The sequence below is a fragment of the Peromyscus maniculatus genome, chromosome 7, assembly GCF_049852395.1.
Source record: "Peromyscus maniculatus bairdii isolate BWxNUB_F1_BW_parent chromosome 7, HU_Pman_BW_mat_3.1, whole genome shotgun sequence".
NCBI classification, from domain to species: Eukaryota; Metazoa; Chordata; class Mammalia; order Rodentia; family Cricetidae; genus Peromyscus; species Peromyscus maniculatus.
The window spans coordinates 99,114,281-99,258,459 of NC_134858.1; positions in this window are offsets into that span (position 1 = coordinate 99,114,281).

Sequence of the window (144,179 nt, forward strand, 5' to 3'; positions counted from 1 at the left end):
TTTTAACTGAGGAGTTATAGATAGTTGATGGCTTTGTGGGAAGGAGAATTAGTTTTGTTTAAGGGTATGCCTTCTGGTAGACTGACCAAGTTCCAGTAGATGGTCCCACACCCAGAAATACAGATAGCACATATTATAGTCAATAGGCTATTAAAAAAAAGACACAGTATTTTTGGAGATAGAGAGGTGGAGGTGATTCTGAGAAGAGCTGAAGAAAGTAACTGGGGGTGAATATGATCACAATTATATGAAATTCTTAAGGAATTAAAATATCTTTAAAATTTTTTTTATTTTTAAATTTTAGAATTAATTCAATTTTACATATTAGCCATGGATTCCCCTGTCTTCCCTCCTCCCGCCCTCCTCCCTCCTGTCCTCCCCCCAATCTACCCCTTATTCCCACCTCCAGGGCAAGGACTCCACTGGGGATTCAGCTCAGTCGAGGCAGGTCCTGTCCCCTCCTCCCTTCACCCAGGCTGAGCAAAGTGTCCCAGCATAGGCCCCAGGATCTAAACAGCCAGCTCATGCACTAAGGACAGGTTCCAGTCCCACTGCCTGGGGACCTCCCAAACAGTTTAAGCTAATTGACTGTCTCACTTATTCAGAGGGCCTGATCCAGTTGGGGGCTCTTCAGCTATTGGTTCATAGTTCATGTGTTTACATTCAACTGGCTATTTGTCCCTGTGCTTTTTCCAGTCATGGACTCAACAATTCTCGCTCATACAATCCCTCCTCTTGCCGATTGGACTCCCAGAGCTCCACCTGGGGCCTGGATGTGGATCTCTGCATCTGCTTCCATTAGTCACTGGATGAAAGAGAGTTCTATCATGACAGTTAGGGTGTTTGGTCGTCTGATCACCAGAGTAGGTCAGTTCGGGCTTTTTCTCAACCATTGCCAGTAGTCTTCTGTGGAGGTATCTTTGTGGATTTCTGGGGACCCCTCTAGCACTTTGCTTCTTCCTATTCCCATGGGGTCTTCATTTATCATGGTCTCTCTTTCCTTGTTCTCCCTCTCTGCTCCTGATCCAGCTGGGACCTCCTGCTCCCCTAAGCTCTCTTTCCCCCGACCCTTGCCCTTCATTACCCTGCCCCCACATCCAGTTTGCTTATGTAGATCTCATCCATTTTTCTGTCGTTGGGATATCCCTGTGTCTTTCTTACTTCTTTACTAGGTAGCCTCCCTGGAGTTGTGAGTAGCAGTCTAGTCATTCTTTGTTTTACATCTAGTATCCATCTATGAGTGAGTACATACCATGTTTGTCTTTCTGAGTCTGGGTTACCTCACTCAGGATGATTTTTTCTAGATCCATCCATTTGCCTGCAAACCTCATGATGTCATTGTTTTTCTCTGCTGAGTAGTACTCCTTTGTGTATATGTACCTGCTGTGGATGATTGATTGATAAATAAAACACTGATTGGCCAGTAGCCAGGCAGGAAGTATAGGTAGGACTAACAGAGAGGAAAATTGAGAGAACAGGAAGGCAGGGGGGACACTGCCAGCCGCTGCCAGGACAAGGAAGATGTAAGGTACCGATAAGCCACGAGCCATGTGGCAAAGTATAGATGAATAGAAATGGGTTAATTTAAGATAGAAGAAATAGATAACAAGAAACCTGTCATGGCCATACAGTTTGTAAGCAATATAAGTCTCTGTGTATTTACTTGGTTGGGTCTGAGCCACTGAGGGACTGGCGGGTTAGAGAGATTTGTCCTGACTGTGGGCCAGGCAGGACCAGAAAGACTCAAGCTACATGTACCACATTTTATTTATCCATTCTTCAGTTGAAGGGCAGCTAGGTTAAAATAAATATTTAAAAATAAAAAATTTAAAAACAAAAAGTATATCATTCAGTGCTCATGTATTTGTTGCCTTTTGTAATTTTTCTTGCTATTGTTTTCTAGTTTTATTTCACTATAAACTGACAAGATAGAATTTTAAAAATTCTTTTGCATTTGTTAAGACTCTTTTTTTAATTTTTAATTTTCATTAATTTATTTATTTATTTTTGCATTTCAGGATCTTTATTCTTGTGAAGACAGGAAGACCTGGGGAACACAGAAGAGGGATGGTGCTAGGCTGACTGTGCACCTGTGGTCTCAGCACTCGGAGGAGGGAGAGCAATGGGGACAGAGACATGCTTGGGCAACATGATCAGAGCCCCCTCCCCACCACACAGGAAGACACAAGCTAAAGTTAGATATAAATACCGGACAGCTAGTTAAGTGACTGGCCGCTGCAGTTCTGTCTTCTAATGTGTTTTTCAAATGCTGAGGCCACCAAGAAGTGTCACAAAGATGGGTCCAAGCAGACAAGACCAGGAACCCTCAGGGTGGTATGGTTACAGACAAGATGGAGATAATCAATGGTGTATGTGAAGAAAACATTAAACCTTCCACAGCCCCAACATGATCCTGCTGGAAGGTGGAGTCCTGACATGTCAGTCATGCCAACTTGAGAAGTTGCTCAGTGGCCTGTTTTTCCAACCACAAAAATGACCTGACCCAGTCACTTCTAATTACAAAATCCACTAGGAAAAAAATGGTACCTGCAGTGGCCTCCTGGTCCCTCGAAGAAAGTGCTTGTAGCAAAAGTTTGTCCAAGCGAGGCACAAATGTGTCTGTTCATAGGCTGGTGGTCCCGTGGCAGTGTGTCCAGCCTCAATGGAGGAGTCAGTCAGAGCATACCCAGACTTAAGGAGCCTTCTGGAGGCTTTCTGGATGTCAGAGCAACTTCTTCAACATAAAGTCTCATGATTAAAATGACCCAGAAACTAACAGACCAAATATAATCCTCTAACACTTGACAACATGATTGGAAGATTCAGTGGCATCAAAGGATCAGGCATTTGAGTCATCTCACCTAACTGGTAAGGTCCACGTGTCTCAAAGTCTCTCACATCCACACAGCCTGCCCAGGACCTTGGCAGCTATGCACTGTACCTGAGAACTTGTTTTTTATTCATTTTACATACCAACCACAGATACTCCTCTCATCCCTCCTCCTGCTCCCCCAGCCTTTCCCCTCATTCTACCCTCCATCCCCTCCTCCAAAAAGGTAAGGCCTCCCATGGGGAGTCAGCAAAGCCTGGTATATTCAGATGAGGCAGGTCCAAGCCCCTCCCCCTGCATCAAGGATGTGCAAGGTGTCCCACCATAGACAATGGGCTCCAAAAAGCCAGCTCATGCACCAGGGATAGATCCTGATCCCACTGCCTAGAGCCCCTTAAACAGACCAAGCTACACAACTGTCTTTTATAAAACCCACAGCTCCAGAGAAGCTAGCTAACAAGGAAGGCCCTAAAAGGGACACATGGATTGCCCTGGGAAGGGGAAATAGATGAGATCTCCTGAGTAGACTGGGGATGGGGGTGGCAATAGAGGATAGGGGGTAGGGGATGAGAACATGAGGGAATAGGATGGTTTAGCTGGAACAGGAATGGAGTGGGAGAGCAATGAAAGATTCGTTTTATGTAATAAAAAGTGATACATTTTAGAGACGATTCCATAGGCTTCTTAGAAGAATGTCTATTTCATAATGGTTACCTGTTAAGTCCAGTTGATGTATGGTGCAATTTAACTCTGGAGGTTCTTTGTTGTTTTCAGTCTGTTTGACTTATCTATTGAGGAGAGTATGTCATTGAAGTTTCCTGTTTATTATTGTGTTAGGACCTATCTGTCTTTTTATAATCAGTAGTGTTTATTTCATGGAATTAGGATTCTCGAGGCTTGGTGCATATGTATTTACAATTGTTATATCTTCATTTATTGTTCCTTTTATTAATATTTAATGGGTTTATGGCTTGAAGCCTACTTTATCAGATATAATAACTGTTATGTTAGCTTGTTTTAAGCTACCATTTGCTTGATGTATTGACTTCTATCTTTTTACTGTTAGTCTCTATGTGTCTTTTCCAGTGAAGGTTTTCCTTTATTTGTGTGTATGTGTATACTTGTGTGTGCACATGTGTGTGTGTGTGTGTGTGTGTGTGTGTGTGTGTGTGTGTGCCTGCCTGTGCATAGAGGCTAGACGTTAATGTCAGGTGTCTTCCTCACTCATGTTTGTACATTTTGTGAGACAGAATCGCTCACTGAGTCTGGAGTGCATTGATTTGGTTAGACTGGCTGAGCAACAAGTCCCAGCTGTGGATCCTCATGTGTCTTCCTACCCAGTTCTGTGATTACATTAGATCCTAAGACCTCAAAATGAAGAAACAATATTAAAAGCTTCAAGAGAAGATCATAACTTTGTAACAAACCTGTGAGAATAACATCAGACCACTCAACAGAAACTATTAAAGCCAGGAACACATAAAATGATATCCTTTAAGCTTATCCTACTGCACCTGACTTTTTCCAGGGTACTGGGGATCAAGCTCAGGTCCTCCCACTTGTGTGACAAGCTCTTTACTGACTGTGCTGCCCCTCCCCCAACCCCTCAAGAGTGTTTCTGGGAGACACTTAGTTGGATGTCGTTTTTAATTCAGTCAACTAGTCTGCATCTTTTAATCAGAAAGTTAAGGCTGTTTAAATCGAAGGTTATGGCTTATAGAGATTTGCTGATTCTTATAATTTTGGGTTGTTTTTTTAATCAACTGAATTATTGTTTGTTGTCTTTCTATTCATTTTAAGGGTTTGCTGGTTTACTGAGCTGGACATAATTGATTCATCTCAGTTCCTCTTGTATTTCTATTTTCATGAAATTTATCCCTTTGTCCCCCTTCATGATTGAGACATTTCCTCTCTTCTCTATGTAGAATTTGATTAAGTATCTTCTACAATGCTCAATTGGTGCTAATGAATTACTTTAGTTTTTATTTGTCTTGAAATGACTTTATTTCTCTGTCAATTTCAAAAGATAAATTTGCAGACTCTAGTAATCTTGGTTGGCAATTATGTTCAGGGCTTGAAGGATATCATTATATGCATTCCTGGCTTTAATAGTTTCTGTTGCGTGGTCCAATGTTATTCTCTTAGGTTTGTTTATGAGTTTTTGTCTTCTCTTGAAGCTTTTAATATTGTTTCTTTATTTGTGGTCTTAGTATTTTGACAGGTGAATTGTGGAGAGGGTCTTCTCTGGTTATGTCTGTTTGGCATTCTAAATAATGATTGTGTTTGGATATCCATTCTTTTCCTAGATTTGAGGAATTTTTTGCCATAATTTTGCTGAATAGAGTTGTTATACATTTAGTTATTTATCTCTCAGGTCCTTCTTTGTCCCCATGGATTCTTGGGTTTGGTTTCTTAATCATTTCTTAGAAGTTGTGGGCACACCGATTTTGCTTGTTTGTTGATGTCTGAATCTAACAATTCCTTGACTTTGTCTTCCATTTTTCACACTCTTTCTGCTTGGTCTAGTTTATCAGTGATGTTCTTCACTGCATATTATTTAATCTATTGTGTTTTTTATTTATAACATTAAAACATTTTTACCTACCTCCTACAAATTGTTTCCTGATTGACTTGACTATCTATGTTATTCTATTATCTAGGTATTTCTTCATTAATCTAACTTTTTGTATCATTTTTGAAGTCATTGATCATGTATACGAGTAATAAAACATTGCAACAGCAATACCATCAAACTAAAACAGATACAGAAATACACTTCAAGTTAATTAAAGACAACTGAGATAGTATCAATGACCACAGAGTAGAAAATGGTAAAATAATGTAGATTAAGCCATGAAGTTAAAAATGAGTAATGGTACAACTGTGTAATAGCAATAGTATAATGAATAAGGAAGGCGGTATGGAAAAGGAAGAAATAAAGGACAATCTGGATGAAATGGAAGGAGCAGCAAGCAGAAGACAGAAGATGGTTAGGAGAAGATAAAAAAACAAGAGGTTAAAAAAGTAAGTTCACATTAAATTAAAACGGAACTAAAATGAAAGGAACAGTAAGCAGGAGACTGAAGAAGGCTAGAAAACAGAGAAAAAAATCAGGAGATAAAAAAAAAACAACTTCACAATAGTCTAAAAATGTATAAGCAAAATCACATAAATGTAAGGAGAATTTAAAATATTTAAACTGCTCTCAAAAGTAGAAATAATAGCAAGAGTGTAGTAGAAGGGACAAAGGAACTCAAGGAACAAAAGGAAAATACAAAAATGATGTATGGTGGTGCAGGGTCCTCTAACAGTGGAGTCTGTCAGTGCCAGGGTTGGTCAGGGCTTCCTTTCTGTGAGATGGGGGCTGCTTCTGACCTCTGCCAGTGTTCTGGACTGTTCTGGCTGCTTCTGACCTCTGGAGACTGTTCTCACTCACTCCAGGTCCCCCCTGATTTGGACACCTCGGGATGATGTGCCAAGAATTATATCCTGAATGTCCTGGGGTATGGGAGAGATAGTTGGGACACCGAGATATGTTACTGAAGGACTGTCATAGCGCTTTCTAATTTAGCTCAGTAATAAACCTGTGATAGAAGAGGCTACAGGAATATTCGTTGGACATGAGTTTTAGAATTCTCAAGTCTATAAGTGAAAAACTGTCCAGCAGAGATATAGTTGTGTTTTTTACCCACTGAAGCCAAGATGTTTTGTAGGTCACCATGGCGGCTCTGCTTCATGATGGCTGATGGTCATGTCTCACTGGAAGGAAACAACTCTGGCACAACATTTGCTTGGGCATGATGCTATATCCTATGTTTCCTAGTAGATCTGGTTTATTCAGGTGCAAATCAACCATGTTAGATACATTTTCCTTGTTGGCGATTAGTTTAGAAAGAAACATGCAATGGTATCCTTGGCCAGTGAGATGGAAGCAAAATCTGCTTGTTGGAGCATGTGCTTCTGGGAATGGTTTCCTTAGTTTTAAAGAGACAGGAGAAGAGGAGGTTCCCTGTAGGCTCTCTTGCATTGTGGTGTGAGGCTAAGATGGCTGTTGTTGCCACACCCATCTTACCACCACGAGAAATCAAAAATAGAGACAAAGGACAACATGCTTAGCCTGGCAAGGCTGCAAGGCAGGTGGGAAGAACCTGTGTTCTGTATGACGTGATTGAGCCTCTGGATTACGTGGAGCGTGCCCCAGTTCCAGGCCTCATGTTATGTGAGACAGTATATTTAGCCTTTTTTGAACTGATGGAGGCCAGGATGTTCTGTAGGTCACCACAGTAGATTTTTGTCGCAGTACTTCATGGGAACTCATCTTCACTTGTCTACCTGTCTGGTTCTCTGACAGGTTCTCACCCTGCAGGAGTTTTCTGGATTGACATCACTCATGTATGAGAAGGAGCTAGGACCCCACTTGAAGGATGGGGAGACCTCCAGAAACTATTGCCTTTTGCTTTTTCTTCATCAAGCTGGAACAAGAAGAAGATAAACCCCCATATATTTCTGAAATTCTTTTCTTCTCTACTCCTCACTTCTCTACATATCTCAAACATGATCATAATTTTATGAGCAACAAATTTATCCATAGCACATTTTGTGTTCTTAAATGCATCAAGTGATCTTAGATCTTTAAAGGATGCTTAAAACAAGAACAGTGCCCAATTTGTAAATTAATTTGGGAGTATAACTCTTCTTTTTAAGTGGGTTGCCTGAAGTCAGAGTGCTCCCCACCCCCGCAGAAACAATGATAGTTGGCTTCAAAGTGTGGCCCACAAAAGCCTGCGTCGTCTACAATGTGCTACAGCTTTGTCCTTTAATAAGTATACTAACAAAGTCAGTGCTGGCTGTACATGCTCTGATTATATTCTGGTCTTCATGTTATCTCAATGTTAATTCTTAGAACTTCATGTCAAAGGGAACTAGAGCTCAGATATGTTGGGTAAGTTGCCCAAGGACACATAGCACGTGTATAGTAAAACTAAGACCCTGGGGTTTCCCTGGCCTCAGAGTTGGTTGTCTTCATACTCAGCCTGCCCACCTGATGGGTCTCAATTACCATCTTCATTAAGGTTTCTATGGAAAAATGCATTCTAAATTCTGTTTGTTATGCCAAGAGCACATCTCGCATCCTTGGCAACTGAAGCCTCCTTTGCCCTTCCAATTCTCTGTGTTTCTCTTCAGTAGATTTTGGGGAGAGAGAGTGTGAGAGATAACAAGATAGAGGGAGAGTGAAAGTGAGAGAGACAGAGACAGAGACAGATACACACACACACACACACACACACACACACACACACACACATCACGAGTGAGCACTTTGGCATGAACCCCAACCCCATCCTGTTATTCCTAGGCAGCTCGTACCCCGCCCTGGCTTTTGCATGCCCTGCCCCACATCCTCTTGGGTGGCGGAGCTGGAGGTAATACACACCCTTCTTATTCTATTTCTGCTACTTTACCCCCTGTTTACAGTCTAACCATTGAAACAAACTTGAGAAAAGGGCTCCACAATTTTTCAAATCCCATCTCAGACCAGAACTTGACTTTGTCAACGTTCAATAAAATGTGGTTTTAAAACAATGAGGCCCCTCACTTCTGATCGCTCCTCAGTTCTTCCATTTGGCAGCTCACTAGGCAAAGATCATCAGAGACTTCTTCATGCCTCATCTCAGCCAACCCTCTCAGCCCCTCCCTCTGGCTCTAGACTGGACATTCTTTTCCCACCAGGTTACCCCTTCCTTGCTCTTCTGGAAATGTTGACGGCTTGTAAAATCTGTCAAGTTGCTTAATGCCTCTTGCCGGCCTTCATCACACCAATGTGCAGTCGTGGTTTCTTATTCAAAAGGAACTTCTAGTCCAGGTTTTGTAGTTTCCTTTGATAGTGTTTTCAGCCTCCCCCGCCCCCCCCAGACTTCCTCCAAATCAAGTTCTAATTCCTCCTGCTGCCTGGCTACTCTCTTCCTATGCATCCTTTACTGCTAGGAGGAAAATCTTGAGCTATCCTTCCTGCGTTTGGAGATGATTGATATTACATTGAGGTCTCATCAATGCAGTATTAATTACATGTAGTTGGTGCAGTAGTTTGGAGCTGGTTTTACGCTTCTTTGCTTTTTTATTTCTTAGATTTCACGCCCAATTTCAGTGCTTTTCAGTTTGTAGTCAAAGCACAAGAGAAGGTGGGGTGCTGGCAGGTTTACTAGTGAAACTCCTGACCTCAGGAATGCTCTGGTTGCTGACTGGCCAAGAGGAGGAACTCCCATCCTCTGTGGACTCTTGTTTTTTTCCATTTTCACAGATAATTGGGAATTGGCTTTATAAAGTGGAAATAACATGAAAGCCAAAATAGGAAGACGTTATCAACATAATTGACACTGACAATATATATAACCTAATGAACTCTTGGCTAAGAAATTACTCAGGATTTTTAGGAAGGAATGATTTAAAGTTATTGCCAAAACAAGTGAAAAGCGTTCCCTTCGGGAGCTGAGCATCCGTGGTCTCCACAGACCTTTACTGCCATTAGTTGATTAATTAATTCATTAACACTCGTAGAGTACAGGGTATTGACTCCATATGGCACCGGGCAGGCGGTTGGATTTCTTTAGAAAATTTCTCATAGACAAGGCACAGGAATAGTAAATAATTAAGCTCAGAGCTGCCTGGTTGTGATCTTTTATTGATCAAGGCAGAGATTTGAGAGCAGGAAGGCTTCGGGCACTCTCTCCAACCTGACTCTATTTGCCTGGTGATGACATGTTACCGTGAGACGCTTGTTCTTATTAGAAAGCCTTTAAGGAAGAAAACAAGCCGGCAACATGTTTACGGCCAGAGTTACTCCTGTCCGAGGTTAATCACCCCGCCATGAAGACTGAGCATTTTCTGGGGGGTTCCCAAGAGGTCATGCAAGCGAGAGGGCAAGTGTGCTGCCTGCTTCCTTCTCAGGCCTGGTTTCATTAAGCTGGGGCTTAATGCTTTTTTATCCCTAATAAAGCTATTAGGCCAATGACTTATGATCGTGCAGCTCAGTGAGACCTCCAGGGAGGGGAGGTGGGGGCCAAGCAGAAGTGCCTGAACATGGATCAATGACAGAGAAAGTGGTTGGAGCCGTTCTGCCTGGTGGGATTTTTGTTATTTTCCTCCAAGGGCACCAAATTGGCTGCCCCAGCGCTGGACGCTACTCAGCGCTTCACTGAAGTTCTTATCCTCTGGGTCTCCAGTGGGATCCAAAGGGAGGGAGAAGAGGGAGGGAGGATGGGCAGCTGTCTCCTGTGCTAAACCTCCCCAGTCTCATCCTGCTCCAGTTCCCTTGGCTCCCCAGTCACCGCCCTTCCTCTTCTCAGTGAAGCTTCCTGAAGGAATGAGTCCCACTCACCTCTCCGTGGTTCCATCCCCTGGACACATCCCAGTCTGGGTTTTTATGCTTGGCTCATAGCTGCTCCTTGGTCTCAAGGTCTTTTCACATCTCTGCAGGTCAGTGCAACAGGTAGTCATGCAATTCATCTACTGCTGAAAGCATGTTTGTATGTGTGAATGTGGAAGCCAGAGGTCTATTTCAAGTATCCTCCTCTATCATTATCCACATAATTATTATTAATTTATATCACCAATAACAATATAAATTATTATTTATATCATTAGTAATATAAATTAGTATATCATTAATACTACCATCAATGATTATATCAATAATAATAATACCAAATAATAATAATAATAATAATAATAATAACAATAATAATATTTTGAGGCACAGCCTCTCAGTGAACCTGGAACTTGTTCTAGCAAGCTCCCAGAGTCTTTTTTGTCTCTGCCTTACTTGCTGGGGTTACGCGGGTATTGGGGATGGAAACTGAGGTCCTCATGTTTGCACTCAAGCACTTTACCCACTGAGCAGTGCCCCCAGCCCTGTCAGAGTAGGGTCAAAATGCAACTCTGGTGTCCCTTCCTGATCATCTCATTTAAATAGAACACCTCCCCACCCCCTGCCATGTAGTCCATGCTGACTTTAAACTTAATTTGCAGCCATAAGGTCTTCAGGTGGTGCATACTAAAGTGTGTTACTGACTTAGGAATCTCCCCCTTCCCCTCTATCTCCCTGTTTTTTCTGCCTCTCGTTTAACTTGAGATCCTCCAGCTTCAGTTTCTCAAGTGTTTGTATAACAGGTGAGTGCCACCAGAGCTGGTGGAAAGCACCTTCATTTCCGGGTTTTTATTTTGCCCTCCATCATTTCCTCTGCTCTGACCACCCTCCATAATTTGGCAGCTCAATACAGGCTCCTGCTAAGTACCAGTTTGCTACTGAGAATCAACACATCTATCACCTCCTCCAGGAAGTCTTCCAGGATGGTCCTCTGCTGCCTAGCTGAATCAGGCACCCTTCTGTGTGCTCCCATAGTCCTCTATTCTTCATTCAATTTCATTCCTTCTCTCGGCCTTTCTAATTGTATTTCAACGGGCTGTGTATCTCCTGCTAGACTGTGAAGTTGTTCCGAGGAGAAACTGTCTTTTATCTCTGACTCTCTGGGGGCTTGGCTCACAGCCAGGCCCAGAGAACAACATCCTGATGGAACATCATTGAGTCCCCACCTTTGCCAGGGCTGCTGGCCTGTGCTGGCACTGTCAGCTGCCTGCAGTGGGCATAGTTTGCCTCCTCTGGCAGCTCCATGTGCCTCTAGACATCTACTCTAAAAAGATGGGACTAGGGTTTGATCTCATCCTGCCTGTTTCATTTTGGCCCCAGGGAGCTGGTACTGGCATGCGCTAATTGGATGATGCCACTGAGCCCAGCTGGTTTTGTAAACGTGGGCACAGGCAGTGAGTAGAGCACAGTTCAAACAGAATCGTCTTGCAAATCCTTTGATTCTCTCAGCTAAGCAGTCTGACCCTGGCCCTCTGGGAACTTGGCATCACTCTCCTATGCTATTATTGATGAGACCCCGCCTTGGAGACCTGCTCTGGAGTGGAGACTGCAGTGGTTGCTGGTGCAGTACACTCAGACTGTTTAACCCCACAAGGCCTCACTCTGTCCATCTTCACAGTGGGTGTCATGCAGATTAGTCACGTGTTCTGCCCAATGCTCCAGGCACAAGCCTTCCTGACAGAGTCTGATTTGGCTCAGACCCTTAGGTGTGTAGCTGGAAAAGCAGCAAAATCCGAGGGAGAGAGCTCAGCTTGGGGTGGGGGAAGCATTGTCTCCTGAGATGATCTGGGTACCTGCAGGAGGAACTGTCTGGGTTGTAGGTGCTGATTACAAATGAAATTCAGAAAGGTTACTTCTGGTCTGAGCAGAGCTCTGTTTCTTCCCCTCCCTCCTCCTTGCCTTGGCAGATTCTTCCACTTCCTGTGGTCTGGGGTGTACCAGCCAGAGGTGCAGAAGGCCAGCCGAGAAAGATCTGAGCGCCACAGCACAGCTTTGCCTCTCTGGGGTCCTCATGTTGACCCCGTGTAAATTCAGACCCACACCATTCTGCTTGTCAAAGGGGCAGCTTTCTCCTGTGGATCTCCTCTCAGTTCATGTGTATCACTGGAAGGCAGTGGTCCCTTTTTTCTTTGGCAGGTGTGTGTGTCAGGGACTCGGGAGAATCTAAGAAAAGTGGTGACAATGATCCCTTGAAAAACAAAAACTCCCCACATGTGCGTGCTGTTTTGATTGAATTCCTTTCGGGAGACAAGGCTGCTGATCTGGAACCCTTGCTGCGTTCCCCTTTTCTTTCCTGCACCAAAGTCTCCCCACCTCTGGCATTCCTCTTTAAGCTCCAGATGCACTTGTCCCTTCCCCAGCTTTCTCACTGCAAGCCGCCCTGATGCAGAACAGAACTCAACAGGTTGCCTAGCTCAGAATCCAGCCCTCAGGATGAGGTTGGTGTGGGTGCGTCCCCTGGCTCCTATACTGGCTTCCCACTTAGTTACTGGATGACCTTGAGGGCTGATTGATTAGCTATGCTGAGCATCAGTTTCTTGGCTAAGAAGTGAGCATTGGCACAGCCCCAGCCCCATGGGGGTTATTGTGAGAGTTCAATAGGGTCCTGCCTGTTAGGGCTGTCTGCAAGGACTGACTTGGGGGGGACACAGGGCTTGAACCCTTTATTCTCTGTCCCTTGTGCCTAGCATAGGGCCTCTGTACAATAGGTATTCCATTAACATTGGTGGAAAAGGAGGTAGAGTCAGTGGAGATACACTTTATACCCATGAGAGCCTGCTAGAGTGACCAGGCAGCTGGCAGTAGAAGAGGGGCACTGGTATACCCACCCATCCTACCGGGTTCTTGTATTTTCTCAAGGTTGGAGAGCCGGTCACTTAACCTAGAACTTGGCAAGTAGAGACGAAAAGAAATACTGTGAAAACTATAACAGAGCTATGTAGAAGCCCTGGCTTTGGAGCCAGAAATGAGTTGCAAACTAGTCTCTGGCACTCACTGAAGTCTGAGCAAGCCTCGTCTCTTATGGCCCCCATTTCCTCAAATGAAATATGGAGGGGTTGACAGTTGTCTTGTATGACTCTCATGCACACTTGACTAAGTCAAGAGTAAACACATATTTAGCCTATAGAAGATGTGGGAGGAGCGGGGCCTCCAGCTGCAGCTGTAAACGATGGAAAGCTGAACAAAATCAAGTTGCAGGAGTCGGTGTGTAACTGTACTCAGCTGGCTTGAGATCAGCCCTGACTGTTGAAGCACAGTAGTACGCCCGATGTAAGCCTTGCAGTTGAGACTGTTTGCATTCAGATCGTGGCTTCATCACTAGCTTGCTCTGTGAGTTGGGTAAGCCAGTTAACCCCTCCCAGCTCATTTCTTTCTAAAATGAAGATGATGCTACCTGGTGTACGAAGCTACTTGACTATGGGAACGTAGGCAATGTGCCTTGTCTCTGGCATATAACAAGCATCCTCTTGGTGACAGCTTTATGACAACCCTTGTTGGAGGGTGAAGAAAGGGAGAATCCATGCTGTAGACCTTACTTTACGGTGAAAAGCTCACCAGGAAGCAGAATCCAGTCTTGGATTCTAGAGGAATTATCATGTTTTGATAGCTGTGTCTTAACAATGTGATGGCAACCTGTAGGTGGGCCAAGCTGGGAGAAAGGCCAATGGCCCCTAAGCTCCAGGTATCATAGAGACCCTCTATAGTATAGAACAGCATACTGTTTGCTGCTTGCCCTATTAGAGATGCTCTGTGTGTTCTTCCTGGACAGCTGGTGCCTTCCCTCACTGGTCCTTGGAACTCCTGCCAGCTAAGATTTCCATCCTAAGCACAGGAAGTCTACCTCAGGTCACCTGAGGGCAGAGGCCATGTGGACCCAGGCCTCTGTGCCACCCAGCTCCTCCAGGAGTGCCCATCTCCACCCCAGGGAGATTGCCGGGCTTCGTTCATATTCATCGTCACTTGGAGCTGCACCTTTTCTCCAGGCTGTGCAGGGATGTGCATCACCATGGAAACGCTAGAGGTGAAATCACTCAAGTGTTGGCAAGCGGAGTTTCTCTCTGGAGCTTGGAAAAATGGAGAGCAGACTCGTGGTGTCACAGAAAGGAAGGATGCCCTTAAAACAACCCGAGCACTCACTATTCCATTTGGGGACTTTCCCTTTAAATAAAAGCCGAACAATAAAAGGAAAGAGAAATGTTTTCTGTCTCTGGATCTGCTACCCCAGAGAGCCCACTTGGAACAGACATGCTGATCCTTCTGGCTTTCCTAACCTGCTGCCCCTTGTAGACCAGATAACACGTTCTGCCTGGAGTTGCTATTTTAAAGTAATGAAGCTGGAGTCCACAAGTGTGGTGTTTTGTGCCTGCTGGCCAATTTCTGGTTCTTTGTCTAATTTGGGGGCCTAGAAGATATTTGCTAAATAAGTATTTGACAGGCTACTGGTAGCTAAGGTCAATGAGGACATGTTCATACACCCCAGGGGTCTTGAGATAAGCTGTCCCAGTATCTGCTCACGGGCAGGTTGCCCTCAGACTTCTGGGGGCATGCAGCAACTCCTGGAAATGACTTGACAGCTTTGTCTCTGGCCAGGAGTGAGGATGAGGAGCAGGGTATGGGAGAGGGGTGTGGGTGCTAGGTGGTAGGAAGCTTTGACTAGTTAGGAGACCTGAGCATGCCCATGGCTTAGAGGCGACCATCAGTGTAGATCACTTGATAATTCTACACTGTTCTTTCTGGCCCTGTTTTATTTTACTGGGGATAAGAGGCACTCATAGGACTTCTCCTTTTAATCAGAACAGTTTGGAATACATTGTGAAAAAGCCTCTTGTCCCTTCTTCCCCTCCCCCTTTCATTCCCATCCTATCTGGCTCTTCCTCCCCTCCCTGCCTTCCCATGTTCATTGAGTGCTTGTCAGGCTTCAGGCATTATTATGTAGGGCTAAGTTATAGCCTTCCTGGAAATAGCCACTGGTCAGGAAGTTGGAGTAAATATATCACAGGTGAAGACACTTCTTTACAGTTCTAGTGTTTCTGTTTTTATCAGGGACTCTGTAAGTCAAGGTTATTAGAATAGACAGACTGACAGGTAGACAGGCCAATTGACCCTGAAATTAAGGTGAAGGTTTTATTTTTTCCAGTTCCTTAAAATATCATGTTATCTATTTTATTCTGGGCTGTTAAGGGCAGGCCTCCACTTCTCAGAGCCTTAGTCTCTCCACATTAAGCTTCAGCCAGGACAATGAGGAGATCCTCAGTGGTTCTCACACAGGAGGGCTATGGTTTGGAAATGTTGGCAAGCGGGCTCAAGCAGAGCTCTTTTGCCTAGACTGTGTGTAGTAGATGATAGCTTCTCAGGTGGTATGGGCTACTCTATGTGACGGGCTTTGGAGGCTGGAGGGGATTAAGCTCTAGGAAGCTGGTAGGAGGAGAAGAGATTCTGCAGAAGGGACTAGGATGCCCACAGAGTCAGGGCAGGTAGTGTGAATCCCATTGTCAAACATCAGAACAATATTGCCAGAATTACGATGATGAACAGAGTGAACATGTAAAGGAAGCCAGCAAGGAGGATGTCCAAGTTCTCAGGGTGATAAGACCAGTCTTTCAGGGAAAAGTCTAGAACACCATTAAAATGGGGAGGCCAGAGATTCCCCTACCATTTGTGAGGGCTACTGATCCACAGCTTTGGGGAAAATCTTATAAAATGGTCATCTACCTGATTCACCAGTCCGTGTGGGCCTTTGGTCGTGTCGTCTTTCCACTGGTGTGTAAATCCTCAGGAGGGTGACTGCTGCAGCAAAGAAAGACTTGCTTTCCTGCCAAGGGCCCCAGGGACAAGAATGCAAAGACGCAAGAGGACTGACTGGAAATGATGTTGCAAACTACACCTGTGCTATGCAACTTGACCCCTCTCCATTTCCAGCAGAGGCTGAAGGTCAATCAAACTGTTCTTCCTGGGATACACACCTGACTGCACGTCCCCAGCCTCACTTGCACTCATATGTAACCACATGACTAAGTTCCAGCCAGTGGAAGATGAACAGAAGAGAGGTACTTCCAGGACCAGCAGAAAATGTCCTCTGTGACCTTTCCCTTCCTGGTGGCTGGTGCAGACCAACACAGTGGCCTGCCCCGTGTTGGCAGTGGAAGCATGGTTTAGAAACAGTCTAAGTTTCTAATCACTACTCAAAGGAGACTGGCATACCAGCAAGGAACACTCATTCTTTAGAGCTTTCCACAAGTAAGAAATGAGAGCATGTCGGGTCTGAGCTGTCCTACCTGTTTGGGTTCTTCCCATGGTGTGGCTTCCAAAGCTGGGACTTTTGGATCACACCAGCATTAGCTCGAATCTCACTATCTCCACACATCAGTGTTGGGATGGTCAACACATTCTCTCTCTGACCTTCAAACTCCTCATCTGTACGATGGAGATGTAGGTACTTCAAAGGACTGTGTGTTCCATGGGATCCAGTGCCTGAAGCACTCATTACCATAGCCAGGCTTCCATTTAGAAGTAGCTCTGATTTCTGTTGTTTAATGTTGTGATTTGAGCCCCTTCAACTAAGCTGGTCAGTGGCTCTGAATATATTGTAATTGGTTTAGATCCAATGACACTTGGATTTGAGTAGAGTTATACAGCTGACGTCTAACTGACATCCACACAGGGACACTTGCTTCTTTTTTTTTTTTTTTTTTTTTTTTGGTTTTTCGAGACAGGGTTTCTCTGCGTAGCTTTGCGCCTTTCCTGGAGCTCACTTGGTAGCCCAGGCTGGCCTCGAACTCACAGAGATCCGCCTGGCTCTGCCTCCCGAGTGCTGGGATTAAAGGCGTGCGCCACCACCGCCCGGCAAGGACACTTGCTTCTTATGATGTGAGTACTAATATCCCTTTATCTTGGTTAGCAGGCCCATTAAATAACGATTCGGGCAACTAGCTCTTCAGGCCACTAGAACATTAGGGTAACTAACACAGATTTATTTAAGACATCCATCAGTCTTTGTTATAGACCTTGGTATCTCAGGCCACCTCCAGTGGCATTGCCAAATGGGTGGTGATTTGGAAAGCTTGATGAATTCCAAAGGGCTTATGTTTTTTTTTTTTCATACGATGTATTTTGATCATGCTTTTTCCCTTCCTCAACTTCTCTCAAATCCTCCCCACCTCTCTATCCACACAACTTCATGTTCTTTCTCTTGAAACAAAATGAAAACAAAAATTCAACAAAACAAACACACAAAAAACAACTAAAAACCCACAAAAACACAAAAATGAAAATGAAAATCAAAACCAATGAGCAACAGACCAGTAAGACAAAAATGCCCAAACAAAGCAAAATGAGTTGAAAGTTCACAAAATTACCATTGAGTTCATTTTTTTGTCAGCCAACTAATTACTCCTGGTACCCCAGCTACCCTGCAGCATGGTTGATATACCCAGTGACACTTCATTGGAGAAAACTGATTGTCCCCAAAGGGCTTTTGAAAAGATTGTATGGAACATTCTTAACCTCCCTTAGGTCATGAATCATACAGTGAATTTGATGAAAGTTCAGGATTTCCTTTCTAGCGAAGCTTCCATATACATCCTGACAGTGTTTGCATATGACTGAGAGGTAATGACACTGAGAGGTCTCCATGGTAGTCAGCCTTTCTTTGCTGGGACAAAGTATCTGACAAAAATAACCTAAAAGGAAGAGTCCATGGCTAGCTAACAGCATTGTTTTCCTGCCTGTGTCAGGGCAGAAACGTGGAAGAGCGTGGTAGAGGGAACATTCCTAAGGATATTTCCTTGTGAACTTCCCGTTCTGTTGGCTTGATGCAGGGCAGCACAGTGGCCTTGCAAGCTCCATGTTGAAAGCAGGCATACAACATATTCTTTAAAGGCATGCTCAGTGACTTACTTCTATCTCCAATAGCCCATTTGACATAAATTCATCGGCGATGGACCCAATGATGGAGTTACTGCCTTCTTCATCCAATAACACTGCCATCTGGAGGTCATAGCTTCAACACACCAGTCTTTCTAGGGAAGAGGACTTCATATCCAAATCCTATCAGGCTCTAAGGAGTGTGAGCTCCTGACTGATAGAATTGGTTTGGAAGACTGCCTGGCATTCTTGAGGAGATGCAGTCTCTTTCTGGGGAGGGAGATCCAGGCAGCATCCCCTCCTGGGCCACAGCTAAGTGAGAAAAATCCAAGTACTTTTCTCATCAAGCTCAAATCAACTGTGTGAAACCTCAGAGGGACCTTCTCTATGGCTTCCTAGTCATCTCTATCTGAACAGTCCTACAGGTTCTGAACGTTAATCAGTGTCATCGTGAGTCTGCTGATGTTACGAAGAACTTAATTGGTTCTTTGGAGGAAAATGAGTCACCATCAGGAGAATAAGCTGCAGGGCAGGAACACTCAGGGGGGGAAAGGGAAATGAAACCGCTCACAGAAAAGATCAAGTGTGCCCTTAACGCTTCTCCTAGGCTGCAGTCCCAGATGAGCCCACTTTTGCTGATGGGGCTTAAAGAGGCTTTCAGAACCATGGAGACAAAGGATATTGCCCCCTCCCTTGTTTTTCTCTCTCTCCTTTTCTGCATGTGCCGCCATATCCAGCGGAGAGGGAAGAGGACAGACCATCCGCCTGACTGTCAGAGTTGATCACTGCTGACCTTATCAAAACACAGAATCAATACACTCTCCTCCCAGCAGCCCAGAAAAATCATAAGGAGTTTGAACTGAAGCAATTTGAAGTGCAGAATCGCATGAATCAGGAGACAAGCCAGTAAACTGTTGGGTCTCCAAATCCTTCCATGCCCTTCCCAAGAGTCAGGCAAGACCAATAACATCACTTAGAATTCTGTTTCAGGAAGGAGAGGCGTCCAAAGAAGCCTTTGAAAATCAGGCCCGTCTCCTAGCTGGGTGGTAGTCTAGGTTCATGGCACCAGGCTGCTTTGAAGGGGGCCTGAAGGAGGCTGGGAGAATGGTCTTCATCCTTCCCAGGACCTCTCAATGAAGCCTCTCCAGTTCTGCCCTGGAGAAGTCTATAGGCCTTTCACATTTGGAAAAGCCAAGCTGTGTCACATCCCTCTCATTTCTTTGTTCTTTAAAAAAAAATCTTTTCTCCAGACTTGTTTTCTCTTTTCCTTTTGATTTTTCACTCTGCTCAGCCCCCTCTTCTTCCTTCTCTTTCTCAGAAGAGATAAGACTTGGAAGAAGGTTGGATATGGATGCATTTGCCTGATATCCTAGCTTTTAAGAGGCTCAGGCGGGATGGTCTTGAGTACCAGGCAGGTTGGGTTACACAGTAAGGCCTTGTCTCAAAAAAGTTGATCAAAACAAACAAACAAACAAACAAAGTTCTCAAAAGACTGGGAGAAAGAAATGGGGGAGGAACTCACTGTGGGTGGAATGGGAGTTAGATGGGGCCACCTTCATAGAGAAGGCCAACCTTCATGGAGAAGACAGAATCATACTATGTGGTGGTTTGGGGTTGGGAGGAGAGTCTGTTTGCTCCAGAACATCAGACTGGTTCCCTATGCCAATGGGAAGTTTGACCTTATCTTTCATCTCTTCTCTGGTCTTCTTAGCCCTTGTAGGGACAAATCATATTCTTGAGAACTGTGGTCCATCGACTTCCTAGCATTCCTACAATCTCAGAAACCACAGCAGCAGGAGCCAGTATGGCTGAAGGGCCCAGGACTGTCAGAATCACCAGAAATTCTCCTTACTGTTCTCCTCCATCCAATATTTTTCCTCATTCAATAGTGGGTTCCTATAGATAGACTTTCTTTTCCACTGCTAGCCTCAAATTACATGGAGACATAATTATGAAAGCTTGGCCTTTAGCTTAGGCTTGTCTCAACTAGCCCTTATAACTCAAATTAAGCCATTGATAGTAATCTACATTCTGTCATGTGCATTACCTCTCTTTCATCTTGCACTTCCTGTTTCTTCTCTGTCTGATGACTCTGTCCTTCTTCCCAGAGTCCTCTCCATCCCTGGAAGTCCCGCCTAACCTTCTCCTAGCCATTGGCTGGTCAGCTTTTTATTACACTTAAGTCACAGCAATACATTTTCACACAGTGTACAAATACCCCACAACAGATTCCTTATGGGGAAGAACTGACCTCATAACTCAACCTAGGAGTTTACACAGACTAGGGTCAGAGACAAGAATTCCAGAGGGACTCAGAGCGTCCTACGAAAGCAAATCTAGCTAACCTCATGAGCTGATTAAAAAAGAAATACTTATTTATTTATTTATTTATTTATGTACATGTGTGCCATATCACTTATGTGCAGTCAGAAGGCAATCTGGTTCTCTCCTTACACAACATGAGTCCTGATACTGAAGTCAGGTGGTCCTGCCTGGCAGCAGGCACCCTTACCTCTGGAGGCATGTCATCAGCCCTCCAGCTGGTTTTACCATTGCTGCTTACACAGGAGCATTGTAGCCAACTTCTCTGTGGCCCTAAGGTGCGTTGTAGAGCAAGAATATGGGCAGCAGAGCTCATGACCTCTTCCCTGGCCTCACTGCATACTTACATATTGGTCATGCCTTTGGGCATTTGATATCCTCAGCCTGGAATGCATGCCACCCAGACAAAATTAATTGCTTTGCTTTCTGAGCTCCCAAAGGACTTTGTACTTGCCTTAAAATAAAATAAAGTAACTGCTCATATTGTCTTTACTGTTGTTTGCTTGGCTGTCTCCCCTTATGCAAGCAACTCATTTGCTCCCCAAACATCTATCTTTGCCAGGTATGGAGAAATATGAGGCAGAGCACAGCTGGATTCTGGCCCTCATTGAGCCAGGTGGAAGGATGAATGACCTAGACAATGCCAGGCACAGAGAAAGCTCATATCAAACACCCTTGAAGAATGGTATTTAGAAAGGCCAGGCAGGGAAGGGGCCAGAGTCAGGACAGTGAAGCATGTTTAAGGAGTTGATGTTTTATTGTTGTCATACAGCAAGCTGGGACCTGGGAGGGAAGAAAAATAGCCAGGGACAAGAAAATCTTGTTTGCCAAGCTAAGCTGGGGTAGAGGTCCCAGAGGGTCAGGCTGCTGCAAGGACGGCATGAGTGAGGAGCCTGCCATCCACGGGGCTCATCCAAGGGCAAGGCTACAAGTGTTCTGCCAGCTGTTCTCGCCTGTCAGTGCTGTGGACAGACACAAGTCTTGGGACCCATGGCTGCCAATGCTGGGGGCAAGGGAACACTTGTCAGGAGGGTGTACAAGGACCCATAGTGACAGGCAGGCCCTCGTGCCAACTTTATTAATCGAAGAGAATATAATCCACCTGATGTTTAAAAATCACATGGGCCAATGGACAGAAACGATCCCTGAGCAAGCAGCCAAGCAGATTAGATGAAGCCAGATGGGTTTGTGTTGCCTGTATGGACGGAAGAAGTAAGGTGGGGGGTAGGACGGAGTGGCAGCCTGGGCCTCAAGGGTCACTCGTGTGTGGAACACACACCTATGGTGCCAGAGTGAGGCCCTGTTCCCTGTGCAGGTTAATGTGTCCATTGGTATTTGAGGTCGCCTGCATGCCAGCTGTCAGCACTTCCTGGCAGAGCAGTAGGAGCCAGCCCCTTGGAGCAGAGGACCATCAGTGCCTGACCTTTCTTCTCAGACTCTCACTCCCCACACAACTGGGCTCCCAGACTGGGACATTCTGGGAAATTCCCCATGCTCCAGGATGTCATCAACCTGGGTAGAGAGCAGGGATGCGCATGGCAGGCACCAGGCACAGATGGCCCCAGCATCTAAATAAGCATTTCATTAGTTTGGAACCTGGGGGAAAATGGAGCAGGTTATAGGGAAACATAAATGAGAAAGGAGAGCCTGAGTTTAAATCCTGCTAGTTATGTTCAGCACCTTCATAAAAACAAGCAGAGCTCTTTTTTTTTAAAGGAGCCGCCACTGTTAATTAGCTGCAGTGCCCATCCAACCCTCGTCTACTTATAATGTGACCAGGCAGAGCTAGGTCCCACATATCCTTTTTATGCCTTCTCCTGTCATACTGAAATTGGCTCTCTCATTCCCTAACTGTGCTTTATGTCATAACTGAATGGGAACAGCTTTGCTTCTGTTTACCCTTCCTGCCCGCCCTGGAAGGCTGATTCCTTCTCATCCTTCTTTCTGGAGGTCAGAGCTCTCAGTCCTGATTGGAGAGGACATCCAATTCCATTTTCACAAGCCGTGTGTTTGGTTTTTCCTTTTCCTTCCCCAGTAGATGACGGCTGAAAGTGGTATCTGTGTTCTCTGTATGACCCTGTGGGCTTGTTCTGAGCTCTTCTTCATCTTTCCCCAGGGATAGCAGAAGACCTCTGCTTACCACCCCATTGCAAGGATTCCAGTCTGCTCATCTCCCCTGATAGACACAGTCTGCTCAAGGAGGAGGTTGTTTATTTATTTATCATCTTTAAATTTTTATTAGCATATATTAATTATGCAAAATAATGGGTTTCATTATGACAGTTTCATATATATGCAATATAATTTTATTCACCTCTCATTACCCTCTCTTGTTCCCCTCCCCCTGACTTTATTCCTTGTTCTTCATCTAAGATGGTTTATCTTCTATTCTTCTCTGTCTCAATATTTCTCTCTTCCTGCCCCCTTCTCTCCCTCTCAATCTAAATTCCACATAGGAGAAAACACACACAATATTTGCCTTTCTGAGTCTGGTAATTATTTCTCTTAAATGATGATCTTCAGTTCCATCCATTTTCCTGAAAATGATACACAATTTCATTTCCTTTATGGCTGAATAAAACCCAAGAAAGATTTTAGACTGTGATTCCAAAAGCCCCTTGAATGTGATGTTTGACTAAGAATGTATGAGGCACCAGGAACCTGGTTTGACCCACAGATACCCTACTGAGCCTCAGTTACTCCATCTGTAGGATGGAGCCTAGAGGGGCTCATCAGCTTTGGCTAATGGTAGGTATAAGACCAGTGACCTTCAAAGAACCTGCAGGAAGGCTGAGGAACTCTTAGTTTCACACTGGTTCTGAGTTTTATGTTTCTGGTTCTCAGTAGGTATGACTGTTTTGGATACTAGGTGATGCCTGTGAAAAGCTGTTCTGGTTCTTCCATATAACAGCCATGGATTTCTGAGTGACTGCTCTGTCCTGGTTTGCATTCTATGGACCACTTTACTCTTTGTCACTACCCCCAGAAATATATATTATTATTTGATCTGATAGAATAATCATAATTCAGGAAAGCAAAAGGCCCAAGGTCCTGCATCTGATAATCATGTGAACTGGGTTTCAGTTGACCTGTGGGCTTTGAATTCCAACTATACCTGTCCTTACCCTCCTCTCTGCTGACTCTGTAGAGTCCATGAGAAACTCCAAGGAATCTAAGCAATCCCCCAAAGTAACACTGTGTAAAGCTGTAAAGTTTTCTGCAATGACAGACACATCCCTCTTCTTTTCCATCCAACATGAAACCATTAGTCTCTTGAAACATGGCTAGTGTGACACAAATGAGTTCAACATTTTTAATTTTATGAATGTTGTGGGAGTAACCAACCTCTTTTTAATTGGATTGAAGGCCTGCTTCCCAAGACAGAAATTGTGCTGTCAACAGCCAGTGGTCAGGTCATAGGCCCTAGGAGAAAACCTTATACCATTATTCTGCTAAATGGACACAGTAATAAACTGCCCCTAACTTCTTGCTTTTATACCATAGATGAGTGCATCTCTCAACCTTCATCAGAGAAGCTTCTTTTTGCAGTAGATAGTGATTAATCTAGAGACCCACAGTTGGTCTACATACAGAGAATAAGACTGTTAAACATCTCTAAATGGGAGAACTATATCATACTCTCTGCCCCCAAGGCTCAAAAATCACCCTAGAAGATGGAATGGGAAGACTATAAAACCAGAGCTACTGGATATCTGTGGGAAAATGGTATTTGCAGGACATGATAGGGCAGTTGCACACATGAACTTATAGTGGTTGTGAACACATGCACAAGGTCTGCACAAGAGCAAGCCAACTAAAATTCCAGTATGGATCAGAGAGGGGCTCATGAAGTCACTCCTTAAGGAGCCATTGGCAATTGATGGCTGCTAGGGGAGGGAGAGTCAGTTTTCTTTAGGGATGAAGACCCTGAAAGGCTACCTATGCTCCAGTGGTTGGTCCTCTCATACCCACATACATGCAAACGGCACTAAGTGGACTCATTTTTTTTTTTGTGAGATAAAAGTGGTGGCAGAAGTGATAGGGGAGGAATTGAAGGGAAGTGAATGGTAGGTAGATTTGATCAAAACATATTATATGCATATATGACAGTCTCCAACAATAAAAATTATGCATATGCTAGAACCAGGTGTTTAGCACATGCCTATAATCTCAGGACTTGAGAGATTGAGGCAGAAAGGTGGCAAGTTTGATGTCAGCTGAGAGAACAATGCAAGACCTGGTCTTCAAAACAAACTGTCTACCAGAGAGCAGACAGTGGTACACAGTCTTGTAAATGTACTAGAGACTATCCAGTTCTACCACAGAGGAGTCAAAATAACATCTTGTCATCTTGAGAACAAATTCATGTTACTTACACACAAAAATGCATATTTAATGTTAGTTAAACTAAACTTAAATAACTTCTGGGATCAGTGGTTACCATATAGGACAGTAGGTCCTAGAAGCTACATATTTCTGATGTGTGTTTTGAGGGAGATTCCATGAGTTCCTAATCTATGGCCCCACTCAAGCTCCTCCTCCACCTACCCTCCAGATGAAGAGCCACATGGTTGGTTGGCTACTTTTCTATGGCTCTGTGGTAGACCATAAATGAGATGTCTCCTTCCATTCACTGACATGTGGCTAGCTCTGTAGACACTTTATCTGGACTCATGGCTGGATGGCCTCCACCTTCTTATTTCCTCCCCAGCTCCCATCAGCTTTTCACTTTCCAGTGTGGGTTTCTGAGCTTCCTGTTCTCTGGCTCATCTGCCCTTTCTCCTCCTGTGTTGCCGATGATCCCCTGCTTTGCTTCTCGGATAGTCACCATCTGAGAGGTGTTGTGGACTCTGTCACTGTGCTGTCATTGTGGATAGTGGTTCTGTAAACCCTCTTGAAGTAGCTGGTATTTTGGATACAGACATTTTTCTTTCAGGTTCTTGGCAGTTTGAGGGCTACTTATTTGCACATTTTTCTTTAAAATATTCTTTTTACTGATTATAAAAGTCATGTATACTGATTGTAAAGGTTTTGTAAAATATGGAAACTTGTAGAATAAAATAAAAACCAGGAGCCACAGTGCTGTTTGCTCATAATCAGTTTTGTAATTTGAGTTTTTAATTCTAGATACATGAGTTTTTGGAGTATAATGAATCTTTAGTAACACAAACAAATTCACTTCTAGGTGTCTCTTGCATGTGTAGACATGACTTATTTTATTAATAAGCAAAGTCCTAATATGTGGTGTGAGGAGCACAGAGTCCTCAGTCTTTGACTGAGTTTCATTTCAGCTTATGTAGAAGTAACAAAGTTCACTCATCTCCATGTCAGATATTATCACACAAAGCCAATTATTCTGAAGGTACTTTTTGCAGGGTATTTCAAATGCCTGGAGACAAATATTTCTCAGGAATGACTGTAATTTTATTCTTGAAGCCTCCAGTGTGAACAATATTCCCGAGATTCCTAGTTTTTCCGATAACTTTAATTCTCACCCATAGAAATTATTTAAAACTTTCGGAATAAAAGCTTTCCATCCTGCTGAGTGAGTAAGTACATTCAACTCCAGGTTGACCTCAGAGGGTTCTTGTCTTTTTTTTTTTTCTTTTTTTGAACACCATCTTCGAGAACAACCTGATAGAATTTTCAATACAAGAAAGATGCTGTTTGCTCCCTAAACTATTATTTACCAATGGACCATGAATACTTTGTCACTGTATTTATTTGAAACTTTGTTCTGAAACAGGTATAAAGCAGTTTCTTATGAATATGCAGTAGTTCATTTAATTGCTGTCTCAGTGTGATACTTAGGTTATTCCTAGTTTTTTTGTTATAAGTAATACAAATGACCATTTTTACAGTCGATCCATTTCTTTGTCTTTTTGTCTTTTTTCCTTTTTATTCAAAATACATTATTTTCTTACATAATGTGTGCTGATTACAGTTTCCTCTCCCTTTACTTCTCCCAGTTCTTCCCCACTTCCCTTCCCATCTGGACCCACTCCTTTTCTGTCTCTCATTAGAAAAGAATATGCTTCTAAGGATAATAATAAAATATAATAAGATAAAACCTATCACTTTGAAGTTGGACAAGACAAGCAAACAGAAGGAAAAGAGCCCAAGAGAAGGCACAAGAATCAGTGACCCACTCGTTTGCATACTTAGGAATCCCATAAAAACACTAAACTAAAAACCATAATTTATACACAGAGGACCTGGTGCAGATCCGTGCAGGCTCTGGGCATGCTGCCTCAGTCGCTGTGAGTTCATATGAGCTTTTGATCCACTTCTTAAAATTGCGTTTTAAAGAAAATTATAGCTTAGTGTTATCAGACTTGCTTCTAGGCAGGTTTATTAAGTTTTATTCCCATATGTAGAGTATGATAATGTGTTGGGATGTAGTGAACTGAGCAAGCAAAACAAAACAAAACAACCCCCCAAACCAAAAAACCTGACCCTCATGTACCCCAGGCTAGTCTCAAATTTACCATGCAGCTGAGGATGACCTTCAATTTCAGATCCTCATGTTCTTCTGCTGCTACTTGCTGAATTCTGATTACAGGCATGTAATTATTACATACCCATAATACAGTTTTATTTAGTGCTGGGGGTTGAATCCAGGGCTTTCTGAATGCCAGGTAAAAACTTTACCAACTAAGCTACTGTGAGAGCCCAGATCCATAAAACAGAAATGTCTCTAACCTGTAAGCCCCTTGCCTGCGGGCTGGAGGCTTTTATTTATAAGAGATAAACCACGTTTTCACTCCCCTAAACAAGTTTATTTGACCCAACTGCACTGGATGTGCTCGATCACATGTGGGAGGGAGGTAAGTAGGCAGGACATATGTCAGGATGTCTGCTTGTCCCTGATTGGATGTAAGTGAGAGATATACAAGTAGGAAGTACATCAGGATATAGGTATATGCTTGGCCCTGATTGGACTTGATTGGAAATGTAGTAACCTTATAGGTTTGCCTTTTTAAGCCTCTGCAAAAAAAAAAAATATCTTTTCACCACTTCCTGGGAACCCTGGAATGGACCTGGCCGGAGTCCATCAACCTGGCCAGTTTTTAATTAAAGCTTGTTTCAAATTTGGCTCAAAATTATGATGGTAGTCTTATTATCAACTGGTACAGTTAGCACTATAGTCCTAGCCCCTAAACACTGTAACTTTGAAAATAAGAAGTAGATATTTAACTTACTTTCACTGTGTGATGACTTATTCTCAAACTTAGTAACTCTAAACAACCACTTTATTTGGATCACAATTTTGTGGAGTAGTAATTTGAGAAGGACTTTCCTCCTTTCCCTTTCCATGGGAGTCTCTGATATGGTCACAGGAAGGAACTCGCTGGGGCTGCAATCGTCTGATGTTTTCATAAGGCTCAATGTCCCCAAAGGCACAGCCACAAGGCTGCATTTGGCACTCACTGCTGCCTGGAAGCTCAGCTTGAGCTATCTTGATCCCAAGGTAGTTGAACCTGTGACATGATGGCTGGATTTTCCTGGAGTTTTCTAGAGACATAGGAGGAGCTTCGTGGTGTTTTCTGACTTAGCCTTAGAAATCACACAGTGACACCTCTACCACACTGTACTGGTTGAAACGGTTATGTCAGCCCAGATTCAAGAAGAGTAGCTGTAGAGTACACTTGTCCATAGGAAAAAGGTCAAAACTCAATACTATTTAAAAACTGCCATGGAAAGTTGTGGTGGTGTTGTGTTCCCCAAAATATTGTGTACCCTAATAAATTTATCTTGGGTCAGAGAACAGACAGCCACTAGATACAGAGGCTAGAAAATGGTGGCACTCACGTCTTCAATCCTAGCATTCCAGAGGCAGAAATCCATCTGGGATCTCTGTGAGTTCAAGGCCACATTGGAAACGGCCAGGCATGGTGACACACACCTTTAATCCCAGGGAGTGGTGGTAGAAGGCAGAAAGATATATAAGGCGTGAGGACCAGGAACTAGAAGTATTTGGCCTAGTTAAGCATTTGGCTGGTTAAGCTTTCAGGCTTCTAGCAGCACAGTTCAGCTGAGACCCATTCTGGATGAGGACTCAGAGGTCTCCAGTCTGAGGAAACAAGACCAGCTGAGGATCCGGCGAGGTGAGGTAGCTGTGGCTTGTTCTGGATCTCTGACCTTCCAGTGCTTCACCCCAATACCTGGCTCAGGTTTGATTTTATTAATAAGAACTTTTAAGATTCATGCTACAGAAAGTATAAAGGGACCATAGTTGTAGGGGCTAGAGAGAGGGACAGCAAGATACAGGTGATATGAACTGGGCAATGGAATAACAGGAAGGAGGCTCCAATGGGGGAGGGGAGAGGGAGGTCAATACCACAGAAAGGAGCAGGAGGGCGGAGGAACAAATAACACCAAAGTTGTTAGATAAAGCCTTTAGAAATCATATAATTTTATATTTACTTAAAATTGTACACAACACATACATATATACATACACATATATGTACACATATCTTAAAGGAAGATAATCCACTTGAGCTGACAATACTCTCTAGAAAAATCATAGACTAACAAAAACCCCAGCACCAGGCACGGGAAAATCTCCTTTCAAATGGTTGGTTAGGGTAGTCCAAGTGATTCCCCAAACAATACAGAATGTCAGTGTAGCCCTTGGTCACCTCTCCGGGTTGAGGGTGGGTCCCTATTGCTGAAGACGCTGTACATTTAGGACACAGGACTCAGATAATTTGAGCAGGAGCTGACCTGAAAGCCTCTTTCCTACTGTTTCGCTTCCGTGGTTCCCAATAATACCATATACTCTGCCACAAGAGGGAAGCAATTACACAGCCCTACCAAGCTGCAACCTGTGAACCACAGTGACCAGCATGGCAAGATATGCATAAAGGTACAATAAGTGACATGTGTCTGCGGCAACCAACAGCTGCCTAATTGGACTTAATGTCCACTCAGCAGGAGGGAAATCATGCCTGGTACTGGAAACCTAGCCAGCTTGCTCGGGCTAGTGAAGTCATGGACCTCAGAAAAGAATATACTACTGTCACCTTGATAGATCAGCATAATTCCTTACCACATTCTAGATCTTAGCCTTATACTACAGACAAGTGTGGCTGCCACTCCCCATCCAATATGCTTCTCTTTCTAGTAAATGGGAGATCATTATAGAAAACCATAACTGGTCACAATTCAGAGATGAACAGATTGTGGAGAGCCCAGCCACCGTGGATAAATTTACATCACAGCTCCTGCGTCTATAGCTCAGGGAAGAAGAGGCAATAAGGTTGTAGGAGCCCAAATACCAGGAAGTCTGGTGTGAAACTCTCTTGTAGAAACATCTCTTGTAGAAATGACAGCATAAAGAAGATCAAAACAGTGGCAAGATCACTGGACATGTTGATGTGGAAAGGGGAGAATTTTACTGAGTCCCATCCCTAAACAAAGAACTCTAGGTAACTACTGTTTGTTGGGAGAAGTAATGTCTTCCAGGGATGAGCCCCTTTATTGGCTGTCCAATGCAGAGTGGTCAGCCTTAAAACTATATACATACAAGCCGGTGGTGATGGTGGTGATGGTGGTGATGGTGGTGATGGTGGTGATGGTGGTGATGGTGGTGGTGGTGGTGGTGGTGGTGGTGGTGGTGGTGCTGGTGGTGCTGGTGGTGGTGGTGCTGGTGGTGGTGGTGGTGGTGGTGCTGGTGGTGGTGGTGGTGGTGCTGGTGGTGGTGGTGGTGCTGGTGGTGGTGGTGGTGCTGGTGCTGGTGGTGGTGGTGGTGGTGGTGGTGGTGGTGGTGGTAGTGGTGGTGGTGCACACCTTTAATCCTTTAATCCCAGTACTTGGGAGGCAGAGCCAGGTGGATCTCTGTGAATTCAAGGCCAGCCTGGTCTACAGAGCGAGATCCAGGACAGGCTCCAAAGTTAATAGAGAAACCCTGTCTCAAAAAAAGCAAACAACAACAAAAACAAAACTACATATGTACAAACAAAAATAGATGCAGCAAGTTGTATATGTATGCAACAATAATAAAATAAAAAGATGTTATCAATTTGAGAGTTGGGGGAACTTAGAAGGGGCTCAAGGGAGGATAGCTGGAGGATCTAGAGAGAAGAAAGGGAGGGGGAAAGTGATGTAATTGTATTTCAACCAAAACATATGTGGTGGTTTGAATGAGAATGGCCCCATAGGCTCACATATTTGAATGCTTAGTCATCAGGGAGTGGCACTGCTTAGAAGGATTAGGAGGTGTGGCCTTGTTAGAGGAACTGTGGCCTTGTTGGAGGAAGTGTGGCCATGTTAGAGGAAGTATGGCCTTGTTGGAGGAAGTGTATCACAGGGCATGGGCTTTGAGGTTTCAGAAGCCCAAGGCAGGCTCAGTAGTTCTCTCTTCCTGCTGCCTGAGGATCTGGATGTAGAACTTTCAGCTACTTCTCCAACACCATGGCTGCCTCTAATCATGCTTCCCACCATAACAGTAAAGGGCTAAACTTTTGAAGTATAAACAACACTCAATTAAATACCCCCCTCCCTCTTTTTTCCCCCGAAACAGGGTTTCTTTGTGTAGTTTTGCACCTTTCCTGGAACTCATTCTGTAGCCCAGGCTGGCCTCAGACTCACAGAGATTTGCCTACCTCTGCTTCCTGAGAGCTTGGATTAAAGGGGTGCACCACCACCACCACCACCACCACCACCACCACCGCCCAGCAATTAAATGCTTTTTAAAATAGGAGTTGCCATTGTTGTGGTATGTTGTGTTATATTTGATTACATTGTGTAAAGATATGTCACTGTTATTGGTTTAATAAAAAGCTAACCAGCCAATAGCAAGGCAAGAAGTATAGCCAGCTGGGACTTCTGGATAGAGAGAGCGCTGGGAAGAGAAAGCTGACTTCGACAGCCTGAAGCAGAGGAAGCAGGACATGCAGGAGGAGAGATAAAGGCCATGAGCCATGTAACAGCACGTAGATTAAAAGCATGGGTTAATTTAAGTTATAAGAACTAGTTAGGAACAAGCTTAAGGTAAGGCTAAGTCTTCATAATTAATAATAAGTCTCCATGTCATTATTTATGAGCTGGTGTCCCAAAGAAAAATCCATCTACAGTAGTGTCTCTTCACAGAAGTAGAACAGTGACTAAGACAACATATTAATTATTTTTAAATTATAAAAGTTGCCATGGAATATATTTTACATGTAAGCACTGGCTTTATAGGACCAGTGGAATGTTCACCATCAAGTTCCCAGTGATGGAGGGATTATTTAAGGAAGTGTCTATGATGGTTAATTTTCACTGTCACCTTGACTAGATTTGGAATTATCCAGGGGATATACTTCTGGAAGTGTGTGTGAGGATGTTTCCAGAGAGGAAACTAAGGAAGAAAGAAAGACCCCCATTGAAAGTGGGCAATGTCATCTCATGGCCTGGAGTTGTTGACGAAGCGAAAAAGGAAGAGAGGAGACAGTAAACTGAGCAACAGCACTCATCTCTCTGTCTTTGTGACGTAGCTATAATGTGATCTGTTACCTGCAACCTCTACTGCCATGCCTTCTCTACCGCAAAATTTTAAACATTGAGCCAAACTAAACCCTTATTTCTGCAAGTTACCTTTTTTTTTTCAAATGGTTTGGTCACAGGAATGGGAAAAAAAAGTAACTAATACAGTGTCCAAAGACCATGCTGGATATTACAAGATAGCTGTTACTGGCCTTCTGTGGGGTTGATAAATATGGGTAAACACAGGCAGAGTTCAGGGTCTGAGGCTGAGTTCCATCACAGATCTGGAATGCTCTGGCTGATGACTTCCAGGCCCCTCTGACATGAGGAAGCGATAGACAGCCAGATCCATGGGGTTGGTTTATGATGCTTCCCTGGAGACTAATCTGAAGGCTAAGCAGAGAGCTGGCAGTTGTGGCCATCCAGGCAGTGGTTAATATATTATTATCCATTGTCTACACAGCACAGGAGCTTCATCCCTGGGATGAGGATGGAGGAGCAAAATGTGATTCATGTGATTCTGATGACTGAAGTTTAGTTAATAAATTTTGTTCTGGGACATTGAATGTACATAAATGATTTGATCAACCTTGGGCATGATTGTAGGAAAAGAAGGAATCCTGGAGGGTCCTGATGGTTATGTGTTTTCACTGTAACTCAGGCTGGCTTGGGGCAGCCATGTACCTTAGGTATCATCCTCAACAAAGCTCAAATCTAGTTTTGTTCTCACCTGAAAAGACGGCCCAGCTACTTCTTAGGATCATGTCTCTGAGATGTGTAACTTTTGGGTTTCTTGTGTGCACACTCTTATTGATTTTCATCACATTTCCCTCCAGCTTTGGGTTAAGAATGGTACACATCCTGTCAATCACCTCTCTTATTCCAGTCTCTACCCTAGATTTAGGGTTAGAGTTTTAGTGGAAGGGAGTGTGGCGTGTCAGCTTTGAAATAACTCTTTGACAGTTATGCTTCTACCCTTCCCCAAAGGGCCTTGATTGAGAAGGCATTTCAGCTCACATCTGGAGCCACAGTTGATCCCTGCAAAAGGCAGCGCAGGCATTATAATCTGTTTCACAGGAAAGGAAATTGAAGCATGGAGAGGTGACACCATTAGCTTGTAAATCTCAGAGCTATATTGGAACCAGGAATTTCTGACTCCTCCAGAAGTCATTCAGCTGGCTCCTTTCTCGGAAGACCTCGTGGGCACTCCATCACTGTGGCATTCCCAGGCCCGCAGGTGGCAGGCAGACTGGCAGATGTTTGACTGGACTGTGTTGATAGTTCAGTGGGCCAGAGCATCTGGGACCGGGAAGCTCTGGAGCTTAGACAGGACCTCCTGCTGTGCACGGGGACACCACACCATCTGATTAGCTTGCAAGTTTCGGCTGAGTTTGGGTTGTGAAGGTGACACCTCCTCTGGTGGGGATGCTGAAGACATTAAGGATGCACATATAGCACATCTCTAAGTGCAACAGCTAAGCTTCGCTCCTCCAGAATGTAGGCTGGCAGTATAAAACCCAAACCCAAACCAAAAGAGAACAAACCTTTATTGCCCATTTTTTAAGGGCTGCTAGAGGAGAAAGTCTGGAGTACTGCTTGGAAGTCAGTCTGGGAAGGAATTAGTCCTCTTTGATAGAAAATACAAGGCTCTATCTGGAGTGAGACTTCAGGTCTAGCCAGCAGGAATTGTGGATGCTGACTAGGGTATTCCTTAATCCTGTGAAGACACCACAGTCTGTCACCATGAGAGATACAGGCAAAAGGGAAAACTGAGAGGCTTAAGAGTTCAGAAGAGACCCCAGAGACACTGTGTTCTGATTGTATGGTTTCCATGACAAAATCCATTATCAGAAATTTGTTAGAATCACTAAGTGTGTAAGTTCTGATGAGAACAGAGTGGAACTCAGACCATCTTCTTCTTATCTAGCCACCTTGCAACTTCCTAGACCTCCAAATACTTGGGATGGGGGAGATAGTTACCATTCATTCATTCATTCATTCATTCATTCATTCTATCTGTAGTTCAGGAGACCAAGCATCAGTGCAGAGCCAGGCATTTTCTTCCTTCTAATATGGCACACTTTCAGTGTTGGGTTCTTTTAGTACCATCCCACTTCTCTTCCTTTGGTAGGAGGATGAATTATGAGTAAAATTAAAGATGTCTACAATTATCCTGGTCAGCACTGATCACTTGGAGAGGACTTCTAGACCACTTTCCCTTCCACACAGCTTGAATGACCATTGTGTGGTCCTCACATTCCCAGCTTGATTGCAAAGTAGCAAGCCATTATTATCCACTCACACATGTCTTCCAGTTTTGTTTTCTTCACAAACTGGGATTGCCCAGCAGCTCTTTCGGTAGAGAAGGAGGGAAGTGTTATGGGCCACTAAGAATACTGTAAAGTCACAGCCTAAAGCAGATTGGAGAAGCAGCAGAGAACAGGAGAGACAAGGACTGATAGCACCCAGGACCTTCACTGAGTAACTCAGAACCGGCCAGGCTTCACCCTAGCCCATCTGTGGTGGTTTGAAAGAAAATGGCCCTCATAAGGAATGGCACCATTAGGAGGTGTGGCTTTGTTGGAGTAGGTATGACCTTGTTGGAGGAAGTGTGTCACTGTGGGGATGGGCTTTGAGGTCTCCTAGGCTCAAGCTACACCCAGTGACATGGTTCACTTCCTGATGCCTGTGGATCAAGATATAGAAATCTCAGCTCTTTCTCCAGCACCATGTCTGCCTGCACATGGCCTGCCATGATAATGGACTGAACCTCTGAAACTGTAAGGCACCCCAATTAAATATTTTCCTTTGTAAGAGTTGCCATGGCCATGGTGTCTCTTTATAGCAATAGAAACCCTTACTAAGACACAATTCTTGGCTAAATACATGAACTTCCCAATAGATGTTATAGTCATTAGTTTTTTTTTGGGGGGGGTTGGTGGTTGAAGAATCTGGTTTTCCTTTGGTCTGGGAGTACATCTGTTACTCCTCAGAAGGAGGCTCAAGTCAAATCTCTTCACTGGACAGCCAAGACTCAAGTCTGTATGACCTGCTCCAGCTAGCTAAGACCCCACTGCCCTAATTTACTTTCTGTCTAGACCATCATTCTGTTTTTCACAGCAGACCCTGAAAAGATGCCATAAATTTCTGTCAGTAGTTTGCAGCTGGGATCTGAGGTTCCAGTTTTGACTTCCGGATTCCTGAACTGACAGGTGTGAGGATGAGGCAGAAATTTCTTTACCTGGGCTAAATGATCAAGTGTACCCCAAAGGTAGGAGTGAATATTTCTGAAACAGGCTTATAGCTTAGGAGCAAGGGAGTAAGAGGAAGAAGAAAAAGTATATGTGCTTTGCAAATTACATGAGGATAAGGATTCTTTTATAATTCCTTTCCCCAGAGAGAATTCTTGATGAGTGGGATATCCTGTCTAGAAAGAGAGAGAGGGAGAGAGAGCAAGCTCATCCTATGCACTCATTCTCCTCTCCCATCGTTCGACACCTTTGATAGAGGCCAACAATAATAATTTACATTTACTGAGAACACACTGCCAAGGAACTCAAAAACATATTATAAATGTCATGTGCTGTGACAGGCCCTGTTATCCTGTGAGAGATATCGCAACAAATCATCCAATAATTAATTTACAAATACCAGAAAACCGGAGGGTACTGGATGAAAACCAGTGCGACTGTGCAGGGAACCAATCACATCAGATCAATTTAATTTCCTCCAATGTCAGAGTGACAGGTCTGGAAGATAAGGCAACAGCAATAGACGTAAAATATTCTGACTTCAGTAAGCCCTTTAGCTCTGTTCCATATGATGGCCTCATAAACATGCTATGAAAATATGGCGTAGCCTCTGCTATTGTTATTTAGTCTTTGATTTATCACCATTCTCTTTCCCTAAAGAGTTCGAGTGGAGTGCTCTGCACAAAAATATCTGCCGCTGGGGAGAGCATTGGAAAGGCCTAGCTCAGGACCAGGCCTGGAATTAGTCTTGCTCAAGTAACACAGTTACAGAGATAAGTCACAGTGACCCAGCCCCTTAATATTTACAAAATGCTAAATGTTGGGCCTCGGACTGAAGTCTCTAGATTCTAAACTCAGATCATCTGCTCTCTCCTACATGCCTTGAAAGGAGCTATTCACTCATTTATTCCAGGAAGACTATGGTTTTTGTTTTCTTTTTTTCAGGATTGTAATGAGGAGGTCTTAGAATGTTAATATTTATGGAGGCGGCTAGGGGAAGCTGATTTTCTTAGCCCAATTCCAGCCTGTGGTAGTCTTTATGGGACAATTCCCTCCATGAAGTAAAGCAGTTGCTGGCAACCCTAAGAGCAGATGTGATGTTGAGAGTTTGGTTCAGGCGAGGGCAGAGTTACCAACACAGACAATGCTTCTCCATTCTTACAAATTGAAGTAAAGATGGGGGATTCCGCAGCTCCTTAAAGGGCCCCGTGATGCTACGATAGGTCCTTCAGAGCCGTACCTGTTGATGGGTGTGTGTAGGTCCTGGGAATACTGCCTAAGTTGATGACAGGGATGTATAGGGTAACAGAGGACTGGCTGTGTGTCCTGTATCCGGGGACACACAGGGTCAGAGCATCTTCCTTCCCCACTACAGGGAAGGGGCTGGCATGGATTTGGCAGCTTACTCATAGTCGTTTACCAGGAGGCAAAACCCCATCTTTCTTTTCTGGTGCCTTCCGGCTTGAGAGACCCTCAGCTGTCCAAGCTGTCTGAGAGCTCAGGAAACATATAATCATGAGTAAACAGAGGAAAACCCATCACCACTTAGGGGAGTTTAGTAAACACAGAAAACAGGTGGCCGTTGCTGAGGTAGAACAAAACGATGAGGCAGAAGAGATCTCAGTCAACCAGAAGTAACGACTCTCAAGGAAAACAAGGGAACAACATCGATTTTCTTAAACAATAGAAAGCTACTTCCTAGTTTTTTTTAAAAAAGGAAGGCAACCTATAAAGGGATCAATCACTGCTGGAAGCAAAGCCAGTGTTCTGTAAGATTATTTGGGAGAAAAGGGTCACAAAATAACAGCTCAGAGAAGAGGGTGGTGGAGATCCTGAGCGACACCCCTCCCTCCAGATCTAGCCTAGAAATCTGTTGTGAAAAAAAACAGGGGGCTCTAGACGTGTAGATGGAGAAATAAAAATTGACGAAGAAATAATGGAAGAAATGCCCCCTGAAAAGAGAAGAGTAGAATGGCAGATATGGTCTTGAGTATGGAATGGCTCCCGAGAGTCCCAGGAGTGTTGCCCTAGACATACCCTGGGCATTGTAGGATGACTCCATTGGAAAGGAGAAAAATTGGCAGGATTTTGGTAGCAATAGTGCATCATTTATACAGGAAGGGCTATATTTATTCGCAAAACTGGAGGTCATAGCCTAGGAAAAGTGTTTACCAAGACATGGTCTAAGAATTCTGTATCCACCCTGGGTCATCTCTCAGTCCATTTTTGACACCCAGGCACGAGTGAGTACCTCACCCACATTCCTTTCACAATGTCAAAAATTGGAGGGGACCCTTGGGATGATTGTGGCCATTGCATCCTCCCATTAACATATTCATTTTTCCCTTTATGAATGTGTGTGTGCTCCTGGTGTGGTAAGGCAGAGCACATTAGGGCGGAAAGCGGGGGAGTTAGAGAGCTGTTAAAACCATTAGATAGGCTCCGGAAGGTTTGATGCTTATTTGCATTTAGACATATTTACTGAAAACTGAGTTGGTCCTAATAAATATAATCTCCTGTGTATGTGAACGGGCCCCAGGAAAACAAATTTGGGTTGTAATAGGATTTCCCAGTGGGAGAAATAGACAGTAGTGTGGCAGTCCTTCCCTGAGAAGGTTGCATTTGAGGTTGCCAGGTCCGGTAAATTAAAACATGGGATGCCCAATTAAATTAGAATTTCAAATAAAAAATAAAAAAAATAAGTATGTTTTAATTGCTGTGTGGGCATCCCATATTTCACCTGACAAGAGCACCACAGAGGCCTGCATTTGCTTTTCTTTTTTCGTTTGAGTCTTGTACTCAGTATGAGAATTAAAACTGTACACACACACACACACACACACACACACACACACACACACACACACAGGCAAGTCACTGAGTACTGTAAAGAAAGACTTTAAAAAGCTGGACCTGGGCCCCCTTTGCTCACAAGTACACCAATTCCTAGCTCCTGGGTTAGCAGAGATGGAGACCAAATGCTTTAATTTGATGACTTCTCTTCTAAAAGAAAAATCATGCACACCACATATTTACACCGTTTCACTCAAAAGAGGACAGGCTGACAGGTTAAAAAAAAAGAGGGTGGTTTGAATGTCGCAAGACTGATTCAAAACTGAAATGGAAGACAGTTTCTCTCCTAGAATAACTTAGGGGTTCTCAGAGTCCTTCTCCACAATAGGAATACACTTGAGACACATCCCAGTTAGGTGAGATAAGATTGCTAAAATACACACAGTGCTTAAAAAGAAAAGGTTTGTGGTCCTCCTTGCCTCCTGTGTAAATGCAGGGAACTTGCTTTCTTGTGTGAGGGAGGTCAGCAAAGGACTCATGTCCCTCTAGCCATGTTGGTGGTGTGCATGGGCAGGGATGTGAATGGGAGGAATGCCCACAGTGTGTGGAGATGGGAGGAGCTGTGGGAAATGTTCTGAATGATACTTGGGCTCAAGGCCCCTGGCATCAGGCTGGCATGGTCCCCATCATCTGTGATGACATCAAAGTCAATCTGCATGCCTTCTCGGTCATGACCCCCAAAGCTGTCAACCGTATGTGTCATTTGGTTAGCAGGCGGGGAAAGTAACCCCGAGTTTCCAGTGCCAGTCTCCTGGGGCAGGCAGTTGAGGCCTGCATTTTCAAGGGAGCTTCTGGGATTTTTCCATAGATAGATGTTCATGTTTCAATGGTTGCTAAAAAGAATCCAGAAGTGAAAGATGGGGCCAGTGCCAGTGTGGGAGCTGATGGAAGAGTGAGTGGCTTCTGCGTGTCTGGCTCTAGGTTTGAGACAAATCTGGATCATCCTTTGCTTTTGTAGCATTTAAATTCTGATGATAAAGACTGACTCCCCCCCCCCCCCCGTGTGTGTGTGTGTGTGTGTGTGTGTGTGTGTGTGTGTGTGTGTGTGCATGTGTGTATGATTATAGGATTAATTTTTATTGAGCATTTACCATGTATCAGCAATTATGTTAAGCATGTTAACCTATTTGTTCTCTGAAATAATGACTGTTACGTGTTGTTTTTTTTTTTTCTTTTTTATTGCAAGAGAGTTTACACAATTGGTTTAAAGTTGTACGGTCTGCCAATAGCAGAGCAGAATTCTAACCCAGATATGCCTGACCCTGTGAGTGGTTTTCTATTTCCCTCTATGCCTTCTTACTTCACAATCAAATGCATTGAGCCAAACGAAGCCAGAGCACAGCATTGACAAGTTACCTAGGCATGGGAGGCTGCTGGGAGTGGCTGGTGTGGGCCAGATGGACAGAGGAAGAGTTCTCAGAAAAGGGTACTTGGAGACTGGCTTCTGGCTGATAGACTTGGATATGAGTTGGTGAAAGGACTGAGCTGTGAGAGCATCAAGCCTGGCTGGTGGGGGCAGGGGCTTGTGGGATATACATGAGGACAGGGCAGGTTTCTACTTTGTACCTCATCAAATCAGAAGAAACACAAGGAGGAGCTGATTTGGCCCAATGGGGGAAGAGTGTTTGTGTCCAGTGTGGCACACAGAGTGACCAAGAGAGTATTTGTCATAACAATGAGGAAAAGGATTAATGCCATGTCATTGCAGAAGAGGAGAGATGGTGAGATACTATGGTTAGAGCGGCAGACATAGAGGCTGCCTTAGCTTTTAGTCATCGTTTTTTTTTGTTTTTTGTTTTTTGTTTTTCGAGACAGGGTTTCTCTGTGTAGCTTTGCGCCTTTTCTGGAGCTCACTTGGTAGCCCAGGCTGGCCTCGAACTCACAAAGATCCGCCTGGCTCTGCCTCCCGAGTGCTGGGATTAAAGGCGTGCGCCACCACTGCCCGGCCTAGTCATCGTTTTGAAGGTGATGGGAGTCTGTGAGAGGGTATTGAGATGGAGGAAGGGTGAGCAGATTCCAGTGATGTTTAGAAGGCAGCTAGAAGGGACTTGGAGATGGAGCCACAGTGTGGGGAGACTGGTAACCAACAGAGTTCTCTGGGAACTCATGAGATTGCTAGGGGAGGAGGGTGTCGAGGAGGCTGCTGTCCTCAAGAGAGGTGGAGTGATGGGAAGGCACGAGGTGGCGCCAGTAAGAAACTGTGCTGCACAGAAGCCTGGACAGGGGTGACAAGGTGGCTCTGGGTGTCTGGCCACCTGTGGCCAGCATCGGCAGGCTGTGTGCAGATCTTGGAGAGGGGGTTTTCTGTCTTCCACTTGGTGCACAGCCCTCACAGAGACATATCCCTCGAATGCCTTTGAGGACAGCGCATTGGCCATTATGCCTTTTACTGTCCTCCCCACACGCTGGCTTTACATCTAACCCTGACATCCATGCAGATTTTCCACCACCACAGGCCAGTCACCGTTCCTTACACTGATTGTGAGCAAACCAAGCCATCACCACGCAAGGTGGCTGAAATAAAATGTGTAATTGTGCTCAGAGACACCTTAATTGTTTATTAATTACTCCATAAATCATAGTGACACCTGTGCTTGTGTTCCCGTTAATTCCTCTCACGAGGTGGGGGGATGGAAGCATGTCCTGCCTTCTGGAGGACTGCATGGCTGAAGAACAATGGGCCCTTAGCTGTAGAATGGAAGCCCCTGGTCAGGACTGGACCACGAAGGGTCTCAATGCTTCTCACTAGTTGTCATTCTCAACCAAAACCCCACCCACCGCTGGCAAAGAGTATGATGCTGTGTATTTATGAGGACTTGAGATGGTAGAGGGTGTGTGTGTGCGCGTGCGTGCGTGCGTGGTAGTCAACTCCCTCCATCATTTCTTCCTCCTAGAGAGCAGTTCTCAACCTTCCTCATGCTCCTTCTACCCCTTGATACAGTCCTGCATGCTGTGATGACCCCCAACCATAAAATTAATGTTGTTGCTACTTCATAACTGTAAGGTTGTTACAGTTGTGAGTCATGATGCAAATATCTGTGTTTTCCAATGGTCTTAGGCGACCCCTGTGAAAGGTCTTTCAACCCCCAAAGGGGTCGTGACCCACAGGTTTAGAACCACTGTCCTAGAGGCTGGTGAAGGGATGGATTATTGTGTTTGCTGTATGGAGGAGAAACAGGCTCAGAGTGTTTATGCAACTTCCAAGGTCAAACAGCCAGTTAAATGGCAATGCTGGAGTTTGGGCTCAGGCTTGCTGAACCTCTAAAAGATGGAGCTTCTGGTGTTGGAGTTCAGGGAATGGCCCAGGGGCAGGACACCAGCTCTGTTATATTGTTTTTTGAGTCCTTGTGTTTGTCCAAGGAGAGGCAAGATGTCTTCTGAATAACCCCTCTCATGCTTTTCAAAGATTGTATCTACAGCAGGAGCAGAGTTCACCCATGGCTTCTTGGCTAGTATTCTGGTACCCTGCCATTTGGAATGGCTACTGTTGGAATTCCCCCTCTAACTGACCTCTATTTCAGACAGTCACCCTCTCCTGTCCCTGAGAACCTCTCTCTGCTCACATCTGTCAGCAGCCATCAGTGACCAAGCAACTGGCCCTGGAGAGTGCATGGCTGCTCCAGATGGCTAATAGAACTTTATTGCCACAATCATTCTTAATGTGGTCAGTGCAGAACCGCTTTTCTGGAGGCACCTGTGTGCTACAGCAACCAATGGCTTCTGGGAATAGGGTCCTAAGCTGCCTAAACTTCCCTCCTGGACCCGAGAGCACATCTTTGATTCTGAGGACTGGCTCTGGAGGAGCACCCAGCTTTGGGAAAGTTCTCCTCAGAGCTGAGATCACTGAAGAGAGGAGGGAGAACTCGCAGTAGTGGCTGGAGGAATTTCTGCTCTATGTCCTCAGTAGGGAAGAACAGGGTTACCAGAGCTGGCAGGTGGGAGGTATGCCCCCACTCTAAGTCAGTCTTGGCCTTCCTTCAGGACTCAGCCTCAAGAGGCTTTCTTGAGATTAGGGAGATAACTCAGTTGGTAAAGCGCTTGTCCTACAAGCATGAACCCTCCGGACACATGTTAAAAAAAAGCTGGGTGTGGTGGTGTGCACCTGTATTCCTAGTGCTGGTGAGGCAGAGACGGGCAGATCTCGGGCTTGCCAGTCAGTTGGCCTGGCCTAATTGGTGAATTCCAGGTGAAGAAGAGACCTTTTTTTTTTTTTTTTTTTTTTTTTTTTTTTTTTTTTTTTTTTTTTTTTAAAAAAAAGTGGTCAGCGTCTATGGAATGACGCTCCAGTGTCCTGTGGCTTGCACAGGCTAACCATGCATGCATGTGTACATACACACACACACACACACACACACACACACACACACACACACACACGAGAGAGAGAGAGAGAGAGAGAGAGAGAGAGAGAGAGAGAGAGAGAGAGAGAGAGAGCTCAGCTCTTTCTATAACTGTTCTTTGCAACTTACTTTTTTCCCCCCAACTATTTTTCTCTATTCATGACAACAAAGTCAGCCACGGGTTTGTTTGTTTAGCTTCTCCCGGAGTCACTGTGAGGGCCGCTATGCATGAGAGAAGTTCGCTTTGTTTAGTGCCATGCTAGGTGTCTGCACAATGCTGAGTGTATAATAAATTCCAAACAAATATTTGTGGAACGAACAAGTGAATAAATGAATATTGCAATCGAGCTATGGTGCTGGTCCCTTCAAGAAGGATTCTCTCAGTCTCAGCAGATAGACTATCTGGTGTTGTACTTGCCAGTAGGTGATTTAATCTCTGAAGGAAAGAGAAAAGAAATGGACAGGGTTTCTGAAGTCACTGAAGCCAGCAGAAGAGCTAGATTGTGAGGTCCCAAAGCCAGAGGCATGGGTGCCCAGCTCTGCCTGGCACACAGTGGACACTGGATACACAGGGTGGTCAGTAGTGATGAGGAAAGTTAGGAGGGATTTGTTTACTTCTTGTGTGAGAAGTAAGTTAATCTATGAGAGAGGAGCCTGCCTGCCAGGAGAGGAGCAGGAGGGTTTGAGCACAGCCCGTGAGGAAATTTTAACATCAAAGAAATGGGTCTGTGTCTTCCCATCTCCACTTTGCCCTGGCCTTCTGCTGAGAGGATCTGCTAAGGGATTAGCACCTTCTAGCATGGAGGCAGGGGGCATCGGGATGTTTCCTGGGCCCTAGGCACGGTGGGTCTGGAAGATGTTACTGTCAATGTTGGATGTCGAATGCTTTGAAGCTTGGAGGACCAAAAACATGCTATGCTGCAGTAGAAATGGAGCCTACAGGTTGCTTCAGGAGGCTGACAAACCTCTTCTGCCTCTTTAGCCCCTGGTCCATTCTTCCACTGGATCTACTCTTCTCATAGGCCATGAGAGGGGAGGGACTCAGATAGATGAGAGCTTCCCGGCGATCCAGAGACATAGCTAGGAGTGGTGGGAAACTACCCAAGGGGAGGCATGCTGCAGGAGAACCTTGGGGTGCTAGCCTAGGTCTGCTGGATTTAATGACCATAGGTGGGATGGAGTCAGGAAAGGCCTCATTAGGAAGAGGCGGAGTGAGTTAGCAGAGGGGCCGAGGAGCATGGAAGGGGAGGGCTGACTGTGAGGGCAGGATGGAGGAGGAGCATAGGCACTCAGGACGAAGGAACCAAGGAAGATAAAGCAAGAGGAGGTGTCTATGGGAGAACAGAAGAGGACATATCTGGGAGATATGCCATTCCCTTATAGGCTGGACATAGAAGGACTTGGAAGATATTCTGAGTACTGAGAAGTAGGGGAACGATGACAGACCCCCGCTGGGAGAACAGACTGTGGATACCTTGTGGAGAGAGGTATAAGATAACTCATATGAAGCCAGAGGACCCTTCCCCCATAGTTGAGAATTAAACACCTGGCTTATGAATACAGGGGGAAGATAGAAAGATCATTAGAACCTACCATGGATTCACTAAATGAATCGCATATTCTGATAGGCGCACTACTGAGCCTTCCATGTAGACATACCAGGGGACATAGCATACCTTTGTGATTCCAGCTTGAGTAAGTTGAGACCAAAATCACATTATCTCTGTGATTAAGGTGAAAAACAAAACAAAACAAAGCACATCCCATCTTGAACATAATTGCTCACTGCTGTGGTCAGGACAGTGAGATCTAAGCAGTGTCCAAAATTAGTGATCCAAGTGCCCTTGGATCCATATCCAAGTGATCCAAGATGAATCTAACATTTACATCTGCTCATTTTTTTTTTGAGAGTGGAAGGGGGCAGGACTCAAGTGAGCCCTCTGGGAAGCAGGCTCTGAAGTGGAATTAGAAGGGTTTTAAGGGAAGGAGCACCTGCCAAGAGTCTCTTTAGTCTAATGGGTGGCGGATTCCAGAGCCAAAGCCAAGTGTTCAAAGGGTCATTTGTTGGTGGAGACAGCTGGGCTCTTGCACTAACATGCCCAGTCATTGGTCAGGATAGTTGAGACACGTAAGAACACTGTGTCCCAGGGGACAGCCCATCTTTCCTGCTAGCATACCTCTGTGTCTAGCATGTGACACTATTAATAACTTCACTGGGGCCATGAAGTAAACAAGGACAGTGCCTCAGCAAACAGGACATCTGGTTACCATATTCCCAGAGAACTATTACAGGGTCAGCCTTTGATTTTATTCTCTTCTGGTTCTATACAGTTAATACTTTTAAAAACTAGATGTTTGTCTTAAGTAAAATAGTAACACTCACTGGGCATATATTTGTATGCCAGGTTGGAGCTAAGCACACTGCATGAATTTATTCTATTAATACTTTTAACCTCATGAAGCCAGACACTATCATTTTAGCTGTTGTATGCTTTATCTTATATACTTATAATTATTTACTTTTATATTTTTTACACTTACTATATTCTCAAGTAGTATGCTTATTGGCTTATATAATATTAATATTTATAACAGCACTCATTTTTATAGATGAGGAAACTAATATGTGGGAAGATTATATGGTTTTCTCAAAGTCATCTACCATTTCAGTGGCAAAACAAGGTTGTAAACTAAGAGGTTTGCTTTTAGAACCAAAATGCTTAAATAGTTTACAATTTGTAGACATTTGAACCACAGAGTCTGCATAGTGAGAACCAGGGAAGTTGTGCACCTTCTTATAGCTACATAGGAGGTTAAGACTGAGCCTCCCCTCCAACGCCTCAGTTTCTTAATTACCACATACCTCATACATGGTTTTAAACTTGTAGATGATAGATAACCAGGTAAGAAAATTCTACAACTGAGATGTCGTGGTGGTTTCAAGTGATTCTGACAGGCTAGAATGGGGTTTGAAACCACTAAGATGAAAGTTGTCAGAGACACGTGTGGGTTTGTACATTTAGGTTCAATAAGACCAGTTGGACAAATGCCAGGTGGGGGTGAGCTTGCAGGTTTGGGGGATGATGATTAGAGGTGCCAGCAAGTGAGAATGTGAGCACACTGTTCCAGGCTAAATGAACTAGAGGGCACTTGGATCACAGAGGGGTGGTTCTTCCCCATGTATCCCTAAACACAAAGTGTGTGTGTGTGTGTGTGTGTGTGTGTGTGTGTGTGTGTGTGTGTGTGTGAAGAACTAAGCTTTCTTTTGAGATGGACACTCAGTTAGGGACCCCTGGAGAAGGTGATTGAAAGCAATCTCCAATCATTGCATCACGAAGATGGCGGGATGTGCTGCAGACTCCGTGGGATTATAATCAAGGGCACTGGGGTCTTCAGACCAGCAGCATTGGTAGTTCCTAGCCAGAAATGCAGAACTGTCTGCATTTCTACCTTTAACAAGGTCCCCAGGGGTTCATGGGAGACCATTAAAGTCAGAGAAGTACCTGCTCTAGGTCAGCAGTTTTTTTTTTTTTCAGTCCCAAGTACACATTAAAAGTCCGCGTCCATGGGCTCTGCTCAGACATTTTGATTCAAACTGCTCTGTGCTGGGACCCAAATTTCTTTCTCTTTCCATTTCTCTTTTCTCTTTTCCCCATTTCTTACCTGTTTTCCTTCCTTTTTAAAAACAAAACAAAAGTTTCTCGTGTGTCCCAGGCTGGCTTTGAACTCTGTGCAGTAGAAGGTGACCTTGGACTTCTGATCTTCTTGCCTCCACATCCCCAGTGCTGGTTTTCAGGTATGCACCATCATGCTCAGGGTTTTCAGTACTGGAGATGGAGCCCAGGGCTGTGTGCATGTTAGGAAAGAACTCTACAAACTCAGTTATGTCCCCAGTCCCTTCTCTACCCATGTCTGTCCTCTGTTTCTTTCCTTCCCAACTGTACCTAAGTTGTCCTTGAACTTGATTGAACATCAGAATGATGGAGAGGTTGTTGAGACAGCATTACTGGGTCTTCTCACCTTCAGAGTTTCTAACCCAGAAGGCCAGGTTGGGCATAAGAGCCTGCATCTTTACCAGGTCCCCAAGTGATACTGATGATGAGCCTGCATCTCTACCAAGCCCCCAAGTGATGCTGCTGGTCCCCAGGGATCACACTTTGAGAACCCATGGCACACAGAGAGGAGAGGCCAGAAGAGAGCTCTAGATAGGATTTCCAAGGAAAATCACCATGTGTGGTGTGGAAGAAGAAGGAACGTGACCGAGTGGCCTTAGGTATGGAGGGAAGCTGTTTCTGAGGTCTCCTCCACCAGCCTCTTCCTGCCTTGAGTCCTTGTCTCGTTTCAGCTGCCTTCTTCTGTGAAGTCCTGGGGTTTTCTACCTCTCAGCAACCACTGTTTGAAGAATTTGTATGTGGTCACATCAGGGCCCCCTCTCAGGGGCTGCTCCCGTTGCTTTCAGGATGAAGTCTGTGCTTCTCAGTGCAGCATGCAGGCTCGGGGCCACCCTTTGGACCTGCTTCTTCCCTTCCTGGATTCTCTGCTCTGGACATTGTGACCTACTTGCTAATCTTCAGTTCATTTTGTTCTGTCACATTCCTGCCCCTGCAGTGGGTCTGAAGCCCTTGCCCCTCCCTCGTCTCAGAGCTCCTACCCAGCAAGATTAGATGAATTCCAGTATGGATGGACTGTTGTTTTATTCTTACATCTTTTTCTGTCCCACCCTTGGTCACCTACCTCCGACTTCTGGCTCAGTTCAAGCATTGCGTCCCTCACCCAAACTTACTCTGATGGTACCCACCTCTCAGTTCTCATATATGACATGATGTCACACTTCTTCACAAGGATGAATTCAGTTGCTTCCCATCCTCTATGTGACCTCCTTTGAGCAGAGAAATGGCCAGGGCAAGCGTACTGGGGGGAACTACTTTGAGGATATTGATTTTCGCCCAGCTAGAGCCTCACATAGTGACTGATATACAATAGGTGCTACTGCTTTCTTATTGGCGGAGAACACCTGGAAGCTGGTGAGTAAATGCAGATGTTTGAGAAGCAGTACACTCTATTCTATACTATCTATCAGCTACATTCTTTCTGTAGCTGGCATGCTCCTTCTCCAGCATGGAAGACAAAAAAACCCATCTAGTCACTGTCTTTGGGAGAGCACCCGTTGACCTGGTCCCTTCCACAATCCTTGTAAGGGATTGTTGGAATCTTTATATGCCTGGCTAGCAGTGTGATTACTCCACTTTAAGCAAAATTATTCGGCATATTTCTCTGTCCAGATTGGCAATTCCTAATTCCTTCATGGAGAGCTGGGTGTGGGGGCCATTAAAGGCCAACATTGAAAATTTCTCTTCCTAGCTCCTATGAGTTTGGCATACAGCAAGAGGCCAACCTAAATGGATGTGAGATGGAAACTCAGCCTTCCAGCACTGCTGGTGACTGGGAGTTGGTAACTCCCAAGGCTCTCAACTCACAGAGGGTAGTTCCCAAGAAAGCTACTGACTGGACAGCCAGCGGCACAGCAAACAGAAGAAATAGCCCAGAGAGTGGGTTGGGCAAGGGGGCGGGGGCAGAAGTCTGAGACCACTATAATATTGCCACACTGCCAAAGACCTCTGATCTTCAAAACCGAAGGAACCATCTCTTCATTCTCTGTGAGCTCACAGGGAAGGAGGGTGGCTAGTGGTAAGCTCCCCTTGTTCACAGACATCGTGGATCTCACAGTGTCTCAAGGTACAACTGGATTTGAACCCAGCCTGGCTTCCTCATCCCCCTCAATATGCTGCCTCTAAAAAAACATTCAAACATGTACAAACCCGTGCAGGGTGCAAATGCAAATTATTCCTTCTGGAAGCATAAAATAGTCAAGTGGTGATGGGAACTTGGCAGGGAAGGAGTGGGATGAGTCAGGGACAGCTTTTTGAGCGAGGAGATCTGTTCTGTGTGGCTGAGGGAGAGGGAGGCATGGTGGGCAGCAAGTGAGGGGGAGGAGCTTGTGGGAGAACCACAGGTGGGGGCATTGGCACTGGAAGTGGTGGGCTGTAGATGGAAGCAATGAGATACCCAAAGAGGCCACATGGTACCCTGGTCTGAATGATGAGGTTCTCCAAAGCCAGAGCTGTGGATGTGTAGGGTATGTGTGGGTATGTGGCACACAGGTACAGGTACATGCATGTGTATGTGTGGGACATAGATATTATGTGTGTGAGGCATGGGTATGTGTGTAGAGTATATTGGAGCAGTTTGCAGCAGTGTGTGTCTTCAGTGGAGTTCTGGCACATCAGAAAATTGTTGATGAAAGGTTCTTGATATTCTTCCTTTTCTTACCTGTGTATAGGTGGCATTAAGCACTCCCCACCCCAACACACACACACACACACACACACACACACACACACACACACACACACACACACACACACACACACATTGTGCAGTGGTGATTCAGATGTAGGATTATGTAATGCATTTAACTAGTTAACCAGGTGTGATGCTTTAGCACACATGTAACTCATAGTCAGCTTTGGTTGCCTTCAGGGACTCAGGCAGTGTTATTGGGAAGCTTCCATTTCTACTCTCAGCTCCACTGTCTTTGCTGTTGGATCATGTGTAGGCTCTGTCCATGGAATGGTCCTCAGCTTGTATCTTCAGATTCATAGACTCCTAACTTCAAACCTACTGGAAAAAAACTTCTTTTTTAAAAATCTATATTTTTAACAACAACAACAACAACAACCCAAAGTGAATCCCATTGGTGAACTTAGGCCAACTCTGAACCAATCACTATGATCTACAAGACAGAATGTTTGATTGGCATCCCAGGTCACATGCCCATCTCTAAGCAGAGGGGCCAGGCTTAGCACCCCATAGAAGGGCCCAAGGACTTTGGGGATGCTGGTGCTGGAGGGATGAATGAAAGCTTAGTAGACAGGCACAGTGCCTGTTTCTCGGCTTTCAATCATCACCCAGTGTATGGCTTTCAGCCTTCAGTCTCACCCCAGTTCGTGTTTGGCCTTATCATTTGCCTTCTTTTTTCAAGCTTGTCATGGGGGAAAGTTGTTTAAGACTCATGCTCTGGGATGTGAGGGGCGGGGGACAATCAGTGAAGGTAAGATGGCCCAAAGAAGGATCAGAGCTGTATGTGATCACTTCCTGGGTATGTCAGGTATGAAGAGGAAGGCTGTTATGGAATTATCTTTTATGTCATCACAGCCTGCCTGTGATGTGGGTACCACTCATATGAGAGTGTGCTACTGAGAAACCAGGGGGCAAGTCTGGGTAGAAAGTCACACCCCTGTGACCTCTGCTTCCTATAAGGCAATGATACCAGTTGGGGACAAATCTTGGCTCTAGAAGGAACCTCATTATTGCGGCAGTGCTGTGAGTGCTGGATCCAGAGCTCCTTCTAGAAGCAGCCCCTGAACTTAATTCCAGATGGAGATGATGAGGTCTATCTTGCTGAGATCCTAGAATGGTCCTATCAATTAAACCAGATCAAGGGGAAATGGGCTTTGGGAATGTTCAAGAGCTGGGCACAGCTAGAATGTGATGGTGTCGAGGGCTGGTTATTAAAATAGTGGCATCTTACTGGGTATGCAGTAATAGCATCTGATCCACCCGCCCATGGCCAATCTGGTTCCCATCCCTTGGCCTTTGGTCTGGGACTTTTGGGACCACCCCTTTGGTCTGGGATCAAAGGAAGAATGCTTGGCTCTGGCCAAAAGAAGGATAAAGATGGATGGTCTAGAGAAGTAAGCAGAGCTCAGCTACTCCCTGTCTCCTGCCTCTTCTAGACCAGAAGGCCACCATGGCCCTGACGCCTCTGGTCATCTCTCTTCTCCCTGCCTGGTTCCTGGTGTTCATTCTGAGGTGACCTGTCCTGGAGCAGGTAACCGAGGGGGAAGTAATGTATCATACTGCTCTTCTTGGTGCACCCAGTGGTTTTGAATCACAGTTGCAGTGGTGAGCGGGGAGGAAGAATGAGTGACAGTCCCCGAGCAGGCCACAAATCCGTCTCTCCAGCCCCTTCATTTTCTTTTCCCTGTTGTTTGTTTTTCTTTAGTCACACCAGCTTTCCTTTGGAACAAATACTATGCAGTGTTACTTTTGGAAGTGTTGATGGGGAAGAATCCAGAACGAGAAGTTTAAGGTGTGTTCTCGATGAGTTCTGGTTTCAAATATTTTGCCTTCTTAATTAAAACACATGACTTGGGTTTCAGCCCAGATAATGTGATTGTCACCCCCTCAGCAGATAAATAATTCTTAAATAATCTTTTTTTATTCTGGGAGAGTCTTGTTAAGTTATCCTCTATCCCATGAGGCTTCCCATGGCTGCCCACTCCTGTTGTACTGAGCATACAGCCCCTTAATCTTGCATTCATTTGCCTTGTCTTCCTGTGCCTCGGCCTGGACCATCAAGATCCTTTCCCACTCCTTGCCCGTGCAGACTCTGTTCCAGCTGAGGCTGGGGAACAGACCTTGCCCTTGTTTCTATCATGCCCATTTCCACTTGTGACAGTCTCCCACCAGATTTTTGCCAAAACCAGATTCTCACCTTCAATACCTAACTTGAAGTTCCTTTGTAGAGCACCATATGGGTGATATGAGAACAAATGGAGCTTTGGCCTCAGCCTGGTGTGTGCCGCTTGGATTGTATGCACATTCAAGCCATGCAACCCAGGCATTTCCTGTGCATGCTCCTCTGGTGGCCTCCTTTACTTCTGTTACTAATGCAAGCCCTCATACCCAGTAGCTATTACTCAGGGGAGATAAGGGCATTTGCAGAACTGAGGATGGAAACTGAGGCTCCAGTGTGATTTCTGAGGCCAGATCCCAGTTGGGCTTGAAGTGATAAAGCTGATTAGGTAATGAGAAAAATATAATTTTCATAGAATAAGTTGTAAGGACACGGGGGACAGACTTCTTCAGTCTTCTTATTCTACAATGAAATCCCAGAGAAGCTGGCCCTGACAGCACACAGTGAGGACTCAGGGATAGGACTGATCATCTGTCTAGTGTCTTCTGTCTCCACCCAGTGTGCCTAACTGTGACTCATCCTCTGCCTAGCCATTCAGTAGGAATTGCATCTGCCTTCAGGGACCATCTTTGCCTGCCCCCATCCTTTCCCAGTGACTTTAGGAGCTGTCGCTAGAGGTGTCAGGGGGCAGGGTTTTCTTAGGAGGCTCCCTTCATATCCCAGGTCCTTCACTCAGCCCTGTGTCCTTGGGCAGTTTTGTCACCCCTTTAAGCCTCGATTTAGCCAGGGAAAAGGATGATATAATAGGCCCCACCTCATAAAGATATTGTAAGAATATCGGTTGGAAAACTTGTCTGTGGGTTCCTGGTAATAAGTTCACTAACATGCATGGCATTACTCAGGACCACTGTTCTGGAAAGATCTGAGCTCAGGGATCTCATCTCTGTGAGGCTCTTCAGATTTTCTTTCTCAGTGTGGAATTTCTCACCATCTTCTCAGGGACTGTGCAGCCCACTCACTTCTCTTCCATGGACGTTTGTCACCATGCTCTCTAGTCACCTGCTTACAGAGTGTTTCCTCCACAATCATGTCAGGGGTGAGAGCCCAGGGAACACATTCTTTCACATGCAATGGAATGTTTGCAGAAATTAATATATTGCAAGTGGCCTCTCCTGCTCTGCTCCTCTATTTTAAAATTTCAATTTAATTAATTCATTTTTAACATAGGCAGTTCCTCCCAGTGCTTCAAAATTCCCAGGGAGTGTATGCTTTAGTAGGACTTCTCCATTCTCGGCCTAGAGGCAAACAGTTCTATGATTTTATAAGTTAGAAATCATGTTTATGTCTGTCCAGAGCTATTATATCTACATATGGAAAGCTATGTAAGCATTGTGCCTGTATTATTTTTGCATCTCTGCTCTTTCCTTTCCTCTCTTTTCTCCTCCCTCCCTCCCTCCCTCCCTCCCTCCCTCCCTCCCTCCCTCCCTCCCTCCCTCCCTCCCTCCCCCCCCTCTCTCTCTCTCTTTCTTTCTTTCTTTCTGAGATAGTTTCTTGTAGCTCAGGCTGGCCTTGAACTTACTATTCTTTAAGGTTGGCCTTGAACTTCTGATCCTTCAGCCAATGTCTCCTGAGTGTAGCCCAGCTTCTGGAAGCAGATTGCCACTTAACACCTGGACAATTTGGGACAGGTATTTTGTGTCTTGGTTTCCTCCTATGTAAAATGCATAGGTGGTGGTAACTACCTGTGAAGACGTTGTGATTATGTGTGCCAAACACTGGGTGGATTAGTGCTTTTGTGGAGGCGGGTCTCAGTGATGACAGTGACAGTCAGGGTGGGGTACCAATCTTCCCACGCTTAGCACACGGGATGCCTGTGCTACCTCCTCCACACTCATCCTCCTGATCAAACAATAACTCACGAGGCAAGGACTGTTATTCAGGGTCCTTTAGGCAGAAAATGCCGGACATGAGATTTGTGGCTGACCCACGGAAGACTGTATTGTGTCTTGAGCCTTCTTGGTGATATTTTCCTCCTAAGCCCATGATCTGTACACAGTAGGGACTCAGTAAAAGCTGACTCTCCTGCTCAGAGCCTTTAGGTTTTGACTTGAGAGTGTCTATTTCTGAGCAGGGTAATGGAGGCTCTTGATTTGTCCTGGTTTAACCCTCAATTCAGGCCAGGGCCATATGCTTAGAATCTGCCGTTCCTGCCTGGTGCCATCTCTAAGGGAATCTGCCTTCCAATTATGATTTCTTTCCTCTCATGTTTATATCAGCAGAAATGAAGGGGAGAAAAACCAGCCGTTAACTAGGATTTTATTACCCATTGACCTCAGCCATCTCCATCTATTTCTCCCAAGCTCTGCCCATTAGTTGTCAGGGCAACGTGGTGTAACTCCCTGTCGGCTGCACTTGGCTGAGTTTAATTCTCCCTTGCTTCCCTACTGGCCGGGCATGGTTGCCCAGTGTACTTGTTCCAAGAGCACTGTAGGGCACAGCCATGGAAAAGTAGATCAGGAGAAGGAGATGTGTCTGAGGGGAAGAGATGGGTAACTGTCCGGCTCCTTATTCTTAGGGAGTAATTGCAGCTTTAATTGTGATTCATGGGTCACTGCTGGAAATCAGGAAGTTGAACACAATGCAGAACTGTGTGTGCGGGAAAGGCTGAAACTGGAATGCTTTGTCCGGTCTCGAACACCCACAGTTCCTCTGTACCTGGTGTCTCTGGACCAGTCTCCTCCCTGTCTGCCACCATCTCCCTGTCTCTGAAACAGAGAGCACTTCTGTGTCTTACTTCTTTCTTGCCTTGGTACATTTCTGTCCCCAGACCTCCAGGCTCCTTAATGCCTTCCTAATTGTCCACTTTGCCTCTACCCTGTTTCTTCTAAGCCTTGAGATAGCCTGCTTTCTACCTTTTCTAGGAAAGACCGAAAGTGGGGCAAGGCTCTAACTCTCAAAGGCCTACCTCTACTGAACTAGACCCACCACCCATGCCTCCCCCTGCCCCAAACAGTGCTACCAGCTGGGGACCAAGTGTTCAAAAGCAGAGCCTGTGGAGGGTGCTTCACATTCAAACTACAAAAACTGGCATGAAACACCATTCTGGAATTAGGTCCACTTCCCGGTATTTGTCCTGTTACCTGCTGAACAGACTGGCCTTCTGTGTGGCAGTCATGTTCCCCAGCCTGAGGTAGACTCTTTTCTCACTCCCATCCCCAACACTTAACACCCACATTCGAAAGGCCAGAGTCTTCCAGAACTCTCCTCATCCATTTTGTCTTCTCTTTGGGTTTTTTATGAGTCAGGCTCGAGGCCAACTGTTTCAGTGTCCTTTAAATATACTCTGTACTGTCCCCATAGGCATGTTCCCATTCCAACCAGGGGCAGCTAGGGCAAGACCTCCTTCCTTCTTTAGGTCCTTCGTAGGCTCGAACAATCCATCTTTGAGGCAGTAGAAGTCAAATGTGGCAGCTCTCTAGTCCTGCTTTTCTCTCCCAAAGTCCTGGATTCACTACAAGTGGATGGCAGATAGGAGAGTCTGCCTGACACACTTGGGTGTGTCTCCTGATGCTGGGGCTACCGGGCAATGGCCGTCTGGTCTCTTCTTTCCTGAAGTTCACTACCATCAGAGAGGATGGTTCACAATAGCTTCAGTTCTTAAGTCAGGAGGCTTCTAGAAGCATGTTTCTATAGCAGGGTGCTAGCCTTTCCAGACCACATATTTAAAGCATATAGAAGGAGACAGAACATCTTAACATTGAATTCAAAATAAGTTCCAGATCGGGACTTGTCCAGCAGGCTGAACCTTCTAGAAGAGGCCCCTGGTTCAGCCTGAAGCTGAGCATTTATTTATTTATGTATTTATTTTTTGTTTTCGGATGGTCTCCTCAGTTCCCCAGCGATGCTGACCCTCTCTTTAAGTGTTTAGGGCCATTTCCCCAGCGTTATTTCCAGTCATTGGAAAATGGATTCTGTTCCCTCCAGGTTTTAAAGGAAAACACATGGGGTGGGACGGTGATGCCCGGCCCTCAGTTACAAGGCTTTAAGAATTCTGGAGAGGAGCAAGAGTTGGATTCAATCATACATTGATTTTCAGCCAGGAAATTGTGGCTGCTTCGTACAAGAGTAACAAGTATGCTCCTATGCTTTTCAGAGAGAGAGAGAGAGAGAGAGAGAGAGAGAGAGAGAGAGAGATTCGATCAGCCTTTAAACAATGAAGAGGATCTCTGCTGTGCAGAGTGATTCAATTTAAATCCAGATGAGAGCCAGTGGTGAGTTTAAAAACAAAGCAGCATTAAAAGCCACAGCCACACCCAGAACCCCATGTCCGTAATAAAACAGATGGCATCATTTAAGCCAACCAAGGTGAATTTTAATGAAATCAAATTCCTTTGAGGATAATGAGTAGATTTAGCTGATATATCTTCGTGGCTACACAGTTAGCCATCCCTTTTCCAGGCATGATGGAAGAATTTAGTACCAAATATGTCCTTTAATGGGCACCCGAGGGACATATGGACAGAGCCGCCTTCTCCTTTAGAACATGCATTCAGGTTCCTGTGCTCCTCTTTGAGGCTGAAGTTTGTCCTAGGCACACAAGATTTTCCAAATCAGGGCTCACTTCTCCTGACTATACCTTGCCTCCTCAGCTTTGGTTTTGGGTGGGGGTGGTATCAAATGCCTGAGCAGAGGTACTGAGCACAGTCCTGAGACCTCTGGGGACTGCTTTTTCTATTGATGATGCTCCAGGAAGAACCTGACTTCTTGCTTCTAGCCCCAGGCTTGCTGATCAGTTATGTTTTATGTTCTAATCATGAGCGAGAGAATGCTCCAGATCTTCCATTATGTGTGGATCTAGACCATGCTTCTGAAATATGCCCTGACCACTGGTGGCTCCCTAGGGCTTAGAGACTTATGGGTATGTGAATATACACATATATACACAATGCATATATATGTACATATACATATATGCATATATATGTGTATACACACACACACACACACACACACACACACACACACATATATATATATATATATATGAAAAGATTTATTACAAAGCTTTGACTCCTAATTGTGGGATGTGAAAGTCTCATGATTTGGTGTCTGCAAACTGAAGATCTAGAAAGCTGTCATATTCTTCAGTTCAAGTCTGGAGGCCTTAGAGGCAGCATGCTGGTAGTACACACCCCAGTCCAAATGCATAAAAACATGAGAAACCTCCCAGTCCCAACAGAGAAAAGAGGCAGATTCCTTCTTCTTCTACCTGTTCTTATAGTTAGGCCTTCCACGAATGGGATGGTGTCCATCCACATGTCTACTTTACTGAATCCACTGATTCAAATGCTAACCTCATCTGCAAACAGCCTCACAGACTTAATGAGAGACAATGCTTAACCAGATCTTGAGGGTCTGCAGTGGGATGGCCATCTGGTACCTGCATTCACATCTGAGGATGCTGTGTATCTGGGATTCACTTCATAGAGTCCTCAGAGCTGAAGGACACTCTCCCTCCATCCCCAGGGAAGACTGCTGCTTGCTACTCCAGCCCCTGACTCCACTGCCATCACTTGGCTCGGGGACCACACTGCCCCAAACCATTCTTCTGATGTGTGCAGAGAGAGTCCTGTGTGCCTCTGAATTGATGTTTCTGTCTGGAAAGAGTTCTGGTCCATGGCCACGGTATAGAACCATTGTTATGTCTGCAGTGGGTTTTCTAAAGCCCTATAGCTTTTGTGGATGATGGCCATGTTCTGATAACTCTGGGATTGCAAAACTCCATCCCTAGCAGGCCACTGACCTCCTGGAGGATCCTTTGGGGGAGGTGCAGATCTTCCCAAGTGAAGCAGAGACCAGTTTTAGGAGATGCCCAGTCTACAATGCAGCTTCTTCCCTTAGCTTCGTATGACTTCAATGCAAATCCTAGGACAGCTTTTTAAACAGTCATTGTGGTTTATCATGGAACTCAGGACTGCCGTCTGAAGGCATAAAAGCACAGTGAACTTGGAAATTTAGAATGGCAACAGGTGTTCCTCCACCTCTGCCCACAGATCTGGGTTCCTGTTTAGAATTAGATATCAAGAAGAACTATTAGAGAGCCCTTCCCTGTGAGAAAACCCATGGTGTCTGATTCCCCCACCCCATGCAGCCAGGGTAGTCACAGGTACTGACCTAATGAGGTGGGCCTGGGTGTATAGTGAGAGCCTCTTGGGTGCATAGTCCAGGGAAGACAATGGTAGCTATGATCCCTGGTGGGATGCTCACCAGGTCAAGTCCAAGTCCTAGAAGGAGGCCGCCCTGATTCTCCAGAATTAGGAGAGAAGTACAGTTGCTAAGGTCTGGATGCTACAGGAGAGTTTCTGAATGGAACAGGCAAGGAGGAATCTTACAAACAGTCATGAGCCAGGGCACCACATGGGCCAGCAGGAGTTCAAAGGGGGTTGAGAGTTGGAAAGTGGAAACATGTCCTATACAATGTTCTCAGATAGGACAGTGGCCTCTGATGGCATACTGTAGTGCAATGTATGGGTCTCTGAACTTACTCCAAGGATGGAGAATGGAGAGGCAGGGATGAATCATGGCAGAGGCTAGATTCTAACATCCTTCTGCCTAGGTATAGAATCCTAGCAAGACAGAATAATCTCTCTCTTTTCTTGTTCCCTACATCCCCCAACTAGACTGAGAGAGCCATGGCTGACTATTGTGCTTGGGTGCTGATGGCCTAAATGGATTGCACAGGGGGAATTTTCACCAAGACAGGTGTTGACTTCTTTTAGAATGTATCAAGATGCATCTGGAGAGGTTTTAGAAGCTGTGTGTTCTTACGTGCTCATCTTATTTTAATGGAAGCTGGAAAAGGCAGTCCCACTTGGCTTGGAGCCAACCATTTCTTGAAGTCTTCTAGGTCTACACAGAAATTCCCCTTTCCCACCCAGTGGGTGAGAAGGTCCAGGCTGACAGGGTTGGGCTGTCTTTCTTTTAGATAAGAGAAGAACATTGGTTATAGTTCCTGGGTGTGGGTTCTGGCTGAACATTGTCTGGTTAGTGATGTTCGGGACACTCTGAGACCCTCTGAGCTTTAGGTTGTCATCTATAAGAGTCTGACTCCTTGACATATCTTAAATGCTTCTTGTTAGTTTAGTTTCCTTTTAGGCTTTATCTACCACTTAGGTATCTCTTTGTTTACCATCAAGCCACAGTCCTTTCTGTTCTGCACATAGCCCAACTTTATTATGGCTTTTACATCCTCCGTTTTTGACTCTTAAAACACAGGACTTCCATGCTTGGTTGGCTCCTTCTTATGGGACACCACCAGATGTCACTGGCTTTTCCAACTGTCTTCCCCATCTAGAATCTTCTATCTCATTGTCCTGCTTTCTTTTCTTTGTTGTATTTACTACCATCCGAAACTGTCTTGCCTATTCAAATATTTGTTTTGAGTATATCGTTTGTTTGTTTTCTATTTGTTTCTCTGCATAGAATAGTATTGGCACCTTGCTGGTTTTTCTTATTGCTGAGTCTCTGCTAGTGTCTGACACACAATAGGTGCTCAAGAAATATTTGCTCACTAAACAAAGGGAGGTGGCCATTAACAATCATCCTGCTCGGTTCCCAGGGTGGCTGAGAGATCCCAATAAAGGGTTATGTGGTCTGAACGTTCAGTAGTGCTGGCCTGCATGTATGTATGAAGCTGAATCTTCTTGTCTCAGGCTCTCTGAACAGGCTTTGGAGACCTTGGAGGTACGGGTGACACAATGACAATAGCCCAGTGTGCCGACACAGCCAGGAATGAGAGAGCTGTGTGAAAGGCCAAGGTGTCCGCATCATACATGCTGATGTTGGCGTGCACAATACTCTCCGAGGACATTCACATTTCAGATCCATTTAGGAACTGTGCAGAAGTCCCGGGCTTGAGCTGAATACTTTGTTCATTAGAAAAGCTCTCTCCACCCTGTGGCATATGGTTCCATGGTCCCTGGTTCTTCCTTCTCCTTCTACTCCTTTTCTCTTCCCTCTCTTCTCCCACTCTCTCTCCCCCTCCCTCCCTTCTTTCCTCCCCATTTCTTTCATTCAACTATGTGTGTCTATGTGCACATGTTTGTATGTGGTTGCATGTGTAGTATGTGTATGCCTGTGGAGGCCAGAGGTCAACCTTAGGTGTTCTTCCTCAGGAGTCTTGGTTTTTGAGACAAGATCTCTAGCCGATCTTTGGGTTGCCCAGCAAGCCCCAGGGATCTGCCTGTCTCTGCCTCCCCAGTGCTGGGATTACCATACTCAGCTGTTCTCCATGGGTTCTGGGGATGGATCACAGGTTCCTATGCTTGCACAGAACGCGCTTTACGAATGGAATCATCTCTCTAACCCCTCCCTAGGTTTCTTGAGGGTAACTGGATTAGAGGAGATTTTTCCAAAGATACTGGCTCTGTAGCATTTTGTGAGTTAGTCAGATTGGCCTTATTTTCCTTTATCTAAAATATGGACTGAGAGACATGTGAAAAGCTACAAGAGCTACGGCTGAGGTAGTGGAGTGTGACGTTGGGCAACCTCTTTGTGCAAACATGTACACAGCAAAGTCCTATTCTGTTCTGTGTCCTCATGTATAAAACGAGGAAGCTGAATGAACAGGCTGTGGGCTTCTTTCTAGGATTCTGAGTTGCAGGAAGCCTGAGACATGATCTGTTAGTTTTCATCTACAAACTGCCACTGACATAGCCCAGACAGATCTTCGGCTGGAAGCCATAAATCTGGTGGCTGAACCTGCTGGGAAATAAAAACAGTATCAGAACTCATATTTGCATACAGCCACAGCTATTTGCATAGAGCATTCACATTTATTTCCTTGCAGCAGGAGGAGGCTGAGCAAGAGGCAAGCAACTCTGGGCTGGTTGCCTCCCACACCCGTCTTTTGGCGAGGGCTGACATCCAATGCCAGTGTGCCCCTGCCCTGTTAGGGCATTCTTGGTCACTGCATTCACGCAGCTCCATCAGGCCAGGGGTGAAAAGGAGTGTAACCAGCAATGCTGAAGAGGGTGGGGTGGGGAGGACCCAGGATGTGGGCTGCTCAGAGGTGAAGCCCTAAGAAGTGGGTTGGTAAAATTCAGTGGACTAGCAGTTCTGAGACAGGACTGTCCACCAGGCAGGATGAAGAAGTTCCTTGTGGGCCGCTAAATATTTTTTCCCTTGGTTATTTGTCAGGGAGAGATCACAGCAGGTCATTATCATGTTACCACTTAGCCATCAATTAACCAAAGTCTACCCCTTTGGGTCATTTCTCATAAATCAATCTCTCCATTTCCTCATTATTTGGTTGTTTCTTTTAACAGCCTCTCCTGCACTGTAATTTATGGAGCCCTACCATCCAAGGGCGAGCACCACAGTTGCTTTGAATCAAAGAAAAGCCTTTTGTGGAGTTTTAAAGGGCCAGCTAAAGTAAACTGTATAAGTAAAGACGCGTGTCTTTGGATGTAACCTCTCTGAATTAGGGTGATATGCTTTTCTTACCTTCAACCTCATCCACCAAGCACAAAGGACAGAGAGCTCTGTTTTGAGGCTGGGCGAGCCAGGGCATCCAGAATAGTTGTACGTTTTCTAGCAGGAATACCATTGTGTTGTTTCCACTTCATATTTATTACCACTTAAGGTTCATTTACATTCCCTCTGTGTCCACAGCGATCAGAGCAACACCTCCCAAATTAGCATCATTTGCAAGTTTCATTAACATGCTGTTTACTCTCACTCTTTCAGATCATTAATAAAGATGACCCCCATGCCCCCTACCTCCCCCAGCTCAGTATATTTCCATTTGTCATCACCCTGTGTTTGCAGACTTTGAGCCAGTTTTAAATTTATGTGGCAGCACTCCTTACTAAGCCAATTTGAATTAATTTTGAGTGTAACACTTTATGCCACTATATCAAATGCTTTTCTTATAGCTACACGCTTTCCATCGATACGACTCCCTCCACCTTCCTCGTTGGTATTCAGGTTGAAAACTCTCAGTTCTGCCTGGCATTTTGGTTCTTTTAAAGTCACTGTATCCTCTGTACTGAGTAGGGACTTTCTTCTAATTTTCAGTTATTTTGAGATGATTGATGCTGTGAAGGAGAGGGTTTGGAGAGCTATTTATGGCAATCAATAGCTTTCATCTTCCTCTCCCACATCTGCTGTGTGGTTGTGTTGGGCATTTTGGTGAAATCCTTTCACATCGGAGAATGCCTGAGATCTGGACCTCCTGGTTCGAAGGCTCCAATATCCCCTCCCCTTGTGTGGAACTGAGTTATCCGTTTTGTAGCCTGTATGTTAGAGTTTATTGCTGTAGTTACAGTGGTGGTTGTTCTACTGAGACAAGGTGTTATGTAGACCAGGTTGGCCTAAAACTTGATATGTAGCTGAGTGTGACCTTGAACTCCTGATCCTTCTGCCTTCACCCCCTTCACAGCTGGGATTACAGGCGTGTGCCACCATACCTAGATTCCCATATCAGGTTTTTGTTTTGTTTTGTTTTTAGGCAGGGTCTTACTGTGCCTGGTCTAGAACTTGCTTTGTAGATTAGGCTGGCCTCAAACTCACAGGGAGCTTCCTGACTCCTGAGTTCCGTGATTACAGCTGTGATCCACAATATGCACACCAGTTTGAATAGTTCTTTCAATGCCTGAACTAGTATGAGGTCTCATGGAATGTTTTGCTAGTGGATAAATGTAGTAAGTTGGTCTGCTCCTCGTCTGTGCATTCTCCTTCTAAGAGTTAGTAAACATTACCCAAATGTCTAGCTGGTGATGGGTGCACTCTTGCACTTGTTCCATATATGTTTGTTGAGACTTCACTTTCATCAAGGAACTGAGCTAGGCTTTGAGGTTAGTGTCATGTATAGACCCTTTTACCCTTTACAGAGTTCTGAGCGTTAGAGATGAACAGACATACAGATATATAATGTATCATCAGATTGTGATATGTGTCATGAAGAAGAATAAAGGGGAATAAATAAAGACACTGAGAGGTTCTACAGCATTCTGAGACATTTTTGTGTGAGTGACCTAGTTTCCAGCTCTAAATCTTGTATCTCAGAAGGAGCACAATTCCCAGAAGCTCAGTCGGTAGAAATAATGACCAGTGTGGCACTCTCCTTATAGCAAGTGTTAGGCCTCTTCCAGACACGTTTGGTGTGCACACTGGTGCAGTACCTGCATGTGCAGATGGCTCTCCCGGTTCTTGAGACCCTCCAAGTCCATGAGTCTTTGAGACGATCCAAGGAATATTATCCTTTTGAACTTGGTGAAGAAGAATAAATAATTGGTGGGCTCGGAGTTCATCCTTTGAACTGTTCCAGACACAGAGCATCTAGAGTAGTGGTTTCTCAACCTTCCAATGCTGCTACCGTTTAATACAGTAGTTCCTCATGCTGTGCTGACCCTAACCATAACATTATTTTTGTTGCTACTTCATAACTGCAATTGTGCTACTGTTATGAATCGTAATGTAAACATCTGATTTGCAGGATATCTGATATGCAATCCCTGTGAAAAGGTTGTTCATCCCCAATGGGGTCTCGAACTACTGACCTAGAGCTTGGGTGAAGGGTACATGAACAAGGAGAGACCCTCAGCAGACACTTACAGTATGTGTATAGTGGCTATAAGTCAAGCTTTAGTGAAGAGAGATAAGGGGATGAGAGACACTTAGGTTTTCCCTGGGACCAGGCCTATAGGAACCTCACTGGCTCTGCTTTGAGATCTTGCAACAAGAGGTTGGATACAGTGATTTTCATAAGGCTTTTAAAATGTTTTTAGAGATATGTTTATTTTTGTTTGGTTTTTATTTTTTTTAACCCTTTGTTAAAAATTACTGTTATAACATACCAAAATAGTTGAGCATGGTGGCATACACCGTGATTCCAGAACCCAGGAAGCTGAGTCAGGACAATCCCAGGTTCCAGGCAGTCTGGGCTACAAAGTAAGATTCTGTTTTAAAAAAAAAAACAAATCCATTCAGCCTTGGTGACACAGGCCTGTAATCTTAGCTACATGGGAGACGGAAGCTCTGTGTGGGCTATAGAGAGAGTTCAAGGCCACTCTGGACAACTTAGTGAGGCTGTGACAGAAAACTGAATGTGGTAGAAGGGCTAGGGATGTAGCTCAGTGGTGGAGTGCCTGCTTAGCACGTGTGAGCAAGGTTGATGCCCACACAGCTTCCTCTATTAGTCCCCACCTTGTTCTAAGACAAGATTGCTCACTGAATCCTAAGCTCTCCAATTCAGCTAGACTGACAGGCCAGCGAACCCCAGGATCCTTTCATCTCTGCTTTCTAGAGCTAGGGTTCCAGGTACATGCCACCATGCCCAGCTTTCCACATAGGTGCTGGAAATCTAAACTCAGGTCCTAGTGTCTGTAGAGCAGACACTTTCCCCATGGAGCTATCTCCCCAACTCATTTTCCTTTGTTTGGATGTTCCGTTGGATGACGGCTTCCTTCCTTCCTTCCTTCCTTCCTTCCTTCCTTCCTTCCTTCCTTCCTTCCTTCCTTCCTTCCTCCCTCCCTCCCTCCCTCCCTCCCTCCCTCCCTCCCTCCCTCCCTCCCTCCTTCTCTCCCCCTCCCTTCCTCCCTCCCTCCCTCCCTCCCTTCCTCCTTCTCTCCCCCCTCCCTTCCTCTCTCCTTCCCTCCCCCCTCCCTCCCCCACCCCTCTTCCTCTGAAAACTGCTGCTTCATCCTGTTCCTAACCTGTTTTAGGAGCTGTTGCTTCCTCTAAGCCCAAGGCTTCAGCACCTTGTATATGGCCACTTTTACCCATGCCCAGTGGATTTCCTACCCTGCACCCCTGCATCCCACTCACTGGTCCCAAGCCTAGGGTAGGCATGTAGGGAAGCATGAGGAAAGTGGCAGCTGCCGATCCACTTTGCTGTGCAGTAGACTGGGGCTGGGAGGGTATGGGCATGATAAAACCATGTGGGGTTACTGAGGTGGGATGGATACAGGAGAGTAAGGTAAGTTGCCACCTAATCTACCTGACCTGCACAATTTCCCTAGGGATTGTAAAGTACTGTCAGCTCACAGAGCTCAGCTATCTCTCAGCTTACAGGCGACATTTTTGTTAAAAATATTTCTGATTTGCAACTAATGGATTTTTGTATTCTCTTCCCACCATGGTTATCAGATGGCCTATTTTTGTTGGTGGAGTTTATTCTTGCAAAAGTTCTCATTTATTTTCAAGTTAAATAAGATCTGACTTTTATCCCCAAAGGAACAGAGATTTCAAACCCCTGATTTGAGCAGGATTTTGGCCTGAGTTTTGGTTTGACTCATCTCTTTGATTAAAGGCTTATCTTCTTCTAAATAACACATCTTAATAGTTACTCTTTCCCTTTCCAGACCTTCTAAATTTAGATAAATGAGACCAATTATCACTTCTAGAATGTTCAGTTTCTACTCTGGTCCTAGGATTTGGTCTCTAAGAGATGTTGATTTCCTTCCGGTGGGATTATTTAAATTCTGCCTTTTCCTAGTCAAAGTCCTCACTGGGCTGTGGGTGGGGCAAGATGCGAGCCCTGTTCACCAAGAACCAAAAGGATGGGCATTGGGCCTCCTGAAAGCCTGGATGTAACCTGCACAGACCTTGCCAGTCGTGGGTGGCAGGGTGTCCTGTACAGGGAGCTGGATGACTGCTGGAACCTGCAAGAGTTTCATGTCTACAGACAGGGAGGCAAGAAGACAGAGCAATCACTGCTGTATAAGAGAGGGGTTTTGTCCTTTCAAATCCTTTTCTTTGTCATATCTAGGGGTGATTTTGCAACCGCAATAGGGAGAAATGAAGCATCCATATAACATTTTAGTGTGTATTTATCAAAAACCTGTTGTAAACAAGGTACTGAGCCATACTGTTCCTAACGACTAAGAGAAAGGCTTGACCTGGCCATACTGGAGGAGGGAGGCATGCTTCCAGCAGAAGGGGTGGGGGACTTGCTCCCAGCAGGGTCTCAGAGCTTGGGAAGATGATCTGGGGATCACTTGAGATAGCCTGAGACATGGGAGAAAGGAGAAGATTTTTGCTCCCTTCTCTGTCTCTTTCCACCAAGCTCCCTAGCTCCACTGACCTCAGATCCTCCTTCCAAGATGAGCCTGTGACTGGATCCCCAGGACCCCAGCAGACAAAGTCCACTTTGGTTACAGTCGCCAGGAGATATGCACCCCAGTTCAAATCTCGGTACATTCAAGAACATTCAGATGTAGAGCTGAATAATCTGTGCTCCATCCCTGGATGTGAGGCTCATGAGCATGAGGGCAAATGGACTTATAAGGAGAATGGCCATTTATTCACTCAAAATAGCATCATCAGAGTCTCCTAGCATCAGCCAGTATAAGGACAGAGCAGGTCTACTCCAAGAAGGAGCTCTTCATGGGGATCCTCAGGCCAGCCCCTGTTCCCTGAGGCTTCTGAATACCATCTACTTACATGTGAACTGTTCATGTGTACAGGATCACATATGGCTATCTTTTCCATCAGATTCCTAATGGGGTGCAGAGTTTAAAGTCCAGGGGACTAAATTCCTTTCCTTGACTCTTCTCTCTATCAATTGGGGTGGGGGAGTCATTTGGGTGCTGTCTTCATCTACAATGGAATAGAGGAGCAACGGCATCTTCCCATCCAGAAAAAGCATGTTGTATTACTAAGTTAAAATGAGGAACATAGTGAAGTCTGTGCTTGGAATGGTCATGTGATTCCCGCCCCTGCCAAGGTGTTCCCTCTGGGTAAGCCACCCCTTCTAAGCACCCCACTTCTCTTAGCTGATCTCTGATCACAGAAATACTACCCTGTTGCAAGCATTTGCTTACTGGTCTGTCCTTCCTAGTTAGACTGCACAGCCCCTGAGGACATGGGGGACAACCTGCTTGTCTTCTCTGCTGACCACAGGGCAGTTTTAACAGAGTTTTATCCCATCGATAAAAAAACGTTCGTTAATTTATTTTTAAATCATGCTTTAATGAGCTAACTCCTGATCATTTTTATCTATTCATCAAAGGCGGACTTAGCTCCTTTTACTACGTGTAAATGAAAGTGATAAAATGGAATCCTTTACAAGTATCTTCCTACTGTCTTTTCTGCTGGCCTTCCAGCAAATTAGTCTGAATTAATGAGGGTTCATCTCCCTCTGTTGGGGAAAGCAAGAAGAAGGCAGTTGATGCCTTGACGTCAGCCAGGCATTGTGGCCAGACAGTGAACCCTCCTCACCCAGAGCCTGGTGTCCTCTCCAGGAGGCTCTCCATGGCACATGTTGGCCTAGATGGACAGACAGATCTGGGCTTTTCCTATACAACACATTGCTGTGGCAACAGGCTGGCCCCCAGCCTCCCTCCTGGACCCTTTCAAAAAGTCGCTTATTCTTTCTCCAGCTCTTGCTTTTGTTATTTGCTGGCAATAGCCATGAAAATCTGTCTCTGAAGTTTCTCTTCCTGGCTTCTGGGTTTTTCCTTTGTTTTTGTCTCCTGTTCCGGTTCCAAGAGGTGCCCACGTTTTCCATCCTCCCTGCTTTCATTTATATTGCCAGAGGGGAAAGGGGGGAATTATGAGCTTCTCACCAGCTCCAACTCAGCTGGTACTAGACATTGTGTAGACTGCTGTAACATTAGCAAGGAGGATATTACTAAAAGGATGAGGCTAATTTTCTAATTCACACCTGGAAAGCAAATCTGATGGCCCTTGTACAGATCTTTAATGAAATAACATTGTTTAAGAAGTTTCCAGAGAAATTCATCACTAATTGATTTTTGAACTGTGGAAAAGGATAACACCGAGAGATGAGATATTTGCCTCTGTCTGGCCTTCGTGAATTCCCCACAATCTTTCGATTTCCTTAGTTCCCTTTCCCATGGAAAATCAATAGCAGCTACTCAAACTGGCTTGTAGACACTAAGGCCCACGTAAAGAGCTTTTTTGGGGGCGGGGTTAAGGAGGGGTATTCAGTCTGTTTCAGTTTTCCTTCTTTAGGGGCCCTGCTGTGGATTCCTGGTGAAATCTGTGGGTGTCTACAGTAGGGCTGTAAGATTTTATTTTGTGAGCCAAGAAAAAGGTAGTGAGTGGGAGAAATGGATTTAGGCAGCAGGTTGGATGTCCTCAAAAGTCTTAGTTCTGTATGGGACACATGAGTACAGCCCTCCTTTATCCCCAAGAACGTCATCAACACTTCTTCTTCATATATGTTCATATATTCATTGATGGAGACCACAGGTACTTTTCTCATTCATATCTGAAATATAAATAAAAGCATTATACATAAAATTTTATTTTAAAATGTTGGCCTGAAATCTGTAAGTGAATTATAAACAGTACCAGCTATACAAAGCTAGCTCCATGATATGTTCCCTAGGATTTTGCCACTGCCCGTCCCTCTTCACAGTTCCTGAAGCTGCTACCCCTGAGCCTTAGGCTCCTTGGCTAGCTGGTGAGAATCTTATTGTCTTCCCACCTTGTTGATAATGCATCCTATCAGCTTTCTCCAAATTTAAAGATTGTGGGCATCAGTAGCTCTCAAAAAGTCACCGTAACTTAATGGGGTGTATCTCAACTCTGGCTTGTGAATGCATTAAGGTGGATTGACTGTATTTGAGGTAGCCTCCCTAAACTAAGGGAAGTCTGGCCAGGTCCTTTCCTGCTGGTGATTCACTGGGACTTGCCTTTGCCCTCTCCAGAGATCATAGCTATTGAAAAGGAAGTATTGGACAGGGAGGTTCAAAATGCTATGAATTCCTTGGAGGTAGGTACCTTAGTCAATCTTGGGGTTCCAAAGAATACTTTCTAAGGGGAGGACTGTTTGGCTGAGCCTGAAAGAAGGGATGGTTATAGTCACTCTTTAAATTTCCTCAGATTGCCTCATCTGCACCTGGTGGTTTGTTACAAAATGATCTTTTTTTAAAAAATTATTCTTTGTTCCAACCTTTCTCTTCAAATTATATTTAAGTCTCCTCTACCACATATTTTCCTCACAAGCTCTGACTCTTAGGGGTCTACTGGGATGGCTCTCAGTATGATGTTGATAATAGTTCCAAAGTAGTTCTTAAGTTGTTATTTACATTTTAAAATTTCTAGAGATCAGTACAAGGGATCAGACCAAGGGACAGGTGAATGGGAGAGGGAGGAACTGTTGGTGTGGACATTTTTGATTCTTTGTATTATTTTTAAGGAGCCACCCGTTCTGGCTACTGTAAGGCTAGCTTTCCTGTATGTTTCAGACCTTGGGTGCCTCCATAGAGACCTGATTAGGGTGGGTGAGGCTGGGAGACACCACCTGTCTCTGAAATCTAGTCTGGAAGCCTGTGCTGAGATAATGCTGACAAGGCAAAGGACACTGGATTGAAGGTCTCCTGTCAAATGTGTTGGCTAAGTTCCTGGCTTCTGTGTGGCTGAATTCTTGCCTCTGTGAAAATCACAAGGTGGGTGTGTGGGGGGGTGGGGGAGCTGGAGAGATGGCTCAGAGGTTAAGAGCGGTGGCTGCTCTTCCAGAGGTCCTGAGTTCAATTCCCAGCAACCACATGGTGGCTCACAACCATCTGTAGTTAGATCTGATGCCCTCTACTGGCCTGCCTGCATACATGCAGGTAGAAACTTACAAAATAAGTAAATCTTAAAACAACAACAAAAAACAAAAACAAACAAACAAACAAACAAAAAAAAGAAAATCACAAGGGTTGAAAGCTAGCTTTGCGAGTTTCTGTATTGCCACCATTCTGGGAATGCCTGCAATGGATGCTCACTGCTTCCTCCTTTTTACACCAACCTCAGGAGACTCACTAGTACCTTCCCAGGAAAGCCCTTCAAGGTGGTACCCATGCATTTTTACTTATTTGTGAAATAATATTAACAACCATGCTAAGAGTAACATCTTGAAATTTTGTGGAATGTTTTCCTTCCTTCCTTCCTTTTTTAAAAGACAGTTTGTATATCTCTGACTGGCCGGGAGCTCAGAGATCTGCCTATCTTTGTGTCCCCACCCCTAGTGTTGGTATTAAAGGCACGCGCCACTATGTCCAGTCTTTTCTAATACGCTAACAATACACCGAGTCACTTGGGGTCCCCACGTCATCTCTATGACATGGCATATATTGAGTTCTATACTTGGGCTTTAGATTATTGTAGCATTTGATTCTCTCACCAGCTCTATGAGTCTGATGCTGGTATTCCAACATCTCTGATGAAGAATCCGAGGCTTTGGGAAGGTAAAGTTGTCTTGCCTGAGTTCATACAACTATGTAAATTTTGGAGTGGAGTTTCATTCCATGCTAGTTCCTGTGCCCACTTTAAGCCTTGTTATTCCAGTGGGTCTGAGCTGTCTGTGCACTGCTGCCATTGTGTAACAAAGGGACACTGAAGTTGTTGGGGTTTTAGATCGGAACAGTCCATGGCACCAGGTTACTGCAGAATTCCTTGTAATTTGAACAAGAGGCAGTGTTAGGTAAGGCTGGGAGCACAAGGAACTTGCTATTTATGGGAACACATCGCTGAAGAGGTTTGCACTGGGGAGGCAGCGTGGGGAAAGAAAAGGAACAGGTAATCTAAAAAGATGCCTGAATAGCTGAGAGCATGGCTTTGGAATCGAGTGGCTCCAAGGAGTCATATAGGGTGAAGAAGAAAAGAATTGTTATTTCATAACCAATGTAAGAGAACAGTGAATGGGGGACATACTGGCAGGGCGTAGCTTTGAAAGTGATGGCAGACTCATGTAGACTCCACTGGAGATAACAAATGAAAGACTGGTTAAATTGGGGTGTTACTGATGGTGAGAGTTAGGTTAGCTTCCAGGAAAGATTTCTTCAACACAAGGCGTTTCTAATACAAGCAGATGTGCTCAAGCTCCTTAGAGGTAACAGGGCATTAATCAGGCTGCCTGAGCACCCAGCATCCTTTCTATGTTTAGGAAATTTCTCACCCTTTGAGTCTCTTTCTTCTCAAGAGGGACACCAGAAGTGTTGCATAAACTGAAAACATAAGGTCCTTCCAGCCAGAAGTACCTGGCTCAGGCTCCAGGTGCTGCTGAGGTTAGGAAGCCGCTCTGGCGAGGACTCTTCTATCCGTGGAAAGGCAGAGACATCTGATACCCAGAGACATAGATTGCTGGTGGAAACACATGGTGCACAGCACTGTTGGTGGTGCCTGTGGCTTCTGTGTCAGGGGCTTGGTAATGGGGACCCTCTGGAAGCAGTGTGGCAGATGGTACAATTTTTCTATTTTTTCTGGTTACAGGGCTTTCCAGAGGAACTCAGAGAATGGTCAGCATGTCTCATTACATTTCTTTTCTCCTTAAATCAGCTAGGGAGAGTTCTTTTGTCCACAACTAAGAGCCTTGACGGGTACAGCAGGTAGCTGAGAGAGCTTCTGCAGTTTCAGAAGACGTTTGGAAATAGAAAAAGCACTCATCTGTCAGTCCAGCACAATCAGAACATGCATCGGTCAGGGCTCATGGTTACAAACAGAAGAAGCCAACTCCGTATTTTAAACAGAAAGGGAACCCATTGGAGAGCCAACAGATGCTAGAGAATTAGAATGAGAGCTCAGGTCAAGACTTCTTTTGTACCAGGACATCTCAGCCAAGAAGTAGCCTTCACTGCTCTAGGGTACCACCTGGCCTGCCATTAGACACCAGGAATTTGTGCCCCTGTGGCTGCCAGGAAGAAACCTGGCTGTTGAGGGTCTTCATAATACTCTTGAAGTTTGGCTTCTAGGATGTATAGAGAGAATCCTCACTCTCAGGATTTCCAAGGTGAAAGTCTGGGCTCTGTACCCCTTCAGGGTTACACAGAACAGCATTACAGCGAAGTAGAGGGGCAATAACCATGTCTATGTTAGAGTTTCTGGGGGATGCAGACAGGTGTATCCTTGTTAACCTTTGCATTGTCACATACGAGTGTGTTTGAAGCCTGGAACATTTCCTCATGTACACTTAAAAGTCCTCACAGCCTAGCTGACTGCCTTATTTTGAAGTAAGCCTTGTTTTGGGATTTTATGTGAATGTCTTTATTTTGAAGTGTGTGTGTGTGTGTGTGTGTGTGTGTGTGTGTGTGTGTGTGTGTGTGTTGGGGGAGGTACCTGGAAACTCCACGGTGATTTTTCTCTTGGCCTGGATCTTTTGCCTATCACACATGAGGGGGAGTATGTAAACCATCTCTTTGCATTAATTATGGTGGTGGCCTTGGTGGTTGTTGGGGAGGGGGCAGTGGTAGTTATTGAAGCTAATCTTGCCCTGTTTATTCTTCACTTAAGCAAAGCACGGACTCATCCATTGTCAGTATGAGGCATGCCTTTCTTGGTGACCTCAGCATCCAGAAAGCCTGTAGAAGATTGATTTCCTAAGACTGCTGCTCCTGGTGGTATGTAGCTGGTGCATGTACTTGATAAAAGCATATGCCTTTAGCTTTGGGTGCTATAAGGTGTTGAGCTATAATAGAAGAATGGTGGGTGCCATGGTTTGACTCTTAAATGTTTTCTAAAAGACATGTGCTGCAGAGGTGATTTCCAGCTGATGAGTTGTTGGGAGGTGATAGAAGTTTTAGGAGGTATGGTATAGTGGAAGGAAGCTAGGTCATTGTGGATTCTTATGTAGTAATTCTGTTCTGAGTTGAAACATGCCATCAGTGAGGGAGGCTCAGGAAATAAACAACTCACAAGTCTTAGGAAGTCCCTGAAACTTAAAAGATTAATAAAGTTCCTCCTTCTCCAAGATTATCTAAATAATAAAGACTGCTGGGGGGAGAGAAGACACTATGACCTAGCAGGCTGCCTGCACATGGGGAATGAGCTCCAGGAATTCAGCTTTTGTGAGTCATTATTGGGTGGGTTTTTTGGTGATGAGGGGGTGGACTTTTTGGTGATGCACTTAGCTTTGAGCCACCCTTGTTTATGTATGCAACCCCTAACCTATACTCCTGTAAGTAACTCCCATAAACTCTTTGGTTTACCAAGTCTGACTTTGATGGGATTGTTGATTTGGTCTGTCACTGCTGCTCATTCTGGATTGAGTAGATCTTTGTTCATAGCTCACCAGAGAAAGTCACACAAAAAGGATGTGATTTTATAAAGGATATCAGGTCTCCAGCCTACTCCTTTCTTCTCATTTCCTGTTGCCTTGAAGTGAACAGCTTTGCTGCACCATCTACCCCCCGCCATGATGTTCTACCTTATCACAGGTCTCAAAACATGGAGCCAGCCAATCATGGACTAAGTCCTTAGAAACCATGAGCCAAATAAATATTCTTCTTTTAACTTTGATTATTTTCTCAGCTATGTTATTACAGTGATGAAAAGATGAGTAACCAAAACTTCTAGCAGCTAAAGAAACCTAGATGCTGTAAGATTCAATGGCATAGTAAAATATTCACCTATTCTATCCTGATTTCATTATTCATTTACACAGTCGATTCATTGTTTTAAACACTTGATTTCCCATTTCTAGTCTGAAACAAGGCTGCAGCAATGGAATCATATGCATCAAAATCCATCCTTCTATCTTTCTGCCCATCCTGAAAAAACAGTAACAGATGTAAGACAAATCTTAAAAGGTATTATTAATAAAAAAAAACCCAGAGCCAGATATTGGGGTGAAAACTGAGAGATCAGAGGAACAGGACAAGCCACAGTCAACCTCACCTTACCAACTCCTCAGCCTCCAGAGAAAGCGACTTCCTGCATACTCATGCCTTGTATGCCTTTTTGTGCTTTGCCATCTTACTTCCTCTCTCTGCCCAGCTACATCACTTTCCTCTTTCCACCCAGCTATATCACTTCCTGTCTGTCTGTACAGACCTCCAGACCTCTATGGTTAACTAGTGCTGGGATTAAAGCTGTGTGTGACCATACCTGACTCTGTTCTCAGTGTGGCCTTGAACTCACAGAGATCCTGATGAATCTCTGCCTCCCAAATGCTAGGATAAAGGATTGTGTTATCACTACCTGACCTCTATGTTTAATATAGTGGCTGTTTTTTCCTCTGATCCCCAAATAAGCTTTATTGGGGTACACAAATAAAATATCACCACAAACAGTCCTTTGGGGCATGCAGAAGTCATAAGAGGACATTGTCTACCCTGAAGCTGGAGTTATAGATGGTTATGAGCCCCACCACATAGGTGCTGGGAACTAAATACCCCTGGTCTTCTGTAATAGCAACAAGTGCTCTAACTACTGAGCCATTGATCCAGTCCAATTTTTAAAACATTTCCCCTAGTTTTAAGGTGGGAGAAGTTGGTGATGTCTTTTTGGAAGGGATGTGTGTAAGAATGATTACTGGTGCTGGTTACCACGTGGAAAGGTTGTGAGGCATGGCCATGACTACCTAGTATCAGAGCTTTGTTAGGAGGAAGAGGGGTGGGGACGGGGACAAGAGAACCAGGCCTGGGTAAGGAGCACATGGAGAGAGAGAGAGAGAGAGAGAGAGAGAGAGAGAGAGAGAGAGAGAGAGAGAGAGAGATGGTGGGGGGAAAGAGGGAACAGAACAGAGAGAGAGGGTGAGGTCTGAGTCAGGGCTCTTTAAGGTGGTGGTGAGCTTATGGAGCTATGCCACACATGCCCAGATTGTGTGACCATGCTGCGTGTATGTAGTCATCAGCACACACTGATGATGTAAGATGCAAGACCCCTTGTCTAGCTCTTGAACTGCACATGTGCGGTGTTTAGAAGGATATTGAAGATTTTTTTGATTTAAGTTATGCACATGTGTATGGATATAGGTATAGGCATGTGTGTGAAGGTACCTGAAGAGACCAGAAAAGGGTGTTGGAGCCCTTAGAGCTGGACTCGCAGGCAATGTGAGCTGCTCACATATGGGTGCTGGGAACTGAACCCTGTCCTCCACAAGAGTAGTATGTACTTCTACTGTTTGAGCCATCTGTCTCTCCATCCCTGTGTTGAAGATTTTAATTGAGATAATTGAGATGAATTTAACCCTACAAGTGAAGTTGCCTATAAGACCTTACCAGCTGAAAGGAAGGAATGACTTCTGAGAGGCTGGGAGTGTGACATACCATACTGTACTTGGAAATAATGGATGCTGAGTACCTAGAGAGTAAATACTCTTGAAGGAATGGAATGATGAGACAGGGATCTGCAGAACCTAAGGAGTCCATTCTAAGGACCAGGGAGAATCAGATGTTGGAAGCTTTGCTATACAAGTCTGAATTGAGAATGTGGCCCAAGAATTTGCATCTCTAAGCAGTCTCTGAGGGCGGAGGCTGCTGGCTGGGGACCACACATTGAGTAGACAGGAAGGGAATAATTCTGAGGACTCACTAGGAGGCCATTGTATCCTTAGGCAGGCGATACTAGGCTCTGGTTAGGTTCAGGGTCAGAGTGCCAAGAGGGGTGGGAATAGCGTGGAATAAACAGAATTGAATACAGGAGGAAGTGCTCTGTTTGTACTTGTGGGAGGGGCATGGGCATGAGAGGAAGGGGGGTTGAGAAGACTCTTGTCCCAGGCCCTGAGTGAATGAACAGAAGCCAACCATTTCCTGGTCTAGTTCATTCATTTCTCCGGTGGGCAATGTACAGAGAGAGAGCAAGTGGCCAGCAGTGTGCCCTGAGACCCAAATCCCTTGCTTTCACAACATCAACTTTTGTAAATGAATTTGGAAACAAAAGAAAACAAAGCCTCTGGTCCTCCCAGCAACTCCTGGACAGTCTCACTGCCCTGGCTTCCACTTTTCTGGCTTACCATTGGCCCAACATGCTTCTGGAGTCAAGGCTGCTGTAGAAGGTTGCTTCTCTTGATGCAGTCCTGCACAAGGTTCCTGAAAGAGAGGTCAATATCATCAAAAGAGTTCCATATCCCCTAGCTGATTTCTTTTCAGCCCTAGCTCTTGGTTGCAGGAGATTTTTCATGGCTCAGAGAACCTACCGGTGACATATTTACTGAAGCATGGAGACAAGATTGGGAGATTAGGGCACGCTCCTTGGATTTCCAAGGGGACAGATATTGATTGCGGACATTCTTTTTCACACTCACAAACACTGGAGTGCACTCACGTGCAATGGAGATCCATCTTAACCCCCAAAGGCCCCTTTGTCTCTCTGAAGCACTTATTAAATGCATCTGTGTTTCTGCTGGCAGCTCAGAGTCATCTAGAAGGGGAACACAATGGGATGTCAGTCAGTATTTGTTACTGTCAGAGCCTTCTTGCAGTCCACCCCGTGTTTATTGTCTTTTGGGAGCCCGTTTTATCCATTTTCTATGTGCAAAGTCATTAATCTTTCTCCTGGCTCGGGTGCTATACATTGCTGACAGCTGGGGTCCTGGCTTCCTGGGCTCCTGGGTAGGGCATCTCCCTGTCTCCCAGTGAGAGAGTTTTGATTAGAAAGAAGGAAGAGCTAGCTAGTCCTTAAGCCAGAGGAGGAGGGTGCAGGTGTCTGCTGTCCCAGAAGGTACTGGGATTGGTGGAAAAGGTCAGTCTGATTTGGAATCATCTGCAGTGCACCCTGACACCAAAATATACTCACTCCCATGCAGAGTCACTTGATAAAGAGGCTAATGAAGTGGAAAGATGTCAACAGAGCTAAGCGGGCCAGGCTCTCAGGGATGCATGCGCCATGATTCAACCCTCTGTTGCCATGGATACCAGGGAGGCTTGGCATCTTTCTTCCTCTTTTTCCTTTTGGAAAGTCTCCCCTTGGTAACCTTGACCCTTTCACATTGGCAGGCAGAGATAAGGAATTCCATTTTCCCTTATCTGGTCATGGTTGGCTGGTAGACTCTGATGGGTCTGTGATGGGGGAGGGGTGCTGGCCAGGGGCTCTGGAGTGCCTTAATTCAAATGCATGAAGTGGAGGGTGGGAAGCAATAGAAAAAGAACAGTTAATTAAGGTTGATATTGCAGAGAAGGTTGTTTTCTGAATAATAAATTCTGTGGACTTCAAAAACAAGCACAATTAAAGGAGTGTAAAAAGGAGAGGCAGTTGAAGGGCAGAGGAGGACCAGTTTGGTCACAGGGTGGTTTTGGACGAGTGTGAAGTTGGGGGGGGGGGTAGAGGCAGATAGGAGGCCCTCGCCATGTGATGATCTTAATAATACTTAGAATAAATACTATGCTTAGTGAGAGCTTGAGACCATGCTGTCCACATAAATGCCTTTGTCTTGAGAGGCAAGATGAGTGGTATTCTGAGCAAACAGAGATGCTGATCCTGATAGGGGAGTTGGCTTTAGATTGATAAAAAAGAATGAGTCTTCAATTTAAGCTTGGAAATCTAATCCCTGGGTAGATCTTTCTCCATCATATTGAACATCAATGTCTGATTCATGTACCCACTGTATCATCACATTCTCTGTGCCTTCTAGAACGCATTACTATTCCAGAAAAGAGTACTTTGGTCCCTGGACCAGTAAAGGCTTGATACTCTTGGGGATGGTCATCCATTCTTGAGTGAGACAGTGGTGAGTGGCCAGCAAAATGTGGTATCCTGGACTCACCTGTCAATAATAATTATGGTTAGGATACATTCTTAAAGAAAAAGAGAGTCTGGCTTCATCAAATGTCTTTGCTATACAGGAACCTTAACCTTCAAGTTACAGCCAGAAGGAAGCAGCAGCAGCAGCAGCAGCAGTAGCAGCAGCAGCAGCAGCAGCAGCAGCAGCAGCAGCAGCAGCAGCAGATTCCTTTAAAAATTGTTATAACAAAGGTGAAATTGTTGGCGCATTCTTTTCCTGTATATTGTGGTCTAGAAATAAAGGACCCTCCAATAAGGGTCTTATGCGGAAGGCTTGGTCCCCAGTGCAATCTTTGGAGGTGGGGTTTGGGGGAAGTGATTGGACCAGGTGGCTTGGTCTAACCATTGGATTAATTAATTGGTAGATGCAGAGTTTGATAATATTATTGGGAAATGGTAGAAACCATTTGGTCAGATCAAGTAGATCACCAGGGGCACCCCTTTTCCTGGCATAATTTCCTCTGTCTCCTGCCTGCCATAAGATGAACAGCCCCCCGCCCCCCTGTGCTCCCTGTCATGATATTTTTGCTTTGCCACAGGTCTAAAAAGCCATGGAGTCAGCTGACTGTAAACTGTAGTCCCTGAAGCTGTGAGCCAAAGTAAATCTTTTCTCCCTGAAGGTATTTGCGTCGGATAACTTGTCACACTGGTACAACATTGACTAAAGCACGACACTAGAAGGGATACTTTTTTTTTTCCTCAAGTGAGTAGGAATGGGAAATGTCAAATTCTGCTGAGCTGTCAAGGAGGAAGTTCCCATGTTTCCATGGTTGGTAAGGTGGATATGTTCTCTGGGTTCTCACCACATTTCTAATTAGTGATTTTAGTTGGTTCTGGAGTGAGCTGACTGAGAAATGGCTGGAGAGAATCACATTGCTTTATCCAGACAGTTGAACAAAGGCTTGGGGGAACATTGGCAGCAGAAGAGATTTTGGTTAGTTTCACACAGATTATTTGTAGAGATTTCCTGTTGTAATTCTTCAGTAGAGTACTGGTCAGCTGTCTGGTAAGATATGCCCATGGGTGCAATAGTGGCGTGGATCTTATGGGGAGCGGGGACCAATAACTTCCCTATTGGACTTGAGGCTCATGCACAGGAGTGTGGCAAACCTGGTTCTGCAAACCTGGCCAGGAAGAGAGGCTTGGGAGGCCATAGGATTTAGAGTAGAATTATTTGGTAAATACTATTTTACTATTTGCTAAATAGTATAATCTACTAAGCATTTATTCTTATACCCATAGGTTAGAGTATAGCTCTCAGCACTCATCAGAGACGTTCATCTTTGCACTGAATGGTGGTTAACACAGAGACTCACAACTGGTTGAGGTGCATAGAGTAAGTGACTGTGAAGTGCTCAGCTCTAAATGGACATGTATATCACAACCCCACACTGACAAGGCTTGGGGAACACTGTGTGTGTGTGTGTGTGTGCGCGCGCGCGCGCGCGCGCGTGCGCGCGTGCGTGCACGCCTGTGTGTGCATGTGTATGGGGGTGGGGTGGGCAGGCAGAAACTTCATAGAAGCCAAAGGTCCAGATTTCTTCGTTGGGGAGAATAGTGGTTTTTGGATATTGACATAGCTGTTGAACTCATAAACTCACAGCAGCTGTGACTGCTTGCACAAGACTGGCACAAGATCAAGCCAGTCAACATTCCAACATAGACAGGGGAGGGGCTTACAAACCTCACTCTTAGCTGAGGAGCTATTGGCAGTTGATCAATGCTTGGGGAAGGATGTTAGTTTTATTTGGGGATATGGCTATGGTAGGTTGCCCATGCCCTACACCCATGTGCATACAGGCAGCATATAGTACTCAGGGGGTTCTAAAAAAAGACGACATGAAGACATGAAGTTGAGAAGGACAGGTGGGTGTCTGGTAGGAGCTAGGAGAGTAGGGCTGACATAATCTAAATATATTGTATGCATTTTTGAAATTGTGAAAGGATATACACAAAATAAAGCAACAACATAAGAAACATGCTCAATAAATTATACTACTTTTACAAAGGAAATATAATACAGTTATCCAAAAGAATGAAGAAATATTAAAAAAAACACGAAAAATATTTCAGCTTTTATTATTAAGTGAAAAGAGCAGGAGCCCAGCAATCTGTGTCTTTTATTTAAATTATAGTAGCAAAAAGGATAAAAATGAAGAGCATGCATGCTTACAGTTTTGAGTTAGTATGGGACTTAAAACATCCCCTATTTGCTCACGTATTGGAACAGTTGGTGTCCAGTTGGTGGTACTGTTTTGGGAGGTTGTGGAACTCAGGGAGGCAGGTAGCTGGCTTTGAGCTTTGTAGAACAATACACTTGTATTGCTTCTACTTTCTTATCCCCTCAGGTGTAAACAAGCAGCCCCATGCTCCTTGCACAGATGGCCATGAGCCACTCTTGCTACTGTGAAGGACTTTATCATCCCAAACTGTGAGACAAATAAGTCCTTTCTTCCTTAGGTTCCTATTGTCTTGCAACTAATAGAGGTTGCTGATACTAGGAGGTGGTAACTATGAGTGGGAAGAATGTGGAAGAGTTCAAAACGCAGATTGGAGAAGCCCTGGACTCCTATAAGCAGAGCTTAATGGGTAACTCTGATGGAGGTTCAGAAGACCAGCATGCAGACAGAAATGTTGACAGTAAAGGGCGAGTTCATGGGGTTTCAGAGAGGAATAAGGACTATGTTTTGACATGGAGCTGTGAGGTTTGGTGTTTGTCCTCCCTGTTTGGACAGTCTCAAGTAGCCCAGGCTGGTCTCAAACTCACCATGTAGCTGGGAGTGACCTTGAGTTTCTGCTCTCTCTGCTTCTTCCTCCTAAGTGGTGACATTAGAGGCGTGTGCCACAATGCCTGATTTATGTGCTTAGGCACAGAGGTGTGTGTGAGGCAACCTAAGAGGACCTGGAAGAAAGTAAACACCGGTAATGTTATGGTTTGAATTTGAAATGTTGAAAGGCTTGGTCTCTGGCTCTATGGTGCTATTTTGATTAATGGTGGAAATTTTAGGAGATAAGACATAGCTGGGTGAAATCTGTGCATGTACACACACACACACACACACACATACACACACACACACACACACACACACACACACACGCACACACATACACACATCATTATCAGAAAATTTAGGGTGATCTTAGAAAGCCAAGCTATAAAGAAGACAAATCTAAGCAGCGATATCTTTAGCTGGGTGCTAGGAGGAGCCAGACTTCAAAGACTTGGTTCAGGCAAGTTACTAAGAAATAAATATGCAAGAAAATCAATAACAACAAAAATCCTTGGGTGGGTGTGGATAGAATACAGAGCTGCTGAAATATGCTATCTCGGAGACCTAGGATTTAATAAAAAATTATTAGCCAAAGAAGTAAATAAGAAATTTGACTCATACTCTGTAAAAAGAAAGTAGTCAATAGAAATGGTCTCAAGTTCCTCTAGAGGTTAGATTTAATAGACAAGGACTTCAAATCAGCTGCTGGAAATATATTAAAAGTAATGAAAAGAAATCACATTTAAGGAATTAAACAGAAGCAGAATAACAAGGATTCAGTGAGTAGAGAATCTAAAGGAAGAAAGCAATTATTAGAAAGAGAGGAAATTCAGGAGTTGGAAAGTATTATAATTTAAGTGAAAGACCAACTGGCAAGAGGCAGTTAGCTTTTCACAGGATACTGTGAAGCCGTCACAGGATACCAGAAAGAGCAGTGTAAAGAAGGGAGGGTCTGCTTTGGCTCATGGTCTCAGAGGGTCATGTCTATGTTTTCTTGACTATGTTTTCATGACTGTGAACTTGTGGTGAAGAGGTTGGAAGGAAGAGGCAGTAAGGAGCTAGGGTAAGATATGCCTTTAAAGACTCACCCCAGGGATCTACTTCCTCGAACCAGATCCTACATCCTCTAACCCATATGGTATGAACTTGTCAACAGATTAACCCACTGATGATTTCAGCACTTCACAATCCAGGCACCTCTCAATAGTCCTGCCGGCTGGGAAATCAAGACTTTAATGCCTATGTCTTCTAATGGTGGTGGGGAGATCCTTCACATCCAAACCACAACAAAGGAAAAATGTCAGATTTCAGACAGAAGAAAACAGAAATGCACATTTGAAAATAAATCAGTAGTAATTACCCAGATTGGATAATAGGGAGAAAATAAAATTGAACACAGCCTTAGAGACCTGTGGGTCAGCATTAAGCATGTCACTGTGCATGCGATGGTGGTCTCAGAAAGAGGAGAAATGATGCTCAAATTTAACTCACAGATTCAAGAAGTCCTGTTAGCCCCCAAACAAGAGAAACATGAAGAAATCCACAAACAGATGCATTTTAACTCAACGGTTAGAAGCCAAAGACAATGAGAAAGCAGTAAAAAAATGAAAAGGCCCTCCTCACGTTCAGGGAAACATTTAATGTAACTTTTTGCTGATTTCTCATCTGAAACAATGGATTCTCAAAGGCAGTGGAATGACATTTTAAAAGAGTTTAAGGAAAAATTAGAATTAAATCCATCATGACTATTAAAAAATGAAGAACAAAAAAATGTCTAAATAAACACATATTGGAAGTAGTTGAACCAACCTACCACATAAAAACATATTGAAGGAAGTTCTTCGGGCTGAAATGATGAGACCAGAGATGATAAACTGAATTAACAGGAAGAAATGAAGAGTTGTGGAAATATGAATGTTTATAAATAAAACATGCTTCAAAATTACTCATAGTTTAAGAAAATGAGTAAAAAGGAAAAATTGAAAGTATTTTGAGCCGAATGAAAATGACAATATAATAAATCGTGCTTCGTGAGATGGAAACAAAGCAACACTTGAAGAAAAAAATGTGTGTGTGTGTGTGTGTGTGTGTGTGTGTGTGTGTGTGTGTGTGCATGCGCGTGTGTGTGCATGCTCTAACATGTGAAGGCTAATGGTCAATATTGGGTGTTTTCCTTAATCCCTCTTCACTTACACTTTACCACAGTCTCCCATTGAACCTGGAGATCACCAATTGGCTAGACTGACAGGCCAGCAAGCGCTGGGAATTTACTAGTCTCCATAGATGTTGAGGTTGCAGGTATATGGCACCGTTACCTGACTCTTACATCGACGCCGGGACTCTGAAGATATGTTCTCATATTTATGTGGCAAGCACTTTGCCCATCGAGGCATCTTCCTGTCTAAAAAAAACCAAAAAAAAAGAAAAAGAAAAAAAAAGAAAAGAAAAAAAAAGAAATGAAAAAAAATAGTTAAATAGGAAAGAGTTTCAACAAGTGAATGTTACTCTGAAGAAAAGGCTGTGTACACTTATGTTAAACCATATTTAAAGAGTAACCAACATATTCAAATAACTGAATTTGAGAAACTAATAAATGTATGGGGAAATCACAGGGGGAAATTTCTGTGTTGTTAGCTAGGCTATGAGTTCTCAAGCACATCAAAAGCTGAAGACAAAAAAGAACAAAATGGTCAAACTGATGAAAACCTTTCATGCTTTGAGAAATATAATTAAAGAAATTCAAGGACAAAACACAAGCTTGGAGAAAGCATTTGCATCTAATATATTTGATAAAGGACTTTTAGCCAGAATATCTAAAGAACCCTTAAAACTCGCTAATGAGAAGACAGGTTACCTGAAAAATGAACAATATACTTAAATTGATAATTCACTAGGTGGCTAGGAAGCCTGGGAAAAGGCAATTGACATTATCTCAGAACCAGAAAATACAAATTAAAAAGTAGATGCAAGCGGTCTGTAAAGGCGTTATAGAACGGTAACAATAAAGAAGAGAGGGGCTATGAATTGCCCTGCTGACGGCAATGTGAATTACCACAGCCACTCTGGAAAGTGCTTTGCAATTTTGCTTTATTTCAGTTTGTTTTTCGGAGACACAGTCCTACTCTAATGTCCAGGCTGGCCCAGTTCACCCTGAACTCATGGCAAACCTCCTGCCTTAGCCTTCTGAGCTTTGGGATTACAAACATAAATCACTACGCCTGGCTTTACTTTGGCATGCCTAAAAGTTAAAAAAAAAAAAAAAAATCTTGGTTGTGGCAGTTCATGTCTGTAATACCAGTGTTTAGGAAGCAGAGGCAGGAGGATTGTTTCAAATTCCATGACAGCCAGGGCTACATAGTGAACTTTTTCTTTTTCTCTTTCTTTTTTTTTTTTTTTTTTTTTGGTTTTTCGAGACAGGGTTTCTCTGTGTAGCTTTGCGCTTTTTCCTGGATCTCTCTCTGTAGACCAGACTGGCCTCGAACTCACAGAGATCAGCCTGGCTCTGCCTCCCGAGTGCTGGGATTAAAGGCATGTGCCACCAACGCCCAGTGAACTTTTTCTTAAAATAAAAATTAAGCAAAAGCTTACCATATGACCCATCATTTCTACTTTGAGGACTCTACCCCAGAGGAAAGAAAACACATGTCCACACAAAGACTTATACAAGAATGTTCTTAGCAACATGACCCCAAATAGTCCCTGGAAACAATCTGTGTTGATCTGTTGGTCTCACAAAATTTGCTGGCTCCATACCGTACACTGTCATTCAGCAATAGGAGGAACAGCACTCATACACACTACAGCATGGGGGATTCTTCAAAGCAATAGACAAATGAGGACATCATGTTACATGGCTCTGTTGGTATGAAATGCTCAGTTGAGACTAATTTTACAGGCAGAAGGCCAGTGGATGGTTTCCTCAAGTAGGGGGTGGCAATAAAAGAACGTGAAGGGATTGTTTTTTTTAGGTGACAAATGAGAGCTAAAACTGGATTGTGGCTTCATAACTCCATAAAACCATGCGGTATTATTGAATTGTTCACTCACAGTACAGCCCAAGCTGCACATTTTGCGGCATAAAAATGTGACTTCAGTAAAACCCACCCCACCCTTCCCTTTGATACAGGGCCTGGCCACTGGGCTCAAACTCTTAGTGTAGCTCAGACTTGCCTCAGACTTTTAGTCTGACTACCTCAGTCTCCTGAGTGCTGGGATTAAAAGCACCTACTGTGCCACATAATGAGGTGGGATTTAAAAAAATCTTGTCAAAGGGAAAATGAGATGGTGGGACAGAAACTGTATTCTGTGAAAGGTTTTATTGAAGGGAAACAAATACGTCGAAGCTTCTACAAGCCAGAGCTCAGCAAGGCCAGTCAAGGGCAGTTACTTTTATAATTAAGGTCTGTGCTAGTTTTCTGTGACAAAATAGAAAGAAAAGAGGTGAGGGGACCAACTGAAGCAGGGGAGGCTTGTTTCAGTTAGTGGGTCTACAGGTCTCGGTCTATGGCTGCAAGACCTAGTGCTTTGGAGTTTATGGAGAGGCAGTTCACAATGGTGGAAGCAAGTGGTCTATGTCATGACAAGCAGGAAGCAGAGAGAGAGAGAGGAAGACATGACACCTGAGACAGAGCACACCCTTTGGAACAAACCTCCCTACCCGTTAAAGCTCCGTTACCACCCAGCACCCATCAAGCCATTCACTCATCAATGGTCAGTCATTCTCCAGGTCAGAGCCCCATGGTCCAATCACCTCCCCAAGGCCGCCCCCTTTTAACCCTTTGTTGGAGACCAAGGTTTAAAAACCTGCACTTTTAAGGGGCATTTAAGCACAAGTAATAAAAAAGGTATGAGATAATTTTCTTTTGCTGAATTTGTTTCACTTATTTAGCCATAAATATTCATTATTTAATCACTTATGTGCCAAACACTATGCTAAATTCTGCTTATGTAGAAATGAGAAAGCCAGTTATGGTTCCTGCCATCCTGAAGCATTAGGTATGATGGGGTTTGCAGTGTGGTTCCTATGTATTACAACTTTACCTATTTATTTTTGTGTATATGAGTGTGTGCTCCTTTCCGGCTATGCATCCTCCCACCATGTGGATTCCAGGGATCAAGCTCAGGTCATCAGGTTTGCCAGCAAGCTAAGCCAACTCACCAGCCCTCTGTTCATTTTGGTGACTTAATTAGCATATGTCTACTTTCATATTCTGATTTTTCTCAATATAAAATCATAAGCAGTTAATCATATCACAAAAGCTCTTCATAATCCTCATCTTCGTTTGCTGCAACTTTTACAACATCCTTCTGTGTTGAGCATCCAACTTGTTATCAATTCATTGGCATTGTTCACACTGCTTCAAAGAATTTCTTTCCAAATGGATCCTTCTTTCTTTTTTCTTTTTCTACTAGAATCTCAGAAGAGATATTGTGGGAATCAAAGTTATAAATATTAACGCCTTGATGTCTATTGCCAAATTATTTCCTGGAAAGGTGGTTTACAATTCACCAGTGCAGTAGGATTGTGATTTTTAAGACACTGGGCTTGGCTAGTGGGTGATCCAAAGTTCACAAGGATGGGCCATACCATCAGCTTTGGTCCTGCACATTCAATAAACTCTCAGAAGAAAATTTGGAGCACAGACTCCTCAGTGAGAGAAGAACTAATTTCTTGCAGAACTCTGGCAGCCTTAGGAGGCAGAAAAGTGACCATATATCAGCAACACCAGGGCTCAGGGAGGGATCCCAGATAGAGAAGGGTGTCAAGGACCCTCCTCACATTCTGCATAAATGAGCAGGAAAGGATTGGCAGAATAGTGAGGCAAACTTACCATAGGAGAAACAGTGCACAGAAAGTCAGGCGTGGCAAATCCAGGTGAAGAACCCAGTTTAAAAGAAACAGAAATTGAGTGACCGAAACGGCTTCTTCATGAATGCTTCCTTTTAGAGAACAAATTAGCAGGAATATAAATGTAATAAAACAAGAACTCCGAGATGAGATGATAAAGCAGCAGAATGAGTTGTGAAAGGAGACGGAAGGAAATGAGCTGAATTGAAGTAACAGAAAATAGCAAGGGACAGAATAGGCAGAGCTACAACCCGAATTAATGGTGTGAAAGGGAAGCTAGAGATAATCACACTGAATGCAGAAGCAAAAAAGGTTAAATAATTAGAAAGGAGAGGAGAGACAAAGATGATTCAAGCTAAGGTAATTGGTGTCTCTGCAGCAGAGAAGTGACAAAGAGACCCAGGAAAGAATTCGGGAGATTCAAATCCGCGGCGAGGAAAGGTGCTTCACGTGCCCTGCAAAATAGATTCCGAATGACAGACATCAAGGATTTCTCTAGGTTAAATTATTAACCTAAGGAATAAAGAAAGAATTCCTCAGGCATGCAGGCACAAAGTAGTCCTTGATAATGAGAAAGATTAAGGCATCCTCAAATACTCCTTGCTAATTTTCGAAGTTGGAGGACAATAGTGCTGCATTTATAAAATTCTGAGGTTTAGAAACCTAAAAAATTATACTTAAGAAGTAGCTGCCCAAGTGTGAAGGTAATGGACAAGTAGTCCTAAAAATGAAGTAACAATTGGAGAGGAGCACCAAAGACACCTGTTTGGATAAAACCAAAGCTCTTTCATGGAGATCAAGTTTGACAAGCAGATTTGGCAAGTCTATAAAATGGGACTATGGGTGCAGCTAACCCATTTATCAAAGCACTATTGACCCAGGTGTTATCACAACAAAAATTGGAGATACTAACTTGATAAAGAGGATGGTTTCTTTAGCTTAGGGTTTTGGGGGCTCAGGATAGAGTGGTCATGTGGGTTTAAATATCTGGTGAGGTACAGGAAAGCAATGATAGGAATGCATGTTGTGGCTATTGGTCACTGAGCTGAGAGAGAGAGAGAGAGAGAGAGAGAGAGAGAGAGAGAGAGAGAGAGAGAGAGAGAGAGCTTTAAAGGATGTATTTCCTAATGGCTCCAGAACCTTGTCATTAAGCACTACCTAATGACATCACCTTGGTGACTGTGGTGGTTTGAATAGGTATGGTTCCTATGGACTTGAATGTTTGACCTCTAGAGAGTGGCACTATTAGTAGGTGTGGCCTTGTTGGAAGAAATGTGTCACTGGGGGTGGGGAGGGTTGGACTTTGAGGTTGTATATGCTCAAGCTATGCTCACTGTGGGACTCAGTTCACTTCCTGTTTTCTTTAGATCAGAATGTAGAACTCTCAACTCCTTCTCCAGCATCATGTCTGCCTACATGCTGCCATGCTTCTCGCTATGATAATAATGGACTAAACCTCTAAAACTGTAAGCCAGCCTCAATTAAATGTTTCCTTTATAAGAGTTGCCATGGTCATGGTGTCTCTTCACAGCAATAGAAAACCCTAAGACAGTGACCAAATCTTTATATATAACCTCTAGGTGGGTGCTCAGGCAATACCTAAATCAAGGCACTAGACCAATTAGGGTCACAAAACAGAATTCTACTATTATAAATTCTATCCAAGCCAATATGAACAGTAGACATTGAGTAGTGGAGGAGGGGAGGTGGAAATGTGAGAGAATATTATCACCTGCAATAGCAAGCTGATCAGGACTGTATCATTCAAGTTAGAGAACACAACTGCAACCATTAAATAACTTTTCTAGTCTTCCTTCCTTCTTCCTTCCCCTTTTCTCCCTCTTTTTCTCGCCCCCTTCCCTCCCTTTTTCCTGCCCTTCCTTTGTGGTACTGGGGATTGAATGCACATGCTTGAAGCAGGTTAGGCAGGCCCTCTACTATTGAGCTTTATCATGTGTTGTTTATTTTCTTTAACTTTAATGTTTAAGGTGTTAATACATGTCAGGGATGAGGAAGCATTTGCTTGATGAACTATAAATCTTCCCAGTCCTCTTCAGTTCCCTTTTCTTGTTCCATTCAGGGAAACAATTACCATTCATAAACTTATCTCAGTTCGAGAAAATTCTCTCTTTCTCTTCTCATCTTTTTTTCCTTTCTCTCTTCTAACTCTGACTGAATGTCAGACACAGAGTGTCTGTAAGTGTGACCACACTAATCCTTTCTGATTGGTGAAAATTCTGGAAATTTGGAGATTTTGTATTTTAATGGCTTACATTAAAAAAATGGACATGAGTCATTCTATAACTCACACAAATCATCCCACAATGTTCCATATTCTCTTGTAGAGCATGTGAAACAGATTACAAAGAAAGATCACCTCATCATCCAAATACTGTCCCTGGCTCCCAGTAAACAGTGCTCGGGTGTGCACACACATCTCCTCCCACAGCCACTCTGGGGTTAACTCAGGGTGATGGTCCAGTTATGCACTCAGTTAAGTACTCATTGAGCCCATGGTTGGTCCAACACTAATACAGCTGTTGTTCTGAAGATGTTTTATAGTGCAGTTAATGGTTGACTCAGTAGATTTGAGTAGAACAGAAGTTTACCTCCATCTGACCACGTAAAGGCCTTAAAAGTGAACCCAGAGGCCTTCCTGGGAAGGAGGGATTTGTTCAGGCAGAAGCTAATTTCTTAAGATACCTTTCTTTTATGTGCCACATTTATCATACTTATTACATGTATGCAACATGTGATGTGCACAATGCATACGTATGCATGTATGTCTGCTTATTCTCTTACCATAGTTCCATTTGAAGTCCCGAACCACAGTGTAAAGAGGTCTGCTTCCATGTGGGCAAGGGTGGGGATGAGGAGGAGACAGAGAGAGAGAGAGAGAGAGAGAGAGAGAGAGACAGAGACAGAGACAGAGACAGAGACACAAAGAGACACAGAAACAAAGAGACAGAGAGAGACAGAGACAGATAGAGAGATATTGATTGATTAAGATACCAGTCCTCTGGGGTGCCAGCCTGGTGAATGAAACCTTCCTGGATCTCTAGGCCCAGGCCCACTATCACATGATTGCAGCTGCATAAGAGACCTCAGGAGATCTGCAGATCCACAATCAACCTGCAGCCAGAAGCTGCATGCAGCTGCTTATAGTCAAGGACAGCTGTGAATATGACTTAACACGAGATTGTAAACTCACCTGAAACATTGAGATTTTTTTTCTGTGTGATTTTGTGTGTGTGTGTGTGTGTGTGTGTGTGTGTGTGTGTGTGTGTGTCAATTTCATAGTCCTAAAGCATGGGCTTTCTAGACCATGTTGTAGCACAGTCTCAAAAGATCAGACATGTCTGATTCTGGAGTTTAGAGTCATAAATGAGTTAAAGGTGACTGTGCTGAGGGACTTGCTTTTGGGAATGTTGTTACTCAGTAATAGGTAACTTACATAACTACCTTCCCTTGTCATTTGGGTATGTGCACTTTTAACCTTTTTAGATATAAAAACTTGAGTAAAGTTGGAGTCCTGCTGCATTTATAGTTTTATAGCATTCTTTTCCAGTGATATTATGAGTAGTTCCACATGATCCTAAATTTTTTGTTTCATTTTTAGCAGATACGTAGTGGTTTTGACCTCATTCTATGCCTGCACATCTAGCTGGTTCCTAATATTTTGCTATTACAAACAATACTACGATAAATCCTCTCCATAAATCCCCAGAACCACTTGGCTAAGCAGATCCTGAATTTTAGACCCACGGAAACTGTGTAAAATAGTAAATAAATGTTTATTATTTTAAGCCACTAAGTTATGGGATAATTTGTTCTATGGGTTATATGAATAGCCAACATTGGCTCCCTTGAGATCTTTTTAAAATTAAAAATCTACCACAGGTTTAGTTCCTTGTAATCTAACTCTTAGCACTGAGTCTCTTTGCTTTTCACACCTCAGCAGTATTTATGAGAGAGAGTTTGGACAATTTAAACCACATATAAGCCTTGTTCGACTGTTTCTTCACTACAATGTCTTTGCTGACTTATATTTTAACAGCCCCTTGGCATATATGGTACTGGAGGTCAGCCCTCCACCCCTCCAAAACATGAGAGATTTTATTTTTAAATGCCCCCAACTGTTAAGTTTTGCATATAGGTTGTTCCCCTTCTGGCACTGTTTTGGGAGGCAATGGGACCTTTGGGATCTGGGGTCCTGCTGGAGGAAGTAGGTCACAGGGCATGCCCTCTGCTTTCCAGGTGCTATGATTGAGCAATTGATCTTTCAAGGCAATGTCTGGCCTCACCATCAACCCCTAGCTGATGGAGGAGGCAGTTGACCATGAACTAAAGCATAGGAAGCTGTGGACCCAGATCTTTCCTCCTTGAAGTCTTTTGTCAGGTGTTTTATCACAGTGCTGGGAATTCTAACACATCTTCCACCTCCCTCTGGATGGTCCTTGGGCATCCAGTATGTTGTTTTCTGACTTCAGCTGCATCCCTTCCTCCTTCTTATTTCCTTGATTGACATGTGGGGTAGGTTGGGTGGGTCAGAGCACGTGACATTTACTGTTACATAGCATCATATCCCAATACTCAATGCTTTCAAACCAATAATATTTGTTATCTCACACGACTCTGGAAAGTCAGAAATCTGGGAGTCGATTACCTTATAATTCTAGAACACCATGTTTTCTGAATCAACGTTGCCTGGTTGTGGTACTTTGATAGCTTCCCTGGGGTTAACTGAAGGATCTGCTTCTACTATTACTTGCTCATATAGCTGATGGCTGGAGGCCTCAGAGTTCTGCTGGCTGTTGGACTCTTTATCACGTGGTCCTACCATAGAGATGCTTAACTGTCTCACAGAACTGTAGCTATTTTCAGAGCAAGTGATACAAGAGGGAAGGCAAGACTGAAATTTGCCTTCTGTTAGCCTAGCCTTGAAAGGTGCATGCTGTCATCCCTACTATAGTCTATTGGCTACACAGACCATTGCTAGAACAATATGGAAAGGAGTTATGCAGAGTTTGGGGGTGGGATAGGGGTGAGATGAACTAGTTTAGAGGCTGGTTACCACAGACACCATTCCTGTGCCATTGCTTTGAGATTAGAACAATGGCTGGGCGGGGTGGGGGCGGCAATGGAGGTAATATTGTGTATCTAAGCTGATTCGTTTGTGGTTTCTATGATGCTTTCTACACAAAGACAGATATGGGGAAAGACCTTCAGAGGAGTCTTTAATCATTGTGCCACTGCTGAAGAGACCAGCTTTTCTCTCATCTGCCTCTGTACCTCAGCCTCACCCACATAAGGAAATGCTGTCCATAGCTCTGTCTTTTTTTCATGCCATTGCCTGTAACTGAGGCATTTCGTTTGAGATAGCCCAGACACAGACGATGAGGCAAATACTTTGAGTTTAGGCAATTCCTTTAAGGGGTGATACCATGAGATTCCTGCAGGAGACTGACGATGGAGCTGGCAAGATGGCTCAGAGGGTAAAGGAGCTTACTGCCAAGCCTGACGACCCGTGTTCAATCCTAGGACCCCTAAGATGGAAAGAGAAAGCTTGCTCTTGCAAGGTGTCCTCTGACCTCTACATACACACTGTATGTATACACACACACACACACACACACACACACACACACACACCAATTAAATGTGTGTGTGTGACAGAGAGAGAGAGAGAGAGAGAGAGAATGAGAGAGAGAGAGAGAATGAGAGAGAGAGAGAGAATGAGAGAGAGAGAGAGAGAGAGAGAGAGAGAGAGAGAGAGAGAGAGAGAGAGAGAGAATGAATAGAGGCAGTCAAGCTAGGAAATGGTTCCTGGGGACAAATGACTGAATCCCATAGGGAAGCCTGGGAACTAGCCAAGCTTCTGGGCTGTCTTATCTGTGGGGCAGGCTTCTGGAATACTCACCCACCAACTTTGTCAGCCGTTGGCTGAGGGCTGCTCCTAGGATCTGTCAATCCTTTGGCATCTGTGGTCTGCAATTGGAGCAGTCAGAGTTGAGGAGGCTGCTGCAGGACCCCTTGGGGCTTTCAGGGCCTGCTAGGGTGTGGCAAACTTTTTAGGAGGTATGTGAAAGGTGCTGTAGCATTTTCTGTGGGTACCTTTGGATTCAAGCTGGAAAGCCCTTCCCATTACTTCTCCATGACCTTGACCGCCCCCCTCCCCGCCCCCGAATTTCTGCATCTCTCCCACCACATTTGGAGCTCATTGAAGAAAGCAGACAGTCTTCCATCTTAGCATTGCTAGGGTGCTTGGAGAAAGACCTGGCTCAGAAGCTGGTCCACAGTGGAAGCTCAATAAGTCTGGAGTGAGGGAATGCATACGTGAGTGAACAACAAAAGATTCTGCTCATCATTTGGAACGGAACTGGTAATGCTCATTGTATTCCCGTGTTATAAAAAAAACTTTATTATAAATTATTACAATTTTCACTCTCACAGGCTTGTTTTATGGGGATAATTTTCTGTGGAGGGGTCTTCCAGGTGCAGGGAAATCGCTTCCATGTTTACGGTGTACTCACAGGCATGCCAGGCTGATTCATGGCTGAGTAACCCCCGGACTCCTGGAGAAAAGCGGAGAAGGGGTGTAACAGGCTGCTGCTACACAACAGCTTTCTGCCCAGAAAACCTGCCTGTGGAGTGAGGCGAGGGAGGAGGGCTGGCTGCGTTTCTTTCTGTGCAGCCGAGAGCTGTCTTCGATCCCGTCTAGTCCTGCTTCGGATAGTCCTGATTTACTCATTGTCATAGTCACTTAGCATTTTGGGGAAGATGCGTTGTCTCTGGGTAGAAAGCAGTGGGATGATTTGGCTGTTATTACGGATAATAATTGTGTTTGCTGTCTGTGCTGCCTGGGATATTCGGGAGCTTTGTCACCACAGCTATAATTTTAAATATTTTAATTAATGATACTTTGCTGTGCTTGTACCTCGAGGCTCCTTAAGCAAAATGAGCAATTAAAAAAAAAAGATGTGAAAAGCAAATGAATGAAAATAAAAGAAAGGGCATTAAAAAAAATCATTCTGTTCCTGCAATGCTTCAGGCTTGAAAAATGCATTCAGCTGCCTGCTGCAGGCAAGAGAAAATCCTCACTGCTTCTGCCTGTTATCTTTTGCTCCCACAGTCATCCATCTCTTGCAGCTGCTGAGTGACATGGAATATTCATAAAGTATCATCAAAAGGACAGGAGAGAAGGGAAAGGGCGCAGTAGAAGACTGGAGACCCAGCAAACATGGAGCCCCAAGATTTAAAAAAAAATTCAGTCTCAGTCTTTATCATCATCAATTATTTCTATACTTTCCCAATACTGTGGACATGGTTAAGAAGATACCAAAGAATTAGCCTCTACCTGTGAGCCCCTCCAATGTAGTTGGGGGATATTATTTTGAAAGAGTAATGGAAAGTCCAGAATGTTCTTTGAAATAGGTATGTAAATGCCAAAGAGGGAGGCCAGTAGGGCAAGCACTGTGGTTTCAATATGGTTTGTTCCTACCAAAACACATGTGGAGGCTTTGTCCCCTGTGGAACTGTTAAGCGGTGGTGAGTCCCTTGAGGGACCTCTTTGTATGGACAGATTGATGTTTTCATGTAGGAGTGGGTTGGCTATGAGATGAGCTAGATCTCCATTTCTCTCTTCCACATGCTTGTGTTTGCCCTTTTAATTTTATACCCTAGGACTGTGTATGAAAGATACCTTTTCCTTCATAAATTACCTAGTCTTAAACAGTTCTTTACATAAAAATCAACTAAGATAGTACATGAGCTTCTGAAAAACATTGGTTTGCTTTGTTTTTATGATGCAGAAACTACAAAGGTCTCAGAGGCAAAATTCCTTTCACTTATCAGCACAAGGACTCTGGCCCAGATCAGGATTTCAGACTTAGGAACACATGACTGGTGTATCTTAAACTTCCACAATGTTTTAGATGTATTTGAAATAGCCACTATTGGGAAATAGAGACACCAAACATAAAAATGTGATTTCTAGTCTATTTGGAGAGGTTCAGGTCTGCTCACCTGAGTCTGAGTGGCAGCTTGGGACTGGAGCCTGTGACAGCCACTCTGTTATGGGAGAGATTTATGTAGTGACTTCTCTGTTTTGTATTGAGTGACTTCTCATTGGTGGCTTGAGTTCAGCCATGGTAGAAATATTCATCCCAGAGATATTGACAAATGTTGTTGTCCGTTTTTCTTTTATCCATTGGAGAGTCAGTTGCTAAACATTTACTAGATATCACTATGGCTACCCTTCGGATGCATGTGTCAGGGCACGGATTGGTAGGGTTTTCTTTGCAACCCTCAGAGAGGACTGAGCCAGATTTCCTACCAGTCCCTGTGCAGAGTGTCAAAACAGATTGATATGGTCAGAAACACTAAGAAATATGTCATTTCAGAGCTGTCTTAACTATTATTGTTTTAGGTTGATGTTTACAATTTTTTCTCCTTTCTTTATCTTTTATATATTTTTTTCACCATTGGCTGCTGGAGACTGAACTGGGGTCGCAATGCCAAAGTTGGGTCATATAGGAGTAACCTATGGCCATGCCGTGGTAAACCTACAGTCCTTACCTCATCGGCAGTGAAATCTACAAATAGGTCAGTGAGGAGCAGAAATAGGAGCAAGGGGCTCTGCTCCGATGGGATGGGAGGTTGTGGCAAGGCAGAAGGAGACTCAGAGCCCTCTGGGTGGAGAGTAGATAAAAGGAAGGTGACTAACGAGAACCCTCTTGCTGAGGGGTTTGCTTTCTTTTGATGGTGTTGAAGTTTTTAGGAGTGTGAGGTTTATTTAATACTTTTGTGCACATTAACTATTCCATGTCCTGACCATGATGATGCCATAAAGCCATCCTGGAAGTCAGTTCGAATGACCACATGGTGATCAAGTCTTTCTTGACTGTGTTCTGGAATGCTAAGAGACATCGGTACATGTCTGCTTCAGGACTGTTAGCCCAGCTGGACAACTGTATCCTGGAGCATACTCATCCCAGAGAAGAGAAGGCAGCAGAGGCATATGCAAGGCTTTGGTTATAAAAGCTGAGGCTGTGAGGGGCCTTGGGGACAATGAATTCAGACAAGCCTTCTGTACTCTGTATTGGGTAGGGTTTTCCAGACTGGGGAAAGGGAGAGTCAGAGGTGAGGTAGGAGGTGAGGAGAAAAAGCAGGAAGGGGTAAGGGTCCTGAGAGCATAGGGCTATTTGATTACCCTTCGTCAACATGCCCTGGGAAGAATAAGACAGAAGAATGGTTAACTACAGAGAGAAATCTTGGGGCATATTAAAACTAACGACTTTTATGTGATAAATATTTTGTGAAGTTCTCTTTACTATCTTGAAGTAAACTAAAGTTCAGGAGTAATATAACTCCCACTGCTGTGACAACCAATTAACATGCCTACAAATTTCCATACTACCTCACAGCCTGGGGGGTGGGAGGGGGCGCAGGATGGGACCAGTTCTGAATGTGAATCACTGTGTTCCCCATCCTGGACAGGAACCAGCAAGGAGCTATAGTCTGTGCAGGAAACTTAGCAGCACATGTCCATTGCCAAGTCCTCTGTATCTGCAGAATGCAGAGGGGTATATGTGTGCATATGAGGAGGGGCAGGGGAAATGCCACACAGAGTGTCCTTGGTATTGTTGTGAAGTGGATGTAGCAGGTGATTTTGGAATGTCGCTGAGAGAGAAACCAGATCCAATGGAGCCCAGTATTGAAAGAATGGATGGCCCAGCCATGAGATGCGTGGGTATATCACTTCTTTTTCATTGCTGATAAATACCTGACAGAAGCAACTTAATGAAGGAGAGATTGATTTTGGCTCACAGGGTTAAGGGATGTAGTCCATCCAGGTGGCATGGCGGTGAGAGAGGCTTCAGCTGTGGTGACTACAAGGCAGCTGGTCACATTGTGTCTGTAGATGGGAAGCAAAGAGAGGTGCTACATTTTTCTCTTTCTATTTGTCCAAGGCCCCTAACCTGTGGAATGGTGCTACTCATATCCAAGGTGGATCTTGCTTCACCAGTTGATTTCTCTGGAAATACCCTCAGACACACCAGGAGAGAGGTCTCCTAAGGGACTATAAATACAGGCAAGTTGACAAGAAAGACTAATCGTCACACCTGGCCTCACCACCCAAGTTGGCATGAGGGGCATCTCAGCATACTCATCTCAGTACAGACAGCAACAAGGTCCCCCAGCCCTACTCTGTTAAAAGCCTCTTTGGAACTCAATCTTTGGCGAAGATATAAGAGGAATCATTAAAAAGAAAGTGTAGTCAGGAGCTCAGATAGTGGCCCTGTATCTGGCATCTGCTTCATGATTGACTCTCCTCAAAGGCCTTTCCCAGGCACATGCACTTCAGCAAACATATTTTCACTGGCCAGAGCGAGGATGGCTGGCTGGCTGACTGGCTGGGTAGATGGATGGATGGATGGATGGATGGATGGATGGGTAGATGGATGGATGGGTGGGTGGATGGGTAGATGGATGGATGGGTGGGTGGATGGGTAGATGGGTGGATGGGTGGATGGATGAGTGGATGGGTAGATGGGTGGATGGATGAGTGGATGGATTGATGGGTGAATGGGTGGATGGATGGATGGGTGGATGAGTGAATGAGTGGATGGGTGGTCTCAAGGAGCCTTTAGCCAACACTTCCCACAACTAGAAAAGTAACCAAGAGCAAATAAGAAGGAATTAATAATCAAAATTCAGCTCCTATAAATGCAGTCTACATGCAATTAGTAGTTTACATTTCACCCATCTGTATAATGAAATATACTCAGTTCATTCACAGGGTGATTAAATTGCTTTCAGAGAAACTTCTTCATCTTCAAGTACCAATCAAAGAACCCTTAAGTTGTAATTAGATGAGGCAGAAACCATTGAGCCTGCAGGAAATCTATTTACCCCATCTGGTCACTGGATGATGAAAATTAGCTGTTCTTGATATGACTTTTGTGATAATAATTAGCAACTATGATGTAGGACCTGGTAAGGTCTATCCATTCCTCCAATTTGTGGAGTTTGGTAAAGTAACATTGAGACTATGAGAGGGCTGGGTGTGATGCTACCTGCAACTCCAGTACATGGGAGGCTGATCATGAGCTTGAGGCTAGCCTGGGCTACATAGTATGACCTTGTCTCAAAGGAAGAAGATGTCCCCAATATTAGAACAATATATATATGTATCTCCTTGAGGTGGGGAAGACTTTCAAAACATATAACTCAGAGGAAAACATTGCCATATTTAGTGAAATAAATATTTAACATTTTAAATGTTTCCTTTAAACAAAACCTAAAAACAAAGACTGGAAGAAAATATCCGCAATTCACATGGTAGCTAAAAGCTAAACATTCTGCCCTCCTAATGATAGCCAAGAAATGGGGGAACCTCCCCCACTCAATGTCTGTAAAGGAGTAAGAAAAAAGGCACATAGCTGTTCAAAAGAATGCAAAGGCAAACCATACCCGTGCAAGCAGAAAAGGGAAGAAAACACTTGAAAAATGGATAACCTTGTTGGAATCAGGGAAACATGAATTGAATAGAGGCATTGCCATCTTTACTCAATGGAATAGCAAAACAAAGCAAGGAAGATTGCCAAGGTTTAAATAGGCATGGGGATGCTCCTTTGTCTACTCTTTGTAGAAATTTGAATGGCTATCACATTTGGGAGAAGTCATTTAAACATATTTTTTAAAATAATAAGGACTCACATATTCTTAATTTGATATTAAGAGAAATAAAAATGGTGATCTCTATGCAGAACTACACAAAGGTAGCTGTTGTAGCAAGTGGGAAATATTAAGGCGGGTAGTTAGGACCATAAGTACCGATCATTTTAGGGACGTTTAAATAACTTACAGGACATATATAGTGAAAAATAGGAGAACATTATAAAATCCACTTAAAAAGAATGGCTTGGGTTTATGTTACTGACTTGAGAGTATCTACATTACAGAGAAAATAAACTGTATATTGTTCATGTCCAGAAGAAGTTATAAAGAAGCACCTTGCCGGGCGGTGGTGGCGCACGCCTTTAATCCCAGCACTCGGGAGGCAGAGCCAGGCGGATCTCTGTGAGTTCGAGGCCAGCCTGGGCTACCAAGTGAGTTCCAGGAAAAGGCGCAAAGCTACCCAGAGAAACCCTGTCTCGAAAAACCAAAAAAAAAGAAAAAAAAAAAAAGATCACCTTAAGCTACTGACATTGGTTATATTAGAGCAGGATGAGTTTGAAAGCAGGAAGAAGCTATTGATTGGGTATTTAATACATTTCTGCTTTGTTGAATTGTTAAAAATAATACATTTATGACCAATAGTTTTATTGTGGTATAAGGGAAGTTAAGGAAAACAAACAAAACAAGCAACAACAAAAAAAGAAAAAGAAAAAAGGAAAGGGGGCTGGGGAGGAGTGAGAAAGAAAAGAAATAGAAATAGAAAAGGAAGGTAGATTGTCCACTGGTATTTTATACTTGAAAGCCAGGTGTGGTGGTCCACACCTGCAATCCTAGCTGAGGAGAACTGCTTTGAGGTTGAGTCTAGCTTGGACTGCCTTGTGATTTCCAGGTCAAGTTGGACGACAGTGTAAAAAATTCTGGCTCAAGAAAACCCAACCTAATCTTGAACCAAACCATTTTTGACTTCAGACTTCACGGAGGAAAAACAAAGTAATTTTTCCAGCCACAAGAAAGAACAGTCATAAGTCAAAAGCACTTGGGGCTTATAGAAATGGGGTCTTTAACTTGACACTGATGTCCTTATGAGTCACAGATGTGGTTATTCTGGGTCAGTGTTCCCTGGGATGGTAGTTAGCCTCTTTCTGGTCTCTTTAAGAATTTGTGCCTCTCATTTTCGCTTTACGTTTTAACAGTTTTGCTTGTTAGAGGATTATGTGAAATCTTGGGTGTTCAAAATAAAATAAAAAAAGATAAATACAGTTGAGAATGGGGGAAATAACAAAATATTATTTGTGTCAGTCGGTAGTCTGAAGGTTACTGTACTTCATCTTTAGACGAAGAGAATCATGAAAGATTGATGTAACCACATTCCTCTTAAGGTCGGAGGGCTTGAGACAATCGCTTTCTCTTCCAGGCTCTCCTTCTGCTCCCAGATCCTTTTATTTATTTCTCTCTACCTCTGAGCCAACAGTTGGGCTGCTGTAGAGTTTCGAAGTCAGTTCCCAGTACTCGAAACCACTTTCCACTGTACCATCCATCTCTTCCCCCTGCAAGTGGCGTTATCTCCACATCCTTGGAGAGGAGTCGTCTCCTCCCTCTTTTTATCACTCCGAGCTGCACGTGTTTGGTTCCCCAAACCCTGATAATGTTCTTGCTGGTCTCTCACAAGTGAAATATAACAGATAACCATTCTCCCCGTGCTGGCGATGGCATCATTTTGCACCCAGATAACCAGGAAAGGGTATCCACTCTCCTTGCTGGCTGTGATTAAGATCTCACTGGCAAAGATACAAGTGAGATTGCCTTTATAAAATAATATCAGAGCTCATCTCATTTTACTCAGCTCAAATAGCAGCTAGCATCATTTCTTGGGGCCCTCCCCTGTTCCAATCTGGATCGGCTTTCAAACATGTATGCCACCACCTGCCCTGCTAGTGAGATAAGAATAAAAGTATTAGATGGCATATTAAATTGTGCAGCGTTTTTCATATTACTCATACAAATGAGATAACAGCTGCAGGATAGTCTGTTTCGTTCCTGGCAGAACTCCCAATCACAGTCCTGCTGAAACAAGGCTAGCCTGACATCTCAGTGGTGCGGGCGCCTGTCTGTGGCTTCCATTCAGCGGGGCCAGGAGGCTCCCCTTCCTTCACTTCATCTGCTCAGCTTGCTCAAGGTGCATTAATAAGGGATAAATCTTTTCTCCCAACCAGATCTAGGTTTAATGTGAAGTTAACTAAAAGGAAGCAAGCCACGGAGCAGACCCCAAATTTCAGTGAGCAAAGTCCCGCTTTTTAATGATATTTTTGTCGCAACCAAGTATCATCCATAATATTACTTAATATTTACATCAAATTAATTTTAACGACCCATTTTAGCCTTATTTTAACTAATACTGAAGAAATCACAAGGCTGTTATGCTGCCTTTGTTTTACATCTAATTAACATGGATGCGATTATAACCGTTAATATTATTTTCTGTGCATCACAGAGAAAATAATTTTCAGGTGTTTTCATTTAGAAACGCCATTAGAGGAGTTCTCACTAAAGTGTACACCACTAGCGACAGTTCATTTTTTGCCAGCTGGCTTTGATGGGTGGTCCTGGGCTCAAGGAAGTCGGGGAGGAAAATCCAGGTAATAACAAAACTCAGGAAGGAGATGTTGGAGAGGAGCAAGGTGTAGCACTCATTCCAGCCAGACTTCCATGAGGAAGATGGGGCCAAGGAGGTCTTGCCACCTTTGTCAGTGGGATCTTGGACTGGAGAGATAGCTGAATCCTGGGTGAGACCCTGAGCCCATAGCACACATGACGACAAGCTGCTCTAGACCCTTGCCACTCAGCCAGAGCCAGTCCGGGTCTGGGGGCTGACCAGAACCACGAAGAACATAAAAGGAAAGCACAAATTGACAGGTGCCAAGTGTTGTACAGTTAAACTTCTCATCTGCACTACGTGTCTTCCTCAGAAGAGTGACTTGATTATGAAAGACTTTTACGTGCAGAAACAAAAACAGAATAAAAAAATGATCAAATGAATAACACTGAGGATGTAGGGCTAAAATGCTGTGCTTTAGAGGTAGCAGAGGCCCTTGACAGCTGTCAGAGAAACTTCTGCTTCAGGCTTCTCTAGTGCTTAGAACTGCAGGCTTCTGAGAGATCTTATGAGCAATCGTAACCCCTTCCTTCCCAGTCAACCTCTAGCTCTGCACTTCCTGGCCATGACCCTGAATAGGCACTGCCAGACCTCAAGGTAGTGACGTGACTAACTAAGGCTGGTCCTTAAAATTTTACCATCCTACCATTGGGCTGACTATCCCAAATATGGCTCCAGAGGCCTTAAACATGGGATGCTTTCTTCCTGAGACCTGGGTGTATATGGAGCTGTATGGCACACATGGATGGATGATAGATGGACAGACAGGAGGGAGTTAATCTCCCAATCAACTGTGATTTAGTGGAGGTTTCTCAAACCTGCAGGCTGAGCCTCAGAGCACCATGAGGGAGCAGTTAATCAGACTTAGATGTCCAGGTGTGCACGGCCTGACTGGTGACCAGAAATTGAACCAAGTGTCCAGGACTAGCTCATGTGTGCTAGCCCACGAGATGACCATCAATTCTTGCTTCATCCTTTAATCCACATACACTAACAACAGCACAGCAGAAATTAGTGGGGGCCATTTGATCTCTGGTTTGATAAAGCAGGAAGTCACTCCAATGCTAGGAAAATAGTATTTTGCTCAGTCCAAATACTGATTGGCCTATATTTCTATTTCTCCAAGTTAGCTTTTGCCATCATCCTGTACACCCAGTAGACTTGATTTCCACAAGGCCGCTGATCGCTCTGATCACCAAAACTCACTGGTTGCACCTATGCCCATTGGCCCCCTCCCCAGTGCCCTCACCGTGTCTGATTCTGCTTTCTTCTTTGTTAACAGAAGAGAAAGAATTATTTCAGAAGTTTACATTTAGTAAAACAGAGTGGTTTTTCCTTCTGTGTCTTAAACTTAAATTGTTCCCCTTTCTCTACCTACTAAAGTGGGGCAGTGGGGAGGGGGAAAGGCAGAAACAAGGGAGGAAGGAGAAATGATATATTTCTTTATTCTTCAGCAGCATTGAACATTTTCTCAATTAAAAACAAAAGTCTGGGGACCCGGGAGATAGCTCAGGGAGGTAAAGTGTTGGCCATGTAAACATGAGGACCTGAGTTTGGATCCCCAGCCCTACATGAAACACTGGATGTGGCATTGCATGCCTGCAATTTCTGCACTGGGGAGGAGATGAGAATCTCTGGGGTTTGCTTGCAGCTTGTCTAGGAAATTAGAGAGCTCTACTTTCAGTGAGAGAACCCGTCTCAAAAAAAAAAAAAAGGTGCAGAGCAACTGAGGAAAGCACCCTCATCAACCTCCCACTTGGTGTGGATTCACTGTGAGACTTGTGGTGAACCTATTATGTAAACATGAAGATGAGGCCACCTGATCATTGATGACAGGGAGAAGAAATCTATATGATGCTTAAAAACTCAAAGGCTGCCCTGACCATAAAAAGCAGAATGGAAAATGGCACCTACAGGCCATTTCTTGAGAGTTTTGGGTAGAAAAAAAAATCATGTGAAAAACTGAATTCCCAAGACTGAATTACATTGAAGGATGTGTCCCAAATTTATATTACTTGTCTGGTGTGAGATATCCAGGCTGACAATTTATCATAACCTGGTCAAGGACCATTGAAACCCTACAGGCTCCAGTACACACAAATATAAAACTTCTCAGCAGGAATTCCTCTATAATCCAGGACACTCGGGATTCCAGAGACCTGATACTCCCGAGGAAGAGGAGCTTACAATAAGAAACAGACAGACCTTGTGAATCAAACCATCAGATACCAGGGCCAGGAGATGCCACAAATAGGGATTTCCATTTGCAAGCAGGAGTGCAAAATAGTAAAACTGCACTTGGAGCAAGATGGCAGTGCCTGGCGTATTAGAACATGAGCAGACACCACAGCCAGCCAGTGCATGTGTAGGTACATGCTCTAGAACATTCTTGTACATGAATATAAGATATGCTCAAGGATGTTCATTGCCTCTGTTGCAGAAACAAATTATAATGATAATTTAAAGAGTCTGAATGGGAATGGATAAAGTGTGATTTATTCACATTCTAGAATACTATCAAGTCATTAAAATGACGGAACGTATCCAAATATATAAATCTTAAAAACATGCTGCTGAGTGAGAAAGCCAAGTTTCTGAAGGATAAGTGTAGCGTACCATTAATGCAAATTAAAACATACAAATCAATATTATATGTTATTTATGAACATGTGGAAAGGCAATGAAAAAAGAAAAAAAATCCACACATATCATTCTAAGAAAAGTAGCTTTGGTGTGGGAGGGAGGTTAAAAGACTCAGTTCCAATGCAGGCATGATTTCTAAACTGTGCAATACTAAAAGTATGTGACATATGGGCGCCCTACAGATCAATACATCTTACATTTTGCTGTGAAAAGGGGAACCTTTTCCAAGTATCGCTTTTCTGCAAATTTTTTAAAAGAGAGGAATAACGTATTATAGATTCCATTGGAAAAAATATATAAATCCTGTCTTGCACTAGTTTCCATTGTTTCTGTGTGAGGTGTTGCCTCTTTGTATGCAAGCCACTGTGCTTTGAATGTCTCCACAAAAACTCATGTGGAAACTTGATTCTTAATGTGGAGATTCTGGCAAGGGAGGCCTCTAAGAGGTGATTTTAGGGGGTGGGGCCTGTGAGATGGCTCAGATGGTGTGAGGACCTGATTTTAGATTCCAGTACCCATGTAAAAGTTATAAAAACCAAACAAGGCAGCATGTGTCTGCAACTCCAATGCTGAAGGAGAGGGGAAGAGGAAGACAGACCTCTGGATGGAGCTCACTGACCAGCCTGGCTGAATTGGTCTGTTCCAGGTATGGGGAGAGTTTGTCTTAAAAGATAAGGTGGAGAGTGACCAAGGAAGATATCCTGATGTTAACTCCTGGTACACACACACACACACACACACACACACACACACACACACACACACACACACACACGAGCCCCCCCACATGAACCCACACACATGCATGCTGACACACACACACAGGCACACACAGAGACACAGACACATACATCCACACACACATACACAAACATGATGATGATTTTGTTCTTAAGAATTAATGCCTTTCTCATGAATATGAGTTCTAGATTCCTTCAAGACTCAACACATTATCACAAAGAGGATTCTTTACAAGACCAGGCTGCATTTCTCATCTCGCCTCTTCTGCATATACCTAATCACCCTTTCACTTTATGCCCTGAGTTGAAGCAGCATGGAATCTAGACCAGATAAGGCCAAATTCCTGGACTTGCCAGCTTCCAGAAACATAAGCCAAAATAAATATAATTTTTTTATAAACTATCCACTTCTTGGCTATTATTATGTTATAGCAACAGAAAATAAATCAAGCCACAAAACATACCAGGAAGGAAATGCCAAGTAGACAATAGACTACAGCCATAATAGAGATTTCTTTTTGGAAAACAAAATAATGACCAGAAGAGATAATGATATCTGCATTAATGAATATCATGTACCAAATCCTTCTGGTTGTCAACAGTTCCCATCAACCAATGCGGCTGACCTCATTCTGCCCAGAGAACAGTTCACTTATCTACTGTTGTCCTCAACCACATGTGAGGTGGACAGTGGGGTGTATTTCCATATTGGGAGCCATATTCACTGTTCTAATCCACTTCCTGCTGTAGGGAATTCTAGGGCACTGGGGCCAACCTTAGGATACAGCAACCACAGGCTTTTATTTTCAGGACCTGAGCTATAATCAATTAACCAGTCGGTTAGCTTTCCAGAGCCTTCAAGGGATATTAACCAAAGCCAGAGGTCTTATGAAGTCATGGTCCACAAAATTTGTCCCTGCTTTTATAGTGTCTGTCTCTTAGCAACAGGCTCAAGTGCCTTGGGCCTACTTCCAGCCTAGGCCTAACTGTTTTATTTTGGCTTCCCCAGCAGAGGCCAAGGCAAAGGCAACAGGATGATGCTCACCATTACCCTGGAACTCTCACTATGGGAGAAGTTGTATCTTTGGAGCAGCAAGTGAACTGTAGGTGTTGGAGGGGGATTTTTCAGTTAGGCTCACCCCTTGTTCCTAGTTCTTTCTCGGTCACCCCTGTGCATCACTTCCCTATTTGATTTGAATTTTAGCCTCCTTATTTTTCTGGCCACTGTGTCTTGGTAAGTCTCTCTTATCTTCATATCTGGTTTTAGTGTAGCCAGACTGTGCAGAAATGATATTACTTGCTTCAATGTGATGATATACTTTTGTCTAAACTGAGTACCGAGGAATAGCATCCAACTGTTTAGCAGGTCTGCTGAACTCATAAGATACATTAACAGGGCAAGTAGACCAAAAGGCTCTGGGTTGAAAAACCAACAATCCCAACAAAACTATAAGACAAACAAACAAACCTCTCTCCAGTTTTATACAATTCACAATCTGCTGCCTAGGGAATGGATACCCCCTCTACACACACACACACACACACACACACACACACACACACACACACACACACACGACCACAGGCCAACCTAATTCAGTTAATTCCTCAATGAGGCCCTCTTCCCGAGGGGTTCTAGATTGTGTCAAGTTGACAATTAAAACTAACTATCACAGCGGCCTTAGATGGGGCCGAACCCAAAAGTTCAAACAGCATCACCAGGCCCTTGTGTATTTTGCTCTGTGTCTTGGCTTTAGTTTTCTCCCATTGCTGGCTTCATTTCAGGCAGACTCACTGAGCAGTGGGAGGAAGGTAAATAGAATCTGCCGGTTTGTGTTCTTCTCCTCGATACTATCCCAGTAAAAGCAGAAGGCCTGACTGATAGTTCCCTTAGAAGACTCAGCAAGGCTTCCCCTGGCCCAGCCTGGCCGTGCCCTGACTGGGGGCAGGAGATACTGTCCTCTGAGGCACAGTTTGGACTCATGACATTTATGGTGTGGCAGTATCACACAAAAGTACGGGGAACAGAGGGATGCTTCCTCAAAGACATTCTAGACAAAGACAAGGGCCTTGCAACAGCAGTGTTCTTGTTATCTGGGTGGTTTCTTGATAAGAGTAGATGGCTGATTTTCTTTGTTTTTCAGGACATTTCAATGCAAAGATACCTATATTTATGCCAATAATCAAACTATCATCAAGTGGTTACCTGAAGTAAGAGTGTTTAACTTTTAATGCAATCACTCTCAGACTGGTATCCTTGGATTTGGGAATATACAAACACTTTTATTTTAATGAAGATCCACCCATCCATTATTCATGACTAGAAAGTACATTAGTGTGTTAGGGTATAGTGCTGGTTCCCAGGGTTTCTAAATAAGATCTCTTTTGACAGCCCTGAATTGTATGGACCTCCTATAGAGCTGTAATTACATGTGTAGTGCATTAAGAGAAAAACATGACAAAAATTACGATGAACTCAGTATTTTATTGGAGACAAAACACTGGTAACACTTGAAAAATAGCCATTGACATGGATATGGACTTTGGACCTAGACTTAAATAAGGCTGTGGAAAATGCTTGGGCATGTGTGGCTTTCCTGGACTCTTCATGAAACAATACTTGCAAGAACTGGGCCCACAGGTTGGGAAACACTGAAGTATTGAGTAATTAAGAATGTGATTCAATCCCAGCTTCACCTCTTGCGAGCAGTTTGACCTTGGGTGACTTATTTAACTTCTTTATGTCTACAGGTTCCTTAAACGGGACTGAAAATGACTCCCTGTTATTTCCCCTGAGGTTGCTGTGGGGGATTTGAGACTTTGTAGGTAACGCTCTTTCACTGGGTGGGGGGAATTGGCTGCCTTTCTATATTGGATTACTTCTCTGAGTCTCCTTGAAGGAAGACGTTATATCTTACGCAGCTGTGGACAGTCGTCTCTCAGACTCGTGAAGTGATTTGTTCTTGGACCCTTCACAGATACCGTAGTCTATGATTCATCGAGTCCCCTTGTATAGCATGGCATATTTGTTCCTCACCTCTGCGCAGTCTCATGTGTACTTTGGATCAGCTCCAGATTACTTATAGTAACTCATACAATCTAAATATTATGTAAATATTTGTTATGCTGTATTACTTAGGGAAGAATAACAAGGAAAGGTGTGTACATGGTGAGTTCAGGAGCAGTTTATTTTATGTGAACCTTTGCAGGGGCGGAAGAGGTTTTCTGAGGCAGTGTCTTACACTGTAGCTCAAGCTGGCCTGGAGTTCACTAGGAAGCCCAGGCTAACTGCCTCAGTCTCCCAGAGTGTTGGGGTTATAGGACTGAAGGCCTGACTGTACTTCCAGTGCATAGCAAGACCCTTGCTTAGGCAGGACATGTTTATTATGTAAATAAAGAGAACATTGGAAAATTCAATGCAATGATACAGGGAATTTTCCTAGTACAGTGACCACAACATGGCTGGTACACAGCAAATGTTCCTCTAGTCTTCTCCTCATCATCTCAGGTTAGATGTAGTCTACCCTCGTTTTCTTCGAACTTTACAGTGTTTAAGAATCTCCTGGAGGGCTAAATAAACAGATGACAACCCCTGTGAGGTTTCTGACTCAGTGTGTTTGGGAGGAGGTCTGAAAATTTGCTTCTCTACCAGGTTCCCAGATAGTCTGGGCCAGCAGCTCCCCACCTTGGATACAGATTAGAAACATTACAGAAGCGCTTAAAAATAATAATGCCTGGACTCCATGCCTTGTAAGTGTGATGGATTGGTCTAGTGTGGTGCCTGGGCAGCAGTGCTGGCTGTTCCTTTAAAGCTTTGTCTTGCTAATACGCAGCCAGAGGTACACATCGCCAGCCTTCCCTCTAGATACATACGCCACCCTCCTCTGCCTCAGGGCATCATCAGCTGCTTGTGGTCAGCTGGCAGCCCTGTATCCAATGGGAAATAACCGACTACAGTTACCCTGGTTTTGCATTTCTAAATTGGTTATGTAGCTATCACGTACTCCTCAAGTCAGTTAGCAAATTGAGATTCTTCACAGGTATGGTGTAATTTTTTCCAGGGCCAAGGAGTGCTTGCAGATCGTATGTGTGCTCACCTTATGTGTGGCAGCCTTTCTGCTTGCTCTTCTCCCCTTCCTCCCTGCCTCCCTCCCTCCCTGCCTCCCTCCCTCCCTGTCTCCCTCCCTCCCTGCCTCCCTCCCTCCCTCCCTCCCTCCCTCCCTCCCTCCCTCCCTCCCTTCTCTTTCTCTCTCTCCCCCTTTTCCTCTCTCCCTTTCTCTCTCTGTCTCCTTCCTCCTCACCTCTCTTTTAGAGCTGTGGTATTTCTTCATTTAATTCCCCCAAAGAATTGAGTGACAACCCAATTTAGCCTCCATCACTTTCCAGTTGTTTCTTACATCATTATGTAATCAAGGGGCTGGCACAGTGGGTGATAGGGGGCAGAGAGGGGAGATCCGCTTTTCATATTCAGAAGCCAACCACCTTTTTTGGCTATAAAATTGTCTCAAGACCCTAAATCTGTGGTTGTGGGCTCATTAAAAAAACTGTGATTACAAGCATGTTTGCCTGTTTCTTTCTCTCTCTCTCTCTTGGTGTCTGTGACTGGAGCTTTTTTTGTGTGTGAACTTTAATACATGTTTAATGCGAATCTTAATGATTTGATTACAATGGCATAATTACATAATTGGAATGTATTGTGCATGCTGGCGGGAAGGAGTCTTGAAGGTGCTGGGTGAGTGACGTTACATAAACAGAATAATAATGATGGTGAGATGGAGAATGTGACTAATGAGAAAATGATTAGAAAATCTTGGAAGAAACGGACACTGTGGAATCAAGAAGATAGCATTTCTTTTCGTTAATGATTGGGATTCATTTCCCCTTGGAGGTGGGGGTTCTAAGGATCATTGGAAAGAGGTAGGGTCAGATGGTTTGTCTGGAAGATTACTTTGAATATACGCAATAGTCCCAAGTCGTATCTGTCTGGGGACAACACAGGTCAGACTCATCAGCCAGCTCTGATTCACTGCTTAAGATCATTAAGGCAGAAAGCAAACTCAGTTCTCTTCCTGGCCATGGTTCTGCCTTGGAATGTTTTATGTGGCACATTTGCATATCACTGGAACATTGAGAGCCCCATTAATGTGGAGTAGAGCCACTTTGCCCTCCCCATTGCACTTCCACCATCTCTTGCTGGTAACATATTGCTACTGTAGAGGGATGACACCCAGATGGTCATTTTGTGCTCCCAGTTAATGATCACCATTACTGTGTCACTCGTACTAGAGAAACATGTCTACCTGCTTAGGTCTCTTCCCAGGATAATTGGTCTGTGTCATCTTTACTTGATGTTTACAGTGTGTGGCTATAATCACAGTGATTATTTCTCTAACCTATTTGTCCTATTAACATAAAACATACACACTCATTGGTTCAACAAACACTAACATTTATTAAATATCTGTATAAGCTCTAGTTGCTATGTATAACAGCAAATAATAGAAGTTGCTATGTATAATTCACATAATAGAAGATAGAATATTTGTGGTCTAGAAACAGAAGTCTAGACAAGGTATTTGTGAAAAGTTCAATATAGAAGGTCATTATGTGGCACATCAGAGAAATGATCAAGATATTTCTGCAACAACTATATGCTCTTTATTCCATCATCTTAAAAATAATGAGCACTAATGGCTAAGGGTAAGGGGCAGAATATTGATGTGAATCTGATGAAGATCCTGCCTTTGGGGAAATTTCAGAGGCCAAACTGGCAGTATCTAGTGCAGCAAATGATGGACACACTCCATCACACAGTGTTTTCACATCTCAGTTTGTACCCTCGATGGATATTTATTCATTCATGTGAACAGAAAGTGTGTATGCAATTACGGTGATTGCTGTGCTGCCTATAGCATCACACTGCAAGCAAGCTAATGGTCCACTAATAGGGAAGGATCTATAGCATATGAGGATAAAGCCATACTGTTGAGGAACTCTGTCCTCTTACCACGGCATGGCCCAAACCAGAGCAGCTGTACAAAAACGGACCCAAAGACATTCTGGCATGGAATGGTGGAGGGCTCTTGAGAGAGCACACAGGTCCTGCTCTGCCTCAGGTTATATAGTAGGTTAATGATTGCTGTGTGTCTGTGTGGAGTGAGGCTCTTTGTTTGGTGATGTAGATGCCTGCAGGTTGACCATGCTCTTATGAGTAGCTCTGATTAAATCCATGAGTTTACCAAGTTGGACTTGGTGAAATTGTTTCTTTCTTTTGTCTGTCATTTGTGTCTGTGGTGAATAGACATTTTTTAAGTTTTGCATTAAATATCATTAAAAACTATCCAGAGAGTAAGAAGAATTGAGTAGAACTATCAATAGATCTTTGGGTTACCCTTTCAATAGCATAAGTGGCAAGTAACTATATGTAATAGCTTAAATAAATTGAAAATCAAGGGAGAAAACAAAGAGCAAATGTTCTTACACATTTTCTAAGGGTCATAGGTAAAATAATTAGCCAATCAGTTGATTAATCCATCCATCCATCAATCAACAAACAAATCACAACAGTAAGCATCAGATGTTTAGGAGGCATAGGATTGAGAAGAGCTGGAATTGAAGATGTTTACAAAATGAAAGCTTAAGCCTGATATTCTTTTTTTAAATTTGATTTTCTCGTACTATAGGTCATAGTTTCCCCTCCCTTTACTCCTCCCAGCTCCCCTCTTCTCTGTTTCCCTTCAGAAAAGGGCAGGACTCTAAGTAACAACAGCCAAACACTACAAAAGAACATACAATAAGAAAAGGCCAAAGCCCTTATATCGAGGCTGGGTAAGGCAACCCAATAGGAGGAAAGGAGTCCCAAGAGCAAGCAAAAGAATCAGAGACACACCTGCTCCCACTGTTAGGAGCCCCACAAAACCACCAAGCTAACAGCAAGAGCATATACACAGAGGACCTGCAGGCTCTGTGAGGAAGCTTCTCAGATGATGACTGGACAAGGAACCAATCTATGAATATAAGAGAATATCATTAGGAATAATTTCATTATTATTTTTTGGGGGAAGGCAGTGTGTTTGATTCTATCCTAGGTCTCTGGGATATCCAGTCTCTGTTTCCTGGTCATCCATAAAGGAATTATACTTTTTTTTTTTTTTTTTTGCTTTAGCAGTAAATGTCACGGAAAAATAGGTAGATAGAATCTTATGGGAATCTCAATGCTCAGTTGGAGTTAAATTCATGTTGATTGAAGTCAATAAAAGTAAAGAAAGAGAAAGGGGGAAATATTTGGGGCCAGAATCACCAGGGTGGCTATCAACAGAGAGATGCATTTGAACTAGTCCTTCAAAAACAGGTGTCAGGAATGTGGAGGGAAGGATTAACAAGTAGGTTCCAATGTGGGTATGGGTGGAGAAAGTCCAAAACAACCATCAAGCCATCTGTGACTAAAGATGTCCTTCCTCTGCAGTCTGTCCACTAGTTATGTCTTTCTTGTGCCTTATTGTACTGTCATGGCATTCAGAAGAATGGTAATCCAAACAATGAGGGCAGCCATGCTTGCTTTGTCATGGAGGAAGTGTGCTATCTCCCTCTTACCCTCCGCCCTTTCTTTTACTTGTGCAGAAATTGGTGCTGGATTTTTCTGAAATGTTTTTTTTCTATGTCTATAATTATGTGTAATTTTTTGGCATTCTGTTAGTGTGGTGAAAAACATTTATTTTGTTCATCTCTGCATTTTCCATTTCTATCTCTCCCTGGGTGTCAATCTAAATATTTTCAACTCCTCTTTTTAGGAATACTAAAAATACTTCTGCAGTGGAAGATTGAAACCAATCGTTGGGAAGAGTTTACTCCCTGTGTGGATTGGCCTCTGGGGCAGCTCTTTGTGTACCTCAGCTGAAAGGAACTTCTTCTTTGGGGGATCTGGGGTTTAATCTCCTCTCTACCCCCTACAGAAGCTCTGCTTATCTCCATAGTCACTTTCTTCTGCTCAGCTTACTTTGTCAAGGGGCTAGCAGAGCCTTGAGCAGAGGATTGGTGCCCAGAGTTGACCTCAGCCCTGCCTTTGTTTGCTCTCTGCACTTCTGGCATTGAGTGTCCAGTCTATAGTGGGAGTCCTAAGGTCCAATTTTCTACCCATATTCATGACACCAACATAATTACTGCTTGGCTTCTCAGTACTTAGCAGTTATTTCCGCTTTGATTTTGGCCATCATTTAAGAAGTGACAAGCGTTATTATAATTCCTTTTGCCTAAGATCGTGGTCCCTTAATTACAAAGGCCCAATGTTTTTCCATTTCAGAGAATGGGGTGCTGGAAATCAACTCAGGAACTCACATATGCTAAGCACAGGCTGTATTATTAAATCACATCCCTAGCCCCAGAAATGTCTTCAAGTATCAATCATCTAAAGTGAGTTCAAGAGAAAGCCTGGAATTCTGAATGAAACCCTGTTCAGAAAGTCTCCCTGTAATATAGTCCAGTTAAGCTTTGTGATGACCATAGATAGCTACCAGTGTACTAGTTATATTTGATGGATGTGAACAGGATACCTGACATAAATCAGAAGGATTTAATTCAGCTCACAATTTCAGAGGGTTCAGCCTATTGTAACTTACCCCATGTTCTTGCGCCAAACTTCATGATGTGTGATGTGTGATGTGTGATAGAAGATAGCTATTTCTATCACAGTGGCCATGAAACAGAGAGAGGGATTTAGGAAGGAGCCAAGGCAAGATATAGCCTCTAAGGATGCTTCCCCCAATGACCCCCCTCTGCCCACTAGACCCAAGCCAACTTCTTACCTGTCATTACCTCCTAATACTGCCTCCACAGTATGAATCTACTATGAGATAAATCCACTGATTTGGTCAAAACATTCATATGGAAGTGTCTGCAAACACTCTCACAGACATACTCAGTAGTGTGATTTACTGGTCACTTAGGCAATGCTTCTTTCTCTCTCTCTCTCTCTCTCTCTCTCTCTCTCGCTCTCGCTCTCGCTCTTGCTCTCGCTCTCTCCTCTCTCTGTATGTGTATGCTACAAGTCAGAGTTGAGTGTTCTTCCTTAATAGCTGTCCACTTGGTGTTTTAAGACAGTCTCTTACTGGAATCTTGGGTTGCATGCCACCACACCCAGACTGCTCTGTGGATCCTGGGGATTGAACTCAGGTCCTTATGCTTTTATGACAAGTACTTTACTGACTACGCTGTCTACCCAGCCCCACCCCTTAGGTAATTCTTAGTCCAATCAGATTGATGATCAATATTAATCATCATAGCTAGCCATGATGTTTTCAAAGCAAGTGTTTCCAGGACTTTCTTAAGAACCAAGCCTTGGATAATGCTCCTGAGGGAACCACTGCTTGGAGAAGAGAACATGCTTTCCAGTCATTCCTGGTGAGGCTTTCTTTATCATCCCAAGGGGCTCTGACCCCTCTAGTTTTCAAGGCAAAGCTTGAGTATATCTTGGAAAAGTCTTTCCATTAAAGTCATCCTGTTGAGGCTTTTTTATTGTCCCCAGGGGACCCTCTAGTTTTCAAGGCAAAGCTTGGGTAATTTTGGCAAAGTCTATGCATTATGCTGGAGGAATTCTTAGATGGTTCAAGGTGCATCATCACAGGAGGAATGACCAGTGAAGAACTGAAGATTTTATTGTTTCTTCTGTATGTGGATGCCAGATTTTAGCTGACTTATTTCTGAATTACAGGTACTTAATTCAACCCCTGGGCCTATAGATGCTTTCTGTCTTTTTCTGACTTACTATGTTGGATCCTTCAAGGATCACACCATGTAGAAGGGTGAGTGAGTGTGAACATGGTCACAGCAGGGCCTACAACCCAGTTGGCTGAGAATGTCTTTCAGTAACTGAGTACATTGCTTCTATATGTGATGGTGGACGTTAAGAGTGAGAGATGAAGGGATTGACCTACGTACTCTGAGTGGGGAAACACAGAGTGACACTATCTGCCATACCACAGCACAGGAATTCAACTTTAGAACTACTTTCTTGAGAGTCGGGAGAACAATCCTGGGTCTGGGTGACTCTGGGTCAGAGATATTTCAAGAAAGTTAAGCCATTCTCCAGCCTTAGCCCTTAAACTTTCCTATCATTTCCAAAACATCTTGGAATGACCTATAGACTATTTCCTTTGAGAGGTTCACAGTTCTCCCAGTTGACATGAAAGATCCATGTGAACCTGAGCATTTCACCTATTGAGGCTGGATGTAAGAGGATGAAGAAATGGTCCTAGTGTTGAATGTTACAAGAGCCCTCCCAGAGTGACACCTTCCTCTGGTTCTGGCAGAGGTAGTGATGAGCCCTGATAGTTTCTCTGAGTGAGCATGAAAAGGTCTAAATTAAAAGATTACTGCCAATGTTGTCCTAAGGAATATGTATTTGTCCAGGATTAAGCAAAAAAAAAAAAAAAAAAAAAAAAAAAGAAACCTTACACACGGCTGTTGTGAATGCAAATTCATCTAGTCACTATAGACATCAGTACAGAGGTTCCTCAAAGGACTAAGCATATAAGAGCCACGTGACAGCCATGTGACCCAGCTACTCCTGGGATATTTATTGCAGCACTATTCACAATAACTAAGGCATGGAATCAGCCTAGATATCCTTCCCCCCCTCCATATGTGTGTGTTTCTATTTGCTATGTCAGTCTTATTTGTGATTTCTATTTTGGAACTTAATGATAGACATCCAGTGCCTTATCTCTTATGTTAACTAAATGGATATTGATAAATTCTAAGATTTGGAAGTTAGACATGCTTTTAATACCTAAAATTTATTCTAGGACCCCAAAGTCTGTGACTACCAAAAAGGGGTGTTGGCATTAATAAGCACTCAGCAAGGCTGGTAGTGGCATTTATTTAGTGACGTGATGTGCCAAGTATGTATGAGGTTCTCTGTGTGCATTGCCTTGTTAAACAAGCTGAGGTCTTTGACATATATGCTTTCTGCCTGTGCCATCCTGCCTCATGCTTGTCTTAAATATTGCCTTTAAAGAGCTCTGTGTTCTGCTCTTTTCAAACATGTGTTTCAGAAACATGTGTCTGCAAAACTGTAAGCTGGCTTCTGCATCTTTCTGTCCCCCACCGAGCCTGGCATGGATTAGGGGACTCTGTATACACTGAATGAATGCTTGATGAATGAATGGATCTCCATGGAAATGAGGCTGACAGTGACAGAGAACCCCATCCCTCTGCCTCCAGCTCTCTGGCCCCTCTGATCCCAATTAGCTTGTGTCTGCAAAGATAAGCACATTGAGAGGGATCTCAGCCAAGTTTTTGCAGGCGCATTCTACCCAACATGGCTGTTTGGAGCCACCATGAGAAAGTTACCCCATTCATGTGAAAATTACAAACGCTTAAACCAGGAAGAGAGTTAAAGGACAGTAAACCGGGAACCTGTCATTTAACACTTCAGTGCTTTTCATTGCCATAAACTTGGCCGTCAGGTTGGGAACAAAAATGGCCTCTTTAATCAGACAGGCTGCTTTTTCTTCTTATTTGCTGCCTTTGAGAGGAGGCATGGGCAGAAAATCTAGGAGGTTCTAGATGCTTCTGATCATCAGGCTGGTTTGAATCACGGGATATGTGAAGCTGTGCAGCAGGGCCAAGCCCTCCTTGCCACCTCTCACTCATTCACTCGTTCCTGCTTCTGTGGCTCCTGTCTCTCCCGCGACACAGCTGCCCATTAGGCCCACACAGTCTCTCACACACACATCTGCAGATAAGGCCCTTTGTTTGGGTCATACTTCTTCCTCTCCATTCCACTGATGATGGTTGATTTGTGTGGCAGCTTGGCCAGAGCACCATGCTTTGTTAAGCAGTAAAAAACAGGATTTTAGGTGGTATTTTGCAGAGGAAGCTAATGTCTCCAATGAACTGGCTTTAAAGGAACTTGTCTTTGAGAATGTAGGTGGGCTGCATCCAAGCAGGCCTTGAGAGTAAAACTGAGGTTTCCTCAAGAAAGTAGAAATTACACCTGAAGATGACAGGTTAGGGGTTGCTCGAGCTAGGGTTTGCAGCCTGCCTGATAGATTTTGCCAGACAGATTTTTGCTAGCCCACATAATTGCATGAGCCAATTCCTTGAATAGTTCTGTTTCTATACTCTATTTGTGTTTGTCTGGTAGAACCCTTTCTGTTTGATTGACAGTGTGGGTACCACACCCTCTGAAACCACCCTATCCCTCCTGTCCTGCTAGAGCAGGGGAAATGTTCCTTTTTCCATGGTGATCTCTACATCCCTCATATGGCCTGCCTCATACTCATTCCCTGGTAGCCTCTACCAGCATAACCTATAAATATTTGTGCTCTCAGTTCTTGGTACTAGGTCTAGTACAGGAAGACACTTGACATGTGAGTATGGACTGAGGTGTGTGTGTGTGTGTGTGTGTGTGTGTGTGTGTGTGTGTGTGTGTGTGTGTACGGGTCTCTCTTCTGATCAACCTCTAGTCTTGAGGTTGAGGTTACTACTGGAAGTAGTGCTTTGCCGTGAGTCCTAACCTAGCTCAGCAAAGACTCAGCTAGAATCCTCCCAGGCCCGCGGGCTGTCTGTTCCGTGACCTTTCAATTTATCCTGAATACATGGGAACACTAGAGAGAGGTTTTGAGAGTAAATATATACCAATTGCTGAATATAATCCAATAAAACAGAACTCAAGCCCCACTTCCACGCTGCCCAGTCCTCCTCTCTGGAGGCAGCCTTCTATTAAACTTTCTGTGGCTGAGCAATGTACATTCTGAACATGCCCATGAGCACCCACCCTTGTGCCCAGCAATCACATCAAGAAATAAAGTGTTTGCCGTAGCACAAAGCCCCTTTGCATTTCCCCTTCCAGTCACTAACTCAATCACCTTTCCCAAACACAACCTTCACTGTGACTCTAAACTACACACACACACACACACACACACACACACACACACACACACACACACACACACTAGTGGATGGCCAACATGGCTCAGTACAAATATGAGGACCTGAGTTTGCTCCCCAGCACCCATGTGAAAAAGCCAGGCACAGCAGTGTGTGCTTGTAATCCCAGGACTATGCAGGTATAGACAAGAAGATCTTTCCAGCTTCCTAGACAGTTAGCATAGTTAAATTGATAAAATGCAGATTCAGTGATAGACCCTGCATAAAAATAAGGTGGAGAGTGGTTGAGAAAGACAGCAGATGCCGACCTCTGACCTTCACATGTACACAAGTACATATACTTTCACAGACACACACACACACACACACACACACACACACACACACACACACACACACAGAATACTTTGCAAATACCTCCAAACATCAGAGAGATTAGCTCAAAAAATAGTTTATATACAAACTCCTGTTGAATATAACTTTGATTAATATGTGTATACCTATATATTCTGAGTTATTAAATTTAGATGAGCTATTGACTCTTCTAATAAAGAAAGATTCATGTTATATTCCCTTTTGTATTCTCTACCCTTCCATCTCTTCTCAGGTTATAATCTGTACATATATTATTATTTTGTAGAATAAATTACATACAACTTTATTCATAGAATAAATTAAATACACAGATGTAAATTAGTTGTATAAAGTATGGGGCCACATTTAGTTGCCAATAGTGACAGCTGAGAGCTGAGAGCTGGCATTTACTGAGTATTGACCACATGTCAGTTCTTTTCCAACGGCATGAAGTCATTTAATTCTTATACAACTCCGTAAGAAGACATCTCCGTTTTACAGATGAGAAAAAGATGAAGTTCACATCCATCAGCCAAGGTCAGGACTTACACCCCGGCACTCCGGCTCCAGAGCCCAGGCTCTTAGCCACTGTGCTGTAATTTTAAACAATGTACTTATTTCTTTCTTATTGCATCGTCTTTGTCCCATACCTCTGAGAATAATTCCGGCTATAAGCCTTCCTAGAACAACTGCAGGTAAAGTGTCTTCTCAGAAAATCCATTTGCTTCACCTCTTCAAGATTTTAAACTAAATATTAGTTAAAAATGACAGTGATATATGGCCCTATTGCTTCCATTATGAAAATTACTTTAAACTTTAGCATAATCATACACTTAGAAACTTGCATTTATTTTGCCCCATTTCTAGCTTATAATCTATTGTAAAAGTATGTTAAGTCTACTTTTGGCTCTATCAGATTTCTAGCAATATTTGAATGTAAGCAAGGCAATTTTGATCTGACCTTATTCATTCACATTTGGTGCCCCCAAGTGGGAGAGGCTCTGATGGAAATGTACCAGCCTACAGAATAACTTAGCACCCCATCCAGTTATTATTCCCCAATGACCACGTGTTAAATCTGTGCCCCAAAGTGACTCAGCACCTCAGCCCTTGGGAGAAGAGGCAATCAACACTCCACATGCTTGTGTGTTCAAACCCCCTAGCAGGCTTGGCAGCCACAACCTTCTCAGGCTTCTTCCTGTGGCTCTCACACAGACAGTGCTGCAAATCTTCCTGGTAAGGGTCAGGTCACCCAGCATCTCTCTGCCACAGCCTCCCAACCAGGCCCGGCCCTCACCACCTGAGTTTGTGGCTCCAGCCTTTGTAGTTTTGCCATCCTCATCTCCCCTTGCTGGGATATTGGAGTGTCATCACAACTGTGACCCAGAGTTGGGGGCAGGTGCTACAAAGGAGGCCCACCTGTGTAGATCAAGTGCGTACAGGGGTCTTGACTTTTGACTCTTAAGGCTTGTGTTTAGTATGAGTGGCTTCCTTAGTCTTGTTGAGTCTTGATCCTCACATCTGTAAAAATAAAGCCAATGTTGACTTGCCAGGATGTTAACTTTCAATTAGACAGTGTTAGGGCACACTGCAGACTTTGGCCAAGTATTCGAGGAAAGCACAGAGAGTGAAGTGGGGGGCGGTAGGGGGGTCTCACTCAGCCTGGGAAGGAGTCTGGGAGATTCTTCCTGTAGGAAACCATCCTTAATGGAATCCTAAAAGAAAAATAAAAGATATAACTATTGACCAAATGTATGTGTGCATGGTTGGAAAGCAGATGTTACTACCCAAGGTGGGAAAAGACAATGAAAGAAATGAGTAATTTCTAATCAAAGGAACTGAACCTAGGGCTGTGGGCTGGAGGTTAAAAGTGAGAGGCAAAGAGCTTATGGCTGGGTTGGGAGAAACCGCTCCAACTCTGAAATGTGAGTGTTAGAGAGGTTGGAAATGCTCATCAGGTTGTTACTTGAGATGAAACAGATTGAATGTTTATTTAGAGTTATGAGATATCATAATTAGACGGACCTTGGAAATGGCTTTTATTTTACTGATAGTAAAATGAAAACTGGAAGCCCATAGAGGTCCAATTATCTATATTGCCACCGTTAACTAGTGGCAGTGTATGAGCCACAGGTTCTTGGTTCCTCATGTAGCGGACAGGTCCTGCCTGGTCCACAATGTACCTACCATCCTCACTCAGACACTTTGAACTCCCAGAGTAAACTATTGCAGTTTACTGAGAGTCCTTCCAGCCTACAGTCTCTATTCTTCTTTTCTTTTTGGGTCTCTTCTATTTTTATCATAACAGTACCTTAGTATTGATTTTAAAAGTCAAATAATGCCAGTGGACTTGCAATGGAACAAAGCTGTGGAATGTCCTCCAAGGGACACATCCCACAGCAAGAATTAGCTGTGGCCTACTGTTCCTTCTTCCTTTTCTTCCCAGGAAGGGGTTGCTTGGGAGAAGTTCGTGTGTGCACCTCAGATCTGACTGGCAGCATGACATTATAGAACCTAGTCCCTTAGACTAGATTTCTTGAGTTCAAAGCCTGGCCATGCCCCTTCTAGCCAGGTAGTACTGGGCATCACCTGGGTACATATATACAGGATGGGTATTGTCCTTAAGGTGGGCTCTCTGCATGGTACAAGGTGCTTCCAGACAGCTTTCTATGAGCTCTTGGTCTGCAGCAGGGAGAAACTAAGATGCAATCACAGAGAAAGACCTCCCGAGTGGGTAAGTGGGGCAGATAGTTTGTCCCCCCATGGGGTAGGATGAACGAGGGGTCAAGTTCTAGCGTTACTATGTTCTGGCTGTGATGGGTTAGAGGAGCTGATTTAACCCCTCTGAACCTTGGTGATCCTGCTGAAAAATGATGTGATAGCAAGTGGTTCCTTCTCCGAGACACCATGAGGATTGAATAAGACAAATGGATGAGAGGAGGCAGTGGCAAGGGAATCCATGACAAGGTGGAGAGACCAGAAAGGGAGTTATCCTTAGCCAGCTTTGAAGAAATTCCTGGAAGATAGAAAGCAGATGGGATCAGACTGCAGAAACATAGGGGCAGGAAAAGCCCTACCTCCAAACACAGACGATAGAAAAACATTGTAGAAGTGATAGCAGTCCCAGAAGAAAAACAAAAAAATCCTAGACTACAAATTGAGAGAGTGGGGAGGGGCTTTGGGGTGATCTTTAAGCTAATTACTGAAGGACAAAGTAAAGGACAAAGGACAAAGGACAAAGAAGCTTTGTATTCTGAGCAGTTGAACCCAGCAGTTTCCCCCTCAGCCCAGGAGTGTGGTGATGGCGAGACCCAGAATGTGAGCCACAGAGGGAAGAACATCTCAGAGAAGCAGGGCAGAGCCAGGAGTAGGTCCAGACAGCCAGGAAAGAAACGGAAGGGAAGAAATAAGAATGGAAAAGAGATAAAAGAAGGCTCTGGCTGTGAATTTGTCCCCAGAACAAACTCTAAGTACATCTGTCCAAAGCAGGGGAGTCCTGACCCAGGGGCCTGGTGGGTGGTTCAACCTGGGTCGGGAGGGGAGCCCAGTGGCTTCAGATGACTTACAGGCTCTTTGAGAACCAGGAAGCTCCTTCTCAGGGGGTCAGCTACTTGTTTGTACATCCTGTCATCTCTACCCTCAGTCACCCAGACAGCTGGAGTCAGTACTTACATAGACTCAAGAAAACAGGAGTTTCAAATTCAAGTGCAAAGGATAGTTAAGAATGCCCAAACATCATTAAAAAGAATATCTAGTTAGAAACTATCTTGGTTTAGGAAAACTGCAAAAATCAACAAATAAAATAACCAGTGTCCATAGAAAGGAGAAATAACCTTAAGATAAGTGGAATTAAAATTCAACTTTGAAAGGGCTAGCACACCACAAGTCGAGGGCAAATTATGTAAAAAAGAATCTATTAGGGGTGAACTTTTAATAGGTGTTCCGAAGATCAGGATGGACACTGAGAAAGAATAAACTCATGGGGCTTGAGAGGTGGCTCGGTGGTTAACAGCACTCACTGCTCTTGCAGAGAACCGGAGGTCAGTTCCCAGCACCCACATTGGGGAGCTCACAGTTGCATGTAACTCCAGCTCCAGGGGTCCAACACCTTCTTCTGGCCTCTAGAAACACCTGTACACTCCTACGCCCAGGCACACACATATAAATAAAAACAAATAGATATTGAAAAAGATAATAAGCTCACACCGTGGAGAGTAAGAGAGAGGGAAAAAGAAAGAAGGGACAAAGAATATAGGAGAAAAAAATGAAGTATGAAAAATATTAGAATTAAGAACCCCCTCCCCAAGTTTTCAGACTGAAACAGAGCAGGCATAAAACATAGATGACCACAACCTTACAAATAAATATTGTTGAAACCACAGAACCACAAGAATAAAAGAAAATACTAAAAGTGCCTAGAAAGAACAAGTTCCCTACAAAGGAACAGGAATCAAGTGAGCATTCGACTTCTTTGACAATCCTGGAAGCTCAAAGTCAGGGAAAGTTAGATTTGGTTTCGAAGGGAAATGAATTTAAAGTTACAGTTCTATACTGTGTTGGTGCCTGTGCTATTCACATCATCCCTTGACCTGCCTCTGAAGATGTTTCCATATGAGCTCACTCATCTGGGAACAACGTTTCTTTTCCCCTCAAGGTGTGTATCTTTCTCTTGGTTCCTAGGTCTTCTCTGATGACTGTCCTAAAGCCTGGAGCTGGAGGAGTTCCTGATTCTGGGGACTAGACTACCAAATTCTCAGCCAATGGGTGATGGGAACTGTGGAACACCTACTTTGGGTTCCTGGACCTTCTCACATCTTGGTAATAACTCTGGGAGGTAATGCTGCACTCTCTTCTAGAGGAGTTCTCAACCTGAAGTTTCCTCAAAAACACGCGGAGAATCGCCCTATCCTCATTCCAGATTCATTGATTCTTCAAACAAACTGCTTTCAAACCCACACCTCAGAGATGACTTCTGGAGGAATTCAACCCTAAAGCTCTACTTAGCTATATTTAAGTGTAAGAACAGCTCAGACATGATCAGACATGCAAGAACCGGACTTTTTTAAAACATATGATCACCTCTCCTCTCTCACAGCCACATATTAAATAAACCCTGCCCTTACATACCCTGGCATCACTTTGGAGAAAGGAAGAGGGAAGGAAGAAGTATTAAATGAAACTTGTACTTCCAAACCCTGAGTCATTCACAAGAGCCTGTGGCAAATGGAAAAGAGGGTGAAATAGTTTGGTTTCTCCTCAATTCTCCCATGAGTTTCACCACTCTGAGGTCAGAAGACTCTGGATGGTGGGGGAGGTGCTCCTCCAAGGGTTTGCTGTCAGCCTGTTGGCTCAAACAGGTCATCATACAGGACTGTTTAAGGTGGCAGTTTTCAACCTGTGGGCTGTGACCCCTTTGTGTGGGGCTGTTAAATGACTCTTTCAAAGGGGTTGCCTAAAACCATCTACATATCAGATATTTATATTATGATTCATAACAGTAGCAAAATTACAGTTATGAAGTATCAATGAAAATAATTTTATAGTTGGGGGTCACCACAACGTGAGGAACTGTATTAAAGGGTCATGGCATAGCGAAGGTTGAGAACCACTGGCTTCAGGTGTTGCAGGACATTTAGGATTCCTATTCCCTGTCCTTAAAGGCTGGAAGCACCTCCCAGACATTGTGACACTGAGAATTCTAACCATCCCAAGGGAGACAAGATCTCCAGGAGGCTATTGTTAAATGAAATGAAAAGGTTAAATGCTTTTTAACACTTGAGAGTGGTGTGTGTAGATTTATACCTGTCTGGGTCATCTCCCGCTGCAGGGTGAGTTTCCAATGCCCTCCATCCAACACTATCGTGGCATAATTGAAAGCTGGACATGCACTGGGGAATGTAAAAGTGATGATGGCTGCAGGCATGGGATTAGAACTGTTAACTCTGTAGGAAGGGGGATGCTGTGACCCTGGTGTCTCCCTCAAAATTCATGTGCTGGAACTTAATCTCTATTACCACAGTGCTGGGAGGTGAGATGTGATGGCAGGTGTTTAGACTTTAGAACTTGCAGGAATTCTCTACCTCTTCTCCCCTCTGAAGTCATAGCACACTTAGCTCTTTTGCTGTCCATCATGTGATGATGTAAACTCACCATGTACTGGCATCTGGATTTTTGGTCTTCTCAGCCTCCAGAACAGTGAGGAATATGTTTCTATTGTTTGTGAATTGTCCAGTCTCAGGAGCGATGGTATAGGTGTACAAAATGGACTAAGAGAGGAATGTCAAGCCTGCTCTCTGAGGAGTGAGTTGCACTTGGGTTCCATACTACAACCTACCTGCTGGCCTACTGGGCCACATGGTGAATGATACCAACCTGAAGTCCACATGTTCCTCAGGAGGGTCCAGAGAGGGCTTGCTGCCCTAAAGAGTGGACTCCAGGATTCTTCTGATTCAGTCATGCTCATGTTTGTCCTTTTTATGTCCCAAAGCACTTAGGCATCACACACACAGTTCACAAGGCTCAGGACCAAGACAAATGTACCTGCTTCCTCCTCCTCCTCCTCCTCCTCCTCCTCCTCCTCCTCCTCCTCCTCCTCTTCCTCCTCTTCCTCCTCCTCCTCCTCCTTCTTTTTCGAGACAAGGTTTCTCTGTGCAGTTTTTGTGCCTGTCCTGCATCTCATGCTGTAGACCAGGCTGGCCTCAAACTCACAGAGATCCACCTGGCTCTGCCTCCCGAGTGCTGGAATTAAAGGCATGCGCCACCACTACCCAGCACCTCTTTCCTTCCTAAGGGCTTAAGCATGTAACCTATGGAGCAAGACAGGTGAAACAGTAAGCTGGGTGCTGTGGAATAATCCTTCTGTACACTGTGAATATGTACTACTCTCACTGGTTAATAAAAAGTTGCTTGGCCAATAGCTCAGGCTTATTAGTAACTAGCTCTTACATTTTAAGTTAACCCACAATCCTTATTTATGCTCTGCCATGTGGTGGTACCTTTATTAGAATGGCACATTCATTTCCTGCTCCCTCTGCATCTGGCTGGTGATGACTCTGACTCTACCCTTCTTCTTCCCACCATTCACAGTCTATCTTTCCTGCCTAATTTCCTGCTCAGATACTGGCCTGTCAGCTTTTTATTACCCAATAAGAGTAATACATATTCACAGTATACAGAAGGATTATTCCACAGCATTTACTAGTCTTAAATACCTCTACAAGGTAGCTGCTGTGACGGGGAGGTGTATTGGTATCTGCTTTTCAGACTTCCCAGTGGCATTTTAATTCTGCCCCCGCTATGCAGTGTGAGGTCTTGTTGATGGGTTGTGAGCCTGACTGATTTCCTGGGCCAGAGTGGGGACTGATGCTTACTCTAAGTGTAGAGAAGAGAGCTGAATCTGAGCTCAAATCTGAGCCCAGCATAGACAGTCCCTCCTTACTAACATGACTGTGGGCAAGTTAACTAGGGCCAATAGATTGCAGCTTTCTCATCAATAACACACGTTTAAGCATTTCATATGAGTTGCTGTGCCACTTTAACAAGATGATCATTAAAAAAATTTGTCAGAGAAATTACAGAATGCCCAGCTAAAGTCGAATTCAGGTGAAGAACAATGGTACAATGAGTCCCTAAGTGTTGCATGGAGCATGCTTTCAACTAAACAAATTAATTATTTGTATGAAGTTAAAATGCAACTGGTCGACTGGTATTTTTGTGTATTAACTCTGAAAACTCTATCAATTAATAGAATAGGAGTAGAGCTAGCTATCCCTTGTTGAAAGTTGTGGCATGCCATCGCACTAATCTAATTTCATCCTCACATCCGGGCATGGAAACATTAGCTCTGTTTTTACAGATGTGAAAACTAGGACTCAGCAAGGTTAAAGGACCTTCCCAACAATGCACATCATCAAGCCTCCAGGTCCAGAGTCAAACCCATGTGGATGCTCAGTCCCTACAGTGGACTGCCTCTGGGGCATCTGCTCATAAACCCAGGGCTCAATTGCAATCATGTTCCCAACATTTAAAAAGGAGGGCAGGATGGCAAACCTACAGTTTTGTACATGGGCTACGGTGGCTGTAAGGTCTGGCTTGGAAACTGAGACAGCATATTGTGCAATAATCTTGCCTTAAATGTGAAGGGGAGCACAGATGTGGTGGGTGTGAGAGTTCTTCTTGCTGGCCTCTAAGTGGGTACTGGCTCTCAGGCCTGTGGGTGGAATTGGGTATGTAGACATCTGGGATATTTGTGTTTTTCTTTCAGGTCTTTAGATCCCAATTCACTCTAGCCATCTCACACACTGCCTCTGGGCATGAGCTAACAGTATTGAAATTGCTATTTACATATGCTCTCATCTCTCCTATTAAAACCCCAGACTGCACAGCAAGTGTCTTGGGAGTACAGGTGCTGATTGGTTTACTCTTGTGTCCCTAGCATAGAACAGGGAGCCTGATATGTAGCAGATGATCAATCAGTGTTTGCTAAACAAATGAAAGGATTACTGTGGATAAGGCCTGGTACTTGACATTTGTCCTTGGGGAGAATGGAGGAAGAGGAGTCATGGTAGTGACCATTTTAAAGTGATCATTTAAATGATCATTTTAAAATGACCAGAAGTGATCATTTTAAAGCAATAACTGGGGCAGCTGAGGAACCCAGTCTGTCCTAACTGGGACTGGGAAATTGTAGCTTCCAGCTATATTCCTTTTCATGAGGCCTTAGACAGTTAGACTACACAGAGAAGGGTGATTTCTCAAGGCAGCGGAGGAGGATTGGCCTCTGAGACACAGCCAGAAGGGAGGGAATCTCATCTGGGAACACTACAGCCCCTGTGCTTTACTGTGATGGGGCTGATGGGAGGGGAGAAAGGATGATGGCCGTAACAAACTTCCCTTTACTTAAGGGAATAGGAGGAGGATGCACTGGGGGGGGGGGGGAGTTGTTATGAAAGCGGTAAGCATCACTGTCTTCAGCTAGTTCATTCCCTTGTCATCCAGATTTTAATAAAAATGTATTCATGTATTCATTGAACAGATATTTTTTTTTGTTCTTCTCTCATGCAATTATAAGTATTGTAAATTTTGTGACACACTGTTTTCTTTGCAGTTGGCATTTGGGATGTTTTGAGTCAGAGATTATTTGAGTAAGAGCTAACTGAAATGTTAGCCCTTTGATGATTTCAAAACAATCAAAGGGTCACAAATTCGTTGACCCTCCTTTCATTCCCTGGTTCTGCGTTCCCTCTTTTGTATGGAGTACAGGAGCAGAAGTGCCCTGTGCCTTAGGACTGACTCAACAATGGTTATACAGCTTCTGTATTGTTGACTGGAGTCTTGAGATGCCTCATGAGAGGCGTTGTTGCTCTAGATCCACTGTGCTGGGCTGGCCATGCATATACTTTGAATTCGATAGTCCTAGCTGAGTTCAGCTTACCACCTGTATTAGTCAGGGTTCTCTGGAGTAACAGAACTTACAGAATGAATCTCTCTCTCTTTCTCTCTCTCCCTCTCTCTCTCTTTCTCTCTATACACATATACATATATATGTATATACATACATACATATACACATAAACACATATGTATGTGTGGGGCTTATTAGAATGAATTACAGGCTGTAGTCCAGCTAATCCAACAATGTCTCACTATGAATGGAAAGTCCAAGAATTGAGAAGTCTCAGATAGTCTTTAGGAGATGTCTGAATCCCAAAGAAGTAGGCTGTAATTCTTATGAAGGAATGGACTTGTTAGAACGTTGAGAGCAAACAGGCAAAGGACAAAAGCTTCCTTCTTTCATGTCCTTAAATAGGCTTTCAGCATAAGGTGTGGCCCAGATTCTAAGTGTGTCTTCCTGTCAAAAGAACCAGAATAAAGGTATGTGCCTTCCCGCCTTGAACCCAGGTTAGAGTGGATCTTCCTATTTCAAATTAAGCAAATATTCCTCACTGTGTGCCCCCCATTTTTGGATTTTAGTTAATTCCAGATGAAGTCAAGTTGACAACCAAGAATAGCCATCACAGAACCCATCTATACCAGGGTGCAAGGCCTGTGAGTGGGCCAGACCACTTCCTGTACCAGATGATGTCAAGTGATCTGACTATGGAGCTGAAGGATCAACTAGAGAACTATGCCTAAATCTCTACTTATTGAAAGCATTACATATAACAAATTGGAACTTATGTCAAATTACTAAGTTTCAGGGGATTTTGCTATAGTATAACTATGGGAGTACTTATATTTTAGATGCTTGCCTAAAAAAAGTGATATGACAGTTTGATCCCTCTTTTCTTTACTATGGTGGTCATGGAGGGAGGGGGAGCAGGGAGCAGGGAGCAGAGTTTAGTATCTCTGCAGAGCTAACAGTCTAGGTGGATGGTATGGCCTACTTTATGACAGAGTATTTATATTGAGTAAGTGCCTTTTATTTGATGCTGTGTCATCAGTAAGGGAAACACATATATCCAGGACCCAACACGTGACAGCACATGATGGCCTTGCTTACCATCCTCCAAGAAGTGGATAGAGATTTAAGTGTTGGCGATGCAGATATTGCAAGATTCAAGGCCTTATTCCTAGTGGAGGTGCACCCTTGTCAGGGAATAGGGGAAAGACTCTACTGAACTACAGTTATGCTGTGGTAGGGTCATTCTTGCACTCCTTGTACTTAGAGAACCTCAAGTTGGAAGAAGGGGCCTATTGTCAGGAGTAGCTAACCCTGATAAACAGAAAGGCTGTTTGTTTACTGTTGAGATTGGTAGGAAAGCTTGTGGACCCTGGGTGATGTTCTTGAGTCCTGTCTATAATAACTGTTAATGGACATGTACAGCAACTCTACTTAGACAAATATATGACTACCAATGCATCTCTAGAATATAAGTTTGTATCAAAATGTTTTATAAATAACAAGAGTCTCCAAGGCAATGGTGAACCTGTGGGGACTTCAGAATGTGTAGTGTTCTGTTTTAGTCTGCAGCTCTCTCAAACTTTTTATCTTCCAAGCTCTGTGCACTTCCAGTCCAAAGTTACAAATTCTAGTTTTAAGTTCCACAGTTCTTCTCCATAAACCAACACAGTCATGCCCATCACAATACCCCACTTCTGGTACCAATTTATGTTCTAGTTTGCTTTCTTTTGCTATGATAAAACACTGACTAGGAACAATTTAGGGGAAGAAAGTGTTTATTTAGCTTATATTCAAGGACACAGTTCATCATTGAGGGCAGCCAAGACAAGAATTCAAGGCAGGAGCTGGAAGTGGAAACCATGGAAGAACGCTGCTTACTGACTTTCTTCCAAGGTTAACATTTAGATACCTCTTTAACATAGCCTGGGTCTACCTGCCCCAGGATGGTACTGCCAACAGTGAGCTGGGCCCTCTTGTATCAATCATTAATCAACAAAATGCCCCCTTCTATGTCCACAGGTCAATCTAATTGAGGCAATTGTTCAATTGTGGTTCCCTCTTCCTGAGTATGTCAAATGGGCAGCAAAAATAACCAGGACATATAATATAGAAGGAAGAGGATGACACCACAGCAAACCTGAGATAAGGACCATGTGATAAGTAGTTCTTGAACCTAAATGGGGAGATGAATCTGTGTGGTTAAGTGATCAGCCATAGTGGTCATGGGATATGCTACTTAGAATTCAAGTGAGCCTAGTTCAGGGGACATAGGTCACTGACAGTCTGTTGTGGAATATTATTTTAACTGGGCAAAAATGTGTTACATTTGTTTATGCTGCAGAATATTACTTTAACTGTGTAAAGACATGCTATTTTTGTTTATACTGCATTTGTTTAATTATGTAAAGATGTGTTGCATTTGTTTCACTTTGCTTGCCTAAGGCACTTGATTGGTCTAATAAAAAGCTGAACAGCCAATAGCTAGGCAGAAGAAAGGATAGGTGGGGCTGGCAGGCAGAGAGAATAAATTGGAGGAGAAATCGAGGCTTGAGAGGGAAGAGGAGTGAGAGGAGAAGAAGGAGAGAATGAGGGACATGCCCAGGACAAAAAGCCAGCCAGACAGAGAAGCAGTGAAAGTGAGATATACAGAAGTAAGAAATCAGCCCCAAGCCAAAAGGTAGATGAAGAGAAACAGATTAATTTATGTTAAGAGAACTAACCAGAAATGTGCCTAAGCTAGGCTGAGCATTCAAAACTAATAGTAAGTCTCTGTGTTATGATTTAGGAGCTGGTTGGTGGTTCCCCCCAAAAGCCTGGTACAACATTTTCCAATTGCTGCCCCTGAATTAACTTCAGGTTTCTTCTTCACCACTCCTGGCCAGTGCATGAGCACAGCTCTCTGCTCTCCAAGATGGTCTTTTGGAAAAGTAATTATACAATCAGCTCACTTCTGTGCATAATGGGCTTTCTCTGAAGGACAGTGTTGTTTTGAGACTTTCAGGATAGAAAGAGATTTTCCTAGACATACGTCATGGTCTGGGACACTTTCCACTTAACATTTACTTCATTTTCTCTCTACACAAGTTCTAGGACCTCCATCCTATTGTGAACATTCTGCTCTTAAAACAAAGCAAAACAAAAAAACAAACAACCCCCCCAAAACCAAAAACCGAAAAAACTTGTCCCCCTTTATCCTTCATATGTAGTTCCATTCATAAACCTTTAACATATCTAAATCAATCCTGATGTCTACTTCATGGAGAATCTGCACTGCTATACTGTGTCTGTAGTTAATTTTTATAACCACTATTGAAGCATTTCTTGATGACCTGATGGCTGATATGAACATCTAAAGCAAACAGAAAGAACGGACTGCATTGAGATTGACATACACACCCCATTCATCAGAAGCCTCTTACACTTCTAATGGCTTAAATCTCCCTCTCCTCCAACCAGTAATAACTTTTTCATGTGTATGTGTATGTGGTTTGTGTGCTTGCTTTAATGCACGTGTGTGTGTGTGTATGTGTGTGTGTGTGTGTGTGTGTGTGTGTGTGTGTGTGTGTGTGTGTGTGCACTTGCAGGTTAATGTGTGCATGCATGTGTATAGGTTTATGTTTGAAGTTGACATTGAGTGTCTTTCTGGATCACTCCCCATTTTATTTACTGAGGCAGGTTCTCTCATTGATCTGGGAGCTCGCAAATCATGGCTGGTATAGCTAGCCAATTCGTCCTGAGGACCCCTCCTAAGTTCTGCGATTATAGGTAGCTATCAAACCCAGCTTTTAAATGAGTCCTGGGGTTGCAAACTCCAGGATTCAAGCTTACACAGCAAACAGTTTATCCAGTGAGCCATCTCTCCAGCCCTGAAACTGAAGTATAATGTCATTTTATTAATTCTAGAAAATTTTAATCCATATTTTGAATTTCAACTTTTTACAGTCATTTTTTTTTTCACAATATGATACCTTTGGGAAGTGTATCAGATTCTCTCATTCCCTCCTCCACCACTTTTAATTTCCCTTCCAATATTTCTATTTTACTAATTTATTTTGGGCTAGCTTTTAGATTTGTCTTCCAGCTCATCATTTTATCTTTAACTTGTTACTTAAAATACTAGTTTAAATGATAGCAATTTACAGACATTATCTTAATTTTTCTAAGAATTGTTTTTTAGCATCTTTTAAAAAAATCTCTGTGTAGGAGTTCTTCTATGTCTCTGACTATTCTAGACATGTTTATTCTACAGGGAAATAGCCAACCCCATTGGGGAGCAGGGACTTAAAATTTATTTGGTATGGTTGCATTATTTTGTAAATGAAGACTCATAGCCTACAGTCGTCTTTTCTATATTAGTAGCGCATCTAACTCTGTTGTGCTTTCATTTCCTCTGATTCTTGACAGTCGTGGCTTGTTCCCAGTGTGAGCTCATATTTGCTGGACTCACATGCAGCTCTCGACAGCATCTGCCTTGTGGTGTGAGCTTGGCTTCTGCAGTCTGAGGGCGTCTCCCACTGCAAACCCTTGGAGAAGAAGAAATCATATATATTCCCTCCAATGCAGGTTTGTGTGTTACCATTCTGTTCATGTTTGACTTGTCTCTCAACAAGATTGTTTCATAATGCTTGGAGGAGATTTTTTTTTAACTTTATAATTTCAGTTTGGCCATTATTTATTCACTTATTTTCTTTTTCTGACGCTATTTGAAAATCTCTTCATTGTCTTCAAACTTCTATTATTTCTGGAACAACATCAGATGTCTATCTTGTTTTTCCTTTGAGGGCAATGCATCTTTCTTTTTCTATCCCTTCTTATGATAATCTTTCTTTTCACCCCTTTCTTTCCTGTATCCTTTCTTGGCTTGCTCCCTCTTTTCCCGCCCTTTCTTCCTTCTTTTCAAAAGTATAACATGTTTTATCTAAGTGTTATTTTCATTGACTTTTTTTGTGTGTGACTTGAGGTTTTTCTAGTATGCTAAATAGTAATTGACTCATGTACTCAGAATATTCATTTGCTTATTACTTTAAATATATATTTACATTATATATTAAACTGTAGTATCATGAATTTTTCAAGGTGTTCAATGTTTAGAGAAGAGAATGACATGCATAACTGTAGCTCATAGCAAACTTCAGTTAATGTCAGAAGGCACAGATTTTAGCTTTTGGCTAAGTTGGCATACAATTTGAACCACCATTGGCATACAACCTGAACATATAAGTAGTGGGTTGAAGGTGTGGGTTGCTCTAGATAGTACCTTAAAGACCGCCTATTATTGCCCTTGCCCACAAGAGAACATTCTAGATCTTATATGTTGAAGACTATTAGAAGGTACTTAATGTCTTCAATAAATACAAAAATTAAAGAGCAGGCCTCCAGAAGCCATGTCTATCCATGTGGCTCTAGATGGTCTCATTTTTGCTTTCTAGATGAAACTAATGTCTAGAAACAGAGAAAGAATGAAAAGAAAAAAATGTCAGGTTGCAAAAAGCAAATTGTTCTGTTTGAATCTGTGGTCCCCACAGTTATACAAGATGACTCAGTAGAGTTCTTTAAAATCTTTTCTGTAAAATATTTTGGTATTTTAACCACTGAGAAGTGGCGTATAATTCTATTACTCTTGAATCTTAGTGGGCTTATGGTTTGCCTATAACTAAACCAGCAGGACAGAGGGAACACTAAAAATTTTTCAATAGTAAATAGTAATAGGTAGTAAATGGTGCAACCTCAATTTGTCAGCTAGAAAAATTTCACTGGAGCCCTGAGCTAACATATTAGAAGCTCCATTACTTGAGGATAGCCATTCTATGAAGAAGCTTAGCAGTAATAGAGTCCATGCATAGGTACTCTTATGGACGTCCCAGCTGAAGTCCTGGATGACAGCTAACATCAGCTGCCCAGGAAGGTGAGTGACTACACTTTTAGATAATTGTGGTGTCTAACATCAAGTCTCCCCATTCATCAAATCTCCCCTGAGGCCCCAACATTGTGAAAGAGAGCAATTCCTATTGTTCCCCCTTCCAGATCCCCAGTCTCTATTATTCATAAACAGGGTAAAGCATTTGATCTAAGCCAATGGAGATCATCTGTTACACAGCAATGGTAACAGATATTCAATAACCTTGCAATGAATTCTCCTTTTGACATAGACTTGTGTGAGTTAGACTTTAACACTTTCCAGCCATCCAAGACCTGACTAATGCAGCAAGATAGTGAAATGATGTCATGGTGGAAATTACCTTAGTTGTTTTTAATTAGGCAAACACATGTCTTTAGCTACTCTGCTATTAACAACATATACTTCCCACTCTTCCAGGAATTGGTATCACTCCTGGGTGTAGAGTAATGTTATGAACCACCACATTAAAGAAGAGACAAGGGGAAGAAATTCTGTGGAGACTATGGGATGGGAAGACCTGACCTGCGTCTTGGAGGCCTGAAAGGGAGCTGTGTATTTGTCGCCCAACCAGCTGGAGCACCAAGTTCTTGCCACATGACCACTTGGTTTTGTGTTAAGCTCATCCTTTCAGCTCGACCAGGAGGCATGCCTGAGTGCCTCCTGTAGCTGCTCTTGTTACTTTGCTGGGTAACCTGATTCATGCATATAGCTATTTTTGCCTAGATGGCTTCCAGGTTGTTCTTTTAGCTCTGATCCTACCTTATCCATAAAGAAGACACGTTGGAGAATAAAAATCATGCTTTATCTCTTTCCCCACTGTGTAAGCCTGTTTCCAACACCCTGATGGTTCCCTCCAATCAGGATTGACTTCTTAGGAGAACATGCAGTTATTCATCCACAACATCGTTGAGTCCAGCCAGTTACTGATTACATGGGCTCTTCAGTATAACTAATGAAATGGAACTTAGAGAGCTGTAAGTTTCCCCAAAGCCTTAGTCCATTGCAATACATGCTTTCTGCCCTATATAAAAATGTTTTGAACTATTGTGATCCGATTTTAAACCTTATAGCACAGCAGGTGCTGTGAAGCCTTCAGTGTGGCCCTGAGCTGCCCACAGGCACAGAGGGAGCCAGCCTGCCTTCCCCCTCTGAAACCCCCAACACACTGTGCCGCTGTTATCCTGATCTCCCATCTTCTTCATAGCATCTGTCTCTAAGTTGCACTTGCAATGTCACTATGGTCCATTTGCAGCCACTTATTTGTTCCGTATTTTATGCACTTATTTTTTAATTTCTAAACCTTTTTCTAGGTACCCATGTCCTGCTCCAAACATCTTAGAGAAGTGGTACCACAACCAATAGGGATATATTTTGGCCCAATGCTTGGATAAGTGTAAGTAAACACCTGTGACAGTCTCCCCCAACTTTATGCACACACACACACACACACACACACACACACACACACACACACACACACACACTTGTAGATGTAACCAACCGTCTTATTAAATAAGAAACACAGAAACAATGTAAAAGAGAAAGCCGAGAAGTCAGAGCTCAGAGCTAAAATCTCACCCTTCCTCCTGCTGTCCCAGCTTCGCGAAAAGAGACCTACTTCCTGTCGGTTCGTTTTTTTAAAGTATGTTGTTCTGCCTTCTCATTGGTTGTAAACCCAAACACATGACTGCCTCGTCACTGTCTGAATGTACAGCCCCCTAGGTCTTAAAGGCATATGTCTCCAATGCTGGCTGTATCCCTGAACACACAGAGATCTTATGGGATTAAAGGCGTGTGCCACCACCGCCACACTCTTGCTATGGCTCTAATAGCTCTGACCCTGAACACACAGATATCTATGGGATTAAAGGCGTGTGCCACCACCGCCACACTCTTGCTATGGCTCTAATAGCTCTGACTCCCAGACAACTTTATTTATTAACATACAATCAAAATAATAATTCAGTACAATTAGATTATCACCACATTTCCCCTTTTCTATTTTAATAAAAAGAAAAAGAAAGCAAAAGGTTATAACTAACAAAAGAAAAACTATATACAAAAGTACAATAACTATATACAATATATACAAGTAATAAATACCTAAACAGGTATTTGACAAATCAGAGAAAATAATTCCATTATCTATCCTATTTTGGTAATCCCAAGATGTATCTGATGTACTTTCTATCCTAATTAATTTTCAACTATAACTAACTAATCTTCAACCATAACTAACTAATCTTCAACTCCCTCAGAGACCCAAGAAGGGAATAATATTAGCTAACAAAAATAAAAACAGGAAGTGCATGCAAGCAACTTCCAAAAAATTTTGTGAGTTGACAGAAACAGCCAGCTGCCTGGGCAGTCACCTGAGGTTTCTCCGCAGTGTTGGGGCATCATCTTCAGCCTATAGGCTTAGTGTATCTGACAGACTCATTTGTGAAGTAGGATGTACACAAGGTCAACAGTTCAACCTCACATTGGGTGAGAGCAGTCCACGTACCAGAAACACCTGAATTCCACTAGTGTCCTGTCATGATTCAGGATTTTAAATTCTGGAAATTGTTGACAGTTTTTTAATTCAGCTGTCCATTCTTCTTGGCTGTGTATATATGGCTTCATCTCAGCATCCCCTTCTTCTCCACATCCCTCTATTAAATGCCAGTCTACTTTTGAGAGGCATGAGCTTTCAGCTGCTGTTCCATTGTACAACAGAATCCATCGGCCCTCTGCCTGTTAAGCTGCCTTCGAAGAAAAGGGCACCGTACCTTTTCCGGATGCGAAGGCCACTTCAGGGATGGGGCCATATTGTCCTGGCCTCAGAAGATGCCTTTTGATAAAGCCATAACCACACTTGTTTTGGCAAGAATCAGTAGTCCCTTGTTTCGTGATCTGTCTGTCCATTTTGTCCTGTTGATTCGAGGATACTTTGTTGTCCAGTGGCTAACTTTTGCCAGAATGAAAGTTGACTCCATATGCAGTTTCTTCAATGCCCATATTTTCTCTAAAGTAGATTGGTACTGCCAGGAGCCAACATGTCTCAAAAAAGAAAAATTTTCTAAGTTATTAAAACATTTTAAATGCCATATTCTGTAGATCTCTGAAGGGTTTGAAGATGACCTGTCTAAAACATCTCTGCTCAATTTTTAAAACATATCCAATATGACTACAAGTTCTATGATAATGTCTAACTACTAGCTTTCATTTCTTTATATCCTAATAGTTGATAATAATAACATTCAAGGATCAGAAATTTGCATTACATTGTTAAATGGATGGAATAAATACAATTAGAAATATACATATAGCATTTTCTAACAATATCAGTTTCAAATTTGTGTACAATATAAAACAATTCAATCCAATGTAAAGTATTTAAAACTAGTAATTGTCTTTCTCTTTTCTTTCTTTTTTTTCTTTCTTTCTTTCTTTCTTTTTTTTTTAAACAAGAACCTTAAATCTAATCTCCTTTGCTTAGCCTTTTTCCTAACCCTTGACAATAACTTGTAACCAACCCCCCTAAATACTGAAAATTATCCCAGACCCAAAACCCATTAAAAAGACCAAAAAAACCACCCGCCCCACACCACCTCTTTGGGAATGTGGGCGTCGTATTCTTAAAATTGCTTCCTGCTGGGTATGGGTGAAGTTTTCTTTATCCTGAAAGAAAAATTTTAGGTTAATTGTCAAATTCTAAGAGAGGTAACTATATCCTTCACTATCCAGTCTGTGTATAATGCCAAAGTTCAGGGTTTATCTCAAGTCCTTATTCAAGTAGTCTTTGAGACTGGATCATCTCAGCTAGTCATCTCAAAATTGCTCTGAGCACCTTGTAGTTCAAAGCTGATCTGTGGATGATGTTTGTCAGCTTAATGATATTATTATTGTCCACGTGGAATTGTTGTTGTTGTGGGGCCCCATCTTCTTTCTGGAGACTTCAGTTGATGTTAGGCCTGGCCGTGATTTCCTGCAGAAAACTGATAAGAGACTCGAACACAAAAACATATATATGCAGCTAGCCTTTTTTCTAGAATTAGTTAGTACTCTATGTGACCATTCATATCTTAACAAAGTTTAAAATGTATATATATATATATATTAATCTTGTAAATTTTGATATAAAATTTATACTTTGAGAAAAGTTTAAAGAATCAGAATAGAATCAAAGAGTTGAGATTAGTAATAGAATAGTCCCTTAATTAATTTTGCTTTTGTCCTGTACCATAGCAGAAGATGGCTCTTATTCTGGCATGATACAGGGAGTTTGCATTTTCCTTTTAACAACATGCTTGATTTTAAAGAAGGAGAGAGCCATTCTCCAACTCCAAAGTCAGCTTTAAATTTTAATGGAACTGGGACTGTTAGAAGACCAATAGTGTTAAATCTTTAGAGAAAAGCAGAAACAAACATTTAGGAAGACATAAAATTTTTTTTTTTAGATAATATATACCCATACACCGTTTCACTCTGTTTCTTGGGATAGATGATTTGTCCCTTTTCTTCAGTTGTCTCATTTGTCCAGTGTTCTTCAGATTCCTTAACCTTCATTCTCCTAAAAGACAAAAACAAAAACCTTTCCCCAAGACTAATTTTGGGGATGTTCCTTTTTGGCAAGTTATTATCTGATGAAATGAAAAGGCATGTTTTATTGATACAAGTTAGTTTAAATTGGATGTTCATGCTGGTTGATGAACTATCACCTCCTCTAATTAAGAGGTCTCTCTTGTTCAAATCGAACCTTTATCAATTTTGATGGTACCCACAGCTTATCTTCTCCTGTAGAAACAAAAGCAAAACCACGTCCCCAATGTAATACATACCCTGGTTTCCATTCTGAGGTCAGCACATCCTTAAAGTATATAGGCTAATTTAATTCTGTAGTTTTTTCTATTATCCAATGTCTCTCTGCAGCTGTTGTTCCTTTCTCATTGGCATTCAGAAAATTCAAAGTTAGAAGAGCATTATGCAGTCTATTTCTGGGGGTTTTTGTTACCCATTTCTGTTTATTTAGCATATCCTTTAGAGTTCTGTTTGATCTTTCTATAACTGCTTGACCTGTAGGATTATGTGGTATGCCTGTAATATGCTTTATATTGTAATAAGCAAAAAACTGTTTCATTTTAACAGAGACATATGATGGAGCATTGTCAGTTTTGATTTGTGCAGGTATACCCATGATGGCCATAACTTCTAGCAAATGAGTGATTACAGAATCAGCTTTTTCAGAACTCAAAGCAGTTGCCCATTGAAATCCTGAATAAGTATCGATAGTGTGGTGTACATATTTCAATTTTCCAAATTCTGCAAAGTGAAACATGTCCATCTGCCAGATTTCATTTCTCTGAGTACCCTTTGGGTTACATCCTGCTGGTAATGGCGTCTGATTGTAGAAGGAACAAGTAGGACATTTCTTTACTATTTCTTTGGCTTGTTGCCAGGTTATGGAAAAATCCTTTTTTAAACCTTTACTATTGACGTGATGTTTTTTATGAAATTCTGAGGCCTCCAGCACATTTCCTATCAATAATTTATCAATCTCATCATTGCCTTGTGCTAGAGGGCCTGGCAGACCAGTATGGGATCGAATGTGAGTTATATATAAAGGATGATTCCTTTTCCTGATTGTATCTTGTAATTGAATAAATAGTGAAGTTAATTCTGAAGCATCAGGGATAAATTCTGCAGTCTCAATATGTAACACCACTCTTTCAGCATACTGAGAGTCAGTTACTATGTTGAGAGGTTCTGAAAAATCCATTAATACCAACAGAATAGCATACAATTCTGATTTTTGAACTGAATTATACGGACTTTGAACCACTTTACTTAAATTTTCTGATTTGTAACCTGCCTTTCCTTCTTTGTTGGCATCTGTATAAAATGTACGAACTCCAGATATGGGTTTTTGCCGTACAATTCGAGGCAAGATCCAATCAGCTCTCTTTATAAGATCAATTCTATTGCTTTTGGGATATTTGCTGTTAATTTCTCCCAAAAAATTACTGCAAGCTCTTTGCCAAGGTTCACTTTCTGTCCATAATTTTTCAATGTCCTCCTTAGTTAATGGTACGACAATTTCTGCTGGGTCTATGCCTGCTAATTGACGAAGTCTCATTTTTCCTTTGTAAATCAAGTCAGAGATTTTTTCCACATAAGTTTTTAATTTTTTATTTGGTTTATTTGGTAAAAATATCCATTCCAATATAATATCTTCCCTCTGCATTAATATTCCAGTAGGAGAACGCCTAGAAGGTAAGATAACCAAAATGCAATCCAGCTTTGGATCAATACGATTCACGTGTCCTTCATGCACTTTCTTTTCTACCAAGGCTAATTCTTTCTCAGCTTCAGGTGATAATTCTCTTGGACTATTTAAGTCCTTGTCACCTTCTAAGGTTTTGAACAAATTAGTCAGTTCATCATTTTTTACCCCAACAATAGTTCGTAGATGAGAAATATCTCCAAATAATCTTTGAAAGTCATTAAGAGTCTGTAGTCTATCTCTCCGAATTTGCACCTTTTGGGGTCTAATTTTTTGTAGCTCTATTTTATATCCTAAATAATTAATAGAATCTCCTCTTTGTATCTTTTCAGGAGCAATTTGTAATCCCCAGCGAGGCAAAATTTTCTTTACTTCTTCAAACATTATTTCTAAAGTATCTGCATTTGAGTCAGCTAGTAAAATATCGTCCATATAATGATAAATTATAGATTTAGGAAATTTTTTACGTATCACTTCCAATGGCTGTTGTACAAAATATTGGCACAGAGTTGGGCTATTCAACATTCCCTGTGGGAGGACCCTCCATTGAAATCTTTTAACCGGTTGAGAATTATTATAAGTAGGCACTGTAAAAGCAAATCTTTCTCTGTCTTTTTCTTGTAAGGGTATTGAAAAGAAACAGTCTTTTAAATCAATAACTATGAGAGGCCATCCTTTTGGTAACAGAGTAGGCAAAGGCATCCCAGATTGTAGAGAACCCATTGGCTGAATTACTTTGTTAATTGCCCTAAGGTCTGTTACCATTCTCCATTTACCAGATTTCTTTTTAATAACAAATACAGGAGAATTCCAAGGGCTGGTTGATTCTTCAATATGCTGAGCATTTAACTGTTCTTCTACCAGCTCTTCTAAAGCCTGGAGTTTCTCTGTTGTTAAAGGCCATTGCTGGACCCATACAGGCTTGTCTGTTAACCATTTTAAAGGTAGAGCTGTTGGTGTCTTTGGAAGATCATCAGTTATTGTGCCCTGTTCTTGTATAATATGGATGGCTGGTGACCACTCATTAGAACAATATCTTCTAATATTTCTCTCAGTAACATGTGCTAGTTTATGATTTGTTTCTGAGATTGGAGGGATGTTAATCTGAGTATTCCATTGTTGCAACAAGTCTCGACCCCACAGGTTCATAGTTATGTTAGCCACATATGGTTTTAATTTTCCTCTCTGTCCTTCTGGACCTATACATTCAAGCCATCTTGCACTCTGTTTCACCTGAGATAATGTCCCAATTCCTAACAGTTGAACGTTTACCTCCTGAAGAGGCCAAGTTGGATGCCAAAATTCTGGTGCAATTATGGTAACGTCCGCACCTGTGTCTACCAGACCAGACAACAAAACACCATTTATTTTTATTGTTAATTTTGGTCTTTGTTCATTAATAGAAGTTTGCCAAAAAATTTTCTTCATGTTTTCTCCTGAATTTTCTATTCTCTCTGTTTCATCATCCTGACCAGCATGATTTATTCCAATAGGCATTTGGTTATTTAATCGCTCTCCAGAGCAGGCATTTCCTCTATGGCTGCCGGAAAGGTTTGAACTGGATTTGCGCTGGGGGCCTGCCTGAGGCCCCTCTGGGAGTTTCCCGAAGACTGAGGCAAAGGATTACCCTGTCTGTCCTTTGTTGATCTACATTCGTTGGTCCAGTGTTTTCCCTTACCACACCTTCTGCATACTCCAGAAGGAAGGGGCATTCTGTTGCCATTGTTCCTTGAAGAAACATTGTTTCTGGAAATGACCTGTCTACAGTCCCTTTTCAAATGTCCTTGCTTTCCACATCCAAAACATCTAACACTCCTCAAACCTTTTGAAATTACTTCTCCTACCCATGTATCATCATGCTCATCAGCTTCAACATTAATTGTTTCTCTAATCCAATCTTCCATAGGTGCAGATCTTGCCCTTAATGGCCTGATTATTCTTTTGCATGCTGCATTCGCATTCTCAAAGGCCAAAGATTCAATTATTGCCTTACCAGCTTCTGAATCCGAGACCGTTCTCTTTACTGCTGAAGCCAGTCTTTGTAAAAAATCTGTAAAAGACTCTTTTGGGCCTTGCTTCACCTTTGTAAATGACTCAGATTTTTTTCCTGGTTCCTCAACTTTGTCCCATGCATTCAAGGCTGCCGTTCGACATAAAATTAGGGTTTGGACATCATATAAACATTGTGCTTGTGCTGAAGCATATTGGCCTTCGCCCATAAGCTGATCCTGGCAAACTTGTACTCCTTTATCCCTCCATTGTTTTTCTATGTTTTTAGCCTCCTCCTTAAACCAAGTCAGAAATTGAAGTCTCTGGCTGGGTTCCAGAACACCTTGTGCGAGGTCCCGCCAGTCCTGTGGTACTATCCTATTATATGTTGACCAAGTGTTTAACATTTGCTTTACATATGGGGAATGCATGCCATAAGATACTATTGCCTCCTTAAACCTTTTTAAATCCAACATTTCAATTGGAGCCCAAGTATTTTGTGTAGCCATTTGATCAGGCATCTGCTGTACAGTTACAGGATAAATTAAGGGTGACTGTGTGAAAACAGGCTTTCTTTCTGCAACCTTATGATCCTGACTTGAAACAACTTCGCTGTTAATTTCTTCTGTCTGAATTTTTACAGGTTTAACAAGTTCTTCTAAAGCTGTTATCCTGGCACTTAAATTGACTATCTTTTTAAATATTAAAATGTGGATAATTATAGTGATAAGGTGCATAATTCCACCAATACTAATATTATATAGTTGTTCCATTGCCAGACTGCCTAAAATTTCGAACAAAAACCAATTTTCTTCCAATGTACACATAAAACCCATTTGTTTTTTAATGTGGAAAAAATTCTCTTTTAGATAGTTTCCTTTAAAATATCTGATATATTATGACTTACCAAATCTGCGTAGAACAGTAGAAATCCGAGGGGATTTTCAAAGCAGCCACCTAGTGTCCCAGGTGTAAGTCCAGAGAGAGAGAGAGAGAGAGAGAGAGAGAGAGAGAGAGAGAGAGAGGAAAGAGAGAACGCACAAGAAAGCGTAGCCGGCTAAAGCTTAAATGCAGCCACGTGTTCCCTCTTGTGCCGAGTCAAGGCTTGGGTCTAGCTTCCTTAAGCTCTGACCACGTGCGTTGGCTTTACAGGCAGGGCCCTGTTCGGCAGGGCAGGTCTGAGTTGTTTGTAGCACCGGCTTTAGGCAAGCTGCTCACAGACCTAGGCCCGGGCTAGAAGTTGCTACCCGGACTAGGAAGCCGGCAGCTCGGACTAAGACGCCGGCCGCTTCCTGCCGCTTCCTCCGCCGCCTGCCACCGCCTGCCGCCCTTGCGGGAAAGCGGACCTGCCGTCAAGCCAAGCGGTTTTTAATGGATTCTTGTCACGTTGGGCGCCAGATGTAGATGTAACCAACCGTCTTATTAAATAAGAAACACAGAAACAATGTAAAAGAGAAAGCCGAGAAGTCAGAGCTCAGAGCTAAAATCTCACCCTTCCTCCTGCTGTCCCAGCTTCGCGAAAAGAGACCTACTTCCTGTCGGTTCGTTTTTTTAAAGTATGTTGTTCTGCCTTCTCATTGGTTGTAAACCCAAACACATGACTGCCTCGTCACTGTCTGAATGTACAGCCCCCTAGGTCTTAAAGGCATATGTCTCCAATGCTGGCTGTATCCCTGAACACACAGAGATCTTATGGGATTAAAGGCGTGTGCCACCACCGCCACACTCTTGCTATGGCTCTAATAGCTCTGACCCTGAACACACAGATATCTATGGGATTAAAGGCGTGTGCCACCACCGCCACACTCTTGCTATGGCTCTAATAGCTCTGATTCCCAGACAACTTTATTTATTAACATACAATCAAAATAATAATTCAGTACAATTAGATTATCACCACACACACTCACACACACACACACACACACACACACACAACTTAGATGGCATATCTGACTGGGTCGTGATATTTTTACATGGATCAAGTGAACTCAGTAGTGTTGATGAGTTTCATTGGTCTTGCATGTAAAGACCTGTAGAAAGGCATTGAGAAACAAGTGTTCTCACCTGGACATTTCTCTAGGTTTGCAGAATTTCTCAGGCTCTGCACTGTATTTATAGGAATAAATCACATCTTGGCACAGATTCCCAGCTCTGCCCCATTGTGAGTGGTGAGGATGGTACTGGAAGCACCAGGAAACTGGGTCTCAAGTTCTAAGGATTGGGGGCTGTTAGCATATGGACACTGAGAAGAACTGAATTCATACACCAGGGGGCCCAAGAGATAGGGCTGGAGGTTTGGCCACTTGAAGACAGAGGAGAGCAACAGTATTGTTAGGAAATACACAAGGGCTGTGTATCAGTTTGCTTCTATTTCTGTGATTAACACCATAACCCAAAGCAACTTAGGGAGAATGGGGTTGGTTTGGCTTACAGGTTCACCATGGGAATAAATCAAGGCAGGAATCATGTAGTGGGAACTAAAGCAGAGACTGCCAATGGCTCACTTGTTTGCTTTCTTCTAGAACTCAGGACCTCCTTCCCAGGGTGGTGCTACCCCCAGAGCTTGGTCCCTCCCACATCAATAATTAGTCAAGAAAATGTCCCACAGACATTTCCACAGGCCAATCTGAAGGAGGCAAGTTCTCAATTGAAGGTCCTTTTCCCCAGGAGACTCTGGTTTGTATAGTTTGACAACGATGAATCAGCTCAGGCTCCAGGAATGTGGACACTCAGTGACCAGAGGATTCCCCCCACTTATAGCACAGACACAGAGATGAGGGAGTCATGGCTCAAGTTCATATGCTGAGTAGCAATTTATAAAGTTCCTCATGTTGGGTCATTTCAAGTTCCTCTCAAAAGTGGAAAGATCAGACATTTATCTCCAACTCAGGGAAAGGAAGCAGAGACCAGGCACATGAGCAGATGTCTTATATAAGGGAATCAGCTGGTATAGACAGCATCCTGGCCCCAATGTTTGATTCAGCTTTGTTTTACATTTCTTCGTTGAGTTGGGTTTTTGACAAGATGACAATGCATAAGCTATAATTCTTCATTTAGGAAGTTGAAAAGCAATGAATACTTATGTAGCAGTTACCAAAAGTTTAAGCTGATCTGTTTCTTAGCATAAAAATTGATTTCCTAAATGAGTTTATTTCCAGGGGAAGCAAAGGCTTGCTTTCATACATGAAAAGGTTTGTTTGATAGCTCCAAGGTCTGTTGACTTAACACCAGGAAACCTTGAGAGATACATCTACATATGTCTTAGAATGTTAGAGTATTTGCTGTAGAACATTGAACTTAGTTCTTTCAAGTTATAATTTATGATTGCTACAGGAAGTTGATTTTATTTATCAACCTTGTGATAATTGACCTATGACCCTGGCCTTATTGATCAAATTATAACAAACTCAGCCAGTGTAAAAGATGCTCTTGGAATCAGGGAAGCACCCAAGGGCCTTTCTTTTTGAAAACATTATCTTTCAAGTTAAAAGTAGTGATATCTGAGAGGTTAATTTTCAAATGCACACAAAATCGTGATTTTCTGCTCTCAATCCTGGGCTCGAGAATTTGGCTTACTCTTCTTCAAGCTCATTCTTACAAGTCTTCAGGCTTGACAAAGACAGTGGTGTCTCTTGAACGTTTCACCACTTTTACTTCAGGAGCATTCTACCTTTGCATCATGACATTCTCTGCTTAGTTTTACCACTTTTTTATGAGTTTAGATGAGTTTAGATGGGCTATTTCCGAAGGGTGGGGGATGCCGTTCTTGTCATCTCTGTATACTGTGCATAAGGGCTGATGGCCAATAGTTACTGAATTACAATGGACACAGTACAGGAAGTCCCTTTTCCCATCTCATTTAAACTGTCTGAGACAAACAGCTATTGGGGCTGAAGTGTGTGTGTGTGTGTGTGTGTGTGTGTGTGTGTGTGTGTGTGTGTGTATGATGTATATACAGGAGGTAGGGGGTGGAATGAAGGAGATATAGATGGGTTTGTTACCTTCTTCTGAGTGCTTTGATAAACTAGGTGAACTGGACACTGGGCACTGAGTAGCCTTCATGCCTGACTAGAGGAGCTCCTCTGATCTTACAGTTTTATGGTAGGCATGTTGGTTGCAATGTCATTATCTCCCAACAGGTCTCCATACTGCTGTTGCCTACATCTATGGATTATGGCCATTCCAGGTGACTGCTTAATAACAGGCTTTTGGTAACTAGAAGACTGCATTGACTGGTAATGCCTCCACACATATAATCAAACTCCACGCCAGCCATTCATTTCTACCTCTTCTCCCATCTAACATACTGTCAGTAACTAATATGGCCTTCTTTTTCCTGCTCCAATTTGTCTTTCTATGGAGCTACTAATGAACAGGGAAGGCCATAGGAGACTGTTAGGAAGACTGGGGGCTGAGGGTTAGGAGAAGGGGAGGAAACAGAGAAGGGGAGGGGTCAGCAGCATCCAAGGGCGTGGGTACTCTACAAACCAGGTCATTTATCTTGCATGTCCCTGAGTGGGTGTCCCAATTACTTAAGGCATTTTAGGTTCAAAGATCTGTCAAGACATTTTTTTTCTGAAGGACCTGCTGTATGGCCTATATCTGTCTTGTTTCTCAGCAGGAGATAATGATGGATGGTGCATAAATCTTTGCAGAGTGCCAATTAATGCTGGGACTGCTTCTTTGAAGTGTTGTGAGCACTGATTCCTCAGGCTGGTTTCTGCTAAGGAGCCAGAGCAGGGACTACTCC